The sequence below is a fragment of the Triturus cristatus genome, chromosome 7, assembly GCF_964204655.1.
Source record: "Triturus cristatus chromosome 7, aTriCri1.1, whole genome shotgun sequence".
NCBI classification, from domain to species: domain Eukaryota; kingdom Metazoa; phylum Chordata; class Amphibia; order Caudata; family Salamandridae; genus Triturus; species Triturus cristatus.
In genome coordinates this window covers 1698782704-1698926882 of record NC_140590.1, presented here as the reverse complement: position 1 = coordinate 1698926882, position 144179 = coordinate 1698782704, and the positions used below count along the sequence as shown (strand labels likewise).

General features: G+C 49.2%; 1 protein-coding gene across 3 annotated transcripts; it reads right to left on the bottom strand.

The window, feature by feature from the left end:
- Positions 1 to 78660: 78660 nt before the first annotated feature.
- On the bottom strand, positions 78661 to 135453 carry RIMKLB (ribosomal modification protein rimK like family member B). Of its 3 annotated transcripts, none has more exons than XM_085619921.1 (6): positions 135405 to 135448; positions 125323 to 125536; positions 118675 to 118905; positions 90169 to 90255; positions 81553 to 81756; positions 78661 to 81343 (listed from the first exon to the last, which is right to left on the bottom strand). In XM_085619921.1, exons 2-6 carry the CDS (start codon positions 125492 to 125494, stop codon positions 80874 to 80876), a joined length of 1164 nt encoding a protein of 387 aa, XP_085476047.1. In that variant the 5' UTR covers positions 125495 to 125536; positions 135405 to 135448; the 3' UTR covers positions 78661 to 80873. The 3 variants fall into 3 exon arrangements, with proteins under 3 accessions (XP_085476047.1, XP_085476048.1, XP_085476046.1); XM_085619922.1 differs by lacking the exon at positions 135405 to 135448 and adding an exon at positions 133401 to 133449; XM_085619920.1 differs by having other exon boundaries at positions 78699 to 81343; positions 134647 to 135453.
- Between the last annotated feature and the right edge of the window lie 8726 nt (positions 135454 to 144179).

The window sequence follows — 144179 nt, the reverse complement described above, 5'->3', positions numbered from 1 at the left end:
GGTAGGGAGTCTAGGCTCTGCACACTAAATAGTTGATGAAGAGGGGCACCCTCAAATGCATGCTCCATTGCAAATGCCGGATCCAGTGGTTAACAGAACCACCAGTCGTTTATAATCAGTAAGTGGGAGGGGGAATAACAGGAAAATAAGTCAGCTGCTGCAATACCCCCCACAGTAAGTGGATTGCGCACAGGTCTGAAGGGCAACACGGACTGCCTCACCATTCCAGAGGAATTGTGGATGGCGTTTATATTCGTGAACCAGGATCATGGTATGTGGTATAGAAAGTTTTGCAGACGATATAGCAAACTAGGCAGAGAGACCATCTTAAAGATCGCCAAGCGTCAGAACGACAGCGGGAAAGAGGACTGTTGGAAATAGACCTTTTTGCAGGGTTATCCTTAAACTTTGTTTTTTCCTCCTATTTTTTCCAGACCTTTGTCGCTAAAGTGCATATGCTCTCTGTGTAAACTGTGTTATGGATTGGTGTTTCCACGATTGGCCTATTTGATTTGCAGCACTGGACTGTGCCACCCATGCAAACAGACCGTAAAGTGTAACTGGCCTACCATTGCAGAGCCTGTGTGCAGCCTGGGGCTGCCATGTTGACTTGGCAAGTGCACTCACTTGCCAGTCCCTAAACCTTCCCTTTTCTACATGTTAGTCGCCCCTAAGGTAGGCCCAAGGTACCCCTGTGGGCAGGGTGCATTGTATTTGAAAGGTAGGACATGCCCTGGTGTACGTGGCATGTCCCGATAGTGAATTACAGCCTACTTCGTTTTTCACTATTGCAAGGCTACCTGTTCCCCATAGGCCAGAATGGGCTGTTTGATTATAACATCCTATAATCCTAACTGACCCAGGGAATATGGTAGAAATTCGAGTTTAGTATGCCTGAACTCAGAATGATAAAATACATCTTTTAGTGAAGTTGGTTTTAACATTCTGTGTTTGAAAATACCACTTTTAGAAAGTAGGTATTTTCTTGCCTAACTATCCAGCCTGCCTCTGCTAGGTTGGGTATTGTCTGTCTGGTTTGTGAGTGACAGGCTGGGGGAGACTCCAGGAGACAGGGTGAGTCAACACAGGGCTGAATAGACCTATCTGCACATAGATGGGTGGGTGGAGTAGCACCCGGGTCTGAATAGGGCTGTGCCTGCCTTACACAATGCTGGCTCCACCTCCTGTGGTGCATCTGATGGCCCTGGCCCACACCGACAAAGGAAGAAGGTGTACACTGGCAGAATGCACCCAGAACTGGTTTGAACTAAGTACAGGACCATCTGCCTTCAGAGCACAAAGGATTTAGTGGTATAAATATGGAGGACCAGACCTCAGAAATTTAGGTTACTTCTGAACTAAGGAACCTGCCAGGAAGAAGGACCGGGAAAGCTGGAGAAGTACTGCCCCTATGCTGCGTGTTGAGGGGTTGACCTGCAGTGGTTGCTTCGGTCTTGGGTAGGGAAAGGACTGGACTGTGCTTTCATCATCCCGCTGTTAAACTTTTCTCCAAGGGCTTGAAGTAGAGCTTGCCTCCTGTTGGAAGTCTCAGGGACAGAAAAGACTTCAAAGAACTCTTTTGGATCAAGAAGACTGCCAAGAAGAGCTGGAGAAGCTGTGAGGAGGAACTAGCACTTTGCTGTGTGCTTAGCTGTGTTGACCTGCAGTGGCTGCTTCTGTCTTGTGCAGTGAAAGGACTGGACTGAACTTTCTGAAATCTACTTTTGTGAGTTTCTCCAAGGGCTTGAGGTAGAGCTTGCCCCCTGTTCAAGAGGTCTTAGGAACAGCAAAGACTTCAAGCCTGACGCAGTCTACGACACCGCTGCAGACTCCGTGTCCTGAAGGCACCGCAGAGAGCACCGCCGCGAACCTGGTCTCACCGACTACGCCTGCTGACGCTGCCACCAAGCCGCTGCTCGCACCTCGACCTGTGGGCACCGCACTCCGCACCACCTCGCTTCACGACGACGCCTTGGTATACCCGATGACACCGCTCCACGCCGGACACGATGCCGCTGCTTGCACCGTTGTTCGAGGGCATCGCCCGTAAAGTTACATGACGCACCGCCCTCATCCCGCACCGCAGCCTTGGCCTACCGACGCCGGTGCCATCGACTCCAGTTAGTCAGCAGACGACAGCGCTTCAGCAATGACTACACCGCTGCTGCAGCACTGTGATCTGCCAGCACCGTGATGAGCACCGCCTTCATCTCACACTGTGACCCTGGTCTCACCGACGACACCATCTGATGCCACCACCGGGCCACTGCTTGCACCGCGACCTGAGGGCACTGCACGCCACACCGCTGCACTTTGCACCAAAGCACCAGACGCCTGCCAGTACTCCGGACTCCATCAGAGAGATCGACCTGCAACGTGTGTGACAGCGAGGTCAGACAACCTGCATTTCTGAAAGGTACTGTTTGCTGGTCTTCCTGACACTGTGTCCGACCAGTGACACCGCGGTCAGCCAGAACGGTTTGCATTTGTTTGTTCACAACGCCGTGAAAGCCACGGATGGAGCTATCCACATCAAGGACCTGTTTTTCAAGGATACTTTGATAACTGAAGATTTTTAAGTACTATATTGTGGATTTTTATCGTTTTGGTCTTGTTATGTATATAAAAATATTGGATATTTTTCTAAACTGGTGCCTCTAAGATAAGCCTGACTGCTCGTGCCAAGCTACCAAGGGGGTGAGCAGGGGTCATTTTAGGAGTGTAACTCCCTTATCCTTACTAGGAAGAAGGGTCCCTACTTGGACAAAGGTGCAAGCCCTTGCCAACTAGAGACCCCCATTTCTAACATTGGTTGTCAGCGGTGAGGATAGGACTTGTGTTTGCACTTGAATACAGTGATTGGTGTGCACAACTACCATATCGCAGACCATTACGTACCACATACAGGTTCTTTTTGTTTTTGGCCTATTTTTGATCTTGCCAGTTTGAACTTGTTACTTCAACATGCCTGAATCAATTGCATCATCTATTGCATCAGTGGAAACTGCCTTTGAGGAGGGTCGATTGGAAGCCTATAATGTAAAGAAGTTAAAAATCGATTTGCAATAACCTGAAAGTCCAGGTCAGAGGCCTCGCCAGGAAGGATCAGCTACAAAAGGCACTGAGGGCCTGGATAGCAGCCAGACATGCCAGTGGGAAATCTGGTGTTCTCGGTGGAGAGGCGGAGGAGCCAGTTCCTAGGGTAAATGTGCTTTTGGGAGGGAGGGGGGGGGGGAGAAACCCTCCAGGCAGGGCAGCAGTAGCTTGTCCCCAGAGGAGCTGGAGGACAGGCGGGAAGCAAGGAAGTACGAGTTTGAGAAACTCAAGTTAGTGAGTGGGAAGACAAAAGATTAGGCATGGAGGAAAGGAGGATGATCTTAGATAATGAGCTTAAAATATGAGAGCTGGATTGGGAAGCCAGTGGGGATTTGTCCAGCCCAGATGGTGGCAGCAAAAATGTAGTGTCCAGTACTGAGGATCAGGTACACAGCCTTGGTGCCCTGCTTCAAGGAGGGGGTTGACATACACCAGGGGGTTCAGGATTGTGAGGTTACTCCAGTGGTGCACAGTGTCCCCGAGGTGGATTGGGGAACTGGCCCAGGGGATCATATTCCTGGTAGTGGGAGGGACACCCTACTGACTCTAGAGGAGAGGGGTTCCACCATGATAGAAGCCCTGGTAAGTGAGTATGGAGATCAGCCAGAAGAGTATGAGTTGAGAGACAGCAACAGTCAGACACTGTCTCACCAGTCTTGTGAGAATGATGTGGGGTACTTTTGTGGGGTACTTTTCTGAGGCACTGGATGGTTGGGTGAAGGGTAGTTTGGTTAACACCTGTGTGGGGCTGTGTGATTCAATTGTTGGAGAGCATATTTTAAGTCCCTGTTTTCCAGAGCTATGCCAACACTCGGAGTGCAAGTTCTCTGACCCCAGGGAGCTTGCACTGGAGGCAGACCTTTTGGTGGATTCCAGAGGGTCTGGAGAAGCATGTGGGGGTGACCTGGAAAGGAAGTGGCTTAGGTATTTCCCAACCGTGGGTGGTGGGAAAGGTTCATGGTAGCCCAGATACGTCCCGGTGTCGTGGGAAGGATGTAGGGACTCATGTCCTGTCTCCGTGGAGAAGAAGTCGGAAAGGGCTGCGGCCCAAGGTGCCTGAAGCCCGGTCCCAAGCCTGGGTGGTTCCATGAGGGACCACCAGGTCGGGAGCCTAGGCTGTACGGAAAGGCCACCCATTGAGGGGGACCCCCTAGTGTCTGAGGAACGGGGGGACTGCTGTAACAAGCATCCCACCAGTTCGGATGTCTAGCAACACCGCTCCAGTTGAGAGGGTGTGGAAGTCCAGATGGAGAGGTGAGGGGGATGTGTTCCCCAGTGGGAGAACTAGTGGGGGGGCATGCATGCTCTCAAGGAAGTCCTGGTGCGCCGAGCAGGTGCTCAGCTGCAGGGTTTAGTCCCTGGGTTGGGAAGCCAGGTTCAGGTCCTACCTGACCTGGAGGGAAGGACGAATGTAAGCTGTGTCCTGACCGGTTTATCTTTTAGGGGTATCTCTCCAGGTGGGAGGGTGGAGAACTCTGGAAGGGGGTGCAGAGGAAGGGATCCCTCGCCTCGGACCCAGGTTCAACTTGAGGGTTTAGACCGTAGGTTGGAAGACCAGTTGCTGGAGGGAGGTCCTGAACTGGTGGGCAAGTTGGGCAGGACACCTGCCACAGGTGCCCTGACAATTTTGGAAGGATCATTAGGTCAGGGGTTGCCAGCTCTGAGGTCAGAGCACCCCAGGACTGACCCTGGTGAGGCCACTTCTGGCCTGGGGGGGGGGGGTCTTCATGCTCTGTCAGGTGGACAGGAGGCTGGACACCTGTGCCAGGCGGATTCTGGCACAACTCATGAGGAGTGTTTCAATTGGGGAGGGTTGGTGTACTCCCCCGGAAGTCCTGGGTTGCCAGGCACATTTCCAGCCTAAGGGTACAGACCCTGGGTTGGAGGACCAGGTTCAGGGTGTCCTCCCTGACCTGGGGGGGAAGGGGCAACTGCTAACAGTGCCACTACCAGTTTGTCTTCTGGGGGTGCCGTTCTAGGTGGGAGGGTACATTGCCCCAGTGAGGAGGACCAGGTGAGAGAGAGCCCACCCCAGTCCCTTGTTCAGCCTCAGGGTACAGACCCTGGGCTGCTGTACCAGATGTAGATAGCACCCCTGAACTGGTGGGTGAATTGTGCAGAACACCTGCCACAGGTGCCCTGACAATTCTGGAAGGGGTACCGCTCCAGGTGGGAGGGTACTGAGTCCCTGGGAGGAAGACCGGGGGTGGGAAAGCCTACCCCAGTCTCCTGTCCAGCTGCCGGGTACAGACCCTAGGCTGGTGGGTCAGTGCCAGGATGTCATCCCTGGCCTGACAAAAGGGAGAGTGGACAAAGTGTGCCAAGCACCTGGGGCTACCGCCCCCCCCACTCTGACACCACAGAGGTTAGAGAGCCCTGAGAGGCATAAGGCCTGGGTCTCCCCACTGACAACTGTTGGCAGCCACTGTGGCTTGCTGTCCTGGTGGACAAGGTTGCCCCTGGGAGGGGGACAGGAGTGTCACCCCAGGGGTGGGCTGGGCCACAACACTGCGTTGGTCATGTGGGCACTGTTGGCCTGCTGGGACACATCTGTGAGCAAAGTTTAGGCGCTGCACAGATGGTGTTTACAGGTGAGAAGGGTTCCCCATGGGTCAGCTTGGTGGGCCCTTGGAGTATGGATAGAGGGATTCAACTAGGTTCTGGAAGGTAGAGAACAGGAAGGAAACCCTGCTGTTGTGGGCCAGGTTCCATGTTCTATCGCCCCAAGCAGGGAAGTCCATCGAGGTATGGATTAGTCTACCCTGACTTTATGCTGGAAGGGGGTTGTGTTGAAAATGGCCCTTTTTGCAGGGTTATCCCTAAACTTTTAGCTTTTTCCTCCTATTTTTTTCAGACCGGTGTGTTGGTTTGAGGACTCTGGGCACTTTACCACTGTTGATCAGCGCTAAAGTGCATATGCTTTCTGTGTAAACTGTGTTATGGATTGGTGTTTCCACGATTGGTCTATTTGATGTATGTGTCAGTCCCTCGTAAAGTGCACTGCGAGTGCCAGGGCCTATAAATCAAATGCTGTCGGTGGGCTGCAGCACTGGATTGTGCCACCCACGTAAACAGCCCGCAAAGTAACTCTGGCCTGCCATTGCAGAGCCTGTGTGCAGCCTGGGGCTGCCATGTTGACTTGGCAAGTGCACCCACTTGCCAGTCCCTAAACCTTCCCTTTTCTACATGTTAGTCACCCCTAAGGTAGGCCCAAGGTACCCCTGTGGGCAGGGTGCATTGTATGTGAAAGGTAGGACATGCCATGGTGTATGTGGCATGTCCTGATAGTGAATTACAGCCTACTTAGTTTTTCACTATTGCAAGGCTACCGGTTCCCCATAGGCCACAAAGGGCACTTTGATTGTAACATCTTATAATCCAAACTGAACCAGGGAACATGGTAGAAATTAGAGTTTAGTATGCCTGAACTCAGAATGATAAAATACATCTTTTAGTGAAGTTGGTTTTAACATTCTGTGTTTGAAAATACCACTTTTAGAAAGTAGGTATTTTCTTGCCTAACCCTCCGGCCTGCCTCTGCTAGGTTGTGTATTGTCTGCCTGGTTTGTGAGTGACAGTGGCTGGGGGAGAATCCAGGAGACAGGGTGAGTCAGCACAGGGCTGACTCACCCTATCTGCACATAGATGGGTGGGAGTCGCCACACCTGGGTCTGAATAGGGCTGTGCCTGCCTTCCAAAATTCTGGCTCCACCTCCTGGGGTGCGTCTGATGACCCTGGCCCACACTGACAAAGAAAGAAGGTGCACACTGGCAGAATGCACCCAGAACTGGTTTGAACTAGGTACAGGACCCTCTGCCTTAAGAGCACAAAGGATTTGATGGTATAAATATGGGAGCCCAGAACTTTAGATTACTTCTAAACTAAGGAACATGCCAGGAAGGAAGACCGGGAAAGCTGGAGGAGCACTGCCCCTATGCTGCGTGTTGAGGGGTTGACCTGCAGTGGTTGCTTCTGTGTTGGGTAGGGAAAGGACTGGACTGTGCTTTCGTCACCCTGCTGTTAGTTTTCTCCAAGGGCAGTCTCAGGGATAGAAAAGACTTCAAAGAACTCTTTTGGATCAAGAAGACTGCCAAGAAAAAAATCTGGAGAAGCTGTGAGGAGGAACTACCACTTTGCTGTGTTGGCCTGAAGTGGCTGCTTCTGTCTTGGGCAGTGAAAGGACTGGACTGAACTTTCTGCAATCTACTTCTGTGAGTTTAATTCGATTTAGTGATATTGCTTGTTAAGGTTAGTGGCGCCACTCAGATTATCTAATTTGGATATCCTTCTCTTTTGGACTTTCATTTCCTCACGTGTACAGACCTTGTGCATGTCTGCAACTACACACATTGCATCACCAATCACAGGGTAATTTTCAAATGAACAACTCAGCACAATGAGACAAGTCACTAGGTGACGTTTCTCGTTTTATTTATACAGCCTTGATAAAGTTGCAGGACGATTTCCCATGTTAGCGACGAAACACGTGTCGGCTGTTTTGAAGACCAGAGGAATTATTAACAGAAAGGAGAACAAGAATTCATAGACTGGTGTCGAATCTGTGCTCACACTCTGCACCAAGACAATTGTATTATATGTCAATCGTGTGCTGGGGATTTTGTATCTACTTTTGTGAGTTTCTCCACGGCTAAAGCTAGAGCTTGCCCCCTGTTCAAGAGGTCTCAGGAACAGCAAAGACTTCAAGCCCGACACCGCTGCAGACAGTGTCCTGAAGGCACCGCAGAGAACACCGCGACCCTTGTCTCACCAACACCTGCTGACGCCGCCACTGAACCACTGCTCGCACCTCGACCTGTGGGCATCGCACTCCACACCACCTCGCTTCACGACGACACCTTGGTATACTCAACGCAGCTCCACGCCAGACTTTATGCCGCTGCTTGCACCGTGGTTCGAGGGCACCGCTCGTAAAGTTACACGATGCACCGCCATCACCCCTTGGCCTACCGACGCCAGTGCCATCGACTCCAGTTCATCAGCCGACTACAGCGCTTCAGCAACGACGACACTGCTGCACCGTGACCTGCCAACACCGTGACTAGCACCGCCTTCATCTCACACTGCGACCCTGGTCTCACAGACTACGTCATCTGACGCCACCACCGAGCCGCTGCTCACACTGCGAACTGAGGGCACCGCACCGCTGCAACCGACGCCAGTGCTCCAGACTCAGAGATGAGATCGACCTGCAATGCGCGTGACGAGAGTTCGACGACCTGCATTTCTGAAAGGTACAGTTTGCGGGTCTACCCGACACTGTAGCCGACCCGCGACACTGCGGTCAGCCAGAACGGTTTGGATTGGTTTGTTCACAACGCCGTGATAGCCCCGGACTGATCTATCCACATCAAGGAACTGTTTTTCAAGGATACTTTGATAACTGAAGACTTTTAAGTACTGTATTGGGGATTTTTATCGTTTTGTTCTTGTTTTAAGTATATAAAAATATTGGATATTTTTCTTAACTGGTGCGGTGTCCATTTGTAGTGCTTACACTGTATTACTGTTGGTTATGTGCAAATGCTTTACACACTGCCTCTAAGATCAGACTGACTGCTCGTGCCAACCTACCAATGGGGTGAGCCCGGGTTATTTTAGGAGTGTAACACCCTTATCCTGACTAGGACTTTGCTTTTGCCTCCATAGTGGCCATGGGATATTTAAGGGTAATTTGATGTTCCACACCGATGACTAGATATTTGCATGTGGTGGCAACCTCAACCATTTTATCCTCTATAAAGCAGGTAAATGATTTTTTTTAAGTGTTGATCAGGCAGACCGCTTTGGTTTATAACTCCAACCATTGGTGGTCCATGTAACGTTTTAGGGCATTCATGTTGCGTTGCAGTAGGCCTATTGGCGTTTGATTCAAGACAACAATGTCATCCTCATACTGCAGGCATCCTAATTTCTCTGAAGCCAGGATTGGGGGATGGCAATTGTCTTGTGGAAGAGACCATGCCAGGTTTTCTAGATTCAATTTAAATAGGCTTGGGGCAAGTCTGCACCCTGTTTAAGACCGTTCATTGGAAGGATTTTATATGGGACTCTGCTTCAGTCTCCAATTTGACTTGTACCCATTCTTCCAGTTTCACCCAGAGATGACCGCGAAGGATCCAGTCAAAGGCAGACTTGAGGTTAACAAAACTGACAAGTTTTTCTCCGTTTGGCTTTCTCTGCCAAGATGCTTAGTGATGTATACTCCAATATCATATGCATCTGTATACACATAAATCACCTAGTTATAGATGCTCACCTTGTTGGAACAGATGACATACTGCCTGTCATATGGCTGCATCACAGCACTGTGCCAATTACAGGCAGGAGTGGTGCATGATAGGGTGGGTGCTCTTCCTAGTCAGAGCACATCTTCTCCAGCGGGACACTTGCAAACAAAGCAGACGAAGTGGACACTGCCGTTGTTAAGTGTGCCTTTGTTGCAAGTGGTTATGTAGCTTTTGAGCAGCAAAACTGATGGCCAAACTGTCACATTCACTTTGCATGTTCTCCACAGCTTGGGTGGAGAACATACCCAAGTTTCCAGTCCCATCTGAGCACCGAACCATAGTGCTCAGACCAATCATTCTGCTGCACTGCAGTGTTGTGATTGGCTTAGGGGACACCGGGTGCTTCCTGTTCCAGCCAGAGATGGAGAGATGTCGTGATCAGGTTATTTTGTTTTATTTTATACCCTCTTACCCCTCTGAGCCGGTCGCCATGGAGTTCTAGAGGGTGCTGTCGCCTGATTATAGTTCAAGTTTTTTTATTTTTTTTAAAAGGACTTGGGCTATAAAATGACTCATTACCATCAATACATACTGCTTTACTATGGTACCGTGGGACTCCCACTTCAAAAATGAGTCGCAGTGAGCCGCTCTCGTATGGGCCATCACTAACATCTTGTCATTTATATCCTGTGGGAGGTGTTAATCGGGATGGGGCTACAAATATTCTTCAGAACCCAAACCCCATTTCTAATAAGCACACTGGATACTTTTACATTAGTATGGCCTGCCTGACCAGGATAGCATGTTGGGCAATCATGTATTTCATTGCATTTTTAAAAACTTAACAGAGCATACCTGCAATGTTTAAATATGTTTAGACATATTTAAACATTGCCAGTTTAATAGAACAAGTGTGAAAAAATTTCAAGGGGGCCCGATGGTTTTTGTTTTGCCCAGCAGGCATTAAAATGTTTAAAGATCACTGTTTTGGAGACATAGCTGCCAAAGGTGGCTGCTAGACCACTGTTATACCAGGAAGGTATCTTAAAGGTTGTACATCCTGTTTTATAGGTTGACAGAGGAGGTGTCGAAGATTGCAATTAATGCCATTTACAATGAGGTTTTCTCTGGGATGCAGTGGAAGTTTGATTTGTATTGCTATGTCAGTTGCCCACTCACAGATTCTGCAGTACTGGAAGACAGATGTGCATTGGTTGGTACAAAGGTAGTTAAAAATTACTCTGGTGAAGATCCTTCAATTTGCTTACGCAAAAAGAATTCAGGTGGTTAAACATAGCAGAATATTAAATTATGATTGTATGTATTTGTTTCAAATACCACCCAAAAAAAAATCCTCCTTGTAAACTCCGTCAAAGGTTATACTGGAGCAGTCCATTAAGTCCTTTTCTATGAGCAGCTGCTTACAGGGCCTTGCCTACGAGTGGCAGCCTAAAAGCCCACTCTTACAAGCAACCACTTACAGGACCCACCCACAAGGCTGCGCACCACAGTAAAGTCAGGAAGCACGGTCACCCCCCCCCCCCCCTCCTGTGAAATGGCCCCCAGGGCCCACCATGGGCCCAGATTAAAACACAAGCGGGGAGCACCATCGCGCCCCCTGTGAAGAGGACCAACTAGCCCAGTATCCTAACCCTGGGACCCAAAGCAGTCTGGGAGCACCATTGCACTCCCCGTAAAGGTGGGTGGGGTCCCAGTAAATGGTACCGGAGGAAGGAGTGCCGTCGCACTCCCTTTAGAAGAAAGGAGGTTGGAGTGCCGTGGTACTCCCACCCGTGGCCCTGCCCAGCCGGCTGCAGTGTCAGTGTCAGCCCACAGGAGCAAATTCAAAAAGAACTGGAAAGAATGCAGAACAATGTCATACATTCCCCCCCAGTACAGAGATCTGGGCCTAAATCAATCGTTTTTTGCTCTCCATTCCAGTTTAAACCCAGCCATATGCAGATCAGTCTTGACCCTGCGCGCAATGGGAACAGTCCAGCCCGAACTGCCAGGTCATCCCTGGACTGGAATCAAGCATCCTAGGACCAGTTTCGGGCTTTCAGACCTCCTCAGGCAGGATAGCTTGACTCCAGTGGCATGGAGAGCACAGAACCCATGTCTGGGCATACCCGTCGCACTCGGGGTGACAAATGCAAAAAGAACAATTGATGGACAGAATGCAGAACAATGTCAAACATTCACCCCAGTAGAGATCTGGACCGAAATCCATTGTTTTTTTGCTCGCCATTCCAGTTTGGACCCAGCCAGGCAGAATCAGGCATACCAGAATGAAGGGCTGGCTCCCGCAGCAGCACATGAGGGTGCTGGCCAGGCAGGAAGCTGGCGAGAGCAGCCAGGAGAGGGCTCCCTGAGCTATTCTCCAAAGTACCTGTGTACAGGGTGCCCAGGCCCCCGAAGGAGTGATGAATGTGGCGTGAGGACACCATCCCAGGAAGCACAGCTCTCTGGAGGAGCGGGAAATGCTGCTTGAATATTCATGCTTTCAGGGGAAGCCCCCTATAATGCCCTGCAGGGCATGGTCATGCCAGGTAAACCTGCATGTTTTCAGCATGTGGTGACCCCAGGAAGATAAGGGTCGCCATTTGAATGCAAAGGTGCCAGAGGAGCTGCCGGAGCAGCGCAGACTTCCCCAGCACAGAACGATAAGTTTCTTACCTGTCGGTGTAGTTTTGCAGCTTGAAGATCTTTCTGGATTCACTATGCTGTGCATTATTCCGCGATCTTGTGGTTGGGTCCGGATTCGTAGTCTTTTCTTTGTTTGTTTTTTTTTTTTTTTGTAGCCCAGGTGGGCGGCGACGACCACCATTTGGTGCACCTTCCGTGACGTCGTCGTGCTTCCTGCGGAAGTCCCACCTTTGGGGCGCCATCTTCGGGTTCTTTTTTCCCTCTTTTTTTTTTTTTTACCCTAGGCGATTGCTTAATCCTTTTGTCCATTTTCTGAACGTTTCCATTTCTTTGATCTTTTCCATTTTACCCCCTCTTCCTCCAGCCTCATCTTCCTGGCGGAGGTGGGTGGGTTCGCTAGTGAATCCAGAAAGATCTTCAAGCTGCAAAACTACACCGACAGGTAAGAAACTTATCGTTTTGCAGCGTGAATCTTTCTGGATTCACTATGCTGTGCATAGACTTTGTAGCGGTTTTCCTAATTTTGTGGTGGCTGGGTGGAAGATTATCGTTGGTCGTTGAAAATGTGTTGTAGCACCTTCTGTCCGACCTGTGCTTCCTTATTCATCTGAATGTCCACGCAGTAGTGTTTTGTGAACGTGTGCACAGATGCCCAAGTTGCAGCCAGACAAATGTCTTGGATGGGCGTGTTTGCCAGGAAGGCAACGGTGGCCCCCTTCTTCCTTGTGGAGGGAGCCTGGGGCCCCTCCGCTAGCTCCTGTCCAGCCTGTTTGTGACAGAATTGAATAGTGAGGGCAATCCACCTAGCGATGGTGCCCTTGGTCACTGGTCTACCCATGAAGCTAGTAGCAAAGGACACAAACAGCTGCTTCGACTTCCTGAGTTCCTTGGTTCTTTCAATGTAGTGCATCACCGCTCTCCTGGCATCGAGGGTGTGCAGTGCCTTTTCTGCGTTTGTAGTCGGGTTTTGGAAGGAATTTGGTATCTGGATACTCTGATTCATGTGGAACGCCGACACTACCTTGGGCATGAAGTGTGGGTCCGTCCTCAGGACTACCCTGTCTTTGTGAATTTGAATGTAGGGTTCCTGTAGCGTTAGTGCCTGAAGCTCGCTCACCCTGCGTAGTGAGGTTATGGCCACTAGAAAGGCAGTTTTCATCGTCAACATTTGCAGAGTGGCCTTGTGAATGGGTTCAAACGGCGCCTTCATGAGCTCCGTCAGAACCACGTTTAAATTCCATGCCGGCGGCGGCAACCTTTTCGGGGGGGCCATTCTTTTGGCTCCCTCCATGAATCTCTTCACCACCTGCGAGGTGAAGAAACTCGTACCCTTCTCACCTCTGGTGTAGGCAACGATCGCTGCTAGGGGTACCCTTAGGGAGCTCGAGCAGAGGTTACTCTTTAGAAGGTGTGTGAGGTACCTCAGCACAGTTGAGTCTCTTGTCATTCTGTTTTGCAGGCCTTTTTTCCTGCACCACACCGTGAATCTTTTCCATTTTGCGCTGTAGCATTTTCTTGTAGTTGGTTTCCTTGCCTCCCGTAGCACTCGCATAGTGCTCTGAGGCAACCTTAGGTGCGCGAACTCTAGGTCTTCAGGAGCCATGCTGCCAGGTTGAGGGTCTCTGGCTCTGGGTGCAGGACCTCCCCGTTTTGCATTGAGAGCAGGTCTTTTCTCCTCTCGAACCTGTACGGATTGCCTTGCGCCATTTCTTGAATTTGTGAGAACCATGTCTGCCTCGCCCACTGCGGGGCCACTAGGATTAGAGTCATGTTGCTGGTCCTGCACTTGCTGAGCACTGTGTGCAACAGGGGTATCGGTGGAAAGGCGTAGGCAAATGTCCTCGACCAGCTTATCCATAGGGCATTCCCCTGGGATTGCTGATCTGGTTCCCTGGACGCGAAGTTTTGGCATTTTGCATTTTGGCGTGTTGCAAAAAGGTCTATTGTGGGAGTTCCCCATCTCCGGAAAAGCTTCTTTGTTTCCTGGCCATTGAGCTCCCACTCGTGAGATGCAGAGGTCTGCCTGCTTAGCCAGTCTGCTTCCACATTGTCCTTCCCCGGTAGGTGAATTGCCAGTAGATCTATCCTGAGAGGTATGGCCCATCTCCAAATCTCCTGAGCCAGAGAGGAGAGAGGGAACGACTGTGTCCCCCCCCTGCTTGTTGATGTAGAACATTGCCTTCCCCGGTAGGTGAATTGCCAGTAGATCTATCCTGAGAGGTATGGCCCATCTCCAAATCTCCTGAGCCAGAGAGGAGAGAGGGAACGACTGTGTCCCCCCCCTGCTTGTTGATGTAGAACATTGCCGTGGTATTATCCGTTTGAACCAACACCCTCTGGTTGTACAGGTGCCTCTGGAATGCCTTCAGGGCTAGTAGGATTGTCTTCAACTCGAGGTAGTTGATAAGGCGAACCGCATCTGCTGGAGCCCACAGACCCCTCACTCTGAGGTTGTCCATGTGTGCCCCCCATCCCTTTTGCGATGCGTCCGTGGTAATGGTCATTGTTGGGTTTGGTGGTGTCAGGCTTCTCCCTGCTGTCATGTTGTCTCTGTTCCACTAAGTTATCTCCTCCTGCACTGCGTGCGTAACAACCACTAGATCCTCCCAACTTCCGTTTGATTGTGACCATTGCTGTTGTAGCCATTCCTGGAATGGTCTCATGTGCAAGCGTACATTCGGCACTAGCTGGATACACGACGCCATCATCCCCATCAATTTGCTCACCGCCCTCACTGTCAGAGCTCGCCCCTTCTGGTAGAGCCGCGTCTCCTTCAGTAGGGCATCTGTCCTCCTGTCGCTGGGCACCACGGTGCCGCACAGGGAGTTGATTTTTGCCCCCAGGAAAATCTTCACCTGCTCCGGTTCCATCGACGACTTCCCCCAGTGGATTGAGAACCCCAGGTTCGTGAGAGTGTCTGTTACGCGTTTTGCGTGCGCTGCGCACTTTTCGCGCGAGTTTGCCTTGACCAGCCAGTCGTCTAAGTAGGGGTAGACGTGTATCCCCTGTTTTCGTAGGTGGGCCGCGACCGCCGACAGACATTTTGTAAAAACCCTTGGTGCTGATTTTAATCCGAATGCCAGGGTTGTGAACTGGTAGTGTTCCTGGTCGATGTTGAACCTTAGAAGTCCCTTGTGTCTTCTGTTTACTGGGATGTGCAGGTAGGCATCTTTGAGGTCCACGGTGACCATGAAGTCTTCGTGTCTTATTTGGGGCAGCACCTCCTGCAGCGAAGTCATCTTGAACCTTTGCGTTCTGACGAACTTGTTTATGTATCGCAGGTCTAGGATGGGTCTGAGGCTCCAGTCTACCTTCGGGACCACGAAGTAGTTTGAGTAGACCCCCTTGTTGCGTTCTCTGAACGGCACTGGCTCTATGGCTTCCTTTTGTAGAAGCTTCCGTGTTTCTTCTCTGAGTAGGGTCAGTTCTTGTTCCGATCTTTGCCTTCCCCTTGGCTTCCTGTTTGGCGGTTTCCTTTCCAAATCTACGCAGTACCCGTACTGCATGATGTTCAGTATCCACTTGTCTGTGGTTATACGTTGCCACTAGTGAAGGTAGAGTCTCAGCCTTCCGCCTACTGGTGTTGTATGTTCGTAGGCTTCTGATCCTTCTCTCCCCCTCGATGTTACTGTTTCGCGCCTCACCCTTGGGGGCATGTCGAGGGTAGGCGTCCTCCTGCGTGCAGAGTCACTTTGATGAGGGCTGCTCCCCCCCTCTCCTTCTCTGGCCACGTCCGTTCCCTCTCCCGCGAAAAGACTGGCCCCGGGGCTGGTACTGCCAATTTTGCTTCTGCTGACCCTGTCCGTGACCTTCACCCTGCTGACCCTGCTGGAACGTCTGGTGCGACGGGCCCTGCTGGTTTCCTCCCCTACCGTAGGGTCTCCTTGAGGTGTTGCCTCGCCTCATTCCTCTGTGCTGTAGGGCCCCCATGGACCTCGCCGTTTCGTTATCTCTTTTTAGCTGGGTGAGCTTCTCGTCAACTGTTGCTCCGAACAGTGTCTCTCCGTTGAAGGGGGTGCTAAGGATGTTGTTCTGCACTTCCGGTTTGAATCCCGAGATTCTTAACCATGCATGCCTTCTCTCGGTGACCCCTATGGCAATGAGTCTTGCTGAGGTCTCTGCCCCGTCCAACGCCGTCTTTATGCAGGAGTTGGCGATGTTTTTGCCTTCATCAACTAGGTGTGAGGCTCTCTGGCGGTATTCTTCGGGGAGATGCTTTACTAACTCTCCCATCTCGTCCCAGTGCTGGTACTGGTGTCTATTGAGGAGAGCATTGGAATTCGCCATGCGCCAGTGCATAGCGGCGTTCCTCTCGACCTTTCTTCCTGTGAGGTCTATCCTCCTGCTCTCTTTATCAGGTGGTGGTCCCGAGGTTGCTGGTACGTTGGCCCTTCTCCTGGCCGTGGACGCTATGATTGAGTCTGCGGTCACGCTACCCTTGATGTAAGGGGGGGGGGGGGGGGGGTCGAGGGAAGAGTGCTTATACTTTTTCAGTCCTCGGAGTGATAGACCGGCAGGTCGCTGGTTCCTTGAAGGCTTCTCTCCCCTGATTCATCACGCTTTGAAGCATGGGGAGGAACTGGCTCCTTGTCTGGATGGGGAGCAGGGTCTCGACGAGAAAATCGGCTTTCGGCTTCTCTTCGTCGAGTTAGACGCCGAAGGCTGTCGCTGCGCTCCTGACCACCATATTGTACACCCCGATGTCGTCGGGTGGCGAAGGCCTCGAAGGGTACGTGTCCACGGACTCCTCCGGGTTCTCGGTGTCGAGATCCTGCCATTCAATCTCCTGGCTGGTCGATGGTGCCGAGCCGTAGACCGACTGTTGGTCTTCTTCCTCGGCTTCCTCTTCATAATAGGTATCGTCTTCCTCTTCGAGATCCCTCATCAGTCCCTCGGTGTCGAATTCTTCCTCGACCTCGTCCGCCGATGAAATCGTTGGAATCTTGAATTCCTTCATCTTGGCGTCAAACTCCTTCTTCCTTTGAAGGATGTTCTCCATTTCGGCCTCGAGCCGCCTTTTCTTTTTCTCCATCTCGGAGATGCTTTCGGCGTCGACCGCGGATCTTTTCGTCGAAACTTGCGTCGACGTCGACCGTTCTTTCAGCGTCGATCGGGCCGCTCCCTGGGTTGTCTTCGACGACCCTTGCCTTTCGGCGTCTTTCGGCACCAGGGAGTCCTTCTCTAAGGATCCGCTCGGCCTCCTGTCCATGGTTCCCCCTTTGGTCGTCGAAATGTTCGGCGCCGGGGCTCCCTTCGTGGACTTAGACTCAGATTTTTTCGAGTCACCCTCGTGTTTGAGGTACTTTCTGTTTTTCGCTCGACGATTCTCTTACCTCGTCTTCTTTTTTCTTGTCGGTCTCTACGACCGTGAAGTTTTCGGCTGTCCCGGTGACGTTGTCCTCGTCGTCCGAGGAGAGGCCCAGAGCGTAGAGCGACGGGGCCTTATCCTTGCCATCCATGCTGGCGTTGGCTCTTCTCTGCCGATCTCTCACTCTGAGCGTCTTCGGCGCGAAGGCTGAGCAGGCGTTGCAGTCCTTACTCTGGTGTTCGACCGGTAGGCAGAGGTTGCAGACCGGATGCTGGTCCTTCTGCGCGAATTTGTGGTGGCAGTTTGGCCAGAACTTGAATGGCGTCTTGTCCATTGCGCTCAGGGCCTCTGAGTGCACATTCTCCCCGGTCGAAGAAAAAAGGGCGCTGAACCTCCTTTCTTCGCGCTGCTGATGAAATAACCTCCTTTCCTGTGAAACTCCGATGTATTTGTCGACGAAACTCGCTTTTCTTTTCTTCTTTCTTCGGTTGTAACTCTGGAGCTTCTCGATGACGATCCAGACCCAACGGCGGAAAAAAGAATCTGAAGATGGCGCCCCAAAGGTGGGACTTCCGCAGGAAGCACGACGACGTCACGGAAGGTGCACCAAATGGTGGTCGTCGCCGCCCACCTGGGCTACAAAAAAAAAAAAAAAAAAAAAAAAAAAAAAAAAACAAAGAAAAGACTACGAATCCGGACCCAACCACAAGATCGCGGAATAATGCACAGCATAGTGAATCCAGAAAGATTCACGCTGCAAAAGTAAGAGTTACTTACCTTTGGTAACAATGTATCTGGTAGAGACAATTCTAGCCGCAGATTCCTTCACGTAGAATTATCCCCAGGCGCGAGACAGGATCCGGAAACCTTTTTGCCACAGCATCCCTGCGCGCTGGGCGACATCACGTGCCATCGCGTGCCATCGCCCAGGCGTTGTCCGCGTACATGACATCAGCGAGGTCACATAAGACCCGCCCCAGTGCACCTACGTCAGTTTTCTTCGGAGAACTTTTCTGCACCACAACGTGGAACCACCAGATCAACTGGAAGCATGGGAACAGTGTGTGAAGAGCAGAAAAATTGGAAAGAAACGGTGACAAACACCACCACCAGAGTAGTGCCAACACCTCAGAATCCAAGGGCAGGGAAGAAGAAAGAAGAACAAGCAGAAGCCTGCGCAGTCACACTGCCAGCACAGACAGCCTCCCATCCCTGTTCCCCGGAGGCAAAGAAAATGCGTAAACGCATGGCCCACGTAGGACACCCCACTGCCCCATTCTGAGAAAGGGATGGGACCAGGCCCAAAACAGACAGGGACAACAAACCTCCAAGCCACCCCAACCTAGAGGGCAACCACCCACAAGGGACAAGGGCAAGATCTGGCCAGACTACCCTTAATCAGAGGATAGCAATGGAAGGCAGGGAGGGAGTACAGGGATAGAAAGCAATGCCCCCCCCCCCCCAAACCTGGAGTAGCCAGAGCAGCAGGGCACCGAAACCCCATCCTGCAAAAAAGCAAAGGAGGAATGAACCGCCCCCAGACAGAGTGACCCGACAAGAACAAGGAAGGCACTCACAGGAGATACAGACCCCCACCGGGAGGAGTACCACCAAAGACCAACACATGGGTCCTTGCAGAATAGGGGAAGAAGGGCGGGCCGTGAAGGAATCTGCGGCTAGAATCGTCTCTACCAGATACATCGCAAGTAACTCGTACATCTGATAGAGACTACTAGCTGCAGATTCCTTCATGTAGAATAGATACCCTAGCAATACCCTCTGGGAAGGAGGCTCTGCGAAAGGACCCCACCAGCCAATGCAGAACAGAGGGCCCCAGGTAGGCCAAGGGAACCCCCGCAAGGAGGACCCCACCGACCCCAAGGGGATGTAGGAGGGAAAGAAGGCTGAAGAGGCTCGTACACTCACAGCAGAGGAACTAAGGGCAAGGACTGAGAGGCCGAAGCACCCAACTCCCCCACAAGGCAACATAGCTTCCACCCAATGCCAAGACAGGAAAAGAGGAAGAAAAAGAAGCCTAGAGGGCCCAAGGAAACTAGGGAAAGAGGGCAAACCCACTCCAGATGGAGAGTAGCCTCCCAGCCAGAACGCAGCCGGCAGTCAAAGCCAGAAGCACGAAGAACAGCTCGAGGACCCAGGAAGTCAGAGAAGGCAACGCCCAGCAAGGGAGGCACAGGATCATCCCAGACCTCAGGACAGGAGCAGGGAGAGGAGAAGATGCCCGGACCACCACCCACCACTACGAGTGGCCACGCACACGACCTCAGGAAGCAAAAGCAACCTACCTAAACGCCATGGAGAACAGGCACCCGAAGGCGACCAGAACCCTCTAGCAGAGCGCAAGCCATATTACAGCTACCACTACCCCACACAGGGTAAAAACAAAAGCCACAGGGAAAAAAACACCCCTGCTGAAGGCTTGACAATCAGCCTAAGCAAAGCAGAAGGTCCAATCTCAGGGCAAAGTCTGCGCAACAACTCCTGCAGAACCCACACAACACAAGGGGCATCCAGCAGCCAACCATGCCAAAGTCCCAAGGAAGGACAAACGGCCAAAAAACACTCCACAGCCAGAACAGCCGGTCTAAGAAGGCCCAGAATCAACTCAGAAGTCACCGAGGAGGGGACGGAGGAGGAGGATAAGGCGGAGGAGGAGGAAGGGAGCCCTGCCAAGAGCCTTTGATGGCGTAGTTGGCCGGGGCATGGAACAGGCTACCATCAAACGGAAGGTCGATGAGTCGCTCCCAAATATTCAAGGAATACTCTGTCCCAAAGCCAAGCATGGTGACGGAGAGCGACTGAGGAAGCCATGGCCCGGCCCAGCACCTCTGAGATGTCCAGAGCGGATCGGAGAATAAACGCAGCAAGCTCCCGGCCATCCAATGCATGATGCTGTAAGTCCAGCTGACCAGACTCCTGGGACGCTGCGGATCCCAGAGACTCAGCAGAGTCCACAAACAGGAGACCCTAGCCAGCACACACATGGTGTTAAAGGCCCGCAGGGCCGCGCTGGTCGAGGCGCATGTTGCGTCCCCAGGAGTCCAGCCAACGGGCCTCTTGGGACAGCGGAGTCGACAGTGGCGGCAGGGAGGGAAAAGCAGTCCACAAAAGGGGGCTAGCGGCTGAGGGGTGAAGGGAAAGACACGCCGGGCACGTGGCACCGGGAGGTACCGGTGCACAAGATACTGAGACACCTGGTCACCTGAGGCAGGACGCCTCCAAGCCCCCGTCAAGGAAGAAAGGAGCAAACCTTCAAGGGGGGGGGGTAAGATTTCCCTCCCACCAGAGCCCTGGTGGAGGACCTCCAAAAAGCTGGTCCACTGGAAAGTGAGCCACCGGGTCACCCCTGCGCAGGATGCCCACAGACGTGGACACTGCGTCAGCGAAGGCTGCACCCGCCTCTGTAGGGCCCCGCAGTGGAGAAAGCAGCTCCTCCGTGGGCGACGGCTGCAAACTAAGGCAGCAGTCCCAGAGGCCAAACGGGACAGGCAAGGGCCAGACCTGGAAGTCCGAAGGATCCAAAGAATGAGGGACCTGCTGCTCTTCTGACTAACACCTCTGCCTCGGAAGGGCGGGGACCCACCCTTGGATGCCGGTGAAAAAGACCACACGGCGACCAGTCTCCGGTGAGGACTACACCAATACACACCCTGCCTCTGGAGAAGGAGCGTCCGAAGACTCCGCAGTACAACCCCTGCGCGGAGCCATAGAGTCCGCTGCTTGAGGCAGGATGTCGGCACCAGCTGGCGTCACCGGACAAGGTACCTCCAAGTCACCCCGCACCAGAGACCGGAAAAGAGCTGGAGCCGCACCGGCCCCGGAAGGACGCTGACCCGGCCACCGCCGAGGCAGCCACCTGCGTGGAACGAGACAGGCCTGGGGAGTGGCACGAAGCCCCCCCAGCAGCCGCGGCCCAGAATGAGGCGAAGATCGCTCGGCAACCCATGTGGCGTCACCAGGGACGATCCAACCTCCGACTCGCCCTCCAACGAGGCAGCTGCCTGTAGGGAGGTACGAGAGGGGCCCCGGGACGGACGAGGGGTCCTCCCTCAGGCTCGACCCGGAGCAGGACGAGGAGGGTCCATGGACCCCTGTGGCTCCGCATGGTGCAGCTGCTGCCGGCGCCGTAGCAGCGTTACCTCGGCCTTAGACATGACCACCTTGGCAAAGGACGGAGAGGGGCTCGGGGATGCAACCCGAGCCCCGGCGACCCGCTGCGACACCACAGGGACCCCCGCTGGAGTTTGCGACAAGGCAGACACCGTGGCCTGAAGGAGGTGCCCCAGAGGAGTCACACCCCAACAGCACCACACCCTCAAAGCCTGGATCCGAACCAGTCTGGGCCGGAACCACCGGCGGCACCGCAGTGGGCCCTGCACAGGGCGAGGGATCCGCCGACGCCCCAGGAGGGGAAGGAGGAGACGCCAGCAAGGCCAGTAAAGCCACTGCTTATGTCTCCATTTGGACTCTCGAAGCCCCAACACTGGGAAACTGGATAGGACGACCCATGGAGAGTCCACGCCCCCGGGAGGCCGGAAACCAGCCCCTGGGGACAAACTGCAACACTTACCCACCGGGGAGTGACGCTCACGTGACTTCAGAGAAGGGCGAGGACGACGACCGCGGCTGGATCTGAAGCAGTCCGCCAAAGAAGACCGAGGGGAGGACGTCGACCTGGAGAGACGCGCCGAGGGAAGTTTCATCCAGCGCTCCCGCCGCGACTTTGGCTTCAACTGTTGGCACGCCACACAATCTGTGGTGCAGTGATCCTCCACCAACCACCACATACAAATGAGGTGAGGGTCCGTCGCCGACATCAGACGCCCACAAAACGTGCAAGATTTAAAGCCTGAAGGCATTTGCACACTGTTCCACCAAAAAGAAATTGAAGAAAAAGGGGCTCTAACAGGCCTGTAGCAAGGATCGGATCCGCATTGCATGCGGAAAAGGAAAAAACTGACGGAGCGCCGGGGCAGGTCTTATGTGACCTCGCTGACGTCACATACGCGGATGACACCTAGGCAGTCGCGTGACGTCGCCTGGCGTGCAGGGATGCTGTGGCAAAAAGGTTTCCGGATCCAGTCTCACACCTGGGGATAATTCTACGTGAAGGAATCTGCGGCTAGTAGTCTACCAGATGTGGCAAGTCCCCACCTGAAGTCTTAAGAGACGGTAAAATAACCCCTCAATGGTTCATCCAGGCCTAAAGCCTGCCTGGTGCTGGAAAATGTGATCAGCGAGGGAGAACGATGAATACATGGAGACATCCCATTGAGGTGGAGAGGTGTAATTGCACAGGAGGTGCATTTACGCAATGGTGTTTTTGGTGATTGGGGGTCACCTGAAATATGAAGCAGTTATAAGTGAATCGTGCCAGGTATCCTTACCAGGGTGCTTGGTTGTAAATGCATAGCCATGTGATTATAAATATGATGCCTTTTAGGGGCTGATTGACTTGCATTGTACATATTACCAGATATAAGCACCCATTATTCCAAGTGATGTTTAGACATGTATTCTTGTTATCTAGTTAGTTGAACAAGAATGTCGGCCACTGTGATTGTAGTGTATACTGTACGGTCAGTATTGGGTGCTCAGTCAGAGTTGTCTCACTATGGCCAGTTATAAATTCTTGTCAAAATAATGGAGTAGCTAGCCACTGGGGTGGTGCCAATGGAAAGGGCCCTCACTCCAGGTTACGGTCAACCCGTTGCATTCGGGGGCAAGATGATGTTCATACATTTGTGATGGTACTAGACACCCCCCCCCCCCTCATCCTACAGGAGGTGGGGGAACTTGTACAGAATGCCAAGTAGTATTTCCATCAGCTTATGTATATTTGTGAATTGATGCATTTAAGGGGTAGTGTGTGTAATAAATGTACTCTTTTATAAAGAAAAGTACAGACTGGACAATCAATTACCGAGTGTTACTTCTGCATACCCCACTTAATGGATTACTAGCCCACACCACCTCCCTAGAATAAGCCTTAGACTGCTCTGCAAGGTTACCCTCAGTCATGCACTACCATGGGGTGTATGGTTTCCAGTGAAGGAGAAATGTAGACCCATTATTTGTGCAGGCCTCACAACTAATGCCTCGTTTTCCAAAGGTGCCTTTAAAGTGTCGTGAGGAGCTTTAATTGTGCTACTTTGAGAATGGTGAGCAATTGGAGCTTCTTCTGATGCGAGGGGAGTACGGCTTAGGAGGTTCGAGTGTGACTGGCAGATATGAATTTGGAAAAGTACTTTGAGATCATGCACGTGGGAGGAACAACTGTGCTCTACTTAAGACTTTGATGAGGATACCCTGGAAGAGAACCTCTCCTCTTTCAGAATCCTGTACCTTTGATAGTTCCCATGGAGTGCAACACTTGCACGTCATACAGTAGAATGGACAGGTGCTCTTCTGATATTTCGCTGTGGGGAATGAATATTTGGCACGGCAGGAGGAAAAGGTATAACAGCCATGAGGGACGATTTGTAAAACCCCATTTATCGGATGAAACCGGAAACCAGCACGCTGCGCCTTCCCACCCATGGTGTGTAGGCAGGAGCCACTAAGGGCAAGCTACTACAGTTTGGTGACTGCTGTCACAAGGGAAGAGGAATGCGCGAACTGATGATCCTACTACCCGTGAGCTGCCAGAAAGACCCACGTTTTTCATAAGACGGGTGACCACTGTACAGTTCAGGGAGTCTCTTTGCCCACAAGTCAGCCTCCTGGAATAGCCTCTGATCTTTTCAAATGAGTGTGAAAACTGTTAAGCGACCCAAGGAGCACACTATGGGTCTACTTCAAGTGCTTCAGAGTAGTTTCCCTATCAGCGAAAAAGGCATGGCACATCAAGAGGCATAACAAGTGAGGCTTGCAAATCACCAGAAAATCCAGGAGAGCACATTCATGTTTCAAAATTATTTATGCCAGCTGTCCTCCCCAGGCAATCAGTATCTACACCAGCATGGGTAGGTAACATTTAGCCAGGTCTTGTCCATGAATTATTTGAACTAAAGGCCATAAAGTCTTCCAGGACTGCCAGTAGATCTTTAAAATCATCCCATAGGTCATATATAACACGATTCAGTAAGCGAACAGCTTAACTTGCTTGCATTAAGCCTCAATCCTCCTGGGAATCCCTATCCGTGAGTCGTGGTGAATAGCATTTAATGCTGTAGTCACATGCTCTGTATACTTACACTTCTGCTGGCGTCTGTACATCAGAGAATCCTGTCCACAACCAGAGACCTCAAAGGTGAACAATCCACATCACACTATTTGCTTCCTTCTTGGATTCAGAGTGGCAAGATGGGGTCAAGTCCCGCTTCACTATGTTTGTGCTTGAACTTCAATTTTTTATTTACACCGAGTACTTTGAGAATTATATTGACCTCTTGCAGGAATTGTGTTGAGCTTAACATTCAGCACACATGACTTGAAGGACTTGCACAAAGGCCAGAACTGTGCTCAGCGACAGTTATGCCTCCTGTTACGGATTACCTTCAAGCATGATAGGTCATTTGTCGCATGACTTGAGAGCTGTGGCTAAAGTCCAGTAACCAGACTGCTCAAGAAGGAGTTTGACAGACATCCGTTTTATGCAGTTACAACACATGTAGAACCAAGTTTTAGAAGTTGCTGGAAGACTGACGAAATTGGGAGAAGGATCTGAATTCAAAGTGGAAAGGAATGAATGTCGGCATGGGGACGGCATTTATATGTAGCTATGCTATGTCGCATCATGGTCGGTGTAGAGCTGCACAGAACCACAGAGCAGAGCACAACTGAAGAAAAGTTCTTCAGATCCAGACTGCCAATTAAGTACTTTAAGAGGAGGAATATGTAGTTAAAAGTATTCCATCAAATTAGGCCAAACAAAATGAAGCAAAAAGAGGGGGGTGGGGGGGGGGGGGGGAACACAGGTGCAGAGAATTAAGAGCCAAAGTCATTAATGAACCATATCAACTAGGACTGCCTTAACACCCTTAACCTAATTTGGTCAACCACTAACTCCTTGGGTCGGTAAGCAATCTTCTACAATGAAGATGCCAAAAGGAAGCTTTATGGCCTGGTATATGCATCTTAATTGCAATATCCTATATCAGCCATGGAGACGTATAGTAGGGTTAATGAATCCCAGACCTTAAATGCCACATTTTGTTTGTGCTCTGATCAATGTCCATTATGCACTGAGATGGCAGGTGGGGCGTTCAGGGCAAGTGCTGCATGCCCCCCTGAAAGGTCTGGCTAAGAAAGCTCCAGGAATAGAATACCCTTTCTGTTAAAATACTGCTTCAAGAAGCGTTGTTTGCACTTAAAAAAAATAAATTCACTAGCTTAGGAAAACAATAAGCTTCAACCTAATTCTTACAAATTCATTCTTGCTTTAGCCTTCCCATCAGGGCTATTGCAAATTGGCACAATATAGTCCTATTTTAGGTCACAATGATTACTTTCAAGGCAATTGCATTTTATTCTGCACAATAAGCCAGGGGGCGTATTATGCATTGTGATTGATTGTGCCCGGCGCACCTCTTGAAAGGTGCGCCGTGCGCAAACAATCACAATGCACCCTATTATAATGTATGCGCTGCACCCAGGGCAGTGAATACATGTGAAAACATGGAGCAGATGCTCAGTGTTTTCACAGTGCAGGTGGCACCCGCCTGCACTTTTACAGGGTAAGAGATCCCCTTGTAGGTGGGTGCATTCACTGACTGCACCCGCCTGCAAGGGGATGTCTGGGGGTCCATGGGACCCCCTCTACCCCTGCAGAGGACTGCTCTCAGGAGACACACTGACAGTGCGTCACCTTTTAAACGGCACACTGTCAGTGTGCCTCCGGAGGGCTGCTTGGACTCTGCGCACAAGTCTAATCTGGCGTGAGCCCAGTCAAAGGAATTCCCTCACTTGCACGCCCCTATGTAAATGAGGGAACACCCACTGAAGGCAACGCTGGCGCTTCAAATGCCAGTGGGGAGGGAGGTCTTTGGATTTACCAAAAACCACACTTGCATATAATGTCAATATATTACATGCCAAGCAGGGCACATGAGAGGGTTGTAAGGGGCAGCTGAGAGTTGAATGCGGATTGGCATGAGTACTAAGTGAGGGAAACAATATTTTGTAAAATCATCAACATTAAGGACTTCCAAAACAGATGAGTTTGTGTGAGCATGCACAAATTCCAGGTGAAATCCGACAGACACCTGTACCCAACTGCGCATTAGAAAATACATGTATTTAGGGGGGTGTTACACTGCAAACATCCCCCTGAAGCTACGCCCCTGACAGAGTTTAAGTCTTGTGAAACACTGACTGGATTGAACAGTTCATTCAACGTAACCCCAAGTCATAATTACTTTGCTTTACGTGCTAGGTGAATTTCAGACCAATAAACGAGAGAACTGACTGAAGATCACCCATCAGAGAAGCCAATTAAACAGACCAAGGATTGGTGGAAATTTAAAAAACATTGGCCACCTCACATCTAGAAAGCACATTTAGATGAAGATAAATAGGATCAACTATTAGACAAAGACAAGTCAAGCAGTGTGATCATTTTATTTACTTCTTGCATAATTAAGTTTACAAATGTTTTCAACTATTAGGAAACGCCGCTCTTCTTAACGGATAATTCATTGCAGTACAACGACCACGGTTCTTTGACAGGCAGCTGAGCGGCAGAACAGGCATGTAAACCAGAATAAATAACAGCTGGGGAGTGGTAAGAGGACAGTGAAGCCATGGACGATTCTCCTGAACCTGTAATAAAAGAACAGCAGTTATGCTAGAAAATCAAGTCACTTAATATTTAGCGAGTAGAAGATAGCTTCTTGGCAATAGATTCGTGCCAATTGCTGAGGCCAGAGCTAACTGAAGAAATGTTATATGGAATGCAAAATTCCAGCCAAAACCCTGCATGTTAGTTTAGCTACTGGGGGATGTTCCGCCATATCCCCCTCTCCCCACCCCAAACAGAACTGGGAATAGGTAGATGACAATCTGCCCGGGTATGCTGCTACTTCACTATATGCAAGGGTTCTGCATTGATCATTTTTCGGCGTTTAGATATTAAAAACGTTGCAAAAATACAACTCCTTACAAGAATTAGACAATGGAAAAGGAGTACTTTCTTACCTGTAACTCCAGTTCTATGATTAGGACTATACACAGAAATCCCCTACTACAGCAGAACTTAAAGGTACAAAGCGCTGTAATTCCTTCGATTAGACCAAACATTAAAAAATATTGAATCTGCATGTGAAACTCATTTAACTTACATTCCTATTTGGGGCTGCGGCTAGGCAAAAAACACAATTACTGGTGGGGTGAAATTTAATTTCAACTGAACTTTCTGGATAAATTGGGTTCTTAAAGGAACATATTAAGCTGCACGTTTTGTAAATGGGGGATCCAATGTCCAACAACTAGTCCGGATGATTTAGTGTTTTGCAATGTACTGTAAAGTTTGTTAATGTAAAACGTTTAAACCTTACTGGCCCATCCAGTGAAAACTTTAAATATCTGCCCATCTACAGATGCCTCTGAACAGAACCTGGTTCTAATCTTTGATCCAGTTGCACCTTACAATTGCAAGCTTGCCTCCATGCACCCCACGTGTGGTCAAGCCGGCAGATTGCAGTCTTTTCCTGAATTTCACCTAGGTAAGACTTTCCACCGCTATCCAGGACCGCAGACATGAAATGGATGACACCCCAGCAATTGCTGCAAACCCATGTTGCTTAAACAAATTTAGACCACAATACGGACCTTTGCAGAAAAATCCTTGCAAGGGAGCTCTAAAGTTAACTTCGCTCCACTCAAAAGACTGATGAACATATTGAATGAATCACCCTTCTCACCAGTGACCAAACTCACAGGAGACCGCTTAAGTTATTTCAGGGTGTCCCAGTGCTGCAATGAGCAAAGTTTTTTGTTCCTTTGATCCCGTTCCTCAAACCATGAAAGATCGCACTACAGATACTAAAGGAAACTAGGTTACCCGGTGCCCACGGTAGGTACTACTGTGTACCTGCAGCCAAACTGGAACAGTGAGTAGCAACCATAAATCTTGGCATTTGCAAATGAGCGATCAAATAGTGTAAACAGTGCGCTTCAGTAAAACCAGACTTTAAATAACTATACGTACGTTCTAAAAGCAAAAAAATAAAAAAAATTGTCCCGCAACTAATCACATCAGCTGCAACGCAGGCAGAGACCATAAACGTTATTTTCTATTTCATAGCATTTTGCGACGACGTACAACAAACTCAAAATATCAATTTAACAACTCTGATATGGACATCTTGAAATCGCTTCAAAAAGCATTCGGAAATGGTCGAACTAGACGGTGAAGTAATCGCCATGCGAGGAAGCTCGAGATATACACGCTACTAAGAGTAAAAAAAAAAAAAAAAAAACAAGTCTGGCACTGGTTATGCAGAGACCGACGCGTCAGCAACTCTGCTGCTGCAGAATGCCGCATTGTGGGCTTCGGGAAGGGGAGGGGCCGCCATCAACCCACGCGACTCGAGTGCCTGCAGCAAGAGCGAGACCGGAAATGAAAGTGATGACAAGTCATCCTTCTGAAGAGCGCGGACAGATGCACAGGCGAGGGAGCGGCTCCCGAGCGATGCGTGCCAAGGGAAGCCTGCTCACCTGGCACAGCGGGCACCGGATGCATTGCTTCCGGACTACTGCCACGCGAGCAGGGCACGAGAATACAAGCCGCATCAATGCACCAACCAACTCCGAGTCAAAAGTCACCCACACAAACCAGCGGCCATCGAAGTGTAAAAAATAGGGCAATTGAGGGAAATATCTAGCAAGTGATCCTACAAGCATTAAATCATGGCTCGTCGCCCCCCCCCCCCCCCCCAACGCTGCTGATCTGGGGCATCCACTGGACGCTGAGTGACCTTTGCCATTTCGGGGTTACAGCATCTTAATTGAAGCGGCAGGCTGGACTGCGTTCTGCTACGTTGAGCCACATAAAAAAAAAAATCCACGAGCACTTACGCAACAGCGTGCAAGCAGCGGTGCGATCAGCAAACGCCAGAAACTAGAGCTCAGCACACCTCGATGGCGGCGCGGGCCCTCAGACCAGCTTTCAAAGTCAGACGAGCAGCCGAGGGCCGACTGCTGCACCACATTAACAACCGAGATACGATACCACACCTCAGCCGGCTGCAGGGGTACAAGGCTGTTGATACCACACTATGACTAGACACCTCACCCGGCTGCGCTGCAGAGGGTCGGGGTTGTTAATACCGCACAAGGAGCAGACCGCTAACGCAGCTGCGGTGCAGAGGGTCGGGACTGTTGATGCCACACTAGGAACAGAGACCTCACCCGGCTGCAGGAGCGCAAGGCTGTTACCACACTAGGACCAGAGACCTCACCCGGCTGCACTGCTGGGGGCCCAAGGCTGTTAATACCGCACAAGGACCAGACACCTAACGCGTCGGGGCTGCAGGTGCGATACTAGGAGCAGGCACCTCACCTGGCTGCGCTGCAGAGGGTTGGGGCTGTTGATACCACACTAGGACCAGAGACCTCACCCGGCTGCAGGAGCTTAAGGCTGTTGATACCACACTAGGACCAGAGACCTCACCCGGCTGCAGGAGCTCGGGCTGTTGATACCACACTAGGACCAGAGACCTCACCCGGCTGCAGGAGCTCGGGGCTGTTGATACCACACTAGGACCAGAGACCTCACCCGGCTGCAGGAGCTCGGGGCTGTTGATACTACACTAGGACCAGAGACCTCACCCGGCTGCAGGAGCTCGGGGCTGTTGATACTACACTAGGACCAGAGACCTCACCCGGCTGCAGGAGCTCGGGGCTGTTGATACTACACTAGGACCAGAGACCTCACCCGGCTGCAGGAGCTCGGGCTGTTGATACTACACTAGGACCAGAGACTTCGCCCGGCTGCAGGAGCTGGGGGCTGTTGATACTACACTAGGACCAGAGACCTCACCCGGCTGCAGGAGCTCGGGGCTGTTGATACTACACTAGGACCAGACACCTCACCCGCCTGCGCTGCAGAGGCTCTAGGCTGTTACCACACTAGGACCAGAGACCTCACCTGGCTGTGCTGCAGAGGGTCAGGGCTGTTGATACCACACCAGGACCAGACACCTCACCCGGCTGCACTGCTGGGGGCCCAAGGCTGTTAATACCGCACAAGGACCATACACCTCACGCAGCTGCGCTGCAGAGGGTCGGGGGTGCGATACTAGGAGCAGACACCTCACCCGGCTGCGCTGCAGGGGCCCAAGGCTGTTAAGAACGCACAAGGACCAGACCTCACGCAGCTGCGCTGCAGAGGGTCGGGGTGTTGATACCACACTAGGACTAGACACCTCACCAGGCTGCGCTGCAGAGGGTTGCGGGTGCGATACTAGGACCAGACACCTCACCCGGCTGCGCTGCAGCGGGAAGGAGGTCGTCAGTACCACACTAGGACCAGACACCTCACCAGGCTGCACTGCAGGGGCTCAAGGCTGTTGGTTCCACACTAGGACCAGACACCTCACTCGGCTGCGCTGCACGGTGTAGAGGGCGGGGTGGTCGGACTGTTGGTACCACACTAGGACCAGACACCTCACCCGGCTGAGCTGCAGTGGTCGGGATGATGGTGCCACACTAGAAACAGAGCGCTAAATGCAACTAGCGCCAGGAGGGTGTAGAATGCAGCGGGCAGCGCAGGCTCTAAAGTGCGACTTGGACACCAGTTATTGGGTTAACCTCATGGCTCTGAAAACTAACCACACCCCCTTGTGGGTTCCTTTTATTCATGTGCTAATGCAAGCTGTCAGGACAAACTGACATGACACCCCCAGTAGATAGAGACTCCCCACCACTCCCTCGGGGAATCCCACAGTGTGCTCACCCAGTGACGCAACACTCCATTCCTCCTTTAACTATGAATTGAAAACAGATACAAGCTACAACCATAATATAGCAGTAGCTTGGCACCAGCCTGCATTCACTTTTCAGGACGGCAGCGTCACATCCCAGCTGGTCAGTCTATTATAAAGTCAGCATAGTGCCGGGAGGGATCAGACCTCAGGTGATACCACCCTCTGCCACTTCTAGATGGGTGGCTTACTCAGATTCAGGGGGCATCTGCTCTTCCTGATGTGGTCCTGCCAATGGTGGCACTATAGCCAACGCTATAGTTTGCTGGGCCAGTGGTGACCAAGGGGACATGGGGGTCAGAAGTAACCTCGCTGGTTGGACTTCTAAGCAGTTCATACTCTGGCATGTTCGTCAAGCAAGGCCCAGTCATTGGCGCGGGAGGGCCATCTGAAGTCAGAAATGTTACGGGTGACACGGGTATGAGCGATTGTCCATGAGGTATCTTCAAACGGTAAGCAAAACTTTTGCCCGTGGATGTCAATCCTTGACTAGGACTCTTCTCTGACCTGGAATGTGCGGGGCTTGACTATGCCGTGAGGCATACTCACGGTTGAGGGCCCTTTTTGAATCTGTGAATCGAGGGGTTCAACTGGTCTGCACACATAGGGTGATGTGGGATCGTATCTGTCAATGTCCACCCATAACAGCTTGCTGGCGCAATAAACAGTGGTGCAGTGGGGCGCGAATTCCCCCCCCCCCCCCCTTAGGCATCCCACCTGGTGTGCTCACTCAGTGACGCAATACTACAGGTGGCAAGGCAGGTGGGTACCACACTAAAACCCGACACTGCACAAGCGACTGTGCTCCAGGGGGATGTGAGTCGGTCTAGACACCGCACGCAGCTGAGCAACAGGGCTGTTACCACACAATAACCCCTTCTAGGTGTGTCAGGCAGCACGACCAGCTAACGCGCAAAGGATGCAGCTGTGCTGCAGCAGACTAAGGGCAACCATGGCTGCTGTGCCGCCTCAGTGTCACTCCGTGGAAGTACTTTGGCGAAAGCAAACAGTCGCAACAATTCCTAGAGCTCCAACCACGGTTAAATTTAGACCGTTGTCGGGGAATGGGACTTGAAAAGGAGCGGTCGCATTGTGTTCACAAAAAGAACCAGAAAGGGCATTCTGCAGGGTTCCAGCGTTCAAGCAGAACAAAGGGGCTTTCCAGCAACACCAGCACAATGCCGGCCTCAGCACAAGCATCAATGCGGCCTTTGTGCACGTTAATCCCGGCGCGCAGCCTTCCCTGTGGCGGGAAGTGAGCTGGTCCGGGGGTGCAAGGAGGGGCCTCTGGGGGGCGGCCGTGCAGCCCCTATCCGCAGCGTCCTTTAATTGAACCGTCCGAGTTTGTTGCCTGCACACCAAGCCACAGGCAAAGCGGTCTACCGAACTTGCTTTGGAGTCAGCAGGTGTGCGATGGAACAATGCGCGTCACAACTGGTGCTTCCCTCGGTTCCAGTCAGACCAGGGAGGCCACCATTGGCAGCTGTGTGTGCGCGCGCGCGCGCGGAACAGGACTGCAGAACCAAGCCCCGCCCCTTCCGGGAAAGGCCTACCATGAAAGACTTGAGTTGAACACTCGGATGAAACCAGGTCTGCAGACTACAGAAGCTGGGGCCGAGGCTCCGAGGAGGGCAGAGCCCCCAGCGGCCCGTTACATGCCAGGCCCTGCCAGTGCTCCGGACACGCTGCAACTCCGCTCTCCTAATTAGTAACAAGAGCCGTCCAACAGCACCTCATTACACTCACTTGGCGCTGCCAAGGCACCCTAATATCAAGCTGCAGCGGCGGCCTGGACCCGGATACCGCGAGGTGCTCCTTTGAGTGCCCTCTAACGCACGGCAGGGCTGCAGTCCAAACAGAGCCGCGCTTCTAGCAGTCACCTTTACAACACCAGACTTGTAGTCTTGTACCATGTTCTGTTAGCGAAAGCTGAGGAACAAAGTGGAGCAAGAACATTCGGTGACACTCTCTCGCCCCCACCCTAAACAGCCGCCAGGCTTTTTTTTCCACTTCCTGTGGAAGACCCAGAAGACTGCCTGAAAAGGTATAGTCTTCGTACATGCAGGCCTCCCCTCCCATCGCAATCGGAGCCCGCCCCCCTTAGAAACCATACAGATTCACAGGGACGTGCAAACGCCAGCGCGTTCTGTGAACAAGTCCCATACAGGCCTCAGTGAGGGAGAGCTGTGCTCCAAAGACTCGGGCTAGCTGAAGTGATGAGAAAGTGGTCCGATATCTATAATACTAGCAGGAGCAGCAGACATTTAAAATAACCTCGGTTGAGTCGCACCCCCTTCCTTGTCTTTACACTTAAGTCTCCTTTACGGCACTTCTGTCAAAGATGTTGGGCAGAACTGCAGTTTGGCGGACAAAAGTAATAAATCAAAGAATTTTCACGCAACCTCAAGCTGACTCAACGAATTGGACAATTAGAAACGTTTTCAAAGAAAATTTGGGCGAGTGCTAATGCAGTCAGTTACAAGTACTTGAGGCAACGAACTCAAACGGGGACCTAGTCTGGGTTACCTTCACAGAAGCAGTCCATTAGCAGATGCAGGCAATTTTACCACGTTCCATTGGCTTCCTATGGAGTGGTCCAGATGCAAGGGACGAAGGATGCTGAAGATGCTTTAAGGATGCAATGCAGTCTATATGGGGTTTCCTGCAGGAATTTCAGTCCATGAAGACTGAGGGGGTCCTGGCTGCAGGGTAGATGTTTTGCAAAGTCTTCTCCGGTCTGACCAAAGTCCAGTCACCATAGACCAATCCTTACTGGGTCACTAACTTGCCTTCTGAGGGTCCCAGCAACTCTTCGACAGCACTACCGGGCTCACTGAACTCAGGTGCAACTCATTGCATCGGGTCTTGGTCCTCTGTGTTCCACGGCAGAGGTGGTAGCTGCATGAAGACTTGGGGCTACCAACTTGCCTGAGCAGGCTCTCTGCTGTTGTGTCCCTGTGCTGCGATAAATGTGGCTAGTCAGCTGGCCACTGGAGTACACATGGCTTGACTGGGCTCTGGAGACAGCTTCTCCTTGAGCAGGACTCAGCAGGTAGTATCTTCACTAGCCACAGTGGGTGCAGTCATCAGTGCAGCCTGTTTGTTGGTCCCTTCGAGCATTAGGGCAGTCCTTTGGTCCTTCTTCCAAGTCGGTCGATGTCTGGGTGCCAAGGGTGCCCCCTTTATGCTCAGAAAGTGCTGTCCGGGAAGGATGAGCTTGGTAGCCAATGGGCTACCAGGTACCCTCCCACCTGGTGACAACTTTGTCCAGTGTGGCATCTGGAAGGATGCAGCATTTTGCCGAATCCCAAGATGGAAAAGGCCAGTGTTCAAACCTCCCTAGCCCACCTCCGGGGTGTGGCTACCTCAGGGCTACATGGCCCAGGGCACACCCAGTTTAAGTGGTTTACCCTCTCTGCCTCAACACTGGGGCAGCCCTACCCTTTGGCGTTAGAAGTCTGCCCTTCAAAGGTGATTTCACTTCTGAAGCCTACCTTTTGGGGCTTAAACCCGAATGGCTTCCTGTAGGAGGGATGTGGCACCTCCCTGGCCTGCAATCCCTCATTGCTCTCCTTCCACAGAGTCGTTAGCACATCTTTTCAGGAGGGCGGACCGCTGTCTTGTAGAGCAGGCTCCATGTGTGCCCAGGAATTTAAAGGGCAAAAAGTGACAGCTTTGCTAAAGCTGCACACTGCAACTAGTTAAATTAATTTCGACTCAAGATTAAAGTCGGGCTTAATGTAACTTCAAGTTTGATACCTTTGAGTGCCTACTTTAGTCACACTGTTCAAGAGTTGAAACAGCCGAAGAGTAAGTATGCACATCATCTTGCCCCCAATGCAGTTGGCTGAACATAGCCTGGGGCGAGGGCCCGGCGCACTAGCACCATCACAGTGGCGACCCGCCCCCCCCCCCCGCCATCATCTCCACAAGCATTTAAAATAGGTAACCCTGCCTTGGTGACATAACCCTGACTGAGCATGTCCTACTGACCATAAAGTATGCACCTCTATATCTTAAGGGTAGCAGTCTGGGTTCTTCACCTAAGCGCAGCAGCAAGAATACATGTTTAAGCAACACTTTAGAATGACAGTACTCATCACATTTGTGGATCACTAGAATGCATTGCAATTGCAGCACCTAAAGGCATCACAGATAAACTCAGAGGATTACACATACAGCCAGACACCCTAAGAGGAATGTCTGGCAACATAACCCCACTTTGCTTATGACATCACCTCACAAGTACTTCACATTACACGTGACCTTCAGTTCCACTAAAATAAATAACATTAGTAAAAGCATTTCTGGTGCAATTACATCTCTTCACCTCCAGGGAATGCCCTTCTCTAGACATCCCCTACTCCGCCGATCACTCCATTGTGCACTTCAACCCTCCTCCAGCTGTAGAACGAAAGTTCCAGCCCAAGAGGAGTTAAAATGCTGGCTGATCCCTTGAGGGGTTATTCCTTTCAAATCCACAGGAAACTAGGGGTGACTTTTCTCTTCGTGCTGGGGGGGGGCACCAAAACGCTCCATTCCCCATGCCTAGCAAGGCATTATGGGGCGCTTCAAGCTCCTCTTTATGAGTATCGTATATCGTAGCAGCGGCTCTTCCGCTGTGCCTGGCAGAGCCGCGATCTTAGTTCTGGCGCTTTGCGTAGTTTCCTGCTCTCGTTGGGGGGGGGGCCCGGTCCCACCCGGACCCCCAGGTGAGTGAAGCAGCGTGGGGAGCCTACCCCCTCCTGCTCTGGCCCGTTTTCAGGGGGCCCAGTCCCACCCGGGCCCCTGGCGCCGACTCTTCCTTCTGGGGTCCTGGTCCCACCTGGGACCCCCGCCGGCTCTCCGCCCGGCCAGCACCCTAGCGTGCTGCTGGCACGACACTCATCTGTCCACTAAAACACTCCCCTCCCCCCCACCCCCTCCACTTCGGAGCCCGGGGATGGGGTCCCAGACCCCAAAGCCCTTCAGGGGGAGCGGCAGCGCTCCCCCTCCTTACGCATCGGCGGGGGCCAGGGTGGGCTCCTGGCACCCCGCCTAGGGCCACATTCACGGGGAGCGTGACGGCGCTCCGTCTTAATTTTTCGGGGGGCCAGCGTGGGCTCCTGGCACCCTGCGGGGGTACCGTTACAGGGTGCGCAATGGTGTACCCCGACTTTCGTTCCTTGGGGGCAGCTCTGGAACTGACCCACCCCGGGGGCAGTTTCAAGACCGGCAGTGGAGCCCCACGTGCTTAATCGTCGGTCCAATCAAAGGTCACGTACCTTCTGAGGGGCATATCTCAGCCCCAAGGTGTCCGATCTCCATTTTTGCATCCTCTTGCTCCTAGTGGTGTCCCTCAGCGAATGGGAGCACTTTCCATCACCCTCTGGGTCTCCAAGAGGGTGCATTCTGCAGGGAGGGGTCTTCACTGGCTCCCTGCGCAGCCTCTCACCTGGCTGTCCTCCTGGACCTCTCCTCCCTGCGCAGAGGCCACTGCTTCTGCCCACTGGTCCTGGGCTCTTCTGGTGCCGATAGGGTCCCCTGATGGGGGCAGTCAGGGGGTCTCTCCTTCCAACTGCCCATTGCGCCAGGCTCCAGCACCTTCAGCCTCTGCAGACCACACCCCAGAGAGCTTCTCTTCCTGTGCAAGCACTTTTTAAGAGTGGAGTAGTGGGCTGGCAGGAAGTCTGTTGGTCCGATCAAACAGCGACATCACTTCCCTGCCCCTGCTCCCTCCTTGTCCAGCCTCTGGGCTGGTTAATGGTGTAATCCAGGGTCTGACCACATGTCTCTGAAGCCCCTTCCCCCCCACACTGCCTTCCCTCCTTGGTGCAGCCTGGTACCCAGTGACAGCTGCTAATGGATGAGCCTGTAGCCCCACCCATCTTCTCTTCATGGAGAGGATGCCCTAGCTTGTGGAAGAAAGGTTATCAATCCATCCAGCTGAGGTCAGCCCTCAGCCAGGGTCTAGTCATAGCTGGCTCAGAAAAATATGACAGTTCTGGATGACCCAAAAGCAGTACAAATATGACTTTGGACTCTGCAGAATTCTTTTCACATCCGCTACAGTGGACTTGTGTGCGAATCTGTAGGCCTTGTAGAAGTCACTCTAGCCATGGGCCCCACAGCCCCATAGAGGAATAATGAAGTGAAAACACAGTAAAAGACACTGACTTTCTCTGGCATGTTTCTTTTCCAGTGTATAAAGCCTATTTCATGTCACCACCCAATTCGGCATAAGTCCTGCCACATCATTCAATTTGTAGCTGCTCCTGGACTGCGCACGCTAGGAATCTCCCCTGCGCAGCCCATACACGTGCACACGCATGTACACATGTCTGCATGTAACCAGCCCGGTGCCCCATACTCCAGCTGCTGCGCAGCGGCCTAGTCAAGCCAGGGGGACACAAGTAAAATCCCCATGCAGTCTTACATCCCGAGTTCACTGTGGGTGAATCCCAACTTATGAGGCTCCCCCAGTAGGAATATGCTACTTACCAGTATGCATCTGTTCTTGGCATGTAGAGCTGCAGATCTACACACTTTTGCATAGATCGCCATCTGGTGTTGGGCCCGGATGTTTGCAGTTTGTTTTTTCTCTTGGAAAGTCTTTTGGAAGTCACGAGGTCGGTGACTCCTCCTTTGGATCGTATTGTGCATGGGCTTCGGTTCCATCCTCAAATTGTTTTTCGCCAGCAGGGAAAGATGGAGCATAGTAATAACAGTGAAGAAACCCATGTGTGTTGCATCTAAATAAGATCGACTGGAACAGATACAGGTCGCTGGGGAGGCGGGTGTGCGTGTGTAGATCTGCAGCTCTACATGCCAAGAAGAGATGCATACTGGTAAGTAGCATATTCCGTTCGAGGCATATGAGCTGCAGATTACACACTTTTGCATAGACTATATAGCAGTTCCCAACCTTAGCGGCGACCACCGGTATTTGTTGCAGTGGTTTGAAATAGTGTTTTTAGTACAGCCTGGCCCACACTAGCTTGTTGCTTGGTTTGCACATCTACACAGTAGTGTTTAGTGAAAGTGTGCGGTGTTGACCATGTAGCTGCTTTGCAGATATCTAATGGGATGTTCCCTAGAAAAGCCATAGAAGCCCCTATCTTCCGTGTAGAATGGGCTTTAGGGGGGGGAACGGATATAGTTTGTTTTGCTTTGTGGTAGCAAATCTGGATGCATTTTACAATCCACCTAGCTATCCCTGATTTTGAGATGGGGTTGCCTTTGTGTGGTGGAGAGAAAGAGACAAACAGTTGTTTGGTCTTTCTGAAAGGTTGTGTTCTTTGGATATAGTAAAGTAAGGCTCATTTTGACATCTAGCGGGTGTAGAGCCCTTTCTGCAACAGTCTGAGGTTGCGAGAAAAATACCGGTAATTCTACAGATTGGTTTAGGTGAAAAGGGGGTGCTTGTATCTCACTGACCCTTCTAAGGGAAGTGATGGCTACAAGGAAAGCTGTTTTCCATGTGAGAAATTGCAGTTCGCATTTATGCAAAGGTTCGAAGGGAGGCCCCATTAGCCTTGTGAGAACAATATTTAAAGTTCCACACAGGTGAGTGTGGTACTCTGGGGGGAATTATTTATTTTAGGCCTAATGGCAGGTACTCTGAAAAGTGATAGGTGCTGCCTGTTTTGTAGGTAAGCTGCAATTGCTGCGAGGTGTAGCCGAATGGAGGTATATGCTAGATTACACCTTTGTAGAGACCCGTCTAGAGGATTGATTGCGTTATGGCAATAAACAACAAATCTTTTCAACTTGGCAGCGTAGCAGGCTCTAGTGGTAGGGTGCCTAGCTTCTCTGATGACGTTCATAGTCAGGGGGAAGGTTTAGGTATCAGAATTCTAGGATTTCAGGAGCCAGATCGCAAGGTTGAGCTGAGCTGGGTCCATGTGCCTGATCTCTCCATGGTTCTGGGTTAGGAGGCATGGTGAGAGGTGTAGCTTTTGGTGTGGTACTACCGAGAGTTCCAGCGGCGTGGTGTACCACGGTTGTCTGGCCCATGTTGGAGCTACTAGGATCAGCATGAGAGAATGCTGTTGTAGCTTTCGCACCACTAATGGAATGAGTGGGAGAGGTGGAAAAGCGTACGCAAATTTGCCTGACCAGATCATCCATATCGCATTTCCTTTGGACAATGGGTGTGGGTATCTGGCGGCGAAGCTTGGGCATTTTTTTGTTTGTGGGTGGCGAATAGGTCTATTTGTGGATGCCCCCACGTTTGAAAGAACGGGTGAAGAACCTGCGGGTGAAGTTCCCACTGATGGATCTGTTGAGTCTGTCTGCTGAGCAGATCTGCCATGGTGTTTGACTCCTGGGACATGTTGGGCTAGGAGAAAGATTGTGTGGAATTGCCCATCTCCATATGCTCTGTGCTAATTGAGAGCTGTGGAGAGTGTGTGCCGCCTTATTTTTTAATGCAATACATGGCCGTCGTGTCTGTGCGAATGAGGACTGCCTTGCCTGAAATCTGTCTGAAAAGATTTTAGGGCTAGAAAGATTGCTAGTAACTCCAGATGGTTGATATGGAGTAACTTTTGTTGCGGCGTCCATGTGCCCTGCACTGTGAGGTGTAATAGATGAGCTCCCCAGCCGGAGAGCGTTGCGTCTGTTAGTATTGTTTGTGGAACCGGGTGCAGGAACGGTCGACCTCTGGAAAGGTTTGTGGTGTTCCACCACTGCAGAGAGCGATGGGTGTGACCGTCTACCAACACCAGATCTGTCAGTTGCCCCTGGGCCTGGTTCCACTGGCGTGCTAAGCACTCCTGGAGTGGACGCATCTGGAGTCTTGCGTGGGGCACTATGAAAATGCAAGAGGCCATCATCCCCATCAGTTGCATAAACACTCTTTCTGGAAGGGAGTGTTGAAGTACGAATTTGTCGCAAAGCCTGAATGCTTGCAATCCTGGCCGGATTGGGGTAGGCTATTGCTTTTGAGGTGTCTATGGTCGCACCGAGGTATTGTTTTATGTGGACTGGTGTTAGGTGGGACTTCGGTGGTTCACCGTGAAGCCTAGCTGGTGAAGTAGTTGGATTGTAGTGGCGGTGTGGTGTACACATTGGTTGTAGGACGTGGCTTTTATCAGCCAGTCGTCCAAGTATGAGAAGACGTGAATGTGGTGTCTTCTGAGGTGTGCCGCCACTACTGCTAGGCACTTGGTGAATACCCGTGGTGCTGTTGCGACTCCGAATGGGAGCACCTTGAACTGGTAGTGTTGCCCGTCCACTACAAATCTGAGGTACTCTGAGCAAGGTGTACTGGAATGTGGAATTATGAGTCTTTCAAGTCCAGTGTGGTGAGGAAGTCGTTTTGGGAGAGGAGTGGAAGCACCTGCTGAAGCGTTACCATATGAAAATGGTCGAATGTATGTATGTGTTTAGGGGCCGGGGATCTAGAATAGGTCGTAAAGTCTCGTCCCTTTTTGGTATTAGAAAATAGAGAGTAGACCCCTACATTTTGCTGATTGACGGGAACTTGTTCTATTGCATGTTTTTGTAGGAGAGAGGTTACCTCCTGTTTTAGTAATGTGGTATGTTCTTGTGACATTGGGCGTTGCCTGGGTGGAATGTGTGTGTGTGTGTGGGGGGGGGGGGGGGTTGGGGGGGTAGATGTTAATTCCAGGCAGTATCCTGACCGAATAATTTGGGTCACCCACTTGTCTGAGGTGATGGTCTCCCAGACATGAAGGACATTTTGTAGTCTGCCCCCGACCGGAGTGGGATGGTCTGGAGGGAGCTGGGGGGAAAGGGGGGGGCTCGTCATGAGCGGGCGATATTTGTTTTGCCTCTGCCTTTATTATTGCCCCTATAGCCGCCTCTTTGATAACCCCTTGTGAAGGTGGACTGAGTGGGGGATTTGTAGGAAGTGGACACGTTATCTGAGGAGTAGCCTCTAGATGTACTCCGAAAGGAAGAGTGGTGAAAAGAGCGCCTGGGAGGGTGTGACTGCAGGGCTCCCATGGACTTCACCATATTGGTGTCCTTCATTTTCGAGGGCCTCGTCTACCTTTGGGCCGAATAGGTGTTCTTGGTCAAAGGGATGATTCAGGATGGAGGCTTGTACCTCTGGTTTAAAACCTTATATTGTTAGCCAAGCATGGCGACGGAGGAGGACGCTAGTATTAGTAGCCCTGGAGGCTGTGTCTGCTGCATCTAAGGCACAGCGTATAGCGGTGTTAGGTATGGTCTTACCCTCTTGAATTAATTCATTGGCCCTAGTTTTATATCTTTCAGGGAGGTGGTGCATTATGGTTTCTAATTCATCATAATGTGCCCAATCGTATCTGGCCAATAGAGCTTGGGTGTTGGCGATACGCCATATATTGGCTGCCTGTGACAGTGTGCTTTCCTGATGCGTCCAGTAGCTTTGACTGTCAGGTGGTGGTGCTTCGCCTGATGCCTGGGAATTTGATCTTTTTCGTGCAGTGGAAACCACTAGGGAATCTAGTGGCGCTGGCCCTTTGATATAGGCAGGATCTGTGGGGGCAGCTTTGTATTTCTCTATGCGTGGGTTAATGACCCTGGCCCTGACTGGGTCCTTAAAAACCTCTGGCGCATGTTTTACCACCCCCTTAAGCATAGGTAGTATGGAGGTAGACCTATGTGTGGTGTCAAATGTGTAGAGGAGGAAATCCTCCTCCACTGTGTCAGTGTGCTACTCTACCCCGTGATAGTGTGCCGCCCTTTGAAGTAGGTGATGGAAACCTAAGGAGTCTTCCTAATACTCACGACCCTCTGCGCCGGAGTAGGCGTGACCGAATCCTTTTTGGGTGTTGGCGCGGGGGGGGGGGGGGGGGGGGGGGGGGGGTATATTACTCACGACCCTCTGAGCCGGAGTGATGTCCTCCACATCTCAGTTGTCGGCCTCTGAAGCACTGACTAGGTCCTCTTCGGTGCGCTGCTGTCCCGGATCTTCGATGTCTCAGAAGATAGTGACTGGAACGGAGGTAGAGGAGTGTGCCATGTTTCGTCTGGCTCTTCGGTCCCAAATAGTCTTTTTCGATCTGAAAGACTTACAGGCCGGACAGTCTCGAGCCTAGTGTTCAGGGGAGAGGCAGAGGTTGCACACCTCATGAAGATCGGTGTGGGGGAATTTGGACCCACATCGAGGGCACTTCTTGAATGGAGTTCTTTCCATCAGCCGGGACCGGAGCTTGGGTAGGCCCGAAGGCCGCCGTCGACGACTGGAACCGAAGATTTGTCGATGAGAAGGTGCGTTGATTGAGGAGATCGCGATCGAAACAATACCGCGATGTGAGGTTAGGATTCCGCTTCGATCGTCGAACTGGAAAATGTTCAGAACCAGAGCGCGAAGATTACATCCGAGCCCGATGGCGGAAAAAAACAATCTGAAGATGGAGCCGAAGGCCATGTGCAATACGATCCAAAGGAGGAGTCACCGACCTCGTGACTTCCAAAAGACTTTACAAGAGGAAAAACAAACTGCAAACATCGGGGCCCAACACCAAAAGTGTGTAATCTGCAGCTCATATGCCTCGAACAGTACATTTTGATACCAATTGTTGGTTCTAAAATAAAACCATTTTTTTATATAAACCATTGGCTTAGAGTTCAGTTCTTGTGTGTGAGACCATTTGCTGACACTGTACAACAAATGCTTTACACTGTCCTCTGATACTGCCTTACTGCTCGACCAAGCTACCCCTTTAGAGTAAGGTTATATCCAACTTTAACCTCTGCCAAACCTCTGGGGACTGTGGACTCTGTACACACTGTACCTATTTGGGAACAGTATATACAGAGCCACTTTCTCACATCACCTAGTTATGGGTGAGCTTCGGGCTATCCATACACTACCACATTCAGACACAAACTGGTTCTGCAGACTCTAGCATTATTCTGACCAAAACTTGAGGCTCCACCACAGTAAAAGCTCAACAATTAGGTGCTCAAAAAGTGAAAAATGTGGGCGGCCCATAGTGTCAGAACCACCATCTAACATACAAAAAGAGGTATTTTCTTACATGGAGCTACAGGAAGGGAAATGCTACTTACCAGTATGCATCTGTTCTTGGCATGTAGAGCTGCAGATCTACACTATGCATAGATCGCCATCTGGTGTTGGGCCCGGATGTTTGCACTTGTTTGTGTCCTGGAAAGTCTTTGGAAGTCACAAGGTATGCGACTCCTCCTTTGGATCATAGTGCCATGGGCATCGGCTCCATCCTCAGATTGTTTTTCGCCAGCAGGGAAATGAAGCTTTGTAAGAAACAGGAAAGATGCCCATGTATGCTGTATCTAAATAAGATAATATTGGAACAGATAAAGATAGTCAGGTGGGCGTGTGTAGATCTGCAGCTCTACATGCCAAGAACAGATGCATACTGGTAAGTAGCGTTTTCCGTTCGAGAGATATGAGCTGCAGATTACACACTATGCATTGATTGTATAGCAGTACTCGCTCTTAGCGGCGACCACCCATATCTGTTGCAGTAGTTTGAAATAGTGTTTTGAGTACAGCCTGGCCCACACTAGCTTTAGTTTGCACATCTACACAATAGTGTTTTGTGAATGTGTGCGGTGTAGACCATGTAGCTGTTCTGCAGATATCGAATAGTTTCTTACCTGTCGGTGTAGTTTTGCAGCTTGAAGATCTTTCTGGATTCACTATGCTGTGCATTATTCCGCGATCTTGTGGTTGGGTCGTCCGGATTCGTAGTTTTTTTGTAGCCCAGGTGGGCGTCGACGTCCACCATTTGGTGCACCTCCCGTGACGTCGTCGTGGTTCCTGCGGAAGTCCCACCTTTGGGGCGCCATCTTCGGGTTCTTTTTTCCTTTCCTCTTTTTTTTTTTTTTTTTAACCCTAGGCGATTGATTAATCCTTCTTGTCCCTTTATCTGTATGATTTCATTTCTTTGATCTTTTCCATTTTACCCCCTCTTCCTCCAGCCTCATCTTCCTGGCGGAGGTGGGTGGGTTCGCTAGTGAATCCAGAAAGATCTTCAAGCTGCAAAACTACACCGACAGGTAAGAAACTATTCGTTTTGCAGCGTGAATCTTTCTGGATTCACTATGCTGTGCATAGACTTTGTAGCGGTTTTCCTAATTGTGTGGCGGCTGGGTGGTAGATGAGCGTTGGTCGTTGAAAATGTGCTGAAGCACCTTCTGTCCAACCTGTGCTTCCTTGTTCATCTGAATGTCCACGCAGTAGTGTTTCGTGAACGTGTGCACAGATGCCCAAGTTGCCGCGAGGCATATGTCCTGGATGGGCGTGTTCGCCAGGAAGGCCACGGTGGCCCCTTTCTTCCTTGTGGAGTGAGCCTGCGGCCTCTCCGCTAGCTCCTGTCCAGCTTGTTTGTGGCAGAATTGAATAGTGAGGGCAATCCACCTTGCGATGGTGCCCTTAGTCACTGGCCTACCCATGAAGCTAGTAGCAAAGGACACAAACAGCTGTTTAGACTTCCTGAGTTCCTTGGTTCTCTCAATGTAGTGCATCACCGCTCTTCTGGCATCGAGGGTGTGCAGTGCCTTTTCTGCGTTTGTAGTCGGGTTTTGGAAGAAACTTGGTATCTGGATACTCTGATTCATGTGGAACGCCGACACTACCTTGGGCATGAAGTGTGGGTCCGTTCTCAGGACTATTCTATCTTTGTGAATCTGAATGTAGGGTTCCTGCAGCGTTAGTGCTTGAAGCTCGCTCACCCTGCGTAGTGAGGTTATGGCCACCAGAAAGGCTGTTTTCATAGTCAACATCTGCAGTGTGGCCTTGTGAATGGGTTCAAACGGTGCCTTCATGAGCTCCGTCAGGACCACATTCAGATTCCATGCTGGCGGCGGCAACCTTTTCGGGGGGGCCATCCTTTTGGCTCCTTCCATGAATCTCCTCACCACCTGCGAGCTGAAGAAACTTCCACCTTTTTCACCTCTGGTGTAGGCCACGATGGCCGCTAGGTGTACCCTTAGTGAGCTCGAGCAGAGGTTACTCTTTAGAAGGTGTGTGAGGTACCTCAGTACTGTTGAGTCTCTTGTCATTCTGTTTTGCAGGCCCTTTTTCCGGCACCACACAGTGAACCTCTTCCATTTTGCGCTGTAGCATTTTCGTGTAGTTGGTTTCCTCGCCTCCCGTAGCACCCGCATCGTGCTCGGCGGCAATCTTAGGTGTGCGAACTCTAGGTCTTCAGGAGCCATGCCGCCAGGTTGAGGGTCTCTGGCTCTGGGTGCAGGACCTCTCCGTTTTGCATTGAGAGCAGGTCCTTCCTCCTCTCGAACCTGTATGGGTCGCCGTGTGCCATTTCTTGAATTTGTGAGAACCATGTCTGCCTCGCCCACTGCGGAGCCACCAGGATCAGGGTCATGTTGCTGGTTCTGCACTTGTCGAGCACTCTGTGCAACAGGGGTATCGGTGGAAAGGCGTAGGCAAATGTCCTCGACCAGCTTATCCATAGGGCATTTCCCTTGGATTGCTGATCTGGTTGCCTGGACGCAAAGCTTTGGCATTTTGCATTGTGGCGTGTTGCAAAAAGGTCTATTGTGGGAGTCCCCCATCTCCGGAAGAGTTTCTCCGTTTCCTGGCCATTGAGCTCCCACTCGTGTGATGCTGAGGTCTGCCTGCTTAGCCAGTCTGCCTCCACATTGTCCTTCCCCGGTAGGTGAATTGCCAGTAGATCTATCCTGAGAGGTATGGCCCATCTCCAAATCTCCTGAGCTAGGGATGAGAGCGGGAACGACTGTGTCCCCCCTTGTTTGTTGATGTAGAACATCGCCGTGGTGTTGTCTATTTGGACCAACACCCTCTTGTTGAACAGGTGCCTCTGGAATGCCTTCAGGGCTAGCAGGATTGTTTTCAACTCGAGGTAGTTGATATAGCGGACCGCATCTGCTGGGGTCCATAGACCCCTCACTCTGAGGTTGTCCATGTGCGCTCCCCATCCCTTTTGCGATGCGTCCGTGGTAATGGTCACTGTTGGGATTGGTGGTGTCAGGCTTCTCCCTGCTGTTATGTTGTCTCTGTTCCACCAAGTTATCTCCTCCTGCACTGCGTGCGTAACAACCACTAGATCCTCCCAACTTCCGTTTGCTTGTGACCATTGTTGTTGTAGCCATTCCTGGAATGGTCTCATGTGCAGGCGTACATTCGGCACCAGCTGGATACAGGACGCCATCATCCTGCTCACAGCCCTCACTGTCAGAGCTCGCCCCTTCTGGTAGAGCTTCGCCTCCTTCAGTAGAGCCTCTGTCCTCCTGTCGCTGGGCACTACTGTACTGTTGCGGGAGTTGATCTTTGCCCCCAGGAAAATCTTCACCTGCTCCGGTTCCATCGATTTTCCCCAGTGGATCGAGAATCCCAGATTCGTGAGGGTGTCTGTTACGCGTTTTGCGTGCCTCTCGCACTTTCCGCGTGAGTTTGCCTTGACCAGCCAGTCGTCCAAGTAGGGGTAGACATGTATTCCCTGCCTTCGTAGGTGCGCCGCTACCGCCGACAGGCATTTTGTAAAGACCCTTGGTGCTGATTTTAATCCGAAGGCCAGGGTCGTGAACTGGTAGTGTTCTTGTTCGATGTTGAATCTTAGAAGGCCCTTGTGCCTTCTGTTTATTGGGATGTGAAGGTAGGCATCCTTGAAGTCCACGGTGACCATGAAGTCCCCTTCTCTTATCTGCGGCAGAACCTCCTGCAGTGAAGTCATTTTGAACCTTTGCGTTCTGATGAACTTGTTTAGGTAACGGAGGTCTAGTATGGGTCTGAGGTCTCCGTCTACCTTCGGAACCACGAAGTAGTTTGAGTAGACCCCTTTGTTGCGTTCTCTGAACGGCACTGTCTCTATGGCTCCCTTTTGCAGGAGTTTCCGCGTTTCTTCTGAGTATTGCCAGTTCTTGGGCCGATCTCAGTCTTCCCTTTGGTTTTCTGTTTGGAGGTCTTTTCTCCAAATCTACGCAGTATCCGTACTGCACAACGTTCCGTATCCACTTGTCTGTGGTTATACGCCGCCACTCCTGAAGGTAGAACCTCAGCCTTCCGCCTACTGGTGTCGTATGCTCGTAGGCTCTTGAATCTTCTCTTCCCCCTGATGACCCTTTTTTGCGCCTCACCCTTGGGGTCCTGACGAGGGTAGGCGACCTCTTGCGTGCTGAGTCACTTCGTCGAGGGCTGTTCGCCCCCTCTCCTCCTTTGGCCACGTCCGTTCCCTCTCCCGCGAAAGGACTGGCCCCGAGGTTGATATTGCCAGTTTTGCTTCTGCTGACCTTGTCCGTGACCTTCACCCTGCTGACTTTGTTGGAACGCCTGGTGCGACGTCCCCTGCTGGCTTCCTCCCCTACCGTAGGGTCTCCGAGGGATTTCCTCGCCTCATTCCCCTCAGCTGTAGGGCCCCCATGGACCTCGCCGTCTCGTTTTCTTTTTTCAGCTGGGTGAGCTTGTCGTCCACTGTTGCTCCGAACAGTGTCTCTCCGTTGAAGGGGGTGCCAAGGATGTTGTTCTGCACTTCCGGTTTGAATCCCGAGATTCTTAGCCATGCATGCCTCCTCTCTGTGACCCCTATGGCCATGAGTCTTGCTGAAGTCTCTGCCCCATCCAACGCAGTCTTTATACAGGAGTTGGCGATGTTCTTGCCTTCGTCTATCAGGTGAGAGGCTCTCTGGCGGTATTCTTCGGGGAGGTGCTTTACTAGCTCCCCCATCTCATCCCAGTGCTGGTATTGGTGTCTATTGAGGAGTGCATTTGAATTCGCCATGCGCCAGTGCATTGCGGCGTTCCTCTCGACCTTTCTTCCTGTGAGGTCAATCCTCCTGCTCTCCTTATCCGGAGGTGGGCCCGAAGTTGCTGGTACGTTGGCCCTTCTCCTGGCCGTGGAGGCTATGATGGAGTCCGCAGTCACGCTACCCTTGATGTAAGGGGGGTCCAGGGAGGAGTGCTTATATTTCTTCTCTGTCCTGGGCGTGATCGATCGGCAGGTCGCAGGTTCCTTGAAGGCTTCTCTCCCCTGATTCATCACGCTTTGAAGCATGGGGAGGAACTGGCTCCTTGTCTGGATGGGGAGCAGTGTCTCGACGAGAAAATCGGCTTTCGGTTTCTCCTCGTCGAGTTTGACGCCGAAGGCCATTGCTGCGCTCCTGACCACCATATTGTAGACCCCGATGTCGTCGGGTGGCGAAGGCCTCGAAGGGTACGTGTCCACGGGCTCCTCTGGGTTTTCGGTGTCGAGATCGTGCCATTCGACGTCGTTGCTGGTAGATGCCGCCGATTCGTAGAACGACCGTTGGTCTTCTTCCTCGGCTTCTCCCTCATAATAGGGCTCTACTTCCTCTTCGAGATCCCTTGTCAGCCCTTCGGTGTCGAACTCGTATTCGACCTCACCGACGTCCGCCGATGAAACCGTTGGAATCTTGAACTCCTTCATCCTGGCGTCGAACTCCTTCCTTTGAAGGATGTTCTCCATTTCGGCCTCGAGCCGCCTCTTCTTTTTCTCCATCTCGGAGATGCTTTCGGCGTCGACCGCGGGTCTTTTCGATGAAACTTGCGTCGACGTCGAACGTTCTTTCTGCGTCGATCGGCCCGTTTCATGGGATGCTTTCGACGACCCTTGCCTTTCGGCGTCTTTCGGCACCAGGGAGTCCTTTTCTAAGGATCCGCTCGGCCTCTTGTCCGTGGCTCCCCCTTTGGACGTCGAAGTTTTCGGCGCCGGGGCTCCCTTCGTGGACTTTGACTCAGATTTTCTCGAGTCACCCTCGTGTTGTCGAGGTACTTTCTGTTTTGTGCTCGACGATTCTCTTACCTAGTCTTCTTTTTTCTTGTCGGTCTCTACGACCGTGAAGTTTTCGGCTGTCTCGAAGACGTTGTCCTCGTCGTCCGTGGAGAGGCCCAGATCGTAGAGCGTCGGGGGCTTCCCCTTGCCATCCATGTTGGCGTTGGCTCTTCTCTGCCGCTCTCTCACCCTGAGTGTCTTCGGCGCGAAGGCTGAGCAGGCGTTGCAGTCGATACTCTGGTGATCTACCGGTAGGCAGAGGTTGCAGACCGGATGCTGGTCTTTCTGCGCGAACTTGTGGTGGCAGTTTGGGCAGAACTTGAATGGCGTCTTGTCCATTGCGCTCAGGGTCTGAGCGTGCATTCTCCAAGGCCGTCGAAGAAAAGGGCGCTGGTCCTCCTTTCTTCGCGCTCCTGATGAAATCTCTTCCTTTCCTGATATCTTCTAGTGATTCTATCGACGAAACTCTCTTTTCTTCCTTCTTCCTTCGAGTGTAATTCTGGAGCTTCCCGATGACGATCCAGACCCAACGGCGGAAAAAAGAATCTGAAGATGGCGCCCCAAGGTGGGACTTCCGCAGGAAGCACGACGACGTCACGGGAGGTGCACCAAATGGTGGACGTCGACGCCCACCTGGGCTACAAAAAAAAAAAAAAAAAAAAAAAAACAAAGAAAAGACTACGAATCCGGGCGACCCAACCACAAGATCGCGGAATAATGCACAGCATAGTGAATCCAGAAAGATTCACGCTGCAAAACTAAGGGAATGTTCCCTAAAAATGCCATTGAAGCCCCCATCTTTCGTGTAGAGTGGGCTTTAGGAGGAACAGATCATGTAGGTTTTGCTTGGTAGCAAATTTGTATGCATTTTACAATCCACCTAGCTATCCCAGATTTTGATATGGGGTTGCCCTTGTGTGGTGGTGAGAAAGACACAAATAGTTTTTTTGGTCTTACAAAAAGGTTGTGTTCTCTCAATGTAGTAAACCAATGCTCTTTTGACATCTAAGTTGTGAAGAGCTCTTTCTGTGACTGGCTGCGAGAAGAATACGGGCAGCTCCACAGATTGAGGTGGAAGGGAGAAATGACTTTAGGAAGGAATTTAGGATTAGTTCGGAGAACAACCTCCATTATGATGCATCTGCAGAAAGGGTTCCTGAACGGTTAGTGCTTGTAGTTCGCTAACTCTTCGTAGAGAGGTAATGGCTACTAGGAAAGCAGTTTTCCATGTTAAGAATTGTAGCTCACATTTATATAGAGGTTCCAATGGATGCCCCATTAGTCTTGTGAGAACGATGTTTAAATTCCACACAGGTGAAGGTGGTACTCTGTGGGGAATTATTCTTTTGAGACCCTCTAAAGGCTTTTATGGCAGGTACTCTGAAAAGTGATAGATGTCCATTTTGTAAATATGGTGCTATGGCTGCAAGATGCAGTCTAATAGACGTGTAGGCTAAGTTGGAGGTGTAGTAAGTAGCCTATGATGTGTTGGATAGACACCTCTAGGGGATTGGTGTTATGACTATTATAAAACGTTTCCACTTGGCTGCATAGCATGCTCTAGTGGTAGGCCGTCTAGCTTCTTTAATGACGTTCATACAGTCAGGGGGAAGGTTAAGGTAACCGAATTCTAGGACCTCAGGAGCCAGATCGCCACGTTGAGCGGAGTCCTAGTGTCTGATCTTTCCATGGTTCTGGGTTAAGAGGCGTGGAGAGGTGTAACTTCTGGTGCGGAACTACGGAGAGTTTCAGCAATTTGGTGTACCACGGTTGTCTGGCCCAAGTTGGAGCAACTAGGATGAGAGTTAAGGAATGTTGCTGTAGTTTGCGCACCACTAGTGGAATGAGTGGGAGAGGCGGGAAAGCGTACGCAAATCTGCCTGACCAGTTCATCCATATCCCATTGCCTTTGGACAATGGGTGTACAGGGCTCGACAAATCCACTTGCCCGCTCGCATTTGCGAGGGAGAATTGATGAGGGCGAGCTATCCTACTCGCCCTTTCTGGAGAGTAGGAAGACAAACTAACTTTTGTCCTCTGTCTTTAAAAACGGAGCAAAAGTGACAAGATCAGATTTAAAGGCATTTTTATTGCTCACAAAGGGAATGGCAATAAAGATGCCTTTAAATCTTGTTATCTTGTCACTTTTGCTCCGTTTTCAGAGACTGAGGTCAAGTAGGTTGCAGTGAGGTCGAGGGGATTATCCAAGGGAATAGACCTGCGGGACTAGTACCATTTTTTGGATTTTTCGAGCCCTGGATTAGATATCTGGCAGCAAAGCTTGGGCATTTGGCGTTTGTGGGTGGCAAAGAGGTCCATCTGTGGTTGCCCACCACATTTGAAAAAACAGTTTAAGAACTTGCGGATGAAGTTCCCACTCGTGGATCGGTTGGGCTTGTCGGCTCAACAGATCGGCTATGCTGTTTTGGACTCCTGGGACATGTTGGGCTAGGAGAAAAATGTTCTGAGGTATAGCCCACCTCCATATGTTCTGTGCTAGCTGAGAGCTGCAGAGTGTCCCGCCTTGTTTTTGTATGTAGTACATGGCTGTCATGTTGTCCGTGCGGACTAAGACAGCCTTGCCTGATGTGTTTAAGGCTAGGAATAGGACTAGTAACTCCAGGTGGTTGATATGGAGTAACTTTTGTTGAGGTGTCCACCTGCCCTGCGCGGTGTGATGTAGTAGGTGAGCTCCCCAGCCAGAGAGCGATGCGTCCGCTGTCAACTATTTGAGGAACCAGCTCCAGGAACGGTCACCCTTTGGAAAGGTTTTTGGTGTTCCACCACCGCAGAGAGCGAAGAGTACAAGTCTACCAACACCAGATCTGTTAACGGACCTTGAGCCTGGTTCCATTTGCGTGCTAAGCACTCCTGGAGAGGACGCATCTGGAGTCTTGCATGAAGCACTATGAATATGCAAGAGGCCATCATCCCTATGAGTTGCACGAGCACTCAAGCTGGAAGAGTGTTGCGGTTGGAATTTAAGAGCCTGCATGCTTGCTATCCTGGCGGGACTGGGATAGGCTAGCGCCCTTAGTGTCTATTGTGGCACCGAGGTATTGTGCGGGGGACGGTTGCAGATGGGACTTGGCGTGGTTTACTGTGAACCCCAGGTCGTGAAGTTGAATAGTGGCGCGAGCGTGTTGTATACACTGGTTGTATGAGCTGGCTTTTATGAGCCAGTCGTCCAGATATGGGAAGACTTGGATGTGCGGTCTTCGGTGTGCTGCCACCACCGCTAGGCACTTGGTAAACACTCGTGGTGCTGTTGTGACTCCGAATGGGAGTACTTTGAATTGATAGTGCTGACCGTCCACTACAAATCTGAGATACTTCCTGTGAGCGTTGTGAATGGGAATGTGGAAATAGGCATCCTTGAGGTCTAGGGTAGCAAGGAAGTCGCCCTGTGAAAGCAGAGGAAGGACCTGCTTGAGTGTGACCATGTGGAAATGGTCTGAGTATGTATAGGGGGTCTGAGGTCTAGAATAGACCTTAGAGAGCCGTCCTTTTTTTGGTATGAGAAAATACAGGGAGTAAATTCCCTGGTTTTGTTGGTGCTGAGGAACTGGTTCTATTGCAAGGGAGATTACCTCCTGCTTTAGCAGTAACAAATGTGACATTGGACGCTGTTTGGGTGGTATGTTGGGGGGTAGACGTTAGTTCGAGACAGTAGCCTGATTGAATTATCTGTTGCATCCACCTGTCTGAAGTGATGTTTTAGCAGTAACAAATGTGACATTGGACGCTGTTTGGGTGGTATGTGGGGGGGGTAGATGTTAGTTCGAGAAGTAGCCTCTGGTGGTGCTTCTGAAGGATGAGTGACGAAAGGAACGTCTGGGAGCTTGCAACTGCAAGGCTCCCATAGATTTGGCTGTGTCTGTATCCTTAATTTTTTTTCAAGGGCTACGTCAACATTAGGGCCAAATAGGTGTTGCGAATGGCTGATTGAGTATGGAACTCTGGACTTCAGGTTTGAAACCTGAAATGCATAGCCAGGCATGCATACGCAAGAGGACACTGGTGTTTATTGCCCTTGAGGCGGTATCTGCTACATCTAAGGCACAACGGATGGAGGTGTTAGTAATGGTTTTACCTTCTTGAATAAGTTCATTGGCCCTATTTTTATGCTCGTCTGGGAGGTGCCGCATTATGGACTCAAGCTCATCATGAGCCCGGTCATACCTATCTAACAGCGCTTGAGTATTGGCAATGCGCCATATGTTTGCTGCCTGTGACGCAGTTTGTTTGCCAGAGGCGTCCAGGAGTTTAGAATGAGATGCTTTAGTTAAATACTTTGCAATAGGCAATTGACTTTTGAAGATAATAGTTAGTTGTGTTTCAATAGGCAACACAATTTCAAACAATACATTGAGTTCAATGTGAGTATTAAGTTATTTGCAATTGATTACTTTCAGGATTACTTTTCTAACTCCAGGACTGGATCCTACATTCAGTCCTGGGACAGTTCTTGGAAACAAGTGAGTAAATTAGTTTGTTACTGTTGTGATTTTTAAGCAATATTTTGCCATTTTAAAAGTTGACACTTAGAAACTTTTGCTAATCAAATTACCAATGTTATCCTATGGAAGAAAATTTACTTAGCAGGTAAGTGGGGTTATGGTTACTTTTTCTAGGTCAGTGTTGGATCCTAGATCCAGCACTAGTGTATCACCTGTAAGCAGTTGAGAAACAGCGTTTAAAGTCACACAGGCGATTTTTAAGGAATATTTATACGTTTGCAAAATCGACACTTTCATAGAAAAAGTCAATGGTTCCCTATGGAATAAAATTCAAGTTACGGGTAAAGTATGTTCTTGTTACTTTTGTAATCCAGGGCTGGGCTCCTAAGCTCAGTACTGGGAACTCTATCTAAAACAGGTAAGTAATTACGTTTTCACAGTTGGTACGATTTTTTAAGAATATCTGTAGTTTGCAAAAATCGACACTTAGAAGAAATTTCACAGAAAAACAGTCAATGATTTCCTATGGAAGAAAATTGGGTTACTGGTAAGTACGGTTTTGAGTACTTTTCAGGGACAGTGCTGGGCACCAAGATCCAGCACTGGGATCTCTCCTAATAGCAGGTGAGTATTTCCGTTTGTTACTCGATTGATTTTAGGTGAATATTTTAGGTTTTAGAAACTCCACACTTAGAAGAAGTTTCAGAAGAAACCAGTCAATGTTACCCCATGGAAGAAGTGCGTTATTGGCTTTTGGGTAAGTACTCAACTGGCAGAGTTAAGGTTCTGGGCACAGACTCGGGGATATCCCAGGGTCAGGTTGGTAATTGTTACACCCTCAGCGGCACTGGGGCGGCCGGGTGCAGTGTGAGTTAGGCCCAATGTTATCCTATGGGACGTAGGGGGGCCTTGGTTGGTGGCTGCCGATTAGCAGGCCACGCGGCTATGGGAGCTGAGCTCCTGGTCACTTGCTCAGGACGAATGGGGAAGTGGGTAGGAGTAGAAGTTGCACTGCCAGGGCCACTCTGGCGGCTGGGTGCTTTTGAGCCTTCAGGCGCTCAATGGATTTCAATGGGAAAGCTCAAGGACGAACAAAGGCTGCAAGCTCGGGGACGAAGATTCTTCGGGTGCCACCACCACTTGAGAGGTAAGTTGGGTAGTAGAACGATAGGTAGGTACCCAGGAGTCGGGCACAGGGGGCCGCAGGGCACCAGGTGCAGGGGTGCCTTTTGATGTCGGGAAATCTTACCCTCGGTTGATCGCGGTTGGGGGGTCCCTGGTTCTGAGGCTGCAGGCGTCGAGGTGGGTCCTTGAGTGCTGGATTCGGGGTCAGTCGCTGTGGGGGGGGGGGGATGTCCTCAGGGTCTTTGTCCACTCTGGCGCAGGCTAGGCGGGTGCAGAGTGCGCAGGGTTCGCGGTTCCGGGCTGATGCCAGGGGTTAGAAACTGGCTTTGAGCAGAGCCACTGCTCATGGGAGTCACAAGGTAGCCAGGTCCTCCGGGGCTTGAAGTTGCTGGCCACAGGAGGTGCCGGGATTTAGCAGGAGCAGGTTTGAGGGTAGACCGGCTGGTAGGGCTGGAGCCAAAGCAGTTGGTGTCTTCCTCTTAGCAGCTGCACGGCAGGTCTTTCCTTTTTCGGAATCTGAGGAAGGAAGTTCAGGGCGCCCCTAAATACTAGATTTAGGGGCGTTACAGGTAAGTAAAGGGTGGGTACACCCCCTAACCTACCATTCTCCTGTGGGAGCGGGGCAGTAGCCTAGTCCTGATTGGGTGGGCAGGGTTTCCCCATCTTCAAGATGGCGAGAGCCTGGAGATGTGCTTCACCTAGCCTCCCCCACCTGAGGGATGGGGTTGGCAGAGGTTGGCACATCCCCTGTCCTTACCTGGGGCTTCCGGCCAGTCTTCCCGCCAGAGTGGGGGTCTGAACCGGTGGGGGCCAGTTGCTGGGTACAGCAAGTGGCCTGGAGAAGCTCAAAGGCGGCATGCCTTTGAAGCTTCCCCTGCCCATCCGGGGGGAGGAGACCTAGCACCTCGCTCAGGATTTGAATTGTTGCAAGCCCAGGAGAGCGGGGCTCTCCATCCAGGGGTCCAGCAACATGCCTGAAGCAGCCTAGGCAGCCTCTCAGACAAGACGTGGATTGTGGGTTAGGTTTCAGGGGGCTTCTCTAAGATGCCCTCTGTAGTGCTTTGTACATTAAATCCCAGGAATGGACCTGGGTACTGTAGGGGGCACAGGGCTCATGCGCCCACACCACTGGCATAGGGCACCCAGCTAGAGGGGTGGCTGATGTATGCCAGGGCTGTGCAGGTTGTGGGCATGGCACACAGGGATGTGGGCCATGTCAACTCTTTGTTTTGTCTTGTACCCAGACACTCAGACTGCAAGGGCAGTGTGTTAGGGTATAGGGCCTCTAAGGTTGGCACAATAAGTGCTGCAGCCCTTTGAGGCCTTCCCTGGTCACAAGGCCCTGGGTACCTAGGGTACCATTTACCAGGAGCTGACATGTGGCCAGGGTTTGCCAATTTGGGTTTTAGGGAAGAACATAGGCCCTGGGCCCCTGATTGTCAGGATTCCAGGGCACACTCAGTTAAAGTACATTCAGCAAAAGGTGGGGGCATACCATGCAAGAAAGATGGCACTCTCACAGGTGATGGAGCCATAGATCTAATGGAATGCACGTCAAATAAAAGAGGACCAGCTTAAGGTCCCGTTGGGGCATTACAAAGGGAGAAAGTGAAAACGTTGCAGCCCGTACAAAAATCACCACACTCATCCGACAAACATAAGGAGGGTTCGCTCATCTGGCAACCTTGAGGCCAAAACATTCCTAACCATACCCAACGCAGAGCAAGAGAACAAATAAAAAGATCACATAACTTTTGGAGGGGGTCTATCTGGTATCTGCTGCACCAAACCACAAATTTGCCCCAACAGGCACATACAGTTTTTATCGAGGGATATTTGGCTGTAAAGAGGACAACCACCAGCTCTGGAGGAAGGTAAAAGTTGTTTAGCAGTCACCGCTCAATCTCCCAAGCATGAACGCCTAGGTGCAGAAATCTGCCCAATTGATGTGATGCAACAGGCAAGTCCCGAAGGGCATTGAGCATCAGGGACTGGGCATTGCTTTAGAACCTGCAATTTCTGCCAGGCATGGTGGCGAATGACAACACGTGCGGATGGATGGCACACTGGATTGAACCTCAGATTTCCAAGCCGCGGCAAATAGTGAATGACTTACTTGAACAATCCAAGCAAGAACAGGCTGGAGATATTCAGGTAAATTAGGGAGGACTTATGCCACCAAGCCCCAACATGTATGGGAATATGATCTCAAGCAGCTTGTGAGACTAGCATCCCAACAAGCAGCTGGCATTAGCAGACAGGAAAGCCATACATGTAGAGGAAGGAAAACGTTACCCTGTACGCATCTGTAAGCGACATGTAGTGCTGTAGATTAAAATACTGTGCATACTCCTGCCATCTAGTGTCGAGTCTGGGTGTGTGCAAGTTGTTCTTCAAAAGAGACTTGAGTCACAAGGTAGAGTGACTCCTCCCTTTGGTGTTAATGCGCATGGGCATCGACTTCAATGTTAGATTGTTCACATGCACACTGGGGGAGGATAGAGTGTAAAACAAAGTGATCGGTAAGATTTTATGCATGGACAAGGGGATATAAGAAATTGCAACAGCCACAGGAGTCCAAGGAGGAGGGTGGGCACGTGAATCTACAGCACTACAAGCCAAGTGCAGATTCTTACAGGGTATTTTTTTATTCAAGGCATATATGGCTGTAGATGCACATCCTTTGTATAGACTGTAAATTTGTCCTCCCATATCAGTGGCTAGCCTGTGGGTGTTGCAATTGTTTGGAAAAGTGTACGTAGCACTGCCTGGCCAACAGCTTGCTGGTGTGTTGGAACATCCACATAGTAGCGTTTATTGAAAGTATGTGGTGTAGACCAAGTAGCAGCTTCACACGTCAGCTTTTGGGATGTTCCCCAGGAAGGCCAATGGGACTATTAGTGTGCTCTAGGAGGGGCAGGCAAGGTTTTCTGCTTCAGCATAACCGTCTGAATACATTTAACTATCCATCTAGCAGTACCCAATTTAGCTATGGCCCCTTCCTTTACAGGGTTGGGAGAAAGCAACCAACAAACAGTTGGTTCTCTAAAAGTTTGTCCTATGAATGAAGTACATGTGGGCTCTCGTGACATCTCTAGTATGGATGGCCCACTCTGCAACAGTCTGGTCGTGACGAAAAGTAAGGTTGGGCAACTGAGATAGAAGTGAAAGACTACCTTTGGTAGGAATTTGGGGTTGGTTTGGAGGACAAGCCTGTTATGAATTTGAAGTGTTCTTCCAGGGTTGCCTGAAGCTCTGACATGCTTCAGTGATCAAATTGCAACTACAAATGCAACCTTCCAAGAGAAATTGAAGGGGGCATATATGAAGGGGCTCAAATTGAGGACCCAGGAGTACAATGTTAAGATTCAATGAGTGTGCTGGTGCTACCCGTGGTAGAATCACTCTTGAAGACTTCCATGAAGGCCTTCATTACTGGTATTTCAAAGATGTGTTACCCATTTTGAAGATGGGCAGCAACTGCAGCTAACCATATTGTGGTGAAGGCTAGACATTTTTAAGTGAAGCAAATAAACAGAAGTTTTGTATTGTAGCTTGAAAAGGGTCAATTTGTGTGAATGATAATAGCAGACAACTTCATTTGGCTGCGTAGCATGCACGAGTGGCAGGTCTGCTGGCTTCCTTGAGAATGGTCATGCACTCAAGGGGAAGAATAAGGTACCCAAATTCTATGACAGCGAGAGCCAATTTGCTAGGATCTAGGTGCCGGATTTCTCCATGGTTCTGCGCGAGAACCTCTGGCCTGTTGGGGAGCCTCGTGTGGAACTAAAGAAATGTCGAGCAGAGTTGTGAACCAGGACTGGTGAGCCCATGTTAGAGCTACCAGGATGAGCACGAGACAGTTGAAGCCTCTGAACTACAAAAGGAAGCGGGAAAGGAGGAAATGTATAGGCAAATATCCCTAACCAATTTGTCCATAGTGCATTGCTGCTGGACTGTGGAAGCCAGGAGGCGAATTTGGGACATTTGGTGTTGTCCACACAAATCTATTGGAGGGAACACCCCATTTACAAAAGTAACAGATGGACCTGCGGGTGGAGTTCAGACTTGTGGACTTGCCACATCCTGCTGAGGTCGACAATTGTTGTCGATCCTCAGAAGGTAGTGCGCCAACAGGTGAATGTTTTGACGGAAAGTTAAACGCCAAATGTTTTGAGATAGCAGAGACAGTTGTGGCGATAAGTGTACTCCCGTTTCTGAAGGTAGTACATTGCTGTTTTCTGTCAGGATATGGCCAACCATGCCTATTAGGTAAGGCAAGAAGGCTTTCACCACTAGGCTAACAGCTAGACACTAAGCAGGTGATGTGGAACCCCAGGAATTTGGTCTCCCACAGGCCCTGTCTGGTCAGATCCTTTAAGTGTGAACCCTACCATATCAGTCTGTAGTAACAGTGGTCTGCAGAACAGGGTCATGGAAAGGCTGCCCGCAGAGGTTGGTGTTCCATCACTTCAGAGTGATGAGTGCAGCAGCCTATCAACACTAGATCATCCAATGACCCTCCGTCAGACCACTTGGGTTAAGCATTCCTGCAACGGCGGCATGTGAAGCCTTGCATGAAGTACTACTGCTATGCAGGAGGCCATCATGTTCAAAAGACGAAGGACTGTCCAGACTGAGCTGCTGATTTGTTTGGAACAAGGGAATCTGTGCTTGAAAGGACTATCCTGAGGAATTGATAGGCTTAGCCTAATTCTGAGCGGAGAACAACAGCGTATAGGTATGTCTGTATCTGTAGGGGTTGGAGGTGGGATTTGGTGGAGGGTCAACCATAATCGATTAAGCAGATCTGTGTTGACTTGCATGTGGTTTAGACATTTGGCTGGTGACAGCTTTGATGAGCAAATAGTCCAGATAACGGAAGACTGATGCACGGTCTGCACTGGTGAGCGGCTAGCACCACAAGGCACTTGGTGAATACCAGAGGTGCAGTGGTGACCCCAAAGGGGAGGATTTTGAAGGAATATGCTACTTACCAGTATGCATCTGTTCTTGGCATGTAGAGCTGCAGATCTACACACTTTGCATAGATCTCCATCTGGTGTTGGGCCCGGATGTTTGCAGTTTGTTTTTCCTCTTGGAAAGTCTTTGGAAGTCACGAGGTCGGTGACTCCTACTTTGGTTCGTATTGCGCATGGGCTTCGGCTCCATCCTCAGATTGTTTTACGCCAGCAGGGAAAGATGGAGCGTAGTAATAATAGTGAAGAAACCCATGTGTGTTGTATCTAAATAAGATAGACTGGAACGGATACAGGTAGCTGGGGAGGCGGGTGGGTGTGTGTAGATCTGCAGCTCTACATGCCAAGAACAGATGCATACTGGTAAGTAGCATATTCCGTTCGAGGCATATGAGCTGCAGATTACACACTTTGCATAGACTAAATAGCAGTACCCAACCCTAGCAGCGACCACCGGTATCCGTTGCAGTGGTTTGGAATAGTGTTTTTAGTACAGCCTGGCCCACACTAGCTTGTTGCTTGGTTTGCACATCTACACAGTAATGTTTTGTGAAAGTGTGCGGTGTTGACCATGTTGCTGCTTTGCAGATATCATCTAATGGGATGTTCCCTAGAAAAGCCATAGAAGCACCCAACTTCCTTGTAGAGTGGGCTTTAAAGGGAACAGATAGTGTTCGTTTTGCCTTGTGGTAGCAAATCTGTATGCATTTTACAATCCACCTAGCTATCCCTGATTTAGAGATGGGGTTCCTTTATGTGGTGGAGAGAAAGAGACAACAGTTGTTTGGTCTTTCTGAAAGGTTGTGTTCTCTGGGTATAGTAAAGTAAGGCCCTTTTAACATCTAGCGTGTGTAGAGCCCCGTCTGCAACAGTTTGAGGTTGCGAGAATAAAAAACGGTAATTCTACCGATTGGTTTAGATTAATGGGGAAATGACTTTGGGTAGGAATTTTGGGTTGGTACGGACGACAACCTTGTTATGGTGTATTTGGAGAAAAGGTTCTTGTACAGTGAGTGCTTGTATCTCACTAACCCTTCTAAGGGAAGTGATGGCTACAAGAAAAGCTGTTTTCCATGTGAGAAATTGCAGTTCACATTTATGCAAAGGTTCGAAAGGTGGTCCCAATAGCCTTGTGAGAACTATATTTAAGTTCCAAACAGGTGAGGGTGGTACTCTGGGTGGAATTATTCGTTTGAGGCATTCCATGAAGGCTTTAATGGCAGGCACCCTGAAAAGTGATAGGTGCGGTCTGTTCTGTAGGTAAGAAGCAATTGCTGCGAGGTGTAACCGAATGGATGATGCTAGGTTACACCTTTGTAGATGGAGCAAGTAACATATGATGTGCTGTATAGATACATCTAGAGAGTTGATTGTGTTATGGCAGTAAAGAACAAATCTTTTCCACTTTGCAGCGTAGCAGACCCTAGTAGTAGGGCGTCTAGCTTCTCTGATAATGTTCATGCAGTCAGGGGGGAAGGTTAAGGTATCCGAATTCTAGGATCTCAGGAGCCAGATCGCAAGGTTGAGCTGAGCTGGGTCCGGGTGCCTGATCTCTCCATGGTTCTGGGTTAGGAGGCATGGTGAGAGGTATAACTTTTGGTGTGGCACTACCGAGAGTTCCAGCAGCGTGGTGTACCACGGTTGTCTGGCCCATGTTGGAGCTACTAGAATCAGTGTGAGGGAGTGCTGTTGTAGCTTTCGCACCACTAATGGAATTAGTGGGAGAGGTGGAAAGGCGTACGCAAATTTGCCTGACCAGTTCATCCATATCGCATTGCCTTTGGACAATAAGTGTGGGTATCTGGCGGCGAAGCTTGGGCATTTTTTGTTTGTGGGTGGCAAAGAGGTCTGAGGATGCCCCCACATCTGAAAGAACGGGTGAAGAACCTGTGGGTGAAGTTCCCACTCGTGGATCTGTTGCATCTATCTGCTCAGCAGATCTGCCATGGTGTTTTGGACTCCTGGGACATGTTGGGCTAGGAGAAAGATTGTGTGGAATTGCCCATCTCCATATGCTCTGTGCTAGTTGAGAGAACTGTGGAGTGTGTTTGCCCCCCTGTTTTTGAATGTAGTACATGGCAGTCATGTCTGCGCGAATCAGGACTGCCTTGCCTGAAAACTAAGTCTGAAAGGATTTTAGGGCTAGAAAGATTGCCAGTAACTCCAGATGGTTGATGTGGAGTAACTTTTGTTGCGGCGTCCATGTGCCCTGCACTGTGAGGTGTAATAGATGAGCTCCCCAGCCGGAGAGCGATGCGTCCGTTAGTATTATTTGTGGAACCGGGTCCAGGAACAGTCGACCTCTGGAAAGATTTGTGGTGTTCCACCACTGCAGAGAGCGATGGGTGCGACCGTCTACCAACACCAGATCTGTCAGTTGCCCCTGGGCCTGGTTCCACTGGCGTGCTAAGCACTCCTGGAGTGGACGCATCTGGAGTCTTGCATGAGGCACTATGAAAATGCAAGAGGCCATCATCCCTATTAGTTGCATAAACACTCTTGCTGGGAGAGAGTGTTGAGGTATGAATCTTTGACGCAAAGCCTGGATGCTTGCAATGCTGGCAGGATTGGGATAGGCTATGGCTTTTGAGGTGTCTATGGTGGCACCGAGGTATTGCTTTGTGTGGGATGGTTTCAGCTGGGACTTTGTGGTTCACCGTGAAACCTAGCTGGTGAAGTAGTTGGATTGTAGTGGCGGTGTGGTGTACACATTGGTTGTAGGACGTGGCTTTTATTAGCCAGTCGGCCAAATATGGGAAGACGTGAATGTGCTGTCTGAGGTGTGCCGCCACTACCGCTAGGCACTTGGTGAATACCCTTGGTGCTGTTGTGACCCCCGAATGGGAGCACCTTGAACTGGTAGTGTTACCCGTCCACTACAAATCTGAGGTACTTTCTGTGAGCATGGTGTACCGGAATGTGAAAGTATGCGTCTTTCAAGTCCAGTGTGGTGAGAAAGTCGTTCTGGGAGAGGAGCGGAAGAACCTGTTGAAGGGTTACCATGTGAAAATGGTCCGAATGTATGCAAGTGTTTAGAGGCCTGAGATCTAAAATAGGTCGTAGAGTCTCGTCTCTTTTTGGTATCGGAAGATACAGGGAGTAGACCTCTAAATTTTGCTGATTGGCGGGGACTATGGCATGTTTTTGTAGGAGGGAGGTTACCTCCTGCTTTAGTAACGTGGAATGTTCGTGACATTGGGCGTTGTCTGGGTGGAATGTTGGGGGGTAGATGTTAATTGTAGACAGTACCCTGAACCAATAATTTGGGTCACCTATCTGTCTGAGGTGATGGTCTCCCAGACGTGAAGGAAATTTTGTAGCCTGCCCCCGACCGGAGTGGGATGGTCTGGAGGGAGCGGGAGGATTCATTGGGTAGGCGGTGTGGCAGAGCGGGCGGTATTTGTTTTGCCATTGCCTTTGTTAGTGCCCCTATATCTGCCTCTTTGATAACCCCTTGTGAAGGTGGATTGAGCAGGGGACTTGTAGGAAGTGGACGCGCTATCTGAGAACTATCCCCTGGCGGTACCCCGAAAGGAAGAGCGGCGAAAGGAGCGTCTAGGAGGGTGTGACTGCAGGGCTCCCATAGATTTCGCCGCATCTGTGTCCTTCATTTTCTCCAGGGCCTCATCCACCTTTGGACCTAATAGATGTTCTTGGTCAAAGGGGTAGTTTAGAATGGAGGCCTGTACCTCAGGCTTAAAGCCTGAAATTGAGCCAAGCAGGACGGCGGAGGACACTAGTGTTAATGGCCCTGGAGGCTGTGTCTGCTGCGTCTAGGGCACATCTTAGAGGTGTTGGTTATGGTTTTACCCTCGAATTAATTCATTGGCCCTATTTCTGTATTTTTCTGGAAAATGGTGCAGGATGGTCTCTAACTCATCAAAATGCGCTCGGTCGTATCTGGCCAATAGCGCTTGAGTGTTGGCGATACGCCATATATTGGCTGCCTGTGACGCAGTGCGCTTTCCTGACGCGTCTAGTAGCTTTGACTCCTTGTCAGGCGGTGGTGCTTCTCCTGACGCCTGGGAGTTTGCCTCTTCCATGCAGTGGAAACCACTAGGGAATCCAGTGGCACCGGCCCTTTGATATAGGCAGGATCTGTGGGGGCAGCTTTATACTTCTCTATACGTGGGTTAATGACCCTAGCCGGGTCTTCAAAAACCTCGGGTGCATGTTTTATTACCCCCTTGAGCATAGGTAGTATAGCTGTAGACCTATGTGCGGTATCAAAGGTGTCGAGGAGGAAATCCTCCTCTACCGGGTCAGTGTGTAGCTCTACCCCGTGATAATGTGCCGCCCTCTGAAGTAGGTGATGGAAACCTAATGAGTCTTCCGGTGGTGATGGCCTGGATGGGTAAAGGTCATCTTGTGGGACATCTGGAATGTCTGGATTATTATAGTCGTCCCAAGGCTCTGGGGATCCTGTAGGGGTGGGGTCTTGTGGCACATCCCCTGGATAATATGGGTCCCCCTGATCATCATCGTCTGGAGACTGGGTCGGGGAGCGATGAGGTGGGGGTGGAGAAGGTGGAGGGGCGGAGGTGGGGAAGGAATTCTGAAAGGGGAGGTAGCAGAGTCCTTCCTCTTTGGAGGTGGAGGCGGAGCCGGTTTGTTCAAGGGTCTCTTTTTCGAAGAGAGTCAAATATCCAGTTTTTGGATCCTTGGTAAGTGTCTTTTGCAAGGGATCCGGCGTAAACAGCTCCTGTGACAATGGTTGTTCCGTCGGAGCCGAAGGTTTCGGGCCGATGACTTTTTGGGCTTGTCTGTGCTTCTTAGGAACCTCCGATTTTTTAGTCGGCGCCGAGGTGGACTTCGGCGCGGGAGTCTCGGTGCTGAGGGCCTTGTGTGGTTATGTCGGCACCGAAAGGCCTGGTATCGACCCAGAGGGCTTCGGTACGGAGCTCGGTGTCGAGGAAGAGGCAGACTTCTTTTTCGGTGCCGAAGTGTGTTTTTTGGCACCGCTGGCAGGCTGGCTCGAGCCCGAGCCACCGGAAGGCTTATGTGGCTTCTTCACCGGGCCCGAAGGTGGGGTGTTTGAAGCAGTGTCTTTGGTCTTGCCTAGGCCCGAAGGCGAAGGCGTGACCGGAGCCTTTTTGGGTGTCGGCGTGGGAGGGGGTATGGTACTCACGACCCTCTGCGCTGGGTGATGTCCTCCACATCCGAATCGTCGGCTTCGGAAGCACTGACGAGGTGTTCTTCAGTGTGCTGCTGTGCCGGAGCTTAGGCGTCGTCCCTGAAGATGTCGACTGGAGCGGAGGTCGAGGCGTGCGCCATGTTGCGCCTGGCACTTCGATCTCGAATAGTCTTTTTCGATCTCGTGTTCAGGGGAGAGGCAGAGGTTGCACACCTCATGAAGATTGGTGTGGGGGAATTTGGACCCATATCGAGGACACTTCTTGAATGGAGTTCTTTCCATCAGCCAAGGCCGGAGCTGGGATAGGCCAGAAGGCCGCCGACTGGAATCGAAAAAGTGTCGAAGAGAAGGTGATTGACATCTGGATCTGAAGAATACCGATGAGCGAGGATTTGGCGTCGATCGTTGAACTTGAAAAGTTCGGAACCGGAGCGCGAAGTATCACATCCGAGCCCGATGGCGGAAAAAAAATCAATCTGAGGATGGAGCCGAAGCCCATGCGCAATACGAACCAAAGGAGGAGTCACCGACCTCGTGACTTCCAAAGACTTTCCAAGAGGAAAAACAAACTGCAAACATCCGGGCCCAACACCAGATGGCGATCTATGCAAAGTGTGTAATCTGCAGCTCATATGCCTCGAACCTGGTAGTTCCTTCCGCCTACCACAAACCAGAGATAGCAGCGATGCGCCGAGTGTATTGGAACGTGAAAATAGGCGTCATTTAGATCTGGAGCAGCCATAAAATAACGTTGCTGCAGGAGGACATCCATGAGTAAGTATGAAAGGACGCATTATTTTCAGTGCCGGAGGTCTAGAATAGGCCGGAAGAACCCATCATTTTTGGGTATGAGAATATATAGTGTGTACACTACTGTACTCTACTACAGGTTGAGGACTGGTTCTATAGCCCCTTAGAAGGCGGCTCGGACCTAGTCTTTAAGAAGTGTGATGTTCTGCCAATAGTCTTTGGAGCTCACTTCCACACCTCCCACCTGGCAGACATTAACCATGTATGGTAATATCCAACACCCACTGGTCTGAGGTGCTGGTTTGCCATGTGAATTAGACATTTTTCAGCCGTCACCCAACAGGTGTTATGCGGTCGGGTTTGAAGAGGAAAGTCAGCGTTTGGTGGTGGGTTTAGCTCTTTGTGGGAACAACCCTTGCCTCTGCAGTTGCTGACCCTGTAGGACACTACAAAAGAAAATAAGTCACTTACCTGTAAGAGCAGTTATGCACTACTGGTATCTTTCATAGATTCACATGCTTGAATCAGATTTCCACTACGTCATGTGTGAAGGGAGTCTAGTCTCCCTGAGCTCTGCTCATTCTCATTTGAAAAGCTTTATTCAACTTGAACTGTTCCAATATGTCCGATAGTAAAGGCCTTTTCTGTCCCTGCAAGACCTGTGGGAAGGAGAGTTCATATGGATAACCTACATTAGGACAGCCTTTACTGCAGTCATCCCAAACTCAAGGTATGAGAGTGCAAAATTTGTTACACTTTCGCCTCCAAAACCTTGAGTGACAGGGAAGGAAGGCTACTCCTAATAGCTTCAGAAGACCAAGACTCAAAACATCCTGAAGACAGTGATTCCTCTGCTAGGTCTCACAAAAGTGCTAGATATCTCGGAGTTTCAGAGAAGTCTAGAAAATCTATCAAGGATCCCATCAACCTCACAGCTTTATTAAAAAGGAGACAAAAAACATCTTGGATGTCTCTTTACCTGGTCAGTCTATACCTTCTGCCAGAGAGGGACCACCCTTGTGCTTCTCTACTGACTATGAGGCATACATCCACTTCAAAATCCCCATAGACTACCACCACCACCATCTCATTGTGAATGCTGTTGGCAGCAAAGACAGCAGCCATTGACTCTCTCATCTCGTCCTCAAATATTCAGGCTTCTACTAAGTTGCTGCTGAAGTCTGTCTACTACAATGGTTCCGATGACGCTTCAGTCAATGACTGCCCATTCGGCGATGATCCTGTCGGCGTATTTAGTAGACGTGGTCCCGTCGACAACTTAGACCATGGTAGCTTCTCCAACGACAGCACCATCAATGACGATAAAAATGCCTAAGATGTCAAGGACCACCCTGAGGTTACTTCCCTAGCAAAGTCTCACCCCTGCCGCCTATCTACTGGACATGGAGTTGGATGTTGACAGCTGCCTCTTTGGCTCAGCTCACAGTCCTTCAGAGCGGAATGTGAAATGTCAGGAGGAAGAGAGTATGAGAACGAAGGAAAATATTTTCAACAGTACTATCCTCCGCCTCAAAGGTACTATGCGCCAATATATATTCTGACCCTCCACCTTAGCAGGACAACGCTTCTTCCTGCTTCTTTAGTAGATGAAATCTAGGCCATGCTCTCAGGCAATTACAGGTGCTTTACAGAGCACCCCCCCCCCCCGAGAAACCTGATGGATCACCACCACCCCCATGACAACCTGCTACCCCCCTCTGGTTTCACTATGCCTTCCTAAACACCATGTGTACTTGCAAACATCAAGGGGGCCAACATTTTTGGTTGCTGGTGTGACCAAGGGCCACACAGATTCCAGCAGGGGTGATCAGGGGGAGGAGGGGTGTTAAGGTGGCATAGGGAAAACAAATCATGTACATCTACTGGCTGAATTGAACCATGTAGAAACAGAAAACCTGGGGAAAATCCCGGCTTTCCCACTTGACCAAATTGTGTGATCCTGGACAGGTACTTCCCCCTTTTTCTTTCATCCTCAAATATATGAGGATCTCAAAATACGTAACTTCAGAATGTGCAATCTACAAAGATTTCTAGTGATTCATTAAATAAACTATAATGTTGTTCATGTCTGATAGCAATTGACTTGCCTCTTAGTTTTCTGTTGGCATTGTTGCCAGGCTGGTGGGGGAAGCATGAATGTTTCTAAATTCATGCTTGCAAACAACTATCCGGTTTAAAAAAAAAAAGCACTGATCGAATTGGATTTACTAAAGGTTAAAGGCTCTGCATGTTAATGAAATACCTTTTGAATCTTGGAGACTATTTTTACATGCTTGCTGCAAGATGTGTATGGATTAAATTGTTCCTAAAATTAAACAGTTCAGGACTACTTAATTCCTAACTGCAAGGAGGGCCATATGCGGCCCCCCGAGCCGTATTTTGAGTATCACTGCTCTACACCTAGGGATGAACAGCGGTACAAAAGTACCCTCAGGCACTGGTACCGATGTCAGTCCGACACTGGGTGGGAGGCTGGGGTCAAAGCCGGTTGGGGGAACAACCGGCGATAAGGGCATCACTGGAATCTGCACCGGGTAAGGTACTGTGAGGTCAACTGGCGCCAATCCGGATCCATGCCTGGATCCTGGGGGGGCCTTCTGTCGCCGGAGTAACCAGCATTGCAAGCCCAGGGCCCCCAGCCTGGTCCGTGGGTCTCGAAGACACGCCTGCAGAGTCTGGCTGCCCAAAGATTCTGTGCAGCGCTTTGTAAAATGCACGAAGCTGGGCAGGGGATGCTCCGGCTAAGGGAGGGAAGCACGAACACGTCCCAACAGGCTCCAAAGACTGAGTCGGAGAGCGAGGACACTCTGGGTCCAGTGTGGCATCAGTCGGGGAGAAGGTTAAGAGTGGTGATGCTTCTTCGCTGCCTTCTTCTTGTGCTTTGACTTACATGAGGAATGCGAAGACTTCAAGGACAAGTGGTGGTGACTCCGCGACTGTTCCCAGGAACATACTCTTGACCGGGACCTCCAAAGTCATGGAGCGGACTGCCGGGCCTCCAAACGTTTTTGGGACCACTCCCGCGAACACTTCGGGTCCATGGCCCGGCAGGCAGAGCACAACTTCAGGGCACGCTCCAGACACCGGCACACGAGGTGCGGATCGGTGACTAACAGCTTGTGACAGGAGTCACAAGGCTTAAAGCCGGTCTAATGATGGGTCATCCCTCATGCACCAGGAGTCGAAGACTCAAAAAGAGAGGTCGACAAAAAGTCGAAAAAGTTTAGTAAAAAAATGACAACGGGGCACGCTCTCTCCGGATCTGCGCTGGCATCTGCGTGCAGGGGCAGCATCTAAGTAGACACCGCAACACCATCCTGGCGACCATGATGCAGAGTCAGACGCCACCTACCGAACTGCTACTACAAAATTTCTTCGGATCCAGTCCTATGCCCATGGGCAATTCTAAGGCAAGGAATGTATAACTACAGTCTTTCAGATAGTGAGATCAAAAGCCTATGGAGTATATTTGCCTGGACTTTAAAGTTCTAAAGAACAAGTTACTTACCTTTGGTAACGCTTTTTCTGGTGGATACAGGATCTGCCTGTGGATTCCTCACCTTGTGAATATCCCCTGCGCCAGCATTCAACAGAACTTTTTTCCCCAGCTCTCTACGCCGACGTCATAATGAATCGGCTCCGCTCGCGACTTCATACGACGTCACCGGAGCCATAAGAGCCACGTCGGCGTGATGTCGTCAGTTCCACACCTTTTTTCCGTGCCCCCGAGGCGCACAGGTGGACCAACAACAGATTCAAAGTATACACAGTATACAATATACCATCAAATATACATAGAACATATACAAAAGGAAAGCTAAATAAAACAAGCATTTCCTACCAATGTACCAGAAAGCAGAACATCTCAAACAAGACAACTTTTAAGGTATACAAAGGTGGACAACGGGGAGGCGGGTGGGCCAGTGAGGAATCCACAGGCAGATACTGTATCCACCAGATAAAGCGTTACCGAAGGTAAGTAACTTGTTCTTCTGATGGATACATCTGCCAGTGGATTCCTCACCTTGTGAATAGATTCCCACAGCAGTCCCCACTCCCGGAGGAGGGTGTCCACCTTCCTATACCAGAAAGTATTGCAAGACAGAGCGCGCGAAGTGGCCCTCCCTCATCTCAGAGTCCAAGCAATAATGCTTTGCGAAAGTATGGAGGGAGGCCCAAGTCGCGGCTTTACAAATATCTGCCACAGGAACACCCCAAGCCAAAGCAGATGTAGATGATTTAGCTCTAGTTGAATGAGCCCTAATACCCTCAGGAGGAACCTTACCAGCCAGGGCATAGCAGATTGATGGCAAGGATGATCCATCTCAATAAAGTGCGCTTGTGCACCGCTCTTCCTTTAGAATGTCCAACATAACCCACGAAGAGCTGATCGTCCAGACGAAAGTTTCGTTCTATCCAAGTAAAAGCTGACAGCTCTTGACGATGAAGCCTTTCCTCCTCTTTGGAAGGATGAGGGGGAGGATAAAAAACAGGAAGAGTAATAGACTGCCCCAAATGAAACGGAGTAACTACTTTAGGCAAGAAAGCAGCCCTGGTCCTAAGAACCATCCTTTTAGCATGCAATGTTAAAAAAGGGGGTTTAGAACTAAACTTGAAGCTCGCTCACTCACCCTCCTTGCCGAGGTTATGGCTACAAGAAAGAAAGTCTTAAAGGGCAACAGCCTCAGAGGACAACTGTGAAGAGGCTCAAACGGGGACCCCATCAGAAAAGTTAAGACAAGATTAAGGTCCCACTGTGGCATTACAAAAGGAGTGGGAGGAAACTTGTTTGTAAGGCCTTTGATAAACCTTAGTACAATCGGAGATTTAAATAATGACTGTTGATCAGGAAGACATAGAAAAGCCGATAAGGCAGATAGCCCTTGACCATGGCCACAGCACAGCCCTGCTGAGCCAAGGAAAGAGTGAACTGAAACACATCAGAAAGGTGGGCTTTTAAAGGGTCAATGGATCTCTCCACACCATTTAACAAACTAAGACCACCTGTAGGAGTAAATGGACTTGGTGGAGTGTCGCCTGGCCGATAAAATAACGTCCACCACATCAGGCGGGAGAGAGAAAGAACTCAGGTTGCCCCATTCAATCTCCAGGCATGAAGGTGTAAGCTCTGGGGGGTGTAGAAACTGCCCCTCCAACTGCGAGAGGAGGTCTGCCCTCAGAGGGAGACGGAGCGGAGGGCATGAGGAGAGGTGGAGAAGATCTGTATACCACCCCCTTCTTGGCCAATCCGGGGCGACCAATATAACTTGGGCCTGGTCTTGGCGAATCTTCCTCAGAACCCGAGGAATCAAGGGTATGGGAGGAAACGCATAAAGGAGTTGCGAGCCCCAACTCAACTGAAACTCATCCCCCAATGCTCCCTGCATCGGATACTGGAGACTGCAAAATGACGGTCAGTGCGCGTGCTCGCGGGTGGCGAATAGGTCCACCAGAGGTGTCCCCCACGTCCGAAAGACGTGACGAACCACCTCCGGATGGAGCCTCCACTCGAGGTCGGCGGAGAACTGCCGACTGAGACTGTCTGCACGCACTTTCAGAACCCTGGCCAGATGATTTGCCAACAGACAATTCGGATGGTCCTGAGCCCAGGAGCATAGACGCAGGGCCTCTCTGCAGAGACAATGCGACCCCACTCCTCCCTGCTTGTCGACATAGCACATCGCGGTAGTGTTGTCCGTCAGGACTTGACCAGACTGACCGCGAAGAGAAGGGAGGAAGGCCTTTAGCGCCAAACGAATCGCCCGCAATTCCAGAAGGTTGATGCGAAGCAACCTTTCCTCTGGAGACCAAAGACCCTTGATGTCCAGATCCCCCAGATGAGTATCCCGCAGATGAGCACCCCACCCTAAGGTGGAGGCATCCGTTATCACTGGCCACCGATGGAGGCAGAAGAATGGGTTTTCCTTGAGACAGATTGCCCCCCACGCTCCACCAAGATAGATCTGCTGCCGCTTCTCTGGAGATCCTGATCGACTCCCTGAGATCTCCATTGTGCTGATACCACTGCCTGCGGAGGCACCACTGGAGCGCCCTCATGTGCCAGCGTGCATGGTTGACCAACAGAATGCAGGAAGCGAACAGACCGAGCAGACAAAGGACCTTCAGGACTGGAACAACCGCTCCATTGTGGAATAAAGGGACCATCTCCTGAATGTCGAGAACTCTTGAGGTGGAGGAAATGCTCGACACAGTGTCCAGTACCGCCCCTATGAACAGGTTGCATTGAGAGGGAACCAGGTGAGATTTGGGCACATTGATCGAAAAACCCAAGTCGAATAACAGCTGAGATGTTACCTGCAGATGATGCTGCACCATTTCTGGGGACTCTGACTTCAGAAGCCAGTCGTCCAGGTAGGGGAAAACCGGAATCCCCGACCTCCTGAGATGAGCAGCCACCACCGCCATCACCTTCGTGAAGACTCGAGGTGCGGTAGTAAGACCAAACTGGAGGACCGCAAACTGGTAATGTTGCGACCAAACCGTAAAACGGAGATTCTTCCTGTGGGACTTCAGGATTGGGACATGGAAGTACACATCCTGCAAGTCGATAGAGGCCATCCAGTCTCCTTGCTGCAACGCTTGAAGAACCTGCGCAAGGGTCAGCATCTTGAATTTCTCCTGTTTCAGGTAAAAGTTCAAGATTCTAAGGTCCAGTATCGGACGCAATCTGCCGTCCTTCTTGGGAATCAGGAAATACTGGGAGGTGTCGGAGTCGACGGCGCCGGACGCGGAGCAGAGGGAGTCTGCGCCGGACGCGGAGCAGAGGGAGTCGGCAACGGCGTCGAGGAAGGCTCCGAAGAAGGTCGATCCAATCGAAGTCGAGATGGATCCCCAGACTGCGCCGGAAACTGCCACGAAGGCACCATCGGCAGAAAGGGCATAAACTGGGCCTGAGCATAATGCTGCGGCACTCCCAGGGTGTATGCCATAGGACCCACGGGACCAGTAGGTGTGCCGTATGGGAAGGCAGCCCGTTGGAAAATCCCATACATCGCATTTAAAAAATGCGTCTAATCCACACCCGGAGTCGGGAACTGCGGATAAGGGATTAATCCTGGATCTGGCGGAGTACCACCTGGAACCGGAGCTGTAGTGTCCTCAACAGGCGCTGCAGGATCATCCGGCTCTAGAGAAGGCTCATTTTCCTGTTCTTGCTCGGCCTCAGAAGCAGAAGACTCCACTGGAACCGGTGACTGCGCCAGGGACCGCTTCGGCGAAGGAGATTTCTCTGGAGACTTAGATGGAGAAGGAGACACATCCTTACTTCGACGTCGAGGCGAAGTCGATCGACGTCGAGGCGAAGTCGATCGACGCCTTGCTCTTCAAACACCGGCGCCGTGAGGAATGCTTCCTTTTCTTATGGTGTTTCTTCGACTTCGAAGAATGCGAAGTCGACGACTCCGGTCTCGATCTCCCCTTCCTACCTCTCTTCTCCTTCCTAGCCTTGGCCATGAAGAGCTTCGCCTCCCTCTCCTTCAAGGCCTTGGGATTCATCCTCCTGCAGCTGGAACAATCCTCCACGTCGTGGTCAGATTAAATGCACCTCAAACAATCTTCATGGGGGTCTGTCATCAACATGTGGCCCCCACATTCCCTACAAGGTTTGAAACCAGACTTCCTAGTCGAAGACGTATCAATTTTTTCAACAGTAACTCACTACTACAAAGTAGCAGGAGTGTGCTGGAAAACCGTTGCGCGTCGACGGCGCAGAAAAAAAAGGAACTGACGTCATCACGCCGTCGTGGCGCTCTTATGGCTCCGGTGACGTCATACGGAGTCGCGAGCGGAGCCGATGCATTATGACGTCGTCGGCGTAGAGAGCTGGGGAAAAAAGTTCTGTGGAATGCTGGCGCAAGGGATATTCACAAGGTGAGGAATCCACTGGCAGATGTATCCATCAGAAATATATAGTGTTCATTTTACTGGAAGATTCTCAGCTTGATGCACGAAAATATACTAACATAGGAGTTTACTAAAGATTAAATGCTGGAGAGGTGAGATAGCTGGCTTTCGTGGGCACGATCAATACCCATTTCCGTTCACTGGCTTTTCCCAATTCTTCTGAAAGAGAAAAATTGTATATTAGATCCCACAATGGAAATCTTCAAGTCGGCAGGATGCTTTTGAAGCAGGGGAGAGGATGTAGCCTCACAGCTAGTGCGGTGGTCCTCGAAGCTGGGGAACCGGGTTAGAGTCTAGGCAGCGACGCTCAACATCCTGTGATTCTGGGCAAATCACTTAATCTCCCTGTGCCTAACAAAAATGAATGTGTCCATTTGTAACGAACTGGTGCTCATGTAAACCGCTCGGATACCTGATTTCTCGGGTCTAGTTCGCGCTATATAAACAAAAAAAACAAAAAAATTGGGGGACAGGAGAAGTAGAATACCCTCTAGTAGCAAATCAAATGTTAGAGAACAATTCTATAGGAGCTGAAAAGCATTTGTTAAAGCTACCCTTTCGCACAACCCAAGGTGACGTTATAAGGCTTCCGCACATCTGTGAAGTAACTGCCTTTGCAGCATCATGACACTTCAGAAAGTCCTGAGGCATGCATGCAATGCTACTGGAATTACAATAATCTGATAACCCAATAAAATAATCATTCAAAACATTTGCAGACCTATCACATGATAAAATGCTCTCCAACACCAAGCGGCAACATTTTTGGATTCTCGAAGTAAAAACCAAATTGCACAGTAAATAAAAGATTATGCTCACCCTGGATAATGAAGTGGTGTTGCATACTTCCAATAGTTAGAGTGGCACTTCCTGAGTAACTACAGCAAACTCCTTTCCGCTGCATTCTCCCAGGTTAGCAATTAGGTCATTACTCTGTTAGCAGCAGAAGGCACACAAGAGAACTTTGTTCAGTAAACAGAGTAAAACAATGCAGTTCGGGTAGAACCATTACTGGCGCCACCACCTCCCACTTTTAATGAAGGCAGTAGTCCCAGCTCCACCCAATTCAATTACCTTGACCCCCCCCCCCCCCCCCCCACCCCCAGCAAGATGGCCAGAAAGATCAACAAGATGAACAAATAAAGAAAGAAGCACCAGGACAGTTGATAAACGCTTTACAAGCAGACAGCAAGACCATGCATCCACCTCTTCTGCAGCATCAATGCTCCTCCTTACAGAGTTTTGGCACCTACCCCTTAAGTGGACATTTACGCATGTTTTGGACAGTGTCAACGATAAAATTAATGCTGCATCCAAGCCCATTTCCAGTATTCCTGCGCCTATTTTGGCAAACTGGTTACCACTTGCAGGAGTGGCAAACACTCAAGTGGAGTCAAACGATAAGTCTGCTAGATTGAGCTGTAGACGCCAAATAACCCAGGGTGCATGAGGCTTAGAACACCCCCCCCCACCCCCCACTTTACAAGTATTTCCATTCACTCACATACTCCGACCCTCTCCAGGGCTTGCTTCCATCATTGCTTAAAATTCCTGGTCTGCTGAACATAATACAGTTAAGAATCAAAAGTAAACGGTTCTTACCAGACCCGTAGATTACAGGCAACCAAGAAACCAGTACCTCCATTGCGATAGGTGCAATCAACTCAGTAACCAATACCAAGACACCCTCAAAAAACATGTTATTTAGGGGATCAGAACACAGCCCAGGAAAAGGGAAGACAGGAGTTGGCACTGCAGCCACTTGCAACAAAAAATGCCACTAAATGTACTCTCCTGCCCTTGACCCACCAAACCCTCCACCCACCTTTTTTTGTGAAAAAAATATATACACCAATTGCACTACATGAGCATCAAGCCAAATTGCATGTTTGATGGAGAGGATTATGTTTTGCATTTCAAAACTCCTCTGGGGCATTTCCATGTACCTCTAATAGCAAAAGAGCTGTTAGACAACCTTGCCTTGAAAATGCATGGATTAGGAGTGTATCAAACCAGAAAAAAAGGACATGTACTGCGACTGCTCTGTAGCATTCAAAGAATGAGTTGTTGCTAATTCTGCGAGTGACACTGGATTTAAGAACAGTTCATGATTAGCACACTGAAGGTATATTTGGCAAATGTATATCTCAAGGACAACTTGCTCTCCTCAAACTCAGTTGCTTCTAAATATAATTGTGTACACCATATTTGTGCTCACCACCCAACCCCAACTATCACCACCACGTTTTAAGGCAGTGAACAGTGCCATAACCAAAACAGTGGGAAACAATGCAAATTGACAATCTAGTCAATGGCCCACGAAAGCCAATTCATACCTGTCTTCTACACAGCACTCTGGACCAAGACCTGTAAAAGCTTATCAGGCAGGGCAAAGAAACTGAGGGCGAGGAAAGTCACAAATTAACAGGAAAGTGGATTTTCTAGACACTTTGCAAATTGTATACTTTTGGTCCTCAGTCTCACCTGAAATGAGAAGTCCAGAAGTCTCCAAATGAAAAGTCCGTGCAAAATACAACGAAAGCAGGAAACTTACTCCCCTCCACCCTCGATTCCCCCCCCAAAACATTAGAAAAAGGAACAATCACTTCCGCATAACAGGAAAAGCACAGAGAAGGTCAAGCAAAGAGGCAAGAAGGGATATCGAGCAAAAAATTATGTAATAGGATGGGGAGAAATAAAAACAGATTTACCTTGGGGACACGGTTTGTGGGCCGGTCCTCCTCCTCATGACTGCAAGGTTTGTTTTTTTGAGGTTTGTGTTTTTACATTATACCACATGGATATAGGGGTTTTGGGTTGGGGGCACAGAACTCTTAACCCCACTCTCATCAGGGGAAGGTTTGGACGCCTGCAATGTTGGCAAGAAGAGCAGTGGGCAGGGTTAGAACAAAGACACATAACAAATCCATTCAAAGCACTTAATGTTTTTGGCCTGTGGAAGCAAGAATAGCGGGTTAAAGGCAACAGTTCAAAATAAGCAATCAAAGCAATTTAACTCAGATAATGAACATTCTTTTCAAACTAGTTTAAAAAAAATAAGTCACCCGACGCAGATTTTATGAACATGCCGTTTCGTCTGCTCTTGTGGCGAAATCCTACATTTAAAAGAACTTATCACGTGGTTCACGGTCCTGAAAAGCATTTGAAAGACTTTAATCAAGCATGGGTGAAAAATAAGACAAGTCATACAATACAGCGATATCAATCAGGTGGACATATGGAGCCAGGGTTAACTGCAGACCAGATTCAAGCCATGTTAGGGAGACAGGTTGATCTGCAGCCTTGTTGTAAAAACAGCATGGGAATCCTTTAATAGCAGAATTGGGGGAACGAAGCACAATCAGACCGTACCAAACCTTGGTTCTATTTAATACTAAAAGTGTCCCTTGTTGGTGTCCCCTTTACGTTTCAAAGATCCATGGGTAGGGTGGAAGAGGGTGACTATACTACAAGACAAGGAAGTCAAGAGGGGTTTTCGTAGCAAGAGTCTACTTAAAGGATACCCACAAAGTCTGTTCTGCAGACATAGCAAGATAATGAATCGGAACCAAGAAGGGCCAAAGAGGGTTGGGAGTGCTTACTCAAGAGGAAAAAATAAAATAAAGACAGCAAATGAGACAACAAGTTATCAGTTACAAAAATACCGCGTGATTGGCTAGTGTTCCGCTGCCCCATATCCTCACCCATGGCACCACGCATACAAGTATAGAAAACCTGAAAATAAAAAGCATTAAGAGTGAAAAGCAGTTTCAGACTCGCTTCCCCCCTTCCCACCTCCCACATTCAAGCAAAAACGTACCCTGCATGAAGGTGATACACCAACTGCCCTCTATCACCCAGAACAGCGGCATTGCTCAGACACCACCAGAAATCCTGCTCTATACTAACATTTACAACTGTGTTCTACATCACTGCTGCCCACCCAAGACCACATCTGCCAACCGACAGTGCGAAAGCCACATCTACACAACCAAAAGAACTCCACAACAAAGCTATCCACCTAAAACTAGGTAAAGCATAGGTGCTCAACTAAGTATGGAAACACTTCAGCCAAGTCACCATATGCTGCTGCCCCTCCGGCCCAAGTTCATTACTCAATACCACAGCTGCACCTCCTAGACAGATGTAAGACCATTGCGCTCAACCTAACTGGGAATCACATCTGGTGCCCACTCAAGACTGGCCAGCTACACTACTTCCCACTCAACCCCGGAGACTACTGCACATTTGAGAATGCAAGTCTCGGGTAAGTCACTGCCGACCCACCAAAGACTGGAGTTCCATCTGACTTCTGTTCACTCAACTGTGAAGCCCATCCCACCGAAAAGGAATACTGCACCATAACTGCAGCAGTGACAATGCCATTTCACCACATGCAAGCAAAACTACAATACGGATGTCCAAGTGATCTTACTACACTACTCTCACAAGTCATAACAATGCCACACCAGCTCCTGAGAATGGCCAAAGAGGGCTGTCCTCCAAATGAATAAAAATAAAAATCAGTATTCTTGCATCAAAAGCCCCCCACCCCAAACACTTCGGCAGGACCAACAACCACCCCTCCCACCAAGAGTTCACGCAATGTTCCGATGACCATACTGTCTGTACAAATCAATACCTTAAACGTCACTCAAACAGTCAGCACAAGAAATCTATCACCCAACAAGTGATTTCAAGCCTCGTCCACACCACTTGAATTCTACGACATGACTCAGACAACACTTGCAACAGAACCACAGCAGTGCCTTCCCAAGCTACTCACCCATCCGCCCAAGTATTGTAGAGGTCTGGAAAGTGGAAGTCTCACACCATTCCTGTCTTCTAGAGCGCTTTGCACCTTCATTGACCAAGCCAAGTGGACAGTGCACTGGCCACATACCACAGTCCTGGTCTGAACGATCATACTGCATTCCATGAGGCACGATTCCTCCAATTTAGCGGTCTTGGCTTCCCCTCTACCATTTGCAGGGATCCAAGCCGGCTGCCGCAGATTCACAAAAGTGTAGGCAGACCCTTCCATGGCTACTCTCAATAAAGGCGCATCTGCATATCTAGCAGGAGGGCCCTTCTGCAATTTATCTCCAGATTGCCAAGGACGAGCTCACCCACTGAAGGCAAATCTGCTCAGTTTACAAACGACTGCACTACGAACCATTATCCTGCTAGCTCCTGGGAAGGACTAACAGCCTATTCATGGACCAGCCTTGAACCCAAGAGGGAGCAAAGTCAAGCAACCCCACCCCCCACCCAACCATACTATTCAGCGGGCAACCCACATTTACGCTGCTCACTGGCAACAATCAAACCTTCTGTTTATCTTCAATTTCATTTAATTTTACCGAAAAAAAAATTCAATGGTTTCTTCCTTTATTACATTCCGTTTTTAAATTAAAAAAAAAAAAATCAGGAAACTGTACAGCAGGATTTATGTTCGGACCTTTGCCGGTTTCTACAAGTGTTCCATGTGCCGCTTGAAGTCTGACGCTCCTGTAGTGTCCATTGGGATTCTCCTTTCAATAAAAAAGGTCCAGTGAAGGATGTGCACAGCACAGGGTGTGGTATGGCAGCAGCGATGGTTCAGTCCAAGGAGGGAAGGAGCCGCACTTTATGCTCCTCTGCTTTGAGTCCAAAGTCTGCAGCACCCGAGTCACCTGTGGGCGGAGGTAGAGCAGCACCCCCAACCCTCTTTCACAGAAACCCCCTCCTCCATCCCCCACGTTGGGCATGGTATCACCCACACTTCTCCATCCATGGCATTTCAAAGAGCTTCGTTATTTCATCACTAGGGTAGGGGAAATGGGCAAGCAATGGGGAGATGAAGGGGATAGAGTTGGAGATCTCGCAGAAGAAGGCGCAAGAGAATGGCATAATCAGCACTGACTAAAAGAATTTGTAAGCTTTTCGCTCTGCACCCCTGGAAACAAACAGCATTAAGTTGAGAGTAATAGCCGCTTTGGAAATGGCTCAAACCAACGTGAAGGAAAGACAGCATCAGGCTGCCAGGGTTACAGCCATGCACAGGAGCAAGGGATGAGATCCTGCGCTAAACTCCACCCATTGTAACAGCTCTTTCCGTAGCGTTGGTAGCTGAAGCTGTGTGATCAGGGCAGGAAATGAAGGCCATCAGCTAAAGAGTTGGCCAATAGGCACAAAAAGGGCTCTCAGAGTGACCAAGATGCCCAATGTTTTTAAAACTCTAAACCAAGAGAAACTGCATTTTCTCAAGTGAACTGAAAGCGGCTATATTACCTTACCCATCTGTTTTGGACAAGCCACCACTGGTGCTTCAATACACCACACCCCCTTCACTACTTCCACCAGCCCAGTTAAAAAAAAAAGGTATGTTACAAAACAGGTTCTCAGCTTGGTAAAATGGTAGTGTGTTTGCAGACAGGGGGCACCTTCAAAGTTGCAAGCATTGGAGTTGAATCTGGGCTAGCAAGTATTAAAAAACAAGGCATTTATTTATATAAAGAAAACAAGACTGAGCTTAAAAAAATTAGACTAAACACTAACATTAAGAAGCAATGCACAGCCAACCTAAGAATTTCTGCCTGCTTCACATTTTAAACACTATTTTACAACCAAGCACACAACGCAGTTTAGCAGGCCTGCAAAATGTAGAGGTGAGAAGTCATTACAGAAACCTGTCAATTCTGGTGGTGAAGTTCCTTCAGCCATTATCATTCTTTACTCTATCATCAGCTGTATAAAAGTCACCCAATCATCTGTAAGGACTGAACAAATCTAAAAATGGCTGAACGCACTTGCCGGAGGGCTGAAACACATTATTTTCAGGCCTACTACTGCTCGTCTGCAAAGTGCTACTACCCAAAAACGAGGATTCCCCTCAATAAAGCAGTGCGGCCATAATCGTAAGGTGGTGGCAACACCAATTAATTTGGTTAAACTAATGCCATGGAGTGCTTTTGGCACAGACCAGAAATAGCAGGTTCCTTCAGCTAAAGTAACTGCTCTCCCAGTTTACCCTGCCTTTAAATGGCGATAAATAGGATTTGCATAATCCCAGTGTATCTACCCGCCCACACTTACGCCACATGACATGGCATAAGAGCCAACTAATGGATCGTCTTTTTTACTGGGTTGTGATGGCTCTGCTAAGAGCAAACTAAGAAGAAAAACCAGGCAGACTCCTCCAGACAGGACAGATGCAGCAGCTCACGAGCCTGTTTCGCAGAAGCAGGGCAAGACGTTTTTTGGCAATGTCCAATCTTAATTATTAAAAATAAACCATATTACACACATGTACATATATATATATTTATAGTGAGCCCCGCCCCTTGGCGCTGTAGCAACAGCCAACAGGCCCAAGAGTGCGGTAAATAAATACTGAAAAAAGGAAACTTGGAGCTTCGGACGCATTTCTTTGAGGCCAATGACTAAGCAGGCTACTAGGAGTTAAGGAGGTGCCGCTTCCAACCCGGGTAAATAAAATGCACTCGCCTGACAAACTGCGTTGCGGCTTGGTCAAAGAAGGAGCGGGTGAGTGCACCCAGCCCTAGGTTCACTCCACCAGGAGCTTGATTTCAGTGGCCAGCAACTGATTCATGTTGAACAGCCCCCCGGAGAGCTTGGAGAGGGGGTCTCGTTCTACTGTCTCCGGGTCACTGTCAACAGAGCTGGAGCTAGCACTCATATTGTCGACAGCGTCAGGAGCAGCACCCGCTGAGGGGCAGAGTTCAGGCTCGCTGGTCTCACTGGTGCTGGACACCACCGAGAGGAGGGACATCCGCCGCGTCAGCCTGCCAGGCAGCAGGGAGATGGCGTAGTCTGCTACTACGCCTGCCACGTCAAGATTACAGGCCTTGTCAAAGGCAATGAAACCTACATTTGCATTGGCCTCGCAGACGCAGAAGGAGCCGTCCTCCTTCATGAGCAGATCCACGCCGCAGACGTCCATGCCCAAGATGTTGGAGACCTGGATCGCCAGGTGCTTGCCCTGCTCGCTCAACGAGCACATCAGTCCAACGCCACCTGGAGAAAGGGAAAAAGACAGGTGTTGCCAACAGTGCCACCGATCTGAAGGGAGGAAAGCAATGCCCTCAGTGGAGGTAAACCCGGAATATGAAGCACAGTGCCTTCTGATAAGGATTTAAAAAAACACCACAATTTAATCACAAAGCATACGAGCGGGCACAAGCCTGCTGTCCTTCCCACGAGCTCACATGGAGGAACAGACGTACCTAGTGAGCAGTTGCTCTGCATGCGGCCGTCCGTCGAGCAGCGAAGCATGGTTCCAATGACGCGACCGCCAATCACAATCACTCGCACATCTCGCCCATGAGACTCCTTCACGTATTTCTGGAACAGGTATGGGGCTTCATGTCGAATTAGGTGCGACAGATCGGCTAAATGGTGCTTGTCCCGGGCAAGAAACACTGCTTTACCTGCAAGGGGGGGGAAGGGATGGACGCCTGGCATTAAGAAATGCGCTTCACTTGTAATAAGGTCCATCTGGACACAGAAAACAGTGATGTATATGAATCAAGGTCAAGACTCGAGAGAGTTCAGAACCAACAATAGAACAGTCATGTGAAACAATAAAAAGGACCACAATTTAACATAACACGTCGGTGGCTGTATTTCCAGCCACTAACAGACTAACGTCTGTAACACATTCACTCATGTAGAATGCAGGAGGGTACGTTAACCTTGAATGCCTCCCTGTAGTTCGATTTAACTAATGTTCATGCCCTCATCTAGTCATACAGAAATTATTTAGTTGGAAAAAGACTAACTAACCTTCACTGTAGAGACCACCACATCTGCTTAAATTTTACCACGTCCTTTTAAAAAAAATATATAGACAAAATGGGAGAGGAAAGTGTAAGGAATTTCATTTTTGTATTTTCACATTCAGGTTCTGACTGATACTCCTAGTGTTTCAACTTTGGAGTGCACTCAGGCCTGCTAACCAGACAGCGGTGCCAGTGCCCCGACCTCACAACATGCACGTTACATTGGCTATACCAGGTTGGCATAGGCTAGCTTACCTGCAAGTCCCTAGTATATGGTACCGGTACCGAAGGTCTGAGAGTTTGAGTCACCCAGGGACTGCAGCACTGGGTGTGCCACCCTAGGCATGACCAAGGAAAAATACAAGTCTCCAAATCCTCCATTGCAGACTGGAATAGCAGTTTCAAACTACTAGCCCAACTGCTGTGAAGGGTTTTGGGAAACAGGATATAATGGCGCTCAGGCAGGTGAACGGTAGAGTATAGTAGGAAAATTGAACAATGGCTTCACGGTGCAAACAGGTCAGGGGAAGACCCAAAACCCCTGTGTAAGGTGTGGGCAAAAACCCATGCCAAATTAGTTTAAAGACACGTTTATGATAAATAAGACATTCACAGTATAGTAAAATGGTTCAACACTTGTTGTTCTGTGAATGATGTTTTTAATTCAAGATGAGTTCATCAATACAAAGAGTGCCAGCCGACACGTGTTTCGTCATCAGGTATAACCTGTGACTCTTCAGGGCTGATATAAGCGAGTGAGTGATGAAAATCGAAATAACGGTGAAACTTCAAAAATTATCCGAGGTGGAGAAGCGGGTGTTTGGAATACAAGTAGAGTACATCGGGTCCCACGAGCGGGTTAGACCGTATTCCAATGAAGCCTGGGGTGGGGTGGGGGTAAAGAGCAGGAATGTCTCGCTGCCGGCAATACGGGCTTTATAAAGCGTGCTCTAGGTACTGCATACAATGAACAAAACAGTGCATTGTGGTCTGTTTGGCCATATGACTGCATGGACAGGTGGCTAGTCTCACACCAACCAACCTGTTTAGGATAGGCCACTAAAAAGTGCAATGTGCCAAGTCTTAATTTAGTCATCAGAAATCACGAATGTACGTGCAGAGTAAAAGACAGGTAAATTGCTGATTTAGCATCCCACCATCCAACATTCCCAGATCCTGGTTAGACCTACTTATTTCAATATGATATGCATTTTTAATAACCATTTTCCAGTTCTGAATAATTTCTGGGTTATAATATTCTTCTAGTCCAATCTTACGGAAGGTGTTCTTGACATGATAGCCAAGGGAGTGACATTGCATTGTCCATGTTCATACAATCCCCAAGTATACTCCTAGAGAATATTAGGTCTTCTGAGGACCAGATTTTCCCCCATAGCATGAGTGGGCCAATATTTATCCTGTCTTTCACATATTGACAAAATAATGTTGGTGAGCTACTAGGAATCAATCTTTTAAAAAATGTATCCTCTAAAATCTGAATCTGGTAGCTCTTATGATAACCCCATACTCCAGCCCCGAAGGTAGCTACAGATCAACATTTTGATTTTCTTGAAGTTCTCGGCTACCGGCTTGTGTCCCAATTTGCAGGCAAAATGGAAAAGCCCTTCTATTAGTCTACTAGTCTGTTGGGCCCATACCATAACAAGGTCATCCCGGTTTAATTTATTGCTAAAAACATTACCTAAGTAAGTAAAACTGGGCACCTTCTCGATAATTTCTTGGTTTTAATTCTTTGGGCCGCAGACCATGACAAATGATTTGCTAAAATTTACTTTGCGGTCCAGGGCTAACAAAATCAGTGAAGGCGGTCAGAGCTTTTTGTAGGCTATTGGCTGTCAAGGTCACTAAGACTATCATCGGCATATGATAGCAAGGGGACCGTTTTGCCATTTATTTTTGGAAAGTCCATTTGCTGTTTAATCAGGAATGCCTCTAAACCATTTGTATATATAAGAAATAGAAAGAGGGGCCAGGATACAACCCTGGTAAACCCCCTCCGTGGAGAAAATCAGCCTGGTCTTCTCTCCTCCTGGTCCAAAACGAACTGCTACAGAAGTAGACTCATGCAACCTACGTAGGAGGGTGATTAGGGGTTCTTCAAAACCCATTTCCCCCATCAACAACCATAGCTTTCCCCTACTAACAGTGTCAAAAGCACTGGACAAGTCCATGAAGGCCAGGTGAATCGAATCATACAAAAGTGAAATAAAAGTCAATAAACCTCCCTTGGCCCTCCCTGCTGGTGATGGATTTGCGTGTTGATTTAGCTAGGATATCCATCAATAGTGATATTTACCCACCTCCAGGTTTCTTGGAGACCGATAAAGGTTTTCATGTATTGCAACGAGACCTCAACTGTTAGTTTTGAGGAGATGCCTGTATCGAAATAAGATACAACTGCAACAGGTATAGGTAGGAGGTGGGTGGGCGCATAGGATTCTACAGCTCTACATGCCAAGAACAGATGCATATTGGCAAGTAGCATTTTCCGTTCGAGACATACGAGTTGTAGACCATATGCTTTTGCATAGACTACAGCAGTTATCTCCCTAAGCGGTGGTTAACCTGTAGCTGTTGCAGTAGTCTGAAATAGTGCCCATAAAACTGCTTGGCCCACTTTAGCTCGTTGTGTTGCTAACACATCCACTAAGTAATGTTTTATGAATGTATGTGTGAAGAGTAGACCATGTTGCAGCTTTGCATACGTCTATGGGTATATTCCCTAGGAATGCCATTGAAGCCCCCATCTTGCGTGTAGTGTGTGCTCTAGGGGGAACTGGTAATGTTTTTAGCCTTTGCATAGCATATTTGGACACACTTAACAATCCACCTAGCAATACCCGATTTTGATACGGCATTGCCCTTGTGTGGTGGAGCAAAGGCTACAAAAAGTGCATTGGTGTTACGGAAAGGTTTTGTCCCTTCAATGTAATACAGCAGTGCTTGTTTGATATCTAGTGTGTGTGTATAGAACGTTCTGCCACTGAATCTGGTTGAGGGAAGAAAACGGGTAACTCAATTGATGTGAAAGGTAGAAATTACTTTAGGAAGGAATTAAGGTTAGCTCGAAAAACCACTTCGTTTTGGTGCATTTGCAAAAAAGGTTCTTCTATGGTTAATGCCTGGATCTCACTGACTCTTCTGAGTGATGTGATAGCAACTAGAAAAGCCACTTTCCATGTAAGAAATTGGAGTTCACATCTGTGCAATGGTTCAAAAGGTGGACCCATTAGTCTTGTGAGAATATTGAGATTCCACACTGGGGCAGGTGGACGTCTTGGTGGATTAACTTTGAGTCCCTCCATAAATGCCATAAAGACAGGTTCGAGAAAAAAAAAAAAGACAGATGCTGCCGATTTGGGAGGTATGCAGCTATTGCAGCAAGATGTAAGCGGATAGATGTGTATGCTAGGTTGGAACGTTGTAGATGTACCAAATAGCATTTAATGTTTTGTACCGAAGCATCAAGCGGGTTGATGTGATTGTTACAGTAAATCAAAAACTGCTTTCACTTGGCTGCATAGCAGGCTCTTGTGGTAGGACGCCTAGCTCCCTTGATGTTCATACAGTCTGGCGGGAGATTTAGAAAGACAAACTCTAGGACTTCAGGTGCCAGACCGCTAGATTGAGCTAGCTGGGATCTGGGTGTCTATCTCGCCATGGCTCTGGGTGAGGAGACTGGGTGAAAGACGTAGCTTTTGATGAGGAACTACTGAGTGTTCCAATAGGGTTGTGAACCATGGTTGGCATGCCCATGTGGGAGCAACCAGCATTAGTGTAAGGGATGTTTGCTGGAGTTTCCGAACCCCTAATGAAATGAGGGGGAGAGGCGGAAAAGCGTAAGCAAATATCCCTGACCAATTAATCCATAGTGCATTGCCTTTGGACAATGGGTGTGGATACCTGAACGCGAAGTTTAGGCATTTTGCGTATAGATGCGTGGCGAACAAGTCTGTTTGGGAAGCCCCACATTTGGAAGAATAGGAGGGGGACTTGAGGATGTAGTTCCCATTCGTGGATCTGTTGAGTCTGTCGACTTCACAGATCAGCCATCTGATTGTCCACTCCTGGGAGGTGTTCCGCCAGGAGATTGATTGTGACAATGGCCCATCTCCAGATTTCATGTGCTAGCTGGGACAGTTGGGAGTGTGTACCCCGTTTTTTAATATAGTACATGGCTGTCATGTTGTCTGTACGAATTAGCACGGTTTTGTGTACTAATAACTTGAAACGCTTTGAGCCCCAGAAAATCGCTAGGAGCTCTAGGTGATTGATGTGAAGCAGTTTATGTTGGGGGCTCCACATGCCTGTGTGTGGCTTTGGAGATGTGCTCCCCAACCTGTTAGTGATGGGTCTGTCAGCATTGTGTGGAATCGGGTCGCTGAAGGGCCGCCCCTTTAACAGGTTGTGTGTTCGACCACTGCAGAGAGCGACGGGTGCAGCCATCTACCAACACTAGATCTGATAACCGACCCAGAGTCTGGTTCCACCAACGTTCTAAGCATTCTTGGAGAAGACGCATCTGAAGTCTTGTGTAGGAAATTATGAGAATGCAAGACTCCATCATTCCTAGTAGTTGCATGAACACTCGAGCTGGTAGGGAGTGTTGAGGCTGAAACAGAGTACATTCTGAAACGTTCAGAGTCTGGCTGGAGTCTGGTATGCTACAGCTTTGTGTGTGGCTATGGGATTTGGCCTGGTTTATTATGAACCCTAGTTGGTGAAGGAGTTGCAGTTTTTTCTGTGTGTCGCAGGCAACTGTTGTGTGAACTGGCCTTTATAAAAGCCAGTTGTCCAAGTAGGGAAAGATGTGAACCTGTGACTACTGCCAAGCATTTTGTGAAAACCCTGGGAGCAGTTGTGCCTCCGAAGGGTAGGACCTCGAATTGATAATATTGTCCTGCTACCACAAACCGGAGGTATTGGCGGTGGGCAAGATGTATTGGTATATGGAAGTAAGAGGCCTTTAGATCCACAGTGGATAGAAAGTAGTCATGTTGAAGGAGAGGAAGCACTTGCTGCTGGAGTGTCACCATGTGAAAATGGTCTGACTGAATGTATAGATTGAGTTCTCTAAGGTCCAATATGGGCCTGAGTGCCATCGTTTGAGAATCAGGAAGTATAGGGAGTACACTCCTGTTCCTTGATATTGTAAAGGGACTGGTTCCATTGCACCTTTTGGCAATAATGAAAGAATTTCTTGCTTTAGAAGCACAAGATGTTCATGTGACACGAGGTGTAACCTTGCAGGAATATTGGGTGAAGTGCTTGTAGGTTCCAAGCAATAACCAGATTGGATAATTTGTAGGATGTAATAGTGTTCCACATCTTCGGATGAGGAACCCAAGAATAATCAGCTGCATCAGTGTGAAAATCTCTAATTTGAGACCTTTTTAGAGATGGAAAAAGGCAATTTTACACAATGGGGAGGTGGGAGGGCAGTAAGGAATCTGCAGTTTGAGTATCCACCAGAAAGAGCACTTAGTAACATGTTATTCAGATGAAGATCTCACCTTTAGTAAAGATACCAAAACATTATCTCCCAAATGAGGTGGGTATGTGGAATGTCAGATTAAAAAGCCCTGCAGGAAGGAACGGGCAAAGTGTCCTTGCCGAAGGACCGGTCTGTCAAGGCAGTAGTGATCCGTGAACGACTGCACTGATGCCCAGGTTCAACACCAGACAGAAACCAAAGAACAGACACTGAGTGCCAACACAGCGAAAGCAACCTTGGCCCTAGCCTAGTCCATCTGCACACTGCTCCTTGACCAAAGTGTAGCAGATTTGAATGCACAGGACTATCTGCCTTCACAGAGGTCCTTTTCTGCACTGTACTTCGTTGCCTTTGTTGGACCCCAAAAAATCTGCAAAAAGCAGAGAGTCCACCCGATTGTCTTGATGCAATCTATGTAAAAACCCAAGGATCTCTTGGGCCAACAAATAACCTTTAATGGTGCCTACTGAAAGTCCTTGCTGGGCCAGAGGTCAAACAAGACACACAGTTCGATCTTCAGAACTAAAGTGAGACAGTGGCAAAAAGGCATACAAAAGTCCTGCATTCCACTATCCAGATTAAGTGTAAGAGATCCTTATTGGAAACTCCAGTGCACAAATGTTTTGACAGTGAATTCCTAGCAGTGGTGAAAAGATCCAGTTAGGATACTACTGGAAGATGCTCTGTGCCACCTTGGGATGTAACAACCATTTGGGATCTGCCAGGTGCTACCAAGTGTGTTAGTCTGCCCTAGCATTCAAAGATCCCGCTAGGTGGTTGATGGCCAGCGGAATACCACAACGCTCCAGACACAAAGTGCCTCTTGGCACAGGACCCAGGAATACACCCAGTCTGCTTGAGGGAGGGTGTGTGTCATAGGGAATGAATTTAGGTTCACCTTGCTGGTGGAAGCCTGAACCACCAGGCTTTCTGGTTTACAGTGCTGCACAAGAAGTCAGGGTTCTCTGGTGATGGCCTGTTGCACCTGGTAGCTAGGAACAAATCTTGGGTCCGACTGTCCAAAAAGTGTCAGTAAGTGCTTCATTAAATGGTCGTAAAGGCTCAGAGGAAGCCTACCAAGGTAGCAAACTTCTGTTAACATGTTGTCATGAACTACCATAGAGGATAGCTACAAGTCTAGCACCTCTACTGCACCGCTTATCACGAGAGCCAAGGAAGCACTCTTCCATCAATAGTCCAGGGGAGAACACAATCCAGGGTCCAGGCAAGTGTCCAAATCTACTGGCCGCCTCTAAATCGATGTAGAGACGTCAAACGGTGGACAAGAAATAATCCTAATCTTCACGGTCATCTCAAAAAGCTGGTTGACCAAGTCGCAAACAAAGTGTTGGTGGGACTTAACTGGGACCAGGTGCATCAACTTCAGAACGCGACCTTTGTCAGTGTCAAGGCAAATTTGGGTTCAACTATAGGGAGGTCTTGCAGCAGAATCTGGAACGACATCTACAAAGGGACCGATATGGGTATTGGCGCCACACTGAAGTCTGCTAAAACAGAGGCACCCAAGAGTGGTTCAGAAGGTGCAGACTCCACCGAGTGCTGACCCAAAGGAGGTAACCCAAATCTAGGCTTTACAGTATCCTTGGGGCCTGGAAACACACTAGTGTAGAGTCAGAAGAGTGCCAAAGATTCACAATAGGGCCTCTTTAAAGGCCTAAATCCGTTACAACATTGCCTATGTAAATTGGGTGTATCAAAACCAGATGCGTAGTCTGCTCCTCGGGGGACCGGAAGAGAAAGCGAGGCATCAGACGTCCTTGCAACTTCTTTGGCTGAGTGGAAGGACTAAGAACAAATCTTGCTTGGCCTCCACTAAGCCTCCCTAAAGACTTTGGCAGCAGCGATTATCTGTTGTGGGAAAGGGTCTGCAGTTTTAACTACGAGCAGGAATGGGTGCCCTCTTTTGGTGTACTTTATCATGCTGCTTTCCTGGACACAAGCCTCAGTCACACCAAGAAACCAAACACCAGAGGCCTACCTCGTGGAGGTCAACTGTTAGACACTTGCTTGTGAGAATCCCTACAAGGTGTAAAGTCTGTAGTTTTAAGCAGGATATAGTTTCCATGCACAACAGAAAAAATATAATGGAGATACTCATTGGAGGAGGAAAAAATGTACAAAGTTGCTAAAAGTAAGTAACAGACGTAGAGGTGAAGAGTGGCACATATAGGCACTCCATATTCACTTCCAGGGTGGAACAAAGTCAACAGTGTCACAGCACCACCTAAAATAATGCAGCAACATTGCTGTTCAATCTTCTAGTTGCAATCTAGAGCCATGGGCTATTCTAAATGTGAGGAATCGGATTAGAAGTAGCTATCTGAACTGTACTTGCAGTATCCAGTTTACCCCACAATGCTGAAGCACAATGAAATGTTGACCACGGAGGAATAGCATTAGTAGGCACCCTCTATACAGTCACTGCTACACATTACATATGTTACTCCCAGAAAGAAGAGCCTGTGGCCAAGAATCTGCTTTTAACCGATTGACCCTTCAATTAACTACACTTCAGCTATTCATACCTCTATGCCCTCGTGTGTTCTTCACAACCAATGGAAACTCCAACACCTCAGCCTCGTCAATCATCTTGGCAAAGTTCTCATGGCCACCTATACAAGAGAAAACAGATATACTTCACTTATCATAATTCCCCATTATAAGAATCCGATTACTAATAAATCCAGTTTCTCACATCGATAAGGGAGTAACATTTTTAAGCCATTACAATAGTCACGCTGTGTACAGTGAATCGTTTAGCTATGGGCATTCTGATAAACACTGTACTATGCTACATCTAAATGTCCGCCCCCCCCCCCCCCACCCCCCTTCACCCGCCTAAATCACCCTAAAAACTGGAGTCAAATTGTATTGCTTTTCATACATAAAATTAGCACTGTGAAGCACAACAGAGTCTTTTAGGAATCAATTGTCTCCTAAACAGTGACCTCTTCATTGTAGCTTGCTCCCTAGGTAAAACAGGTCTCTCGCAGTGAAACTGGTTTAGGGTTCACAGTTGAATTGGGCAAGAAACCGCAGGAATACCCCTAGAGAAGGATGTATTACCTGGTCCCATATTGTTTCAAAGCCTTTGTAACTAACTGCCAAAACAAGTCGCACCAATGCTAGTATGTTCCAATATATGGAATACCAGAATTCCAATATGCAGCTAGCGTGCCTTTGCTGCTCCAAGCAGTTTGACATTAGCCAAGCTGATAGTTTGGTACTATAACTAGTACACATTATCTTAAAACAAAGGCTGGAGTGGATGGTATTGGATTTCCCAATATTGTTTACATTGCAAGGATTTCATTCCGATATGGTTTGCCTGAGGATAATCCAACAAACCTTTAAAATCCACAAGTAACTCTCAGCCTCTCCAATGTAGTGCAACTTTGTGGGCTAAACGTGTCAAAATTCGAGGGGCATGGATCACTTTCACAATACTTCATAGTGTGCTTCTGTATCTGCTGTCGTGGCATGAGTCTTGCCGCAGAGCTTCCACTAGCAGCTTCCTTCTTCAAATCCCAACACATTATTCCAATGAGCCTTCTATTGACAGCAGGATTGTGGCAATTAATTTACTACCAGGAAGTTATTCAACCCCATGTGTTTCAGATTTCACATTTTTTAAATTAACATTTTGATGAACGACCCAATGCATGATTTGCATGTAGCATATTCAGTTTCAGCTTGGGAGACACTCCGCCCGAGCTTCAAAGAGAACGCCTTGCCCTTGGAAAAGGTTTTAGAGCCAGGCAACTGCACTGTTTCCATTTATCAAATGGAAATGTTTCTAGTGCAGAAGAAAGAAAACAAGTTACTTACCTGTAAGTACAGTTATCCAGTATTGGTGTCTGTCAGATTCACATGCCTGAATCATTCCCCGTCGCCGTGGCGGGAATCGCACAGTAAATACAAAAGTAGTGCCAAATAATAATAGTAGTAGGCCCCAAAGAAAAGGCCTGAGGCCTAGATCTTGATAGCCCATCTACATCATTATGCCAAAAGAACTGAAGAATTGGTCCCAACCAATCAGCACCCTCTAGAACACTCAGCAGAGCCAGTTCTCCTCAGATTTTCCTTCGCACAAGTGGGAAGTACGGGTCCCAAAACAGAGAATTGACTCTACGGTGAGGAGGGTGGGTGCATGTGAATCTATGAAAGACACCAATACTGGGTACTGTAGTTATAGATAAGTAACTTGTTTTCTTATCCAGTATTGGGTATCTTTCATAGAATCACATCCCTGAATCAGAGTAGCAAGCAGTATACCAAGTATAGTCGTTTGCTAATGGTGGGAGACTAGTGCTGATAAACTCCCAATTGCATCCACAACTTAACAAAAAGGTATAATAAACCCAACTTTAGAATTCAAAACCATGTAACACAGGGTAATTAAACATGCACCGTAATAACACTGTCAGACATGCCATAATTGCAGGAATTGTCAGTGTCATGAATAATGAAAGCCATAGATCGCATTTAAAAGACAGAAAAGGTACCTGAAACGGACCTAAAAGAAAAAGATGGCGTAGGACCGCTTGTCCAACTGCTGCATCGTCCTGATGTGTTGATTGAAAGCAGTAATGTCTCGTGAATGTGTGGACATTCTTCCATGTCGCAATACAACAGATATTTTCTAGAGTCACCCCAGCAAACAACGCTGTAGACGCTGCCACCGTTCTTGTGGAGTGGGCCTTGACTTTCCTTAGCAATGGCCTGTTAGCCTTGTCATGGCAGAAATGGATTGTAGATGCTATCCATCTGGCAATTGTGGCTTTTGTGACTGCAGTTCCCAAAGTATTTTGGCCGTAAGCCACGAACAACTGGTCGGATTTTCTAATGCTCTGCTATTTGAAGGTAGAATGTTAAACATCTTTTAATATTAAGAGAATGTAAGGCTCTTTCCGCTTGGAAAGAAAGCTCTCAATTTTACAGGTTCATTGAGGTGAAACTGACAGTTCTGTAGGTATGAATGTAGGATTAGTCCAGAGGGTCACGTAGTCCAGAGTGAAATGTAGAAATGGTTCCTTTATAGTGAAGGCCTGAATTTCACTCACTCTTCTAGCGAATGTCAGAGCCAGAAGTAAGGCAACTTTCCAAGTGAGGACTGAGTTCGGCCTTGTGGATCGGCTCGAATGGGTGTTTCATTAGTTGCATTAGGACAGTGTTTTAAGTTCCCACTCCGGTGGGGGAGGCCTTACCGGAGGAAACGCTCGGAAAAGTCCTTTCATGAATTGTTTGATCAAAGAAGATGAACATAAGGAAGGAAGTTGAGCACCCTTTCTGAATCTGGAAAGTGCGGCTACATGGACTTTGAGGAAAAAGTGAGCCCAGACCTTACCAGATATAGCAAATAAGGAAGGATCTGTTCCGCTGGATCTTTCACCGGGTGAACATTGTTAGCCTCACACCAACAGCAAAAACGCTTCCATTCTTAATTGTGTTGTGAGCTCGCGATTTTGTCAATATGTCACGACAGTACTGAGGGCTGTTAAGGTCCTTGAATTCTAAGAAATCAGGAGCCATGCGTGTAAATTTAGAGACCGAGGGTCCGGGTGAAGCACCTGACCTTTGTTCCTCAACATAGTGGGTGTCAGAAGACGCATCGGCTGGTCCTGGGATAATAACAGAAGGTCTTGGAACCAGTACTGGCATGGCCACCGGGGTGCCATCAAGATGAGACGGCAGCCCTCCAATTTCATCTTGCGTATTACCCTCGGGATTAGAGTTATTGGGGGAAAAGCGCAAGCACAAATCTGACCATCGCATGGACAGGGCATTCCCCCTTGATCCCTGTAGAGGGTGTCTGCTGGCGTAATATCGGCATTTTTTGTTGTCCTCCGTTGTGAACAAATCCAGTGCCAGCTTGACCCAAGTTCGGAACACCCTGTTCACTTGATTGTGCTCTAGCTCTCACTCATGGCAGTCCGAATGAGAACTGCTGAGCGTGTCCGCCAGGGTATTGGAGACCCCGGACATGTTCTGCTGTGAGGGTTATGTTGTGGAGTGTGACCCATTCCCACAACTCTTGAGCCTCTCTTGACAAAGTTGCCAATCTTGTACCTCCTTACTTGTTTACGTAAAACATGCTGGTGGTATTGTCGGTCCGAACCAGTACTGATGAGCCTGCAATCCTTGGAAGGAAAGCTTGCAGGGACAGGAAAATTGCTCGCAATTCCAGGCTGTTGATATGTTGTTTCTTGTACTCTGGAGACCACCTCCCCATCCTTCCATGGAGGCATCTGTTAAGAACAAAATCTGGAATATCCAGTATGAAAGGGAGTCCTGTTAAGTTGGCCATCTATGATCACCAAAGCAGAGCGTTCATGCGTGGTGTGACTGAGGATGTCGAAGGAACCCATGGCCTGATGCCAGTGAAGGTGTAACTCCTCCTGTAGAGGAGTCATTCGGAGTCTTGCCAAAGGGATGAGATTTATTGCAGAAGAGCACATACCCAGGAGTGAAGCAAATATACGGACAGAAACAATATTATCAAGAGGACATTGTCGCCCCGCATCAGAGTTTACCATAGACCACCTCGCCAGAGTGAGATGTGCCATCTGCCTTCAACTCTAATACAAGACCAGCAAGCCATGCTAGTAGATTAGACCGCGTTTTCCCCCACAGCAAGTCGTTCCACCTCCACATGTGGCGGTTCCGGATCCTTTGCCTTCAACCTAACGCTCCTGTTCCAACGCCTCAGCTTCCAGACCCTCCTCAAGACCCTCATCATGGTCAGGACACTTCCTCCGAAGAGGAAGTTGAAGAGGGTGAACTACCAGAGACCATTCATGCAGATCCTTGGGATTCTTATATTATCCCTATGCCTTCATCACCGACTCCTCTACCATCTGATTCGCCCCCAGAGGATATAGGGGGATTTCATAATCTAATGCAGCGAGCTGCTGCTAGATTTCAATTGCCTGTCACGGTTGAAGAAACTGAATGCTTCCTACATGATTAAGGAGGAATCCAGAGATTACGAGGGCTGTCCCGATAATTGATTACATCTGGAACGAAGTGATCAAAATGTTAGACTCCTGCATCTGTGCCAGCAGTGCTTCCACGGATAGATAAGAAATACCGTGCTCCGGCCAATAGTCAATCCTGTCTTATCGGCCATCCATGACCAGATTCGGTCATTTCCCAGGCTGCCCAAAAAAGATCTAAGAATCCGGCAACACCCATTACTACACCACCGGACAAGAAAGGGCGTAGTCTTGACTTGATCGGCAAGTTTTCTACAATGGCAGCTGCCTCCATCAGAGCAGCTAACTCCCTAGCAATAATAGGGCTTTATGACCGCCAAATGTGGTCTGATATGGCTGGACTTATTGAGCTCATTCCTGGAGACAGGAAGCAAGGAAGATTCTATTAGAGCGCGCGGCATCTGAAACCATAGACGTCAATACAAATTTTCTCCAGCTGGCTGGTGCGGCAGTACTCAGACGCCAGGGTTGGCTTAAGGCCACCACTTTCAGACCTGAAGTCCAGACAAATATTGGACATTGCCTATGATGGCGAATCGTTGTTTGGAAAACACATCGATGAAGCCCTCCAGGCAATAAAAACTGATACGGCAAGATCATTGGGTTCATTGCAGTACAAACGCGGAACCTTCAGAGGAGCGAAGGAGCGTGGGTTTTCCTCTAGAGGAGGATACCAATACCAGCCCCAATATAGACAAAATTACCAATCTTCATACAGGCAATCCAACATGTCTGGTTTCTCTCGTCAGGACGGTCAAACAATCTCAAAATCAAGGACGAGACGCCAACAGAAAGCAGTGATCTCTGCAGGGCGCCTACCACACTTATTCCCCTTCCCGTGGGCGTGAGAATTTCGGCATTTGTGGACAAGTGGCAAGAAATTAGCTCAGATCAGTGGGTTCTAGGCCTGGTGAACAACGGTCATACCCTTAAATTTGTCACCAAGCCACCCATCACTCCGCCCAAAGGACCCCTCCCCCTCGTCTTCACTTATTATTCAAATAAGCTTTAACGGTGCTCCTCAACAATGCAATAGAGAAGGTTCCATCATATCAGAAACTGACTGGTTTCTATTCCGTTTTTTTTTCCTGATCAAAAAGAAATCAGGGGAATGGCGACTGATTCTAGACCATCGCAACCTGAACAGATTCCTCAAACAAGGATTTCGCATGGTCACACTTTCAGAGATTCTAGGTTGTCTCAACGAGGGAGATTTTATGGCTTCTCTGGATATGGAAGACGCTTACTTCCACATCCCAAACATCGCAAATATCTTCGCTTCACTGTGGCTGGCGCCCATTATCAGTTCAAAGTGCTCCCGTTTGGACTAAAATCAGCTCCATGGATCTTCACAAGGTGCCTAGCTCCTGTAGCAGCGGCGTTAAGATCCTGGGGAATCCAAGTATTCCCATAATTGAACGATTGGTTAATCAAAGGTCCTTCGGAACGAGCAGTCAAGATTGCCATTACAACGTCTCTTCATCTTTTCAACTCTTAGGGGCTAACTGTGAACAGAAGCAAATCGGTTACGCCCGATGCAGGTCCTTCCATTTCTTGGAGCTCTGCTGGATACAGTCCAGTGCAAGGCATTCTTATCTCACGAACGACAGGTTCGTCTTCAAAAGCTGGCAATTCTGATTTCCAGAAAAGTCAGTTCTTGGTAATTCTCTTCATCTTGACATTTGATGTGTAGCTCCGAAGGATGATAAGCTATCCCAAGTGGTCCTTCCTCTTCGTCCTCGTAATCATACTCTTCCTGCACATATGCTACCAGGAGATGTGAGGGAGTAAGCGGTGAAATATTGCTATATTCATGTCTTTGAAATGTTTTGAGCAGAAAACTCCTAGATGAAACTGGTGTTGAATGAGTAGGAGCAATAGTCAATGCAGGTGCTGCAGGGGGAACAGGTAAGCCCCCAGTCGACGGGGCAGTCGCCAGCTGCGTCTTAGTCGACGATACTACTAGACAGTGGAGGCTTAGTCGATGGTAACATAGATGTGGACTTGGACGCCGACATAGTCGACGAGGTCTTAGTCGGTAATTCTTCGACGACTGTTTTCTTTGACGGGATAGTAATCCTAGTCGACAGTATAGGAGAGGTGATAGACGTCGAGAGTCTCCGTCGACGAAGGAGCAGAAGTAGTGACAGAAATAGTTGGAGGGAGAGCCAGAGATTTTGTTAGGCTGTTACTCAGTTTTTGTAGACGTCTTCTTAGTCCTTGAGAGCAGAGTCCTGAGGAGACTACTTCTGGCCCTTCTCAGAGGACTCCTCTGGGTCAGCGCAGAGTGGGAAGATTTATGGTGTTTTTTTCCCCCCCTCGCTTGAAGAGCTGGCCTGAGATCTCTCTCTCTTGCTGTAAGTTGAGGCTCCATCACCCTCTTCAGCCGAAGAGGATTTAAGCCATAACAGCACTCTCGCCTCCCTATCCCTAAGAGTCTTAGTAGGGAAGGTACGGCAAATTTTGCAATCTTTCGCCTCATGTTTAGGGTAGAGGCAGTAGATGTAACCCTTAGGCTGGTCATAAACATGGACTCTTCTTGGCGCAGGTTCTGCAGGGCTTGAACAAGGCTTGTCAGACATCACGGAATAAAGAAGAAAAACTGAGTGCCACTCTTGGGAGACTCCCTTCCACACGACATGCAGTGAAAATCTGAGGAGAACTGGCTCTGCTGAGAGATAGCGGATTGGTTGGGACCAATTTTTTTGGTTCTTTTGGCATCATGATGTAGATAGGCTGCTAAGATTTAGGCCTTTTCTTTGAGACGTACTACTACTATTTGGCACTACTTTTGTATTTACCATGGGACTCCCGCCTCGGCGACTGGGAATGATTCAGGCATGTGAATCTATGAAAGATACCCCAATACTGTATAAGTACTGTGATGAATGATGAAGGGTTCAGTTGTAGCATTGCCACACATTGTTACTGTTATTTATGTGGGTATACTTTTGTAGGTATTCAGAGGTCAGACTTGTGTCCACACCAAAGCACATACATCCCACTACTGCTCTCTGGCCAGTTTTCCAGTTTCTCACTGTCCACTCAGCATAAACTGAGCTGTGAAGCTCGGTAATACATCAAAGTTTGGGGGACCAGGCCTCTTGCTGTTCTAGGGGTTCTTGCTTCCCTGAAGGATTCCCTCATCTCCTTGCCCTGACCGTTTACAAAGGTCAGAGAACCTTGGACAAAATAGCATTGGAAGAACTTTTGGTAATATATTAGTTTCTATAGCACTGATTCCTTCTAGCCAGGCTAGACTGATAGGTGACCTATTGCGGTAGTTATTACGTACTATGTGTAAGCGCAGATAAAAAATGCATTTGTGGAGCTCTTCAGGGTTCAGAGATCCAGGTATGTATTTCAGCTTTGCAAAGTTTACAAGCTATAGGATTGATTATGCTACTTACCAGTATGCATCTGTTCTTGGCATGTAGGGCTGCTGACATTCATATCTGTGCATAGATCGCCGCCTAGTGTTGGGTCCGGATGTTTGCACGTTGTTGTCCTGGAAGAGTCTTCGAAGTATCCTGAGATAGGTGACTCCTCCCCTGGACTACAGTGCGCATGGGCATCCTCTCCATCCTAAGATTGTTTTTCGCCATTGTGGCAGTGATGGAGTAGATACAGAAAGTGATGACCATGCTATACAGTAATTCTGAGAGCTGCAGCTGCTACAGGCGCCGGGGAGGAGGGTGGGCGATATGAATGTCAGCAGCCCTACATGCCAAGAACAGATGCATACTGGTAAGTAGCATATTCAGTTCGAGGCATGTGGGCTGCTGAATTCATATCTGTGCATAGAATACATAGCAGTACCTCCGATTAGCGGCGGCTACCAGTGCCAGCTGAAGCGGTCTGAAAAAGAGTTTTGAGTACAGCCTGTCCTACAGCTGCCTGCTGTTTTGAGTGTACATCTACACAGTAGTGTTTGGTAAATGTATGTATAGTGGACCATGTGGCTGCTCTACATATTTCCTGTAAAGGAATGTTTCCCAGGAAAGCCATGGACGCCCCTAACTTACGTGTTGAGTGGGCTCGTGGGGGAATCGTTAATGTGCGTTTAGCCTTTTGATAGCAAATTTGAATACATTTAACGATCCATCTGGCTATACCTGCTTTGGAAATGGCGTTGCCCTTGTGCTGTGGAGAAAAGGCAACGAAAAGTTGTTTTGTCTTCCTAAAGACCTTAGTTCTGTCTATATAGTACATGAGGGCTCTCTTTACATCTAGTGTATGGAGCATTCTCTCTGCTACATTCTGTGGATTTTGAAAGAAAACAGGCAGTTCAATAGTTTGATTCATGTGGAACTGCGATATTACTTTGGGCATGAATTTGGGGGATGGTACGTAGTACGACCCTGTTTGCGTGAACCTGTATGAATGGCTCTTGAATGGTTAGTGCCTGGAGTTCACTAACTCTTCTTAACGAAGTGATTGCCACTAGGAAAGCTACTTTCCAGGTGAGGAATTGAATCTCACATGAGTGGAGAGGTTCGAAGGGTGGACCCATCAGTCGGGTGAGGACCAAGTTGAGGTTCCACACCGGTGCTGGTGGGTGTCTTGGGGAAATTACTCGTTTAAGTCCCTCCAAGAAAGCTTTGATGGCAGGCACTCTGAATCAAGAGAGGTGCTGCCTGTTCTGGAGATAGGCTGCTATTGCGGTCAAGTGGACACGTATTGAGGTGTATGCCAGATTGCATCGGTATAGGTGTAAGAGGTAACAGATTATATTTTGAATGGATGCGTCTAGCGGGTTAATGTCATTGTTGTTGCAATAAATGACAAACCTCTTCCATTTAGCTGCATAGCAAGCCCTGGTAGTGGGTCTCCTGGCCTCCTTAATGATCTCCATACAGTCAGGTGGCAGGTTTAGGTAGCCAAACTCTAGGATTTCAGGAGCCAGATTGCCAGGTTCAGCTGTTGCGGATCTGGGTGCTGAATTTCTCCATGGTTCTGCGTCAAAAGCGCGGGTTTGATCCGCAGCCTTTGATGCGGCACCACGGAAAGTTCCAGAAAGGTTGTGTACCATGGCTGGCGTGCCCATGTTGGAGCAACCAGGATGAGTGTCAGTGAGTGCTGTCGCAGTTTGCGTGCCACCAGCGGTATCAATGGCGCTGGGGGAAAAGCGTACGCAAATCTGCCGGACCAGTTCATCCATATCGCATTGCCCTGCGACTGTGGATGTGGGAACCTGGCGGCAAAGCTTTGGCATTTTGCGTTTGCTTGTCGCGAATAGGTCTATCTGTGGATGACCCCACTGCTGGAAGTACGGTTGGAGTACTGATGGGTGTAACTCCCACTTGTGCATTTGGTGGCTGTGTCTGCTGAGCAGATCCGCCATCTGGTTGTCCTTGCCTGGGAGGTGTTCCGCCATGAGGAATATGTTCCTCTGAATGGCCCACTTCCACATGCTCTGAGCCAGATGAGACAACTGTGGAGAGTGTGTTCCTCCCTGCTTCTGTATGTAGTACATGGTAGTCATGTTGTCCGTCCGGATCAACACTACCTTGTTGCACAGATGTACTTTGAATGCCTTCATGGCTAGGAAGATTGCCAACAGTTCCAGAAGGTTGATGTGCATCTTCTTTTGTTGTGTTGCCCATAGTCCCTGCACTGTGTAATTGAGTACATGAGCTCCCCATCCCTGGAGACACGCGTCCGCTGTCAGTATTATTTGGGGAACAGGCTCTTGGAACGGTCGGCCCTTGCAAAGGTTTTGTGGATTCCACCAATGCAGAGAGTTGTATGCCCGACCGCTCACCAACACTAGGTCTTTCAACTGTCCTTGAGCCCGATTCCACTGACGTGCTAGGCACTCCTGAAGTGGGCGCATATGTAGTCTCGCGTGTGGGACTATGAAAATGCAGGAGGCCATCATGCCTATCAACTGCATGAACACTCGCGCAGGAAGGGAGAGTTGGGGTTTGAACTTGGAAATCAGCATTTGCATGCTGCTGATCCTCACTAAATTTGGCTGAGCTGTGGCTGCCAGAGTGTTTATGGTCGCACCTAGGTACTGTTGTACGTGTGCGGGTTGGAGATGTGATTTTGGGTAATTTAGTGAGAATCCCAGACTGTGAAGGAGCTGAATGGTGCGGGACATGTGGCTGGCACATTGCTGGGCTGACTTTGCCTGAACAAGCCAGTCGTCAAGGTAAGGGTAGACGTGAATGTGTTGCCTCCGTAGATGTGCAGCCACGGTAGCTAGGCACTTTGTGAAAACTCTGGGTGCTGTTAATCCGAAGGGGAGGACTTTGAATTGATAGTGCTGACCCTGAATGGTGAACCGGAGATATTTTCTGTGTGACGGGTGTATGGGTATGTGGAAATACGCATCTTTGAGGTCCAGCGTGGCTAGGAAATCTCCCTGTCTGAGGAGTGGGAGAACCTGCTGCAGGGTGAGCATGTGAAAATGCTCTGAGAGAATGTAGTGGTTGAGGGGTCTCAGGTCTAGAATAGGTCTGAGTAACCCGTCCTTTTTTGGTATTAAGTACAGAGAGTACACCCCTGTTCCCTGCTGGTGTACGGGCACGACCTCTATTGCGCCTTTTTGCAGCATACTTAGCACCTCCTGCTGTAATAACGCTAAGTGCTCTGAGGACATAGGACGGTGCCTTGGCGGTATGGTGGGTGGAGTGGCAGTTAATTCGAGACAGTAACCGTGTTGGATAACATCTTTGACCCACCTGTCTGTGGTGATGGAATCCCACGTGGACAGGAACCGCTGGAGTCTCCCCCTGACAGGTGTTATGTGGTCGGGGGGGAAGGGAGAGGGCGTCCCTGTTTGTTCTTGGGGGGAGGACCTGGTATTGCCGTAACCACGTCCTCTGCCCTTGGTGCTGGAGCCACGATATCCACCTCGGGCGTTTTTATCGTAGGAACCCTGTGTGCCCCCTTTATTGTAGGTTTGTTGTGCCCCCTGTCCTCTACCTGCACCTCTATTTCCGGGGCGACGAAAGGAGCCACAACGAAAAGTCTGCGTTTGCAGAGCCCCCCATTGACTTCGCAGTGTCCGTGTCTTTTTTTTATCTTTTCTAAGGTGGTGTCAACCTCCGGTCCAAATAAGTAGTCGGGGTTGACCGGCTGATTGAGTATGTTATTTTGGACTTCCCAGTTTGAATCCGGAGATTCGTAACCAGGCGTGTCGTCGTAGCATGACGCTAGTGTTTATTGCCCTTGCAGCTGTGTCTGCGGCATCCAGTGCACACTTGATGGATGAGTTTGTGAGCAGTTGTCCCTCCCTGATCAGGAGCTCCGCTGCCTCTTTGTACTCCTCTGGCAGGTGTTGGAGTAGGGTCTCTAATGTGTCATAGTGTGAACGGTCGTAGCGAGCTAGGAGGGCCTGTGTATTGGCGATGCGCCATATGTTTGCTGCCTGGGCTGCAATCCGTTTGCCGGAGGTTTCTAGAACCTTGGACTCTTTGTCCGGGGGAGGAGCATCACCAGTTGTCTGCGAGTGTGCTCGTTTGCGAGCATTGGCAACTACAATGGAGTCCAGAGGCAACTGGCTGCTAATGAACGTGGGGTCCCCAGGTGCGGGTTTGTATTTTTTCTCGAACCTGGGGTTTATGACCCGTGCCCTGGTGGTTTCTTTGAAAATGTCCTTTGCTGGCTTTAGGACACCCTTTAACATGGGCAGAGTTTTAACAGTCCTCTCTGAGGATGCAAAAGTGTCCACTAAGAAATCATCCTCGATAGTGTCTGAGTGGAGTCGCACTCCATGATTGGCTGCGGCACGTTCAATGAGGGCGTTGAATGCAGCAGTGTCCTCTGTGGGGGACGTTTTTGCGCCATAAAGTTGCGTGTCCTGTGTATCCAGGGCGGCACCAGGCTCTACGGGGTCATCCCAGACCTGATCAGGGTCTTGCTGGCCGTCAGGGTCCATGTCTTCGGGGTAGATGGTGTCGTCACCCATGTAGTCCTCCACTGCAGCCGTGTCGGAGTGCGTTGGAGAGAATGATGGATATGTGTAAGAGGTGTGGATGCGTTCATAAAGAACTGGTTCCGATTCCGCCGGCATTTTTTGTTTTAGCGGGATCCTATAAGAGTCCAAAGCGTGCCCTGAAGTGATCTTCCGCTTTTGGAGCATAAGCCTGCCGGTGTCGGCGTCGATGAAGTGGGACGGCGATGTCCCAGTAGTCGAGTGTTCGGTAGATGGGGACCTTGTCTGTGTGACGCGGGTTCTGATTTCGAACATTTTTGGCGCTGTGGATGGCGGCAGACCAAAGGTGATGTTGGCCGGTGCCGAAGGTGCCTTCTGTGCCCGTTTAGGTTCGGAGCCCGACGAGGTCTGGAGGGCTGCCTTTTCCCTGATGCGTTTCAAGGACGCTGCCACTTGTTGCACCTGGAACGCTGATGGTTCTTTGGCGCCGATAGGTTCCGTATCGGCAGGCGTGGACTTCTTCGAAGTCACCGGGTCATCGAGCCGATGAGGGGTAGGAGCCGACGACGGCGGCGATGAATGTACCTTAGCCGCTGCCTTCGAGGTGGATAGCGATGCAGTGGCCATTTTCACCTTGATTGCTGGTGCCGATTTTTTCGGTGCCGGGGGCCTCGGCGCTTTGACGGTACCGATAGATTTCCTTTTTGGGTCTGCGCCGACATCGGCTGCAGCGAGTTCGGCACCGAAGTCCCGTTTGGTGCGGTCGGAGCCGACGGGTTTGGCTGGCGTCGAAGGTGTGGTGGTCCTCGAGCCGACCAGTGTCAGTTTCACTTTCGGTTTCTGTTGAACCGGTGCGATGAGTGGTTTCGGTTTCGTGGCAGAGAAACTAGTCTTTTTAGGTGACAATGGCTCTTGCTGAATGTCCGTGGCCGGGCTAGAGGGCGGTGCTGAGGAACTGCGGGATTGGTCTTGAGTAAGGCCCGAAGGCGATCCCTCGACCGGAGCCGTCGACTGACCCATTGGGATATCCTCCATTTGGACGGGTAGGCCTTGCTCCTCACTGGAGCTACCTTCTTCGGCCCCCAAGGCCTCATCGTAGTCTCCTACCTCATTGTCCGCTTCTTCCCTGTGAAAAAGCTCTTCTTCGACATCTTCCGATCGTGAACCGTGTTCGGAAGTGGGGCTGGAGGGTGTATTTTCCACGCTTGACATCTTCGTCCTCTGTGCTGAAGATGTTGGCCGGGGCCGCTTGCTGCGCTTCCAGTCGCGCGGCTCGTCGATTCCGTAGAGTCTTCTTGGATCGGAATCGGGCACAGGCCATGCATTTCGATTCGTCATGATCCGGTGAGAGGCATTTGTTACACACCGGGTGGACGTCGATATGGGGGTATTTGGCGTGGCAAACAGGACACCGCTTGAATGGGGTCCTCGATTCCATCGTCTAAGTTCGGTCGATGTTCGGATTGAATGGATCCGAAAAGTTGTTAAAATCGCGAAACTAGTCTGTAAACTGTCGATACCGATCGCAAACAGTACCGTCGAAAACTAAAGGCCTTTTGGCCTGAAACTAGGTTTTCCTAATTTGAGTCAAGATAAGCACATCCGAACCCAATGGCGGAAAAAAACAATCTGAGGATGGAGAGGATGCCCATGCGCACTGTAGTCCAGGGGAGGAGTCACCTATCTCAGGATACTTCGAAGACTCTTCCAGGACAACAACGTGCAAACATCCGGACCCAACACTAGGCGGCGATCTATGCACAGATATGAATTCAGCAGCCCACATGCCTCGAACCTTGTGTTTTAGTTCATAGAAAACAAATCACATTACCCTATCTGTTCCTATTCATGCAGAGAATTGTTCATTGTTGTGGGCGAAGAGCAGGTGGGAGAGAAACAGCCATGACTTTGCCCCTACTCCAAGGGAACGATCTTGATGAGCCCACCATTGACCACGATTCCTGATGTCGGAGTTTAGGAACTGGCCATTGAGAAAAAATTGGGTTTAATAGACACCAAGTCCACTAGTACATTTTTGTTCTTTTGACTACAGGGATTATTCTGTACAGGTTAACATGGGTTCGTTTGACCGGCTAGTCCAGATGTATGAGGTCAGAGAGCAGCAGCTCCAGTCTGGTTGCTAATACCTTGGAGGAGAGCTTGGTGTTGACACCGCAATGTTACGGGTCTGACACAATGTGCAGCAACTTTACTAGGCTTCAGGACTAAGGCTACATGTACTTCTCCCATTGTATGGGTCATTTTCCCTTCTTTGCTAGTATATTCAATGGCTCTATATGGATGGTGCTAATCTTATAAGGTTTATAAAAGCCATCTGGATTCCAAAGTGTCTCAATATCGTTAGTCAGGCGAGAACAGTCTAATCTCCATTACATTTGGACTGAGCCCGGTACGGATTTATGCATGTATAACGTTTGATAGGAGTCACTCATAGCCATCTGTCCTGGAAGGGGGGTGCTTGATATCTCCTTCGTAACTGCTCCATCCTTTGTCAGAGTTAAGCAAGTCTGTTGTGGACTCATTCAAATCCAGAGTGGGCCTGCTTCTTTACACTTACCATAATAAGTAGGGACTTGAACATATGCCTTTAATCTGGTGTATATTTGGGTCCTCTTCAGCGTTAACGTTCTTCCTTCAGTATATCTTGTTAGTCCTTACTGAATCACCCTCACTGGTGGAAAAGACAAATCTTAAGAGCATAGTCCATCTTCCATGCTGACACCAAACGGAAGTAGAAGAAAACTATGAAGTAGTTTATTTTCCCTGTCCGAGAGGTTGGGAAACTGCATTTCTCCAGACCCACCCCTTTAAAAGTGGGGGCTTCTCCCCTACCACGTGCATATCTGCAAGGGAACCAAAACGATGAACCTGAAAAATTCAGTCACTGGAAACTTTCTTTCACATCTGTTTTTGAACCTGTGAAAGGTACCCATTACTACTCATGCAAAGACCGTGAAATACGTATATGGTGAAAGATCTGTCACATCAACTTAAGAGCTCATCCTGTAGGATTTTCACTTCGAACACACACACACACATATATATATGCTGGTTAACCCAGACTAATCTAGCCTATATCCCCAATGTTCTGCTTGCCGCTTTAAGGGAAGTATTCATGTGCAATGTATTTTCTTCTGAGTATTCTGCTAACTTAACTTCTTTAGTGACCTATTATAGTTTGTAATATTTTTGATCTGGCTTACAAGTAAAAGTTTGATATTGCTGTAGTGGTGTTGTATTTTATTTCTATATATTTTACCATTGTATATTTATGGTTTTTACTGTGTCTTAATACTTTTGTGCTTTTTGCATATGGTATAAATCCTTGTAGTATTTATTGTGCTTAGTTATACCTTAATGATTGTTATGCACAGCTTTGTGTTTTTATTTTAAGCATTTTAAATTAACATTGTCTGTACTGTATTTTATGATTATTTTAATCGAAATAAAGACCATGAAATGATTTTGTAGACTCAAATGTATCAAAGATCACAGATCAATTGATAAAGCCAAGCTTTGCAGCTAACTACTCACAAAAGGGGTTCTCCTACTGCCAAAGTTCTAGCCTGAGACTTTAAAGATCTTGGACTACAACCTAAATTTGAAGAGGAAGTGGTATCCTTTCAGGTTCTGTCCTTTAGCGGGGTACAAGTTCTTGTTGGGGTTCAAGATGTACATTTCCTTGTAGGTAGTTATTGGTATTTGTAGAGCATAAACCTTGTTAGAACAAGAGTGGGAGCCTGTCTTCGTGGCTCGGGATAATTTGCAAGCTACTGCAAGATGGTTTAGGAACAGAAAACACATGGGAGGCTGCTCTGAAACTTTTTATGGAACAACCTGCAAACTGCCCATCAACTCAAAGCGCAGTCAGAGGAGCAGGAAAAGTCCTGAAAAATAGCATGGTGGTTGGCTGCAATTTATTCATGTTACCAGGAGCTGGAATGACAGAACGTTATCTTCACTTCGTTTCTCATCTGGTAGTATCCCAGGGTATAACCAAAGGAAATGATGGACAGAGTGTTGAACATTGCAAGCACTCACCCCCAGTCAACTGATCTGGGTTTAATCCATCACCGTTCTTTAGCCCACTCTGCCACCCCAGTTCAGACATGGCCATATGCAAATCAGTCTGACCCTGTGCCTCATGGGAACAGTCCAGCCCGAACTGCCAAGCCACTGTCTTCCCTGGACCGGAAACAAGCTTCCTAGGACTGGTTTCTGGAATTTCAGCCGTCTTCAGCCAGGCTTGCTTGAATCCAGTGGCAAAGTGAGTCCCTTTGCCACTGGCTGGCCACAAGCCTGGCTGAAGACTGCTGAAATGCCAGAAACCGGTCCTAGGAAGCTTGTTTCCGGTCCAGGGAAGACATGGCTTGGCAGTTCGGGCTGGACTGTTCCCATGAGGCACAGGGTCAGACTGATTTGCATATGGCCATGTCTGAACTGGGGTGGCAGAGTGGGCTAAAGAACGGTGATGGATTAAACCCAGATCAGTTGACTGGGGGTGAGTGCTTGCAATGTTCAACACTCCGTCCATCATTTCCTTTGGTTTTTGCAGTATCCCAGGGTATGCCAAAAGCTTCCAGAAATGAAGTGTCAGCCTGATGGGCAGAGGTGCTGATATGATGGCTTTGTGAGTTATGCAGCCAGTTATGAATATGATGCAAGCTGGCAAAGGGAATCCAGAGTTCCTTCAGGGCAGGAGTGTTATGGTCATATTTTATCAAGAATGGTATATTGCGGCATGCAGGATGCAGTTTGGGTGTCAATGTGAAAACCTGGGAGGCTCCAGAACAAGGCACTGCCATCATCCAGCTCCAAAAGTACAAGGACTTGAAAAGCATTTCTGTAGGTTGCTAGTGGGAAGAAGGTTTTCACTTCAATACTGAAACATTACCAGGCAGTGTCTTTTTGGTGATGTGCCCATTGAGGGGGAGGTCGGTGTCCAAGGTGGATCAGTGTGACTTTGCATTGACTGAAAAAAGTTGGTGTTCAAATTCAACTAGGTTTGTGTCATCAGAAGTGGCAAGAATTGAGGCTTTTTGGAATATTTGAGGTATGTGCCCGAGAACTGAAGACTGATCACGCAAAAGAAAGGAACACAAGCCAACGAAAGTGGAGTGTCTTTCTGCCGCTGCTCTTTTCCGAGAGATCTGTTGCCTCGACTTCTTATGCCTTCGAATTAGATCTTAATAGGAGCCTCTCACTTTTGACCTCACACCATTCAAAGTCTAGATTATTTGGATGGTGACTGCATGCCAGACTAATCTATTGAATATGCTACTTACCAGTATGCATCTGTTCTTGGCATGTAGGGCTGCTGACATTCATATCTGTGCATAGATCGCCGCCTAGTGTTGGGTCCGGATGTTTGCACGTTGTTGTCCTGGAAGAGTCTTCGAAGTATCCTTGGATAGGTGACTCCTCCCCTGGACTACAGTGCGCATGGGCATCCTCAGATTGTTTTTCGCCATTGTGGCAGTGATGGAGTAGATACAGAAAGTGATGACCATGCTTGCAGTAATTCTGAGAGCTGCAGCTGCGACAGGCGCCGGGGAGGAGGGAGGGCGATATGAATGTCAGCAGCCCTACATGCCAAGAACAGATGCATACTGGTAAGTAGCATATTCAGTTCGAGGCATGTGGGCTGCTGAATTCATATCTGTGCATAGAATACATAGCAGTGCCCTCTATTAGCGGCGGCTACCCGTGCCAGCTGCAGCGGTCTGAAAAAGTGTCTTGAGAACAGCCTGTCCTACAGCTGCCTGCTGTTTTGATTGCACATCTACACAATAGTGTTTTGTAAATGTGTGTGTAGTGGACCATGTGGCTGCTCTGCATATATCATGCAGGGGAATATTTCCTAGGAAGGCCATGGAAGCCCCCAACTTACGTGTTGAGTGGGCTCGTGGTGGAATAGTTAATGTGCGTTTTGCCTTTTGATAACAGATTTGAATACACTTAACTATCCATCTGGCTATCCCTGCTTTGGAGATGGCGTTACCTTTGTGGTGTGGGGCAAAGGCAACGAACAGTTGTTTTGTCTTCCTGAATGGTTTAGTCCTGTCGATGTAGTACATGAGGGCCCTCCGTACATCTAGTGTATGTAGCGCCCTTTCTGCAACAGTTTGTGGGTTTTGGAAGAAAACGGGCAGTTCAATAGTCTGATTCATGTGGAACTGCGATATTACCTTGGGCATGAATTTGGGGTTGGTACGTAGTACGACCCTGTTGGCGTGAACCTGAATAAATGGCTCTTGAACGGTTAGTGCCTGGAGTTCACCAACTCTTCTTAGGGAAGTGATCGCTACTAGGAAGGCCACTTTCCAGGTAAGGAATTGAATCTCGCATGAGTGTAGAGGTTCAAAGGGTGGACCCATCAGGCGTGTGAGGACCAAGTTGAGGTTCCACATTGGAGCCGGTGGGTGACTGGGTGGAATGACCCGTTTGAGCCCTTCCAAGAATGCTTTGATGGCAGGCACTCTGAATAGAGAGAGGTGCTGCCTGGTTTGCAGGTAGGCTGATATTGCGGTCAAATGGACACGTATAGAGGTGTACGCCAGATTGCATCGGTATAGGTGTAAGAGGTAACAGATGATGTTGTGGATGGATGCGTCCAGCGGGTTGATGTCATTATTACCGCAATAAATGACGAACCTTTTCCATTTGGCTGCATAGCAAGCCCTGGTAGTGGGTCTCCTGGCCTCCTTGATGATGTCCATACAGTCAGGTGGCAGGTTGAGATAGCCAAACTCTAGGACTTCAGGAGCCAGATCGCCAGGTTCAGCTGTTGCGGATCTGGGTGCTGAACCTCTCCATGGTTCTGCGTCAAATGCGCGGGTTTGATCCGCAGCCTTTGATGCGGCACCACGGAGAGTTCGAGGAAGGTGGTGTACCACGGCTGGCGTGCCCACGTGGGAGCAACTAGGACGAGTGTCAGGGAGTGTTGTCGTAGTTTGCGAGCCACCAGCGGTATCAGCGGCGCTGGGGGAAAAGCGTACGCAAATCTGCCGAACCAGTTCATCCATATCGCATTGCCCTGCGACTGCGGATGTGGGAATCTGGCGGCGAAGCTTTGGCATTTTGCGTTTGCTTGTCGCGAATAGGTCTATCTCTGGATGACCCCACTGCTGGAAGTACGGTTGGAGTACTGATGGGTGTAACTCCCACTCGTGCATCTGGTGGCTGTGTCTGCTGAGCAGATCCGCCATCTGGTTGTCCTTGCCAGGGAGGTGTTCCGCCATGAGGAACATGTTCCTCTGAATGGCCCACTTCCACATGCTCTGAGCCAGATGAGACAACTGTGGAGAGTGTGTTCCTCCCTGCTTCTGTATGTAGTACATGGCGGTCATGTTGTCCGTCCGGATCAACACGACTTTGTTGCACAGATGTACTTTGAATGCCTTCATGGCCAGGAAGATTGCCATCAGTTCCAGAAGGTTGATGTGCATCTTCTGTTGTGTCGTCCATAGTCCCTGCACTGTGTAGTGGAGTACATGAGCTCCCCATCCCTGGAGAGACGCGTCCGCTGTCAGTACTATTTGCGGAACAGGCTCTTGGAACGGTCGGCCCTTGCAAAGGTTTTGTGGATTCCACCAATGCAGAGAGTTGTATGCCCGACCGCTCACCAACACTAGGTCTTTCAACTGTCCTTGAGCCTGATTCCACTGACGTGCTAGGCACTCCTGAAGTGGGCGCATATGTAACCTTGCGTGCGGGACTATGAAGATGCAGGAGGCCATCATGCCTATCAACTGCATAAACACTCGCGCTGGAAGCGAGTGATTGTGTTTGAACTTGGAGATCAGCAGTTGTATGCTGTTGATCCTCACTAAATTTGGCTGAGCTGTGGCCGCCAGAGTGTCTATAGTCGCACCTAGGTACTGTTGTACGTGTGCGGGCTGGAGATGGGACTTTGGGTAATTTAGTGAGAATCCCAGACTGTGAAGAAGGTGAATGGTGCGGGACATGTGGCTTGCACATTGCTGGGCTGACTTCGCTTGAACGAGCCAGTCGTCTAGGTAGGGGTAGACTTGTATATGCTGCCTCCGTAAATGTGCTGCCACCGTAGCTAGGCACTTCGTGAAAACCCTGGGCGCTGTTGTCACGCCGAAGGGAAGGACCTTGAACTGATAGTGCTGCCCCTGAACAGTGAACCTGAGGTATTTTTTGTGTGAGGGGTGGATGGGTATGTGAAAGTACGCATCCTTGAGGTCCAGTGAGGCTAGGAAGTCTCCCTGCTTGAGAAGCGGAAGGACTTGCTGTAGGGTGAGCATGTGAAAGTGCTCCGAAAGAATGTACTGGTTCAGGGGTCTCAGGTCTAATATAGGCCTGAGCGACCCGTCCTCCTTTGGAATTAAAAAGTAGAGGGAGTACACCCCTGTACCCTGCTCGTGGATGGGGACGACCTCTATAGCGCCTTTTAGAAGCATACTTTGCACCTCTTGCTGTAAGAGCGTTAAGTGCTCTGAGGACATAGGACGGTTTCTTGGTGGTATTGTGGGTGGAGTGGAGGTTAACTCCAGACAGTAACCGTATTTTATAATATCTTTGACCCACCTGTCCGTGGTGATGGAGTTCCACGTGGACAGGAACCTTTGTAGCCTTCCACCGACAGGTGTTACGTGGTCGGGAGGAAGGGAGAGGGCGTCACTGCTTGTTCTTGGGGGAGGACCTGGTGTTGCCGTAGCCACGTCCTCTGCCCTTTGTACTGGAGCCACGATATCCACCTCGGGTGTTTTTATCGTAGGTGGTCTGTGTATTGCCTTTGTTATACGTTGGTTGTGACCCCTGTCCTCTACCTGCCCCCTTGTTTCCAGGGCGACGAAAGGAGCCGCTCCGAAAGGACTGAGTTTGGAGGGCGCCCATGGACTTTGCAGTGTCCGTGTCCTTTTTTATCTTTGAGGGTGGTGTCAACCTCTGGGCCGAATAAATAGTCGGGGTTGACGGGCTGGTTCAGTATGTTATTTTGTACCTCAGGCTTGAATCCTGAGATTCGTAGCCAGGCATGTCGTCGCAGCATGACGCTTGTGTTTATGGCCCTGGCAGCCGTGTCTGCAGCGTCTAGTGCACATTTGATGGAAGCATTTGTGAGTAGCTGCCCCTCTCTGATAAGAATTTCTGCACCTTCTTTGAACTGGTCAGGGAGATGTTGGAGTAGTTGTTCCAATGTATCATAGTGCGCTCTATCGTAGCGAGCGAGGAGCGCTTGAGTGTTGGCTATGCGCCATATGTTGGCAGCCTGGGCGGCAACTCGCTTGCCGGAGGTCTCTAGCACCTTGGACTCTTTGTCCGGGGGAGGAGCGTCACCTGTCGTTTGCGAGTGTGCCCTCTTGCGAGCATTCGCTACGACGATGGAGTCGAGTGGTAATTGTCCTTTGATGTAAGTAGGATCCCCAGGTGCTGATCTGTATTTTTTATCAATCCTGGGGTTTATCACTCGTGCCCTGGTGGGTTCCTTGAAAATGTCCTTAGCTGGTTTGAGGACCCCCTTCAGCATTGGCAGAGTTTTTACATGCCTTTCTGAGGATGCAAAAGTGTCCATTAGAAAGTCATCCTCGATGGTATCTGAGTGAAGCTGTACCCCATGGTTATTTGCAGCACGTTCAATAAGAGCGTTGAAAGCCGCAGTATCCTCCGTGGGAGATGTTTTTGCCCCATAGAGTTGTGGGTCCTGTGTATCGAGAGGTGCACTGGGGTCTGCAGGGTCGCCCCAAGTTTGATCAGGGTCCTGCTGGTCATCAGGGTCTGTGTCTACATGGTAGGGTGCTTGGTCATCCATGTAGTCCTCCAATGCATCCGTGTCGGAGCGCGTGGGGGAGAACCGGCGTGGATCCTGGTAGGAGGAATGGAACGGTTCATAAAGGAGAGGTTCTGAGTCCACCGGCAGCTTCCTTTTTAGTGGGATCCTGAAAGGGTCCAATGGCGGTTCCGAAGTTATTCTTCGGTCGTGGAGAATCATCCTGCCAGTGTCGGCGTCGATGACCCGTGACGGAGACGTCTCGTCCGGTGGAGCCGGAGTCTGGGTAACCCGTGTCCTGAGTTGGAACATCTTCGGGATTGTTGACGGAGGCAAGCCGAAGGTAATGTTGGCTGGCCCCGTAGAGGTTGCTGGAGCTCCGATCGGGCCGGAACCCGACGGGTCTTTGAGGGCCGCCTTGGTTTTGTTGCTTTGCGTCGCAGCAGGCCGCACTTGGGGCGCCTTTGAGGCTTTGGCACCGGGCAGGTTCGTAGAGCCGGGCGTGGATTTTTTCGGTGCCGGCGGGTCCTCGAGTCGAGGTGTGGAGATCACCGTCGACGTCCTCGATAGGTGAGGCATCGGCGTCGTCGAGGGAGCGACGCGAGGCGAAGCGGGCGGTATTGCCCTCGGTGTTGTTGGCGTCGGTAGCCGAGTAGGTTTCTCGGTGCCGATGGCCTTTTTCCGCTTGTCGACTCCGATGTCGCCCGATTCCAGTTCGGCACCATAGTCCCTCTTGGTGCGGTCGGTGCCGACGCGTTGCGTTGGCGTCGAAGGCGTGGAAGGCCTCGATCCCACTAGCGCTACTTTCAGTTTCGGTTTCGTATGAACCGGAGCAGCTTTCGGTTTTGTGGTAGGGAAACCAGCTGGCTTATGCAGCAATGGCTGCTGCTGAACGTCCCGAGGCCGGGCCCGAGGGCGGGGCCGAAGAACTACGGGATGGGTCTCGGGTAAGGCCCGAAGGCGATCCCTCGACCGGAGCCAAAGGCTGTGGCGCTGGTGTTTCTTCGGTTTGAACAGGTAGGCCTTGTTCATCATTGGAGCTACTCTCTTCGGCCCCTAAGGCCTCCTCGTCGTCTCCTACCTCGGTGTCGTCTTCACCTCTGTGGAAGAGTGACTCGTCGCCCTCGTCCGATCCGGGGTCGTGTTCGGAAACGGGACTGGAGGGTATGACTTCCAATTCTTCGACGTCGGCCTCGAAGATGTCTGTTGGGGCCGGTGTCGCGTGCCGCGCCTCGAGTCTCGCCGCTCTTCGGTTCCTTAGAGTCTTTTTGGACCGGAACCGGGCACAGGCCATGCATGTCGATTCGTCGTGGTCCGGCGAAAGGCATTTGTTGCACACCGGATGGACGTCGATGTGTGGGTACTTCGCATTGCATACCGGACACCTTTTGAATGGCGTCCTGGATTCCATCGTCGAAGTAGTCGATGGACAGGTAAATGCGAAGAAGTCGGTGCTGAAAGTTAGTAAACTAGCAAAATGCTATCGAAACCCGATCGATAAACAGTACCGACGCGAACTAAAGGCCTTTTGGCCTCGACCAAATATTTTCCTAACTTGAGCTAAGATAGCACATCCGAACCCAATGGCGGAAAAAAACAATCTGAGGATGGAGAGGATGCCCATGCGCACTGTAGTCCAGGGGAGGAGTCACCTATCCAAGGATACTTCGAAGACTCTTCCAGGACAACAACGTGCAAACATCCGGACCCAACACTAGGCGGCGATCTATGCACAGATATGAATTCAGCAGCCCACATGCCTCGAACATTATGTAAATGTCATAACTGGAGATCCTAACAGAGTGAATGCACCGTTGTCCCGCTGACCTCTGATAGCACCAAACAGATCTTCTCTGATGCAAAAAGGATTGTTATTGCCAGAATCGAGTTTTTTATTTTCAGTCTTTAAAGTCGACGGCAAGGAAAAAGGGGTGTCAAATAGTGGTTTGGAGTGCTTACATCCCCAACCAACTTAAACGACCCAGAACTTCAGTACTCTTAAATATTTTTTAGGAAACGAGGACAATGACAGACGTAGCATGGAGGGATAGGACAAAAAGGACAGTCAACTGCGACACATTTTGGCCTATCACACAAACAGCAAAGGCATTTTCCAACAAGCAATTCAAACTCCGGCAGAAAAAGCCTTTGAAAAAGAGCAGAGGTAACACCCATACTGTTAGTGTTTTTCAAGTCTAACCGAAGGCCATATATTTCAACTTATTTTATTTGGTTACCCACTGCCCCAGTTAAAACTAGCAAAACATACATCTTGAAGGCACCAGTGCGATTCTAGTGCTGATCGAGTTTTAAAATATTTTTTAGAACGACCAAAATGGTTTAATTCTAGATATTTAAAAAATTCATCAATAATAGGCCGCAGACCCGCTCCCCCTCAGTGGTCTGGAGGCTTGTGCCTCGGGATGGGGGGGGGGGGGGGGGCCTTCTCCCTGCACGCTTTTTTATTGCTAGCTTCGTGTGTCCTGCGTCCAGTGTGCCTTTGCTTCACATTCACCCTGTAGAAAGGGGGCAACGCTAATTTAAGGATTTGCAGGGAAAGGAAGAGTAGGAAAGCAGGCATCGGACATTCGGGGGCATCTGTGGCCAAGTGTTTTATAAGATGCATCTAGGTGCCTGCGCTCCGGTCGCTTAATTACTTCTGGCCCAACTACAGGCCATATTAGCTCTCCTAAACTTAAAAGCTAGAAAAACTATTTAGCGCAAGAAGTCCCAGTCATCTCATTGATCTCTTCTGAAGTCTCATCCCTCTGTTTTATGCCGATCTCAAAGTAAGACAGGAAACAAGGAATAGGAGAAGTCTTCAGGTGCAAAAAGATGAGGTGAGCTTAGTTATGGTGCTGTACCAGGGCACCGTTTCACACCAGATTAATCGCTGCCCAGTGGAAGAAATGGATGTAGAGGACATAGAGGCTGTTTGAGAAACTGTTAGTATCAAGTTGGATTAGAGTTTGGTCCGAATAGTAACATGGCCCCACCTGGTGGCCAAAATGTTGCTACCATGTCAGGAGGGTCACCGTCTGAAGAGACTGAGGGATACATGCTGATCTCTGGGATGATGAATGTAGCGGTGACCCCAGTGCATTGGAGTATTCTTTGCCGGACACCACCGCTCAGAGAACAATCGAATTAGGGGGGTTAACTTAAAAATCCCCTGTGGCTATGTTTTTCATTTTTTTTCCCCTCAGTTTTATATAGCACAAACATGACTCGGTATCGGGTATCAGAGCACTTTCCACAGCACCAGTTGCGTTACATGAAGACCCATTCATCATTTTTGTTAGGCACGGGGAGATTAAGTGATTTGCCCAGAATCACAGGATGTTCAGCGTCATTGCCGAGACTTGTACCCTGTTCCCCAGATTCGAGGCCGTCCGCCATAGCCGTTAGGCCAACTCCTCTCCCCGCCATTGGACTGCCTACCTAACAGTCTTCCATTACCTGCTTTGTATAGCAGTACGCCATCTTCCAAGGGTCTCTTAACTGGGTTCAATAGACTCGCTGAATTATCTATTACCATCCACAGGGACCCAAGTCCACGTGCAGCCAATGCACTTTGACAGGGAAGGGCTTTGGGGGCACTCCGACATCTTTCTTTAGGGAAGGTCCTTTCCTCGATTTTGGCCTGGTTGAAAAAAAATCAGTGGCTTATTTTGATCAAGTATTGGATGACTTGTCCCCCATTTCGAGCAGGGTGCAGCATCTCAATTCTCTTGGCTCATGCCCACTATTTAAGGCCACTAAAGAGATTTTCAACATACCATGTTCATCCTTCCCAATCCATGCATCTGGAAACAATGCCATGCAGCCCAAAGGGCAAATGCATCTGTATTTAAGAATCCTCTTCCCATTTGTCCGGTATTAAAAAAAAGGGGTCCCTTTACCCCACGGGGCTGTAGTTTTGCAAGATGACCCTCCTAGTGCTAAACTAGCAAGGGCTAAACAAGATGGGGTTTCTGCTGTGAAGGGGGATTATCCCCCTCAGGCTGTAAATCGGGCACAATGCCAGAAAGGGAAAAAGAAAAGGGTTCAACACATTATGTAGCGTAGGTCTAAATCACTTAGGTTGCATAATGCCCTTGTAGAGTCGGCTCCCATTATTCATCCTCAAAAAGTAGGAGCTGATGAATGCTGTTCCTCATATGGGGCAGATGTTGGGAGCCCCCAGAAGTAATTAGTATTCCCATGGACCTAATCTAACAAAAGTATCTACTCTAGGCCGACATTGGCCAGAGCAGGGGCTCACGGATATGGGGGTAATCTGATAACCGTGGTGGCTCTAGCATGGAACTAGTGAAGGGTGATGCGATGGTTGACTGAGCAAAGGTGTAGAGGGTCATGGAGTTTCACAAGAGGCTGGGCAGATCTATGAAAGATTTCCCCCAGTTTCCTCTAGTTGGGGGGAGTGGGGGAGAATTGTCTCTGCACGTACTGCTCCCAAACTTGAGGACTCAATGGGGAGGCGTATCCGTATTATTCTCATCAGCACAGCTGCTTAAATCAGTGGCTGGGTCAGGTAGAATATGTATCACGAAGGGCCTGGTTCTGGTCAAGTTTCCCAGTTTGATAATAAATTGGGCCCATTGAAGAGAAGATACATCCAGCAACTCTTAGAGGATCTGCGCCTGGTATCAAGTAGAGATATCGATCAGGTGTTCTAGGGTCACATTCAGTTCTAGGATTGTTGTGAAGCTAATCTCGGCTAATACTTACGAAAAAAGGTATTTGTTTTCCCGTTTAAGTGACCACAGACTAAGTTAGACAGTCACAGAGTGGGCATCCAGGAGTCTTTTAGAGATGCATGCAGTAGTTAGTGTGCGTGTGAAATCTGAAGGATTTCACAATCTCAGTTGGTCGAGACATGGGGAGGAGAGTGATAAATATTGGAGGACTCAAGGATCAGATGTCAGGGAATCTGGAAAGGGAGAGGAGTTAGCTCCCTGGAGTTAGGTAGCAGGACCACTTAATGCCTAAAAAAAAAAAAAAAAAAAAAAAAAAAAAAACTTTCAATGTTGTAGAAGTAGCCCCCTGGGTAAAATTCCTTCCTGGAATATAGTGTGCTTAGGACAGTAATTCAAAGCTAAACTTAAATGTTTTGTATACTGATAATTTGCATACAGGAAACTGATTTGTTCGGATTTTAAAAAAGATTTTTATTTGTTCTTGTGCAGCAAAACCTATGGCAAAAGGTCACGCTAGTGGAGGTATAGCTAATTTACCTAGTAGCAGTATAAATTGGAATACTATGGTGCTTGTCCATCCTTTAATTCTTTGCATTTGAGTTCAGTTTGCACTGTAATAAGAGGATTGCAGTAATCTTCTCTTTTGGTAAATGTTTATATTCCCCTCGGAGGTCGTCTGACTCCTTAGTAGAGTCCATGTTTTCCTTTGTACATAATATTAACGTCTCTGAAGAACACTGATAATTATGGTGGAAGATGTTAAAGCTAAAATCTCGGTGTGTTCCTCTGACCTTTGGAAACTCATGAGTTGGATGAGGTGTGGAGTATCCAGAGGCAAATTTACCCGACATCGCTACCAGAGTCTGAAGTGCTAAAGTGACTGAATTTGGCTGTTTGCTGCACCATAGTAGGACGGGCTCCAGGGTCAAGAACGTGAGACCCTTTTCTGAAATATTCAGCCAAGAAACTGCTTTGGAGAATTTACAATGCATCCTTTCAATGTCCAAAATGTAATTCATACGCTTCATTTTGTTACACTTCAGTTTCATACTCTGCAAATATTTGACCAACTCTTTGGTTGCCACACCGATGACTGATTGAGAAGCAAGCACTGGCCCCATACTGGAACACAAGTGGGATGAGCAGAAACGCTCACTTTCACCACTTCTTGGTTGCTCCATACCATTTAAGATTTTTTTGGGTCAAACGTTAAAGGGTGTGGGTATGCCTTTCTCCACTCATCAGCATTAACTTGTCCAAGTAAAACATGAAAGGGGGCGGGGGGGTTCCTTACTTTAGTAATACCAGTCTTTACGTTTGCCCCTCGAAGTTCAGAGCGTTTTTTTTAAGTTAAAAAGGATGGAGAATAGTTAGATGTTTTTAACTTTGAGCAGTTCATTTTTTATAGGTTCAATATATTTGAATTCGATTCACGGAAAGCATCCACCCTCAAATATCAATCTAAACCTCTCGTGAAAATAGTCCCTTGGTACTGGTTCCTACCCCATGGTAAGCTTATCAAGACCAGCAGTCGAGACGATGCAAGAGAAACTCTGGAAACAGTTCTGCCATTACACTGCAGCATCACTCTAGGTTATTCTATACTTTCCTAGTGCATCTCCGTGCCGCTGTTAAGACAACATCCCTTAACTGCACCCAATTTAGTGAGTATGATAGAACATTTCTCAGCTTACCATAAGAGAATGTATCTGGGAGAGGCACGCCGTGCCCTGCCAGCTCCTGGAAAGTCCAAAACTTGTTGATACAGTTAAGGATGGCTTGAGGCCTGTTCATCAACCGACAGCCCATCTTCTCCAAGTGTCGCAGGACAGTGATGTCACTATCATTCTGCACCCACGGTGTCGGAACACGGACCACCACCACCTGGGGGTAGGCAGAAACCAGCTCCCCATTGATACGAAGACCTGTGAAAGAAATAGTGTGTAAAGATAATTGCTTCAGGTACGTTAAGCCCACATGAGCAACTACACCCAGTGGATAAAAGTAGTGACAAAAATAGACCTACAAGTACCAAAATAAAAAGGTTAAAGATCGTTCTGGTGTTGGGGGCTATGATTTCGGAGTAGAAATAACACTTGCAATAGCAGCTCTTCAGTTACACATAATGGGTTTCTTTAAACGTATAAGCATTATGTGCGGAATCCTGAACAAATCATTTAGAATTATAATGCTGATGCTGCCAGATGTGTAACCGGAAAGAGGCCTGCACATCACACAACTCTGTACAAAGCCTACATGTTGGCGGTCACCTACCATTGTAGCATGACTGCTCTATGCAATGCTACCAGTAGAACATTAACGGCCCCTGCTAAGAAGCCCAAACTCTACCCAGTGATGATGCGGCGATTCAATCAGTCGTCCTGGACTGAATAAAGCCGGTGTAATTCAAAGCATACCTCAGCTCCGCTGCCTGGGTGATCTAGCATACTCCCTCTCACTTGAGTTATCAGATGCGAGCCCTTCTATAGGACGTCCGAGGGTCACCTACACGAAGTATTTTACAGCTGGTAAAATAACCTGTTGCAGATACGGTGAGATAGGCCCAGAGGTGTCGGTAAGGAGTGGATCTCTCCTCTACAACAAGTCGCTTACACCGGAGACCTGCAAATCACTACTTTGAATCCTAAAGAACCAACCCGACCCTTATGGAAGGTATAAGAGTATCCTTCGATAAGGCAAGGACCGCACATAAAACCAGCAGTCACTGCAGCCTCGTGCCTATGGACGAAGGCAATATGAAGCCCCACTTGGAGCGGTCACTTGTAGCGCCATCTGCCAGTAAACGCTCCGTTTAGAAAGCGATAGCTCCAAACCCAGAAGCCTTCATCTCTGGCCGTGGATGGCAGCCAGTAAGTACGAGGCAATTAACGGAGGGCAGCGGGCGGCACGAAGCAGGGCTGCTGCAGGCTGGCACACGCCAGCAGCACACAAGGAAACTCGCCACTGCTGCGGAGCTGCGCACTTCACAGCACGTGGTTTTAGGGCCTCTCAGCCGCGAAGGCTGGCAGGGGTCGTTCTCGGTCACCACAAGTTTCCTGCTGCGCGAGTTTTTCTACCAACAAGCGTCCTTTCGAAGATGTCATGTTTGGCCGCCGTCCACATGGGCGATGGTGGGGGCAGAGGCCCAGATCCAGGCGGAGGAGCGCCACCCTCCATTTCGAGAAGGCTTCGGCAGAGCCTCCATCTTGCGCAATGCCCAAGGCGGCGTGTTTTCACTGCCAGATGCTGGTCACAGGACGCGCAGCCAGCGACGCCGCCTAGGCCCTAGCCCCGCGGTACCCTCCGAAACCAACCCCGAGCGCGGCGGCACACAGTAAACAACTCCAGCCAAGACGTCCAACTCTGGCGGGAATAGAGTTGTGGCAAACGACGTGAAGAACGAAGCCCGCCCCAGACCTCGTACCTGCGCACAGGCCTGCACCGAATATCTTTCGATCTCGGTACATAGCGATTCCTCCGTTAGTTGGCAATACCAATAGGTGCAGACTCCGTGTTCAAATGGTTTAGGGTCGGCAGATGGGTGCATGTGCATCTACCACGCCACGAACAGATGCGCGAGCGAGAACAGGTTGCACTGTATGTTATGTACTGAACAGCACATCATTACATGCCCAAGAGATGCGCCACTCAGTGATGTGCCAGTAAGCCACACTGCATTAATACCTAGTGCGTAAACGCTATACACAATTAGCGCCGCTCTCCAGCCCCCCCCCCCCCCCCCCATACAGAATTCAAAGCGATCTAGAGAAGTACTAACTAAACGCAGAGCAAGATGCTTCTTATTTCCCTCCTGCCAATACTCCCAGCCTGGGGCCTGAACAAGTCAGTCTGGAACCGAGACTTGACGTGCCCATCCAAAGATGCCAGGTCCTAGTGAGGAAGCCGTAGAGGATCAATACAGCCAACACCAAGCAGAACACAAACTGCGGGTGCAACCTCGAGGCACTGCTGTTTAAGCCACCTCCTCGGTACCAAGGAAAGGCAGTTTAACCCCCCCTCAAAAAACAGTGCCTGTGACCATAAGCAGACGGCTTCAAAATTCGTTAACTGCTTCGGAAAAGACTATCAGGATCCAAAGAATAGGTTTGCTGTAAAAACCCACAAGTCTACGAAACTGGTATGGCGCTGTGGCAGCTTTTCGTTTGAGGTAACATCTGCTCTACTTGACAACAGGGTCCTACCAGTAGCTCGAGATTAAGGCAGCTTCGGTGCACAACTCACTGAAGGGATTCACATCAGCAGGTGTACGATGCCCAACTGCAGATTCACAGGGATAGGGCCACCCCTATTCAGCCACAAAACCAATCTCGAAAAGAAAGGTCAGGGCACAAAAACCCTTCAAGTCGGATTTTGTCCTCAACGAACCACTTTCAATGATAGGCTGCACAGAGCGTGGGTGTACAATTATTGTCAACAGGAGGACAACAACTGCAAAGGACCATACATGGGCTGACTGAAGCAACTGGCTAGATCCACAAAAAATAAATTTGACAAAGCGCTGAGAATGCCAAACGAAATTAAACAATTAAGAGTGATGAAATGTTTCAGTAGCACACCCAATCCACCACATCTGAAGCAGGGGGTTGCTATCTCTGCAGACAAATGGTCATAAACAACTAGTTAAGGAAATATCGAGTCAAAACTGAGGGCTTGCAAGTATAAAGTGAAGGAAAAAAAGGTTAAGGAGACAAAGGGCGTCAAAGGTACAAACGAAACTTGAATGGAGAAAACAAGGCTACGGAGGAAGGAATGGTAGAAAAGATGGGCAATGGGTGAATGAATGGAAGATTGAATGTCAAATGAAGGCAAAGTCAAATGAAGGCAAAAGTGCTTGGTGAAAGGATGAAGGGTGAAAGGATGAAGGGAGAAATGATGAATGTTTGATGGGCAGGTCAAAGGATGGAGACAACTGTAGAAGTGGAAGGATTGACAAGTAGATAGGTGAAAGAATGGAAAGAAAATTGGAAATATAAACGTATGATTGAATAGATGGGCAATAAATAGATGGGCAATAAATAGATGCTGGGAGAGTGAATAGATAGGCTGAATGGATAGGTGCTGGATTGAAAGCAGCGGCGGCCTGTCAATGGGGGTGGTGGGAGGGCTGAAAAAAAAAATATATCAACTGCCCTTCTTTGCCCCTTCCTGGCCTCACGCCTCTGTCTTCTCTGCTGGAAGAAGCACCAAAGCTTTCGGACTCTGCTGGCCAATCAACGCTGCAGGAGCCGCGTCAGGATTGTTCTGAGCAGCCTCTTTGGCCGTGCAGGCAGTGCCTGGGGAGGCTGGGCATGTTCTCAATGGGGTTGTGCAACATAGCCCAATGGAGAACATGCCTAGTGCACGTGACGGTTTGGCCTAGAGGGCCTTGTCAAAGCATCAGGCGCACATAGGGAGGGAGTGAAAACCACTCCTGCTCCCTCTGCGTGAGCCAGCCCTGCCTAACCTGGCAAAAGACGCAAAGAAAAATATGACAACTTATTTTATTTTTATTTTCCAATGCTCAACGACCAGTGGGCGACGCTCCTCCGCCTTATCGAAGGAACCGGCACTGATAGAAATTCAAAAGGATGGACGAGCATATAAGTGTTTTGATGGGTCAAAGATGGACGGGAGAAATTGCAGTTAGCCAGAGGAGTGAAAGGCTGAAAGAAAGGATAAATGTGGCTAAATGGATGGGAACATGTATTTAATGATTAGGTTTCTCTTGTGCAGTGTTCAGGTCATGGCGGAGGCTTGTTTTTCTGACTACCCCCTTTTTCAGTACTGGCAAAGTGCTGCCAAAGAGTCTTTCCATGCAAATGGGGAAGGCGAAATAGCGCTTTGGGCAATAAGTATGAGCACAAGCTGAAACTCCAGTGGTTTACAACTATGGCTCCTGGTTTTATGGTATTAACTTTTTGCATTTGTCTATAAATCCATATGTATTTTTTGCCCATCTTAATGGTATTTATCCAGGTTTACTTTTGTGTTTTGTGAATGTGGAGTCGTAAAATGGTATATTTCCACATTTATTTGATAAACAGGCACTCATACTTTGCTGCCTGTCGCGTTTCAGCAAATTAAGGAGATGAATATAGAAAAACACTACACCTTCAGGTAAATATGAGCATCATAATACAAATGTGTTAACATACACCTGGTTTTAGGGAAATCTCAACCTATTTTTAACTTCCCATGCGGTCTATCTGCTCAGCTGTTGTCCTAGAAATCACAAAAAACAGCATGGCGAGTCACCAACAATAAGCACACTTCTGCATTTTTACGTTTTTAAAAATAGACAGGAAACTCAATTTTCGGTCTGTAATTGTGTAAAAATCAGTAAAAATGGGAGCCGTATTTACAACTGAAGGGAGTACCAATCCCATTCCCAGCTCCCCCTGGAGACTGCCACTTTTGTTTCGAGACGGATCTTGTTACAGCCGCGGTAAAGGAAGCCGCTCTTACAGCAACAAGTATGCCGACTTGGACTGCACGACTACCACCAGAAACAGAGTGCTTAATACAGTGGACATCAGCAGACTGACCGTCCGTGGGGCCGAGCAGGGGAACCGGAAAACGCACAAGGCTCGGACTACGGGAACAGGACCATCACTGGTCCGAAGGAGAGTAGGACAGAAGCAATTAAGTGTGAATTAGAGGGGTACATCAATGAAGCCAGAGACAAGTAGGGAAGTGAGAGCTATGGGATGGTGAGAGGTAAGCTAGCGACGCTGCAAAGAGCTGGAGCTGAGTGCAGAAGTTCGGGAACTGGGTAAGGAGAGATGAAGGTGCAGAGGGAGTGCAAGTAGATCAGGGAGAAGAGATTCGAGAACAGGGAATAAGAGCGAGCAGAGTATAGAAGAGAGGCAGAGGGAAGGGCATCCAATGAACAGAGGGGAGGTGGGACAGAGGGAGACAGGGGCAGAGTGAACACTTAAAGGTTTCTGAAAACGTGAGGGCTAGAAGAGAACAACCGGTGGGGGTCGAAAGCCATGCTGCCGAAGAGCAGTGGGCACGAGATACTCCACTAGCAGCAGTCAGCCGTGTGTCAAGTAGGACAGTTATATTTTGCGGGTTAGTGATAGCACAAGTTTAAAAAAAAAATAGCCTTGCAAGTGGTCACGGACTGAAGACATTTTATGGAGAACAACTAGTATGAAACTACAATTCACTTAAAGGCGCTAAAATAAAAACACAAACAAAAATGTTGGACATGCAAGCAACAGTGCGACGTAAAAATGGTTGTGTCTTAATGAAGTTTCAGAAGCGCACTACAAAATAGTTTACCAACTCGCCTTTCCACCATTGCATGTGTTACAAAATTACACCTGGGGACGCCAAATCTCGCAAGCATGTGTTTTCTAGAGCCAAGCGGAGAAAAATTCCGCCATGCAGTGACTTAGAGAATTTGTCCAGAACTCTGCTCTTAAGAGTAACACGGAGTGAACAAGATTACGCCAAATCTGCGGGCGGATCAAAATATTTCGTCCACCCCTTGCAAAACCATAAAGCCAGGTCCAGGAATCTACAATCTCTGGTCAATAAAGAACGCATAGGAGTTCATTACGGAACGATTTCAGTTCTTGTGGAAGGGTAGCAATAGCACAAAAATTCTATTTGACTTCGGAGCACAGCTTAGGAGTTGCAAAATATATGAACAAAGCACACCACTTTTGCGACAATGTCCTCTGGACAGAGGACAACAACATGAACCGGTTTGGCTGTAAGGGACAGCATGCCTGGAGAAAACAAAATGCAGCTTACCCACCATAAACCCTCGAAACCAATCGCCAAATGGCGGACCTGCAATCTTGGTCCACTTAGCAGAAGGACCATGACATCATACAACCTATCATGAACTCTCTAAACTAGTCCCCTCTAGAAGAAACATGAGAGACCATCTTTCATTAGCTAACACTTGCGAAAGGGCATCCGGCAAAGACAATGATCCGAGTCACCAGTAAATCTACAACGTAATGAAAAGACCCAATGAGAACTAGATGAAGGGTGGACATTTAACACAAACATTGTATGTACAAGAGAATCCCAAGTGATCATACTCGTTTCACATTACTGTATACATCCACGTGGTTTTGTTACACCTCCACATTTACACTACATTTTAACAGTTTGTAGAAGTACACACCTAGTCAATACAAACATTTCTGGATAATACAGTAGTGCTACAAGACATGATATTGCATAAAGTGAAGCTCCATCTTGCTCATGCTAAGCAGGTGAACAAGCTAATCAGTCTCGAGTACACCAGTGACGGAGACCCACTTAAGAGTACTCAGATAGCAACCAAGAAGGTTCCTGCACTGCCCAGCCGGCGTACTCACCCAAGTTTCCTTGTTCAATGGTCAGCACCACTTCATCCATCAGCAGGGACCGAAACTCAAGCTCATCTTCACAGCAGCGGGCTTTTAATGCCCGGAGGATCTCCAGCTGGGGGTAGTCGTCCTTGATGCGCCGGTCGGTCAAGAACCAAATCCGGGGAGAGGAGCTGCACATCCTGGCCAGCAAGATTGAGCACTGCCTTCCTGGTTATGTCCGCTGTAAAACAGTGATAATACATTAACACCAAATTGTCTGCTAGGGGAAACCATGCACTGCCACATAAAGAAAAACATTAGGAAAAGATTACTTGAAAGAGTCTTAATTTTGAACTAAGATGCACTGCCTAACTACAGAAGGATGGTGGTCGGACATTGCACATTTGCCAGAATATGGGCAATCCTTTTGTAGAGAAATCTTAACCAACTGTGCATGTAACATCTATGGCAACATTCGATGGCTGATGTGGTACGACTGTGCTTGGAAGACTAAAGCACCCATGTCTGTTAAACACTAAAATGCAAGCAATTTCCCAACATTTAGCCAACTACTCAAGTGGATCAGATTGTTACGTGTAAGCAACAAACACTAATTTCATTATTACGGGTAACCAGCTGATGGAAAGTAACTAATTAGTAAACCAATATGAAGAAAACCACGGTGCACACAGCAGTCCTCGCCACAATTTAACAGTTGAGTGGTCTCCCTTTAAGTGGAAATGACCATCAAATGGACCCGATCTACACAGCAGGCAAATAGCCAACAAACAAAAAGAAACTGAGGAACCAGATTGACTTTTGACGTTTTGGTTCTTTCTATATTTAATGTAACCAATTTTAAAGGAAAACCATTAAGAAAAAATGCAGACAATTCATTAAAATTGGGTGGATGTTGAATGATGGTTAGAGTTCTGGAGTAGGAAGGGGTGTTCATGGTTGCTGATGGGTGGACTTTCGGTCTGGGGAGAGGTTTTTAAGGTTAGAGATGGGTAGTTTAGGAATAGGTATTGTGTAGGAGCAGTGATTGATTTTAGGAATCAAGAATGGGTGAAGTTTAGAGGTGGAAAGGTTTTTTTAGGGATCAAAGATGAGCGAGTTAGGGACGATACGTTATATGGTGTGTGGGCCGGATCTTGTTATAGGGCACTGAAGGGTTGAAGTATGTGATGGATATTTAGGTGTAATGAAGAGTTTAGGGGTCAGGAATGGGTTGTTTGGGGTTGTCAGTTTTTTTTTTAGGGTTTGGAGATGTGTTTTGCGATGTAAGGGGTGTCAAAGATTCAAGCACAGAAAGGTTTAACCCCTTCGGTGCTCATGACGGAACGGTTCCGTCATGAGCCACGGTTGAGCTGTGCTCATGACGGAACCGTTCCGTCATGACCACGCCCGCGCAAGATTCCGTCAGCACAGCGGCGGAATCTGCGCAGCATGGAAGGGGTTAAGGTTTCAGAAATGGGTGGAGTTTAAGGATAGCAAGGGGATTCAGGGTTTATAGATGGGTGGCATTTATGGGTTAAACAGGTTTTTAGGGTTAGGGGGTCAGGAATGGTGAGGAAATTTTAGACTTTGGGGATGGCTGAGTATGGATGGAATTTAGGGGTTGAAAGGGCTTTAGGTTAATGGGTGGGTCCAGTTTAGAAGGTCCAGGATGGTAGTACTTTAGACATGAGTGGGTCTTTTAGTGGGCCATGGATGGATGTGTTTAGAGGTCTTTAGGGGAAGAGGGGGTGGTCAGGGAAGGGGTTTGAGAATTAAAAGCATCTAAAGTAATCACCCAGACTGACCCAACAGACACCAACACAACAGACCCTCTGCACACCATCGACCACGACCCCCCGCTAGCCTGGGCCAGCATGAGCACCGTTGACACCATCAAGACCATGAGCACTATCCACTCCGGCTCTCCGTCAGATCCCTTCCCGCACCACATCTTCAACAAAGCAAGCCGATTCATCGCACCCCACGTGCGCAACGTCATCCATCTCTCCCTCGAGACCTTCCCAGAGCTGGAAAAATGCTGAGATCAACGCCCTACTGAAAAAACCCAAGGCTGACCCAAGAGACCTAAAGAACTTCCGGCCCATCTCTCTGCTCCCCTTCCCGGCCAAGGTCATCGAGAAAATCCTCACACAGCTAACCAGATACCTCGAAGAAAACAGAATACTGGACCCTTCCCAGTCAGGGTTCCGCAGCAACCACAGCACCGAGACCGCCCTCATCGCCATCAGGACCCTGCTGGACAACGGAGAGACCGCAGCACTCCTCTTAGACATCTCCGCCGCCTTCGACACCATCTGCCACCGCACACTATGCACACGCCTCCGGGATCCGAGACAAGGCTCTAGAATGGACCACCTCCTTCCTCTCCTGCAGAATCCAGAGCATCCGCCTCCCCCATTCCGGTCCGAAGCCTCCAAGATCATCTGCGGCGTACCCCAGGGATCCTCCCTCAGCCCGACACTGTTCAACTTTTACATGGCCCCACTCGCACACGTCACCCGACACCACGACCTCAACATAATCTCCTACGCCGCCAACTCAACTGATCCTCTCCCTCAGCAAGGACCCCATCACCGCCAAAGCCAACCTCTACGAAGGAATGAAGGCCGTCGCCGACTGGATGAAGACCAGCCGCCTGAAGCTGAACTCTGACAAGACGGAGGTCCTCAGAATCTGCTCCAACCCAGGATGATTCCTGGTGGCAGACTGCACTGGGAGAAGCCCAGACACCCACCGACCACGCACGCAACCTGGGAATCATCCTCGACTCAACGCTCAATGACCAAGCAGGTCAACGCCGTCTCCTCCTGCTTCAACACCCTCCACAAGATCTACAAATGGATCCCTACAGATACAAGAAAGACAATCACCCAGTCCCTCGTCAGCAGCAAACTACTACGGAAACACCCTCTACGCGGGAGCCCCGACCAAGCTCAAACGACTACAACGCATCCAAAACGCCTCGGCACAACTGATCCTCGACGTACCACACCACGGCCACATCACCCCCCACCAGAGGGACCTGCACTGGCTTCCCATCATCAAGAGAACATCCTTCAAGCTCCTCATCCACGCACACAAGGCACTCCACAAGACCGGCCCAGCCTACCTCAGACGGCTCTCCTTCTACATCCCCCAACCGCCAGCTACGCTCCGCCGACCTCTCACTCACCACCGTCCAGCGCATCCGAAGAACAACCACTGGCGGGAGATCCTTCTCCCACCTCGCCGCCAAGACATGGAACACCCTCCCACTGAGCCTAAAACAGACCCAAGACCTGCAGACATTCAGGAGGATGCTCAAGACCTGGATGTTCGATCAGTAGCACCCCCCCCCCGCGCGCCTTAAGACCCTTGCAGGTATGTAGTGCGCTTTACAAATGACTGATTGGAAAGATGAATCGGTGTCCCCTTAAAGGGAACAAAAATAGAAATAACTGACACAAATGTTTCACAAAGTAAGACCTACAACAAAAAAAAAAAACACAATACCTATTTTGAAGGGGAAAAAATTAACACATTTTAGGATTTGGTTTCTATGAGATGGTAAAAGCTATTGATCCTGCAAATTCTCATTTAACACTAAGTGAAATTGCTGCTCAGTAATCGTATAACATGAAATAGTTTTTCTGTGAAATTACATACTACCAGCAGGTAGATGGCCATCAGGAACTTACCTGTCAGTCAAATGGCAAGTCAGACTTAATGTGGCAGTGAAAAACCAGCAGCTTCTTTTCAATCGGGCAGTAACATGCCAGACAGCATTCACCGTTCCAGTCAATAAAAAGCACCATTCAAGTGAACCGGATATGGCAATTCCCCCACATCCTGTCAGTTGAACAGCCTCCAAAAACTAGTCACACAATCTGCTAAACATGGCATGTCTCTAACAAAGCCACAAGTTACACATTCCAAGTACTTGCAGCAGAGAGATGTTGGTGCAATGGGCGCTATCCTGTCAACTACTTCTCCAAAATGGAAACCCACACTGATGGACAATTCCAAAGTTGTGGTCCTATATCATTGTGTGGGGATTGGAAAAAGATCAACCACCTTGCAGAAGTAAGGAACAGACAGGCAAGAAAATCTCCTGCAAAGCTCACTTCCGAGACTCGGATGCTAGGACAAGTCTTCCACAATCCAATCTTACAATACACAAGCCCCATTGAGATTTGCCACACCTCTGATCTCTCGCACCACCCCCATCATAGAAAGGAAAAAAAACTGTAGACTTCCAAGCTCTGGAACACACACAGCAAAGAATAAGTATCAGCAGTAGTCTCCTAGAACACAGGAAATCAATTGGGAGCTTGCAGTCCCCCTCGATTCAGAAAACTAAAAACAGGCTACAAGGCACAGTTTGTTGAACAAGCTACAACCTATTCCTCTGAGCTTCAGCACACCAATTGAGCACAAGCTGCTGTAACACCATTCAAGAGTGGAAATCACTGAGCACAGCATTACAATCCAACTCACGATACTGCTCCTAGGTCACCACTCAACCACTCCCAAGACCATGCACAGTAAATAAATGGGGTTGTCTTAAGCGACCCATCATAAAGTGCTTTGTGTCCCAGTATGTGTAGGAAGTGTCCCTTTTTACATGGTTCTCCATTCGTGCTGATCTCTCCTGGACCAAGCGAAGTCACCTGCAGCCTCAACACAGGGTCCACTGGACCACTACTGCCTCCAGAAAAGAAAATCGGACATCAAAAGGCATTCCTGCATTCTCAGCCTCAGACCTTGGTGAGCCTATCGACGGTGACCCAGCCTTCCACAATATCCCAACTTACCTGTCCAGCCAGTTGTCCCCTTCATCCAGGCACCTAGCCCGAGCTGCAACCTCTGTGCGACAGATTCTCCCCATTTGCTTGCACTGAGCACTCTACGCCAATGTGCACCCAGCCGCTAGCCGTGTAGCTTTGGTGCTGCATTCTGCCCCCACCTCTTGTGTGCTTGCCTCAACTCCCAGGGCCTGTGCCCTGAAACTGTGGGTACCTACGTGCATTCTGCACCTGGTATGATGCCCCTAGTCTCCACTGACTAACATTGGGTCAGTGACCCTTGCACAAGGCTGCCCCAGTACCACTGGTGGTGCAGTACCTACCGTACACTGAACCTTGCCCAGTGTTGGCCGAAATCTTTTAAGATACACTGGACTGTGCACACTATGCCTTACTTTGGAATAGTATATGCAGTCAGCTTCCAACAGTATGTGGCAGGAAAAAGCTAAAATGTATTAACATGTCATTCTATAGGACCTAAAGCAATTAACTAAAAAGTGGTAGTACTTCTTGGTGCAAATGCCAACAAAACCAGCAAGTAAATGACAGCTGCCATAAGATGTACTGCCTGCAGGGACTTTAGTAGACCCAGGCGAGATCAGGACCGTCAAAAACACATTACAATGTCGAGTTTCATCAGGAAAAGCACAACCGAAGTGAGCGGTCATGTGGTGGTGATCTGCCAAATTGTACAGGGTGGTGTTCGCTTTTAAAGGTTCCCTGGTTGGAAAGATGATAACACGCCTTTCACACCACAGAAACAGCACACGAGCTAGGCTTTTGACAGCAAATGGGACAGTCAGATGAACGGAAAATAAGTCCTGGGACAGGTTGAAAACTTCATGATCAGGAAGGACTGCGTTGGCCAATGGCTACCGTGTCAACAACTTCGACCCCGAGAGACAGTTCGAAATGATATATCTCAAGGTATACGTTAACGTACGAAGGTTGTGCAGTGAGTGACTGGAGGTTCTAATCTCACGGTTGTGTGGATTACCATTACGGAATGATTCCGCTGGGCATGCCTTGTGCGGTGGAGGACGCACCACCAATGTCTAGCACAGATCTGTGGCGGCACATTTCTGCGCCCCAAGCAGATATAACCGGGCTGGAGGCGCGCGCGCAGAAAACCTGCCTATGCAAAACGTATTCTTCCGAGATGCAGCAATTCTCTCTGGCCGTGTTAAATCCTGAATGGCGGGGTGATAAAGCGAGTTTCAACGACCAGGCTGGCAGCCTTACAGGTAGCTAGCTTTAATTCATGGACACGTTCTGCATGTCCTCTACATTGCATAAAAACAAGGCTCAACAGGGGTACGCCGGACTAACACCAACTACCCCTACATAAATGTACACATTGCACCACACCAACATAATTCTCTTCTGGTAGAGAGGAAGACCCCGAGGCCCGAAAGGGACTGGTACAAACCGGTCTGCACTGCAAACAAAGGCAGCTATTACTTGGAGCTGGAACAAGTTGAGAAGCTAACTGGCACCGATACACTGCAGGACAAGAGGAGGAGATACACCGAAGCCTTGCACGTCACAACAAGCCACAGGAGAGGTCGCAAGACTCGGGTGGCTCCCTCGCCAATACACACTGCAGGACAACTGAAATACAATCTATCGCGGAGGTCTGTGAGGCCGGAGGCATCACCGAGCTCTTATAGGACAAAGAAGCCATTGATAACAGACCCGAGGATGAATCACAAGACCACGATGAGAAGATGTGACAGAACAAGCTGGCACCAGCGCCAACACATGCGAGGAGACTCCGCAAGCGATCGGCCTAAGAGTCTCGCTGACACCATGAGGAGTTAAAAGAGACGAAAGGTGGCAGCTCTGCTAATAGGCAGTTGCCCCACAAGAACTGAATATAGGGCCATGAACAATATGTTTATTGCAGCACAAAGAGGCCATTGCTAAAACCACTGACCAGGAGCCAATCATAAGTGACAGCTTTCTCTGAACACGGTTTCACTAACGCACCATAAACGACTGAGCCCCACCCCATTACAGACCAGGAGAGACTGGGAGCAGATGACACGATACAGTCCGCAGGGGCTGGGAGTAGCCAGTTTACACTACAGAAGGTGGCACCGTTCCTACGAGACTGGTGCTGGAGAGGCAGATACACTGCAGGCTAATTTAAGGTGTAGTCCACGTTGCAACCCTGGAAAGAAACCAAGCCCTTGCAAAGTTAGCGCTTAACCTCTGGCAGCCCCATGGCTGATCCATCACAACTGCAAGGTCACAGCAGAAGATGGATTTTAGCCAAATACTGCAGCAAAGTCGTGTGAAGATGTGCACCCCAATCCGCAGCTCTGCGGTCCACCTCATGAACATGGCTTCCAAGCGCACTCAAGAGGATGGAGCGCGGCCCCAAGTAAAGCAAACCGGCTACGTTAGAAAGAAAAAAAAAAGCTACACCGCTACCAAAAATATCTGCAACGGACAGAAAGGTTGAGGGAAAAAAAGGATTAAGCCTAACTAACAAATGTCGCCACTCAGCTTGCGAGTCATGTTGGTTAAAGATTCAGACTCCGATCGAGACACGGGGTCGAATTGTCGCTATCCCAGTTAGCCACATTGTTTCACCCTGGGTAGGCTAGTTTTCGCTTAGTTCGACTTTTCTAACTTGAGCAGTAGATGCGAGTGACTGGGCCCAGACAGTGAACCATAAGAAAATATAAACATTAAGTGGGCTCCCGTATGTAGTATTATAGACCATCGTCTGGGGCAAACCAAAAGTGTAATTAACAGCAGGCAACAGAAATATGAAAAGAAGCACATAATGACCATTGTACAGCTTCATAGCGTTACGCACAAGTGCTTAGTGACAGCACGCTCCGGGCCACGCACATATATGCCAGGGCCAAAGCTGCGGCGTGCCCTCACCACTCTCAAAGAAGACGTAGGACGACACGCGCGCGATTTCAGGAGACTGCCAGCGTCTAGCAGCGGGTGCAACAGACCATGAAGTGTCAACTTGTTCACATCTTAAGGGGCCGTACAGGGGAGAGGACAGCTTTCAGAATTACGTTTATGATTACTGCCTAGTACCCCCTCCCCCATCGCTGTCGGGTGTATTCGTCGCATCACCCAGGTGGCAGGTAGGCCCCAGAGCGCGCACACACTGGGGGACACGTGTGCGGTCCCATATCCCTCGTACTGATCAACTACCCTGCGCAGCCCAACGTCTTCCCCGGGTGCCCGCCATCTCCCTCAAGGCCGGGACCAAGCAGCAGCAGCTACGCAGAGGGCGCCCGCTGGCGGCGGCCACCATTTTGTTGAGATTACCGTGGCAGCAGCTGCCTTTGTGCCATCTGTTCTGTTGCTGTTCCTTCTCCCTCCACGGTGGGCTCCCAGGCAAACGAAGCCTGTGCGGTAGCATCTGGGCGCGTCCTTGACGTACCTCAAGGTTCATGTCCAGAATTCAGACAGACATTCAAGCATCCCATGCCACCTGACGCAGTAATGGCCCCTTAAATGCATTAGACCACTTTACCAAATAGGATAAAGCAATATAAATGGGCGCAAGTGAGGCACTGATGGGTGTGCCGGGAAAAAAAAAACTAGACATGGCAGATCTCCCCAAAGCCAAGGCTGCCCTTGCAACCGCGCGCTGCGGGGGTAAGGAACGCGGTGCCACGCCCACCATGGCTCAACTGGCACACGTACCTCGGCTCGCGGATCCCTCTGCTCACGGGGGAACGGGGTCTGGCGGTCTCACGCCCGCCCCTCCTTTGGCAACACAAAGGGGCATGTATTGGAGTCGGCACCGGGCGACTTGCGTTAGCCGGAGCACATTGCTTGAGCCTGATCATCCGCCCGCGTGACCGGCACGTGAAGCTGGTTACCCGCGTAGGTCTCAGTGCCACGAAGCACCGCGTACGTACACTTCGAAGCAGCAGCAGAGTAGCATCCCTAGGCGGGAGGCCCGTCGCATGCCGCGGAGCACATCTCTCCCCCCCCATGCCCGCCGACAGACACGGAGACGCAACGGATCGAGAGCGCGGAGCCAGAAGCGGCCCCAGGCATCCGTGGCGAGGGACACCCGGCGGATACACCCGCATCAGAAAGCGCCCACTAGAGCAGCGCGCAACAAGAGGCGTTATGGCAGGGCCGAGTGGAGCCTGAAGCTTGCCGCCCGCATGCCACGCGCTACATCAACAGTTCGGCCACAGTATGCTGAGTAGGTCTTAACCCCCCCCCCCACGTCAGATAATTGCCCTATTTCTAGGATGTCACAAAATTATTCAATTACACTGTCAACCAGAGCATCGGATAAATCCGACACAGATCAGTACCATCAGGAAGGGACAATAGAACCCAATTATGAACATTTACATATACACACATATATACACAGATATGATAAACATTCAGCGGGGCCGCCTTCCGTAACAATCGGTACTTAAAAGACAATACACATGGGCAGCCCCAGGGATGCACTTTACACAAATAAGACCACTCAATCAACTGCTCAGACCCACCCAGGCAACATTCACAACCCAGGGCTCCCCGACAAAGAAACAAATCTCACCACCGAACTCTCCTGCGGCAGGTTGCGCTCTGAGCCTCACGTGTCGATGCTCGCCCCGAAGGGTCCTCCGGACAGCAGATAGCGGCCCTCGGTGTCCTCCTGCAGCTGGATTCCGCCCGACAGGACCAAAGGCTGAGTCCCTTTGTCGCTCTTAAACACCAGCTGCCCACGTGCTTTCCTCCTTGTGCAGCCTCGAGCTCGGGAGGGGGCGTGGCGGGCGGGAGCGCGCGCGATCCTGCCCCGTTAGCTCAAGTCAGCGTGCGACTGAGGTCCCCCGCGAAGCCAGCCAATCGTTAAGCGAGAGCAGACGGTCCCCTACCCTCGCTCAATCGGTGAGGCGAGAGTCAGGCTTTTGGGGCGGAACCAACCCACCCGAGGGGGCGGGAGTAAATAAATAAACACTGAGGAATAGAACAAGAGTCTAAAATATATGCGTCAGACAAAATTAAAAATATTTTTATTAATTTGTATTTCAGTGACGCACTTGTGGCAATAAAGATAAGGATTCTGCAGTAAAAAAAAACGGACTCCCGCGACAAAAAAACGTTAAAACGAAGGCCCTTAAAAAATAAACGATTAAAAAAAATGAACAAACAGGGATGCACTACAAAAATAAATGCTCACAGATCAGCAACTGTAATTTCGGCCCCGAGAGAAAAGAGAATATATAGGTGTTAAGTAAATTCGCTTGCTCCCTCTCTACGTGCGAGAAGAGAAAGAGCGAACAGAAAGCGCCAAACCGCGTGAGGAGACCGCACCTCTGGACGAGACCGCCGTCCTTCCCTCCCGCGACCCTCGTCCGACTAAGCGCGGGGCGGGCACAATCGTGGCAAAAAGGGGAACAAGGCACCCAATCAGAAGCCCGAGGAGTACCGCGCGTTAGAATGGAACGAGGCCAATAGAAGAGATGCGCGCAAAAGTAAAATGGAGGGTTTATGTTGTAGTTGTGCGTTTCAAGCCTCGCTTCGGGAGTCAACTAAAAGCGTATTCATCGCTGGAACATAATAAAAAGGCCCCAAGCGAACAACCAATGAACAGTCGACTTCAGGCGACACACCTTCCTCAGTCCAGTTTTTACTACGATTTTAAATAGACGTGTATTTTCTTCTGGCATCTTCAAGTGCTATACAGCCTATCTGGAAAGCGCATGCGCGCTTCGGTTTTTGCTGCGGCACATGCTAGGGTTTCCCTCGCTTTCTCCGCGAAAGGCGCGCGACGTGCTTGTTCTACTTCTTTCATCCCCACGAGAACATTGAGAAAGTATCGAGAAGAGGCTGTGGCCTGTGCAGGGCCATGTATTTCGCTTCAACACCGGTGGTTTACCGACAGAAAAATAACGTTTTACTATGTCGTGTGTAGCGAGGCGAAGATTGAAAAATGTACAAGACGTTTGTGACATCATCTTTATGCTGTATACGTCACAGCGCGAGGGAGATCGTTGTCCACTAGCTAGCAGATGCTCGCGTGCGTTGTTGGGTGGAAACCGTCGCCGGAAGGCACTGCAGCCTTCCTCCTCTTTTTTTGGGGGGGGGGGCGGGGGGGGCGAAGTGTGCCTCTTCTTTCAGGAGGCCGTGGTTTTCAGCTGATGCCAAGGGTTGCAATCGTTGATTCTTGGGATGGGAATGAGGCCTTGTCAGTCGCTTCCCTCCACTGCCATTCATGTTGGGCAAAGGAAGGGGAGGAAGACTGCAGCCAGGGACCCACCCCCCCGCTCACACATACACAGTCGTGCAAGAAAGAACTGCTATCCCCACTAAAAGCCACATGAACGACTTTTGTCTAATCGTGGCATAGACGTTCAGTCAAATGCGCTCGCTGCTCTCTTATAAAGCTTTATACAGGACTTTAAGTGGGATGAAAAAACTGGGGGAAGGTGTTTCTCAAAGGGGCGTGGCTCAAACGTAGGCTAAAAAATCTGTGCTTAGCATAGTGGGCCACCCGACTTGTATTTTGCTGTTTCTGTCATTGCATCCAGATATATGATACAATAAGTAACATCATACCCACAACAAGTCTGGACTTTTGGCTTTGTCAATGGTTGTTAGTTGCATAAGATAAATAAGCAACAACTATGGCTTGTTGTAAATAATATTTAAAACGCTTCCACTTAAAGCCCATGTGACACCACAACAATGTTGCTGCCCCTGAGTTTCAAAACGAGAAGGTCAATCCAAAGAGAAAATGACTCTCTTTAAAGGATTTCCCTTCTCCCTACAACTACTGGCTTAACACAGGCTTCTGCGGTGCAGGGGCCCCTGAGCTGCAGGGGGCCCCTTCAGCACAGTACTCTGGCCTGACAGCTTCAGATTAAATCCAGAGCAGAGGGGCCCCTCCATGTACCCTGCAGGGGGTCCCCACAAGTTTAGTTACGCCACTGCCTACAACGCTCACCTGGCATGACGTGCCACAACTTCTCAACTAGTGAGAAGTGAACTGTGTGAGCACGTGCACAACGATGTGCCTGCTGTCACTACAGTCCAGAAAAAAACGGACCGCCTGTGCCAGGGCACAAAACAGAGCCCAATAGAGACCCATTTCAAGGCCCCCTTTAAAAAACTGCCGGTGCTCAGCTTCAGTGAGACACGGTCCACTTAAAGCCCTGTATTTATAGAGGATGATGAGCAAATGTGGCTTACCCAATAAAACAGAACTTCGGGACCCAAAGTGTGCCCCTCCTTCTTTTCATAATGGAACGAGAGCCAAGGCAATTGAGAGCTTCTCAAAATTGTACTCAACACATAAAAATAAATTATACAATACATTTCAAGGTCAGTATAATAAACCCACATAGTGCAAAGAAACGTCTGAATTAATTTTGCATTATTTTCTTTAATCGTGATCTTCTAAAAACTTCTTTTCACTGTAGCATAGGCAAACGCATTTGGTCCCCATTGGACTTCTTCAGGGCCGATTCCTCAATACATATATATGTAGTACAGCATTGTTATTCTCACTTGAAATACAGAACATTTAATGACAAGCAATTCTTTCACTGGAGCATCATCAAATTCAGAGTTTATAATGGCATCATCCTGTGTAGGATCTGACCTTTTACGGCCTGCGAGTTGATGTTTCTTACATCCAGCATTTCTTGCAGCATTGTAGTGTTCTACGTAGTCCTTTCGTATTGTTTACATCATATTCCAGTTATCACTGCCTGGGCACATGCACTGTCTTGCACCATGTTAATTTTGTATCTGTCATTATTTGTAGTTGCTCATGCCCAACATTCCTTCACCATGCTGCTTAACCCGAACGAAAAGTGGCTGCCCTACACTCTGTTTCACTATGGTGGATCTCTTTAAATTCCACCCTGGCCACCTTCTGAGAGCTGCTGGTTTGTCCCTGTTCGCCCCTGTCAATCAGATCCCAGAGCTTCCTTTGGTCACATCACAGCCTTGCCCTCTAGCCCTTCCGAGTGGTCCTATTATATGAAGCAGTCTCCATAGCCTTCGCCTCCTGGATACGCCTTTAAATCTCTTTGCACCATGGATGCCGCCGCACCAGGATTCACATACTCTGGAGGTTTGTTGGTTTACTAGCAGAGGCTTATCTTCAGAGCCACTAGCTTTTTCACTGCAGTCAGCCTGACCATCACTCATCTATTCTACTCTTGTTGTCCAGGATCCGATTTCTCATTAAAAAATGCTGGGCTTCTGAGAGAAGCTATCCCTTTGCTTTCAGAGTTTTCAAAACCTCATATGCTGACAGCTGATCTGTGGGCTTTTGGAGGTTTGGTGATCCTAGCAAGGTACTTTTCACTGGACTCTCCTCGTGTACATTTTCCCTAATTGGTTCTCAGGGAAACACTTAATAGGGTGTAAAAAGGCTATACTCAATACCCAATAGAATATACAATAGTCCCTGCCAATGAGTTTATGAAAGAGAGCATGCATCTTTCTGTACACCTACTCTTCCAACAAATTTAGAGATTACATCATCCCAAGGGAAGACCCACCTGTTTGTCTGTATGCAACATTATTTGCTTTGGAGAAAGGTTAGCCTCTTTGACTCTGAGTCCATTGTCGGTGAATAATCCTGACTGATCGATAAGGACTTGTTACATCTGTGGAGGAATCAAGTAGCAGTATTCCTACAAAGGAGAATACGGTAGGACAGCTACATGGGACACCTGCAGATGCCTTCTCTGCAGGATTTCTAGGTGGTTGTGAATAACAGCAGACATACTACATCACCACCCCAGAATGCCAAACAATGTCCATCTCCTAAAATGTACTGGGTTTTTTAGGCTTGATGGAGATTCTCACTTTGACTGTTGACAGGAATCGGTGTGTAACTTCCGTGAAACAAGTAAATATTAACTTCGAAGGGTTGGTCTGCACAGAACACAGAAGACACACAAGGAACAAAATTATGCTAAAACTCTTTTCGGTTTAGAATTATTGGTGGTTGTTGTTCAAAAGATCACCAGCTTGTGAGGATTTTTCTGCACCCTTACGAGGGGCTCTTATATTCAACCAGGAGCAAAAACTTTTTATTTGTCTGAAAATGCCTATTTGTGAAGTGTGTTCAAGAATGAAGCTTGAGCATGCTGGGGTTTCACCAAGTTTGTACTGCAAGTAGCTTCTAATGTTAGCTTGGTTTTAAGAATGGATGGTGGGCATCATGCTACAAAAGCATAGGCGACCTGGTGACTTTTAAACCCTTAGTGCAGTTTCCACCTCAGTTTATTTTTCCAAGGAAAGTCCCCACAGTGAAAGTGGAAAATTAGCTGTATTCTGAAACAAATAAGAATAATGTCACTCACGTGCTGTTTTTTTGGGGGGAGATGTATGCACCCTTATTATGTGAAACCATCCTGGTGGACCCAGGCAGGAAGGATAGGGTCAGGAATGACTCCCCCTACCCAGACTCAGGTCAGAGCTTTCTTGGACCTAAATGGGTACTACAGAAGATTAGTAAAGGAATATGGGTCCATTGTGACTCCCCTGAATGACCTTACATCTAAGAAAATGCCCAAGAAAGTTCAGTGGACGGTATGCCGTCAAACGGCATTTGATGACCTAAAGCAGGCCATGCGCACTGCTCCCATCCCGCAAAGTCCTGACTACTGCAAAACTTTCATTGTCAAGACAGATTAATCTGAGATAGGGGTAGGGGCTGTGTTATTACAACTTAATGCAGAGCGCCAGGATCAACCAGTAGCTTTCATGAGCAGAAGGTTGACCCCCAGGGAGAAACGTTAGTCAGTCATTAAACGGGAAGCCTTAGCTGTGGTCTGGGCCTTGAATAAGCTGACGCCATACCTGTTTGGCACTTACTTCCTTGTTCAGACAGACCACAGGACCCTCTTATGGCTTAAACAGATGAAGGGTGAAACCCCCAAACTTTTGAGGTGGTCTATTTCCCTACAGGGGATGAAACATGGACCTGGGAGTAACCATGCCAATGCAGATGGACTCTCCAGATATTTCCACTTAGAAAATGAAGACTGAACTGGGCAAGGTTAGTCTCATCTCCTTACGTTTGGGGGTGGTTGTGTAGGAAAGTAAGATCTACTTCTATGGTTACCCCCACTTTTTGCCTGGTGCTATGCTGTTTCTGACTAGACTGACTGGGATCCTGATAATCAGGACCCCAGTCTCTGTGCATTCTCCCCTAACTTGGTATGGTAAGTACATAGGTACCTCCCAGATTGGATACTGGTGTGACCTTATCCGTTCCTAGTATATGGTACGAGGGTACCCAGGGCATAGGTACACCAGGGGTCCCCCATGGGCTGAAGCATGTATTATGCCACCCATGGGGGACCACTCAAACTGTAACTACAGGCCTGCCAGTGCAGCCTGTGTAAGCTGGTACTAGCATCACTTACAAAAGATATAGGCTCCGTATATCTAAGGTCACTGCACTTAAAACCTATAAGTCACCCCTAAAGCAGGCCTTTTCAATCCTGAAGGCAAGGTGCTCGGTTCTAAGTGTGAGGGTGCCCCAGCATGAGCAGGACACCCCTACAGCCTACGGAGTCCAGTCTCTCGGGTTGTAAGTGCGACAGCCATATTACATATAGAGGGGCATCGCGATGACCATCTCGAAACTGGCTGGAACAAATCCTATCATGTTTGGTATCAAACATGTTGGAATCATACCTCCCACACCGTTTACGGTGTGAGAGGTATGATTCCATGTACTGTAAAGCTCCTCCGGGAGGCCCTCAGTGCTCCCGGTACCAGTCTTCTAGACCCGGACAGCACAACATGGCTGCTGCCGACCAGAGACACGATTCTGCCCTGCTGCTGCTGAGCCAAGCTCGAGCACGGGAAGGCAGAACAATAGGTATCTTGTCACAGGGAGGTGTGACCACCTCCCAGACAGGGTCTAGTGTATTGGGGCCGGGTGGGAGTGCTTGCCAGCGCCACTCAGTCTGCTTGAAGGGCATATTTGGTGCCCTTCTTGCATATTCCAGTTCAAACCAGCTCAGGGAGCTGTTGGCTCCCTCTCTGGCGCGAAACTGGACAAAGGACATGGGAGTATCCTCCCCACTGCCCAACCCCTCCCCTGGGAGGGAACCCTGAATCATCCCAACCCTTTCCTTAGGGTACTGAAGGGCTTACCTGAGGGTGAGTCCCTAGATTCGTCGTGAGACAAGATTCATTTCAAGACACCACTTCTACTTCGACCCTCTGGGCACTCTGGACTTCGCTCTGGGCATCAAGGCTGCAACCGGGAAGACACCTGCTGCTCCTGATCTCGTCGCCCTTCTCGTCAGCTGCAACATCCATGCCTGTGCTCCATACAGGAAGCTTCCAAGGCCTGTGGGCATCCAAGACACCTGAAGGAATCTCCCTTGAAGTGAAGAAGTCACTTCTCTGCATCTGCAGACACCGTAACTAAGCTGACCAGTCTGCTGATCCTGGGCTCCCACAGACTCCAAAAGGCTCAGCAACACAGGTGGTAATTCTTCACATCCATCGAGGCTTGCCCTGTTCTCTCACCAAGTTTGAGGCAGTATCCCTCGTCGGACCCGCAGGAACTGAACCCCTGTGTACTGCGTCGACTTGCTGTTGCAAAGGCTTGTTGGCTTCCTTCCATCAAGTTCTTCGGGCTGTAAGTAGCCCCCTTCTCAAGCACCTCCAGTGACCAAGATCTTTGCCCTCACTGCATCACTTACATTGTGGGCTTGCTTCTTTGGTGAGCTGCTTAAGATGCTCTTGCGACTCCAGTGCCTCAGGCCTGTGGGTCCTTTTGAGGGTCATTTTTGAATTCTGTGGGCTTCCCTGATTGCTTGGGGCCTGCTCTGACTCCCCTGCTTGTGGTGAGTCACCTGGACCTTGCTGGTCCCGACACTGCACCTTCTTTGCTTTCCATGTTGTTTGCAGTTGCCAAGGGTTGTTGGTGCTCTCGACGAACATTGAACCCTCAGCTCTCTACATCCGACGTGGGACAGCTCATGAATGGCTCCTGGTCTTCCACAGCGTTGCCTGGTCTTCACAGCTGCAGCTCCATGGTCACCGTCATCTCTCCTGCAACACCAGATATTGATGGGCATTCGTCTTCCGTGCCTCCTGGTCACTCATGGGTGGCGTAGACTCTGTCCCCTCTGCTTGCAGGTACTTCTCACTTGAATCCACCCTTGGGTTCCACCGGATACTTTCACATTCCCCAGCAGCGGCATCTTCCTGAAGTCCTCCATTGAGTTCGACTGCGGTTTCCGATGCCACTTCACACCTATGCACCCGGGTTCCATGGGATAGTTAATCTGGTTCCTAAGGTATCCATGGGTGTGGTGGCTCTCCATCCTTCTGTGTTTCATGGGGTTTCTTCAGTGTCCACTGGGAAGGGTCCTTCTTCTTTAAAATTGGAACTGCCACTTACCCATTGACTTTACTTGAACTCGCGGTCGTGTTCCTACACTGCACACGGTCTCAGTGGAACTCCTGGTTACTTACCTTAGGTGGTTCCTTGGGCCCCTGGCACTCCTACGTCTTCTGGATATAGTCTTGACTCGAGTCGTGATTCGCATACCACTATTTTAGTATATAGTCTCCCCCTGGGGACTACTGTGTATTTCATGCTATTTTGGAGATATCTGTATGTGTTAGTGAGTGTCTTATAATAAATACATATTTCTATATATACACTGTGTGGTTCTTTTTCACTTAATCTATACCTATAAGATTATGTAAGCTGCTTTACGCTACTTCTGGACTAAGCCTGAAGGCAGATCTCCACAGCTACCACTTAGAGAGCTTTCTACGGTTGACTGAGCGCTCTTAAATCACCATAAGGGTTGTCTGAGCTGGTGCAAGGTGCCCACTTACATAGGTGTGCATCATATACCAAGCCAGCCTCTCACAGAGACCCTGAAGTGGAAAATCTGCTGATGCCTAGGTGAGATGATTGTTTTTCTGCCACCAAAAATGGGAAATGCATTATCAGTGCCCAGATATCTAATCTTACTAACACTAGTGAATTGTTTTGCAGCATTTTTGTAAAGGCTCACCTGGATTTAATGCAGGGACGACATGGATGGAAGTGAAGCTAAATCCCAACTTCCCTCACCTACCTCCTTCGCCCAACTTAGTCAAAGCAAAAGAGGGAAGGTGGGGAAGGAGGGAAACAAAACAAGGAAAGGAAGAAGGGGTAGACTTCAGCTGGATCTTTTGTGGGGGCAGTCCTCTAGAACTCTGAAGGAGAAAGCACCAGGTGAGTACTAAACATGGGTAAAAAAAACTGGCTATAAGTTATCCCTCCCCTGTTTCTGATGAGATACTGTTAGACCTGTCAGCCCTTTGGGTGGTCCCTCCTCATCATTATTTATTTTGTCCCACTTTTGCCTCAAACCCTATTAGTATTTTTCCTTTTTGGGAACCACCAGACTTTTTAGTGTTGATGCAGGGTCAGGGAGCCATTTTCCCTACCCCTGGAACTTCTGTCTGAGGGCCTGAAACACAAAATGGTGGCCACCCATTGTCACCTGAGACATAGCTGGAACCTACTAGTACCTTCCAGAACATTCCAGAACCCTGTGACAGTGTGAGGCAGGTTTAGAATGTTGGGAAGGCATCTCCAGGTTGGCAGTTGGAGTTGGCAGTTGGCACCTGACTGGTGAAGAGAGAGGAGCACAGAACTGAAGGAGGAAGGAGTGAGGCAACAGGGGTGGAAACTTGTGCCTGGAGTGGGGTCCAGAAACCCACCCTTGATACTAGTCCCTGCTGACTGAGCCCAGCCTGGAGCCCTGTGTGGGAGAAAGCCAGAAAAACCATCTTAAGGACCTGGACAGCCGGAACAGGCCTTAAAAGTAAAGAACAGCAAGTTCCTGACCTGGTTACTGATAACTTCCTGAAGTCCGACGTCGAGAAGCCTGGAGACCCGGAGCCCGAGGTGGAGAAGCGGCGCTGACTGGAAAGCAGACGTCGTACCCGGAGCCGCCAGAGGTCGAGAGAGGGCGCCGACGGAGGTCGTGGAGACACCAGAGGTCGAGGAGGAAGTCACCTGAGGTCGAGTGTGCGGCGTCAACGGGGGAGTGAAGTTCGCCCTCCGGAGTCGCCGGAGACCTAGGTGAAGCGTGC

Bases quoted from the DNA above. Each gene is read 5' to 3' on its own strand.
- RIMKLB (XM_085619920.1), bottom strand. From the start codon at position 125,494: ATGTGCAGCTCCTCTCCCCGGATTTGGTTCTTGACCGACCGGCGCATC. The intron at 118,906-125,322 runs GTGAGTACGCCG...TTTCTTTCACAG, and splicing joins CATTGAACAAGGAAACTTGG to GTCTTCGTATCAATGGGGAG. The intron at 90,256-118,674 runs GTAAGCTGAGAA...TCTCTTGTATAG, and splicing joins CCCAGATACATTCTCTTATG to GTGGCCATGAGAACTTTGCC.